The sequence below is a fragment of the Humulus lupulus genome, chromosome 8 (assembly GCF_963169125.1).
Source record: "Humulus lupulus chromosome 8, drHumLupu1.1, whole genome shotgun sequence".
NCBI lineage: Eukaryota > Viridiplantae > Streptophyta > Magnoliopsida > Rosales > Cannabaceae > Humulus > Humulus lupulus.
In genome coordinates, this window is record NC_084800.1 from 87,187,659 (window position 1) to 87,331,837 (window position 144,179).

A 144,179-nucleotide genomic window follows, 5' to 3' on the forward strand; every position below is an offset into this window, starting at 1 on the left:
TTCAGAGTTTGAACCACAGAGTTCAGGAGTTTGGTCAGTTTTGATAGATGAACTTGAGTTGTTTGTTCCTAGAAGGGTTATGTGGACCTGATATTGTGTTGAAAAGGGGGATTCTAGATATAAGTTGGAGTTGAGATCTCCAGTTATCTCTGAAAGCAGCAGCAGAGGGTCACTAGTGTGTGAGTAAGCTGCAGAGTTTATTTAGTTGAGACGGAACAGAAGAACAACAGATTTCTCTGGGAAAATAGCGGATTTCGATGTTCTGACAGTAAGGTTACCAGTGTTGGTTTACTGTGAGGGTATGGACAGATAAGGGTATTAAATGAAAGGCTTAAAGGGTGTTATCCTCGGGTTTTGAGGAGAGTTCGGGCTGACAAGGAATTTATCAATAGATGGGCAGAGTTAATTCCACCCTTGGTTAAGAGGATGAGAGATCCTGATTAGAGGGTTGTGTTAAATGTTGAGGCAGGGAGATGCCTGGACATGGCACTCGGGCTGAGGTACAGGCATAATGGGTTGGAAAGGACCTAGATGATGATTTGTTAGAAGGGATTAAAAAGACATGATTTGAACCGTGGAGACTGGTGGGCTTATAAGTTTGGTTTGGACTGTTGGGGGTAACAACAATGTAAATCGATGGGTTTGGTGAATTGGATAATTCATTTCGGGAATTTTTACTGACGGATGTATCCGGAATTAATGGCGACCCATTAAAAGATTGAACTCTGGGATAGTCCAAGGTTTGGGCCGCTCTGATGTGAGAATTTATCGTCTGCATATGGATGACGAAGAGGGCCATGTTGTTCGAGGAACTGATGGTTGATGTATAGAGCATGAGTGCTAGAGTCGCAATGGCAGTGCTCCCTTTGATAGAGTTAGTAAAGATAGAATTGTAATAATCAAGTTGATAGAACCCCAGATAGTTCAGTGGCTCCTGGTTTTACCAGAAAGGGGGGAAAAGCCTGATTGATAAGGTAGTTATCGAGATGGTGACAGGAACCAGGGAGGTTATTTGGTATGCACATGAGGAAGAGGATGCCACTTGGAAAGAGGACAGGTGAGGGCATGACTTCTACATAGAATGACTCGAGATGTTAGGATGGATTTCCCATGGTGAGGGAACAGAGAACTAGAATGCATCGATAAATTCAAGGTTCGAGGCTGATTCCTCGAGGATGAGTATTTAACTGAGTGGTTTATGCTTTGGTCATGTAACGAACTAAAAGAACTCGATGTTGAGAATGCTCCGAGAGGGTGTTGGACATAAAGAGGTTGCCTCAAAGGTGCTATTCGAGAGGCTGAGGACAGTAATACTTATTGAAGAGAAATTAGAAACTCTGACAGGTGGATTGGGATGCAAGTGATCAAGAAGTGCATAGTTATAACGACAGAGGTTGTCTTAAGGAAGCCTTAGCATGAGTCGCAGTGAGCGAGTTAATCAGTTAAGAAATAACCATGGATTGTAGAGGATATCATCTGGAGTACGTAAATGAGACTGAGTGGAAACTGGGCTGACCAGTGGGAGAATTATGTGGGTGTGTAAAGAAAGATTTGGGAGTACTTCAAGGTCGGACTACAGATAGGATTGGTATAAGGAATGTTGTGAAAGATGGTTTTGGTTGACCGAAGGTCTATTGAAGCAATCGAAGGAATTTGACCCTAGTCATCACAAGTCTTAGAGTATAAGCACTTGTCCACACTATTGTGTCTAAACCCATCCGAAATAATAACTTTATAATACTTCTCATACCATTGTTTTGGTGCTTGTTTTAAACCATATAATGATTTAACAAGCCTACACACTTTATGTTCATTTCTCCTTAGAAAAAAACCTTCCAGTTGTTCTATATAGATCTCCTCATCGAGATCTCCTTTTAGGAATGTCATTTGGACATCCATTTGATGAACTAAAGGTTATACATTGATGATAAGGCAAATAAAACTCCTTTTGTGGTTGTCCTAGCAACCGGTGGATACGTGCCAAAATAATCGATTGATTCCTTTTATTTAAATCCTTTAGCTACTCATTTAGCTTTGAAGGATTTGTGTGTACCATCGATGTGATATTTCCTCTGAAATACCCACTTGCACTCAATTGGTTTTGAACCTTGTGAATGGTCTACCAATTCTCATGAGTGGTTTTACATAATTGAATCCACCTCATCATTTATTGCCTCCTTCCAAAACATAGTATCTCGAAGACATTGCTTCTTGGTAGGTTTTGGGACCATCCTCAACTTGAAGAGCCATAGGAAATTTTCATGTGACTTCTTCAAGTCTACCATAGAGTATCTCTACTTGAGAACATTTCACAATTGATCCCAACTCTTTAAGCATTTGGCTTCTCTAAGGCAATATTGGTTGTTCATCAACCTTTGGATCTTTCTCTTTACAAGATTCTCCAACACATATGGGTTCTTGAGAGTTGCTATCACAATATAGCATATTCTCAAAAAACTCCACTTCTCTTGATTCAATTGTCACATTAGACTCCAAGTATAATACCCTATATGCCTTGCTATTTGAGACTTAGCTAACAAATGCACACTTTATGGCCCTTGGACCCAACTTGGTCCTTTTACGCTCCGTGCTCTTGCAATAAGCAAGACACCCCTACACTTTAAGATAGCCTAGGTTAGGCTTTTTTCCTCTCCATAACTCATATGGAGACACATTGTTCTTTTCCAAAGGAATTCGATTCAATATATGACACGCAACAAGCAAATCTTCACCCCACAAATTATAACACAATTTATCATGTAAAAGCATAAAGTTAATAATCTCAAGATAGATCCTATTATTTCTTTCAACTATCCTATTTTTTGTAGAGTGTATGGTGTAGTGCATTCATGTATAATGCCATGTTGTTCACAAAACATATTGAAATTATTTGAAAAGTATTCACCACCTCTATCACTTCTAAGAGTATTTATTTTCCTTCTAATTGATTTTTCTACTTCGGATTTATAGATTTTAATTGCATTAACATCCTCATCCTTACTCTTAAGTAAATACACATAAGTATACCTAGAGTAATCATCTATAAAAGTCATGAAGTATTAATTTCCTCCTCTAGTCAACATGCCATTCAATTCACATAATTAGTATGTATTAAATCTAGCAAGTTTGAACATTTATCCACACTTGGAAAATGTTTCTTTACCATTTTATATTTAACACATAATTCACATTTATCATGCTCATTCACATCATAATTAATCAATCCATATTTAACAACTCACTTAATTGTGCTATAACCTATATGAGCAAGTCTATTATGCCACAAAGTAATAGAACTAGAATTAATCACATTACAAGATTTAGATGCCATATTATTATTGTCATTATCAAGAGTATAAAGTTTGATCATTCCATCACATGAATAACCCTTTCCTACAAAAGTACCCAATTTAGTCAAAATGAGTTTACCGGATTCAAACTCCATTTTGATACTAGATTTACTCAATAGACTTCCACTCTCAATGTTTCTAGGAATATCAGGAACATAGAGAACATTAGTTAGGGTCACCATTGTACTCTTAACATAAACAATAAACTCAAACTCACAAAATATGGCAGCAAACACATTTTATTCAAATTCTTGACATCTACACATTTAGAAATAAAGAATTTGATGATAATGATCTCCTTAAGTATGTAATCACATTGTTCTCTCATCCTTTGTTGATGAAGACTTTGAATCCATATCCACATTCATGTAGAGCATATCCAAATAGAACTTTATTTGATCTTTCATGGTTATGTGTTCAACACAAACCAAATCCTGAAGCAAGGATTTGAAGGTCGTAGAAGATAAACCAATTTACCTCATTGTTGATTGTGCAAAACACAAAAAGGAAGTAATTAGAAATTAGAGATTTTGATTGTTGGGAATTTATGGCTTTTCACTTTCTTAATCAACAATGCACAATAGGAAAATCAATATTACAAACCCTAGATGCTAATTAAGAACCTTATTCAAAGTATGGATGCAAATATTGATAATCAAAGAACCATATTCATGGCATGAATGAAAATCTTGAAAATAAAGGATTAAGTGATTAAATGATTATAAGATGAACTTAGAAACATTAAATTATCAAGACTAACAACATAACACAATAGAATGACAAAATACAAGATTAGGGTTAGAGAGATACAACCTTTTGTATTGAGCAACTTGAATCTTCAAACTTGAGGAACTTCTAAGGCTTATACACAATAAGAATATTCTTTTCCAAAATCTCTATTCCAAGCCTTCCCTAATTGCTTGAAGCTTCAACAAAGTAGAATGAGATTTATGTTTGAACAAGCCTTAAAACTCATGCAAGTCAAGCAATGCTTGATGAGTTTTTTGGGGAAAACTTTGATCTTTGAGAGCTAGAGAGAGAGAGAGAGAGGTGAGAGATATTGGAGAGAGTGATCAAATTTTCAGAAACTCTATGAGAACCATTTTATAGTGTAGGCACCATCATTAGGTCTAAAAAATAGGATTAGAGATAATTAATTCATCATTTGAAACTTATTTTATATGTTTGTACTGACACGTTAAGCGATACGTCGCCTGCATGTAGGCGATGTATTGCCTGCTGGGGCTTTTGAGCCCCTTCGCATTTAGGCGATGCAATGCCTCTTAGGAGGCGACACATCGCCACCCCTCTAACTTTTGACACTTCCTGTAATGCCCTACTACCTTACAGCCGTTACCATGTGATTTATAAATGTGCCATCAGCTTGCTAATCGAGGTTTTAGGTTAAAAAGTGTGATTAAATTGAAATAAAGACTCAATTAACAACATTGGTCATAAAAGATTTGGACATTCATTAAAATACTAAATGTTAAACATTTGGGATCCCAAAATAATGTTATGTGGATGCTCAAATTCCACCAAGGGAAAATATGGAGGTTTACCCTCATTAGCCTCAGGCAATCCAAGCAACCCAACATTTTTCCCACGACCCATGTCTCATAGGAGGCCTCAATATAGATGCCCCGAGAGACCCAAGGGGTCACGCAAGGCCCAGCCTCGTTCGGCCCTACGCGCCGAGTCGTGCCACGCGAGGCCCCCGCCTCGCCTCCTCTACGCGCGCCTGAGGGGTCACGCGAGGCCCAGCCTCGTTCGGCCCTGCGCGCCGAGCCGTGCCACGTGAGACCCCTGCCTCGCCTCCTTCGCGCGTGCCCGAGGGGTCACGCGAGGCCCAACCTCGTTCGGCCCTGCGCGCCGAGCCGTGCCACGCGAGGCCCCCACCTCGCCTCCTCCGCGCGTGCCCGAAGGGCACGTGAGGCCCAGCCTCGTTCGGCCCTGCGCGCCGAGACGTGCCACATGAGGCCCCCACCTCGCCTCCTCCGCGCGCGCCCGAAGGGTTACACGAGGCCCAGCCTCGTGCAGCCCTGCGCGTCGAGCCATGCCACGTGAGGCCCCCGCCTCGCCTCGTCCGCGCGCACCCGAGGGGTCATGCGAGGCCCAGCTTCGTCTAGACCTTACGCGCCCGAGCCTCGCACGCGAGGCCCCATCCCGCACACGCCATGCCGCACCAACAGGAGCCCCCGTGCGTGTCGAGGGTGCCCTTGGGGGTCTCGCGTGGGATGGCCTCGCTTTGGCTACGTACCTGGGCACCCCACGGGACCTCTCACATCTAGCCCCCTTAGCCCAGCCAGCAAAGTTTAACTCTCATGCGTATCTTCTGGAATGTACCTGCAAACTTAAGGGAGTCAACGTACGAATATGGTACCCCTGTCAGACAAGTAGTGGGAACACCAGGAGAGGGGGCATGGCATATGTGTTTGTGGCTAGATGTCAGAGTTGACACCACTACCACCTGCACCACTCCTCTGACATTCGTACGGTCGAGTAGTGGAGACATCCTCATGGTACCTGGCCATGTACTGGTACCAACACCACTACCTCTGAAACCACTCTCCTGACAGTGTACTTGCGTACTGATTGGTCCCCTGGACCACATTGTATCAGGGGCCACTAGAGCCCACTATAAAAGAAACACCACTTCCACTTGGAAGGGGGTTGGAAAAATTACTGTAGCATTGCACCATAATCAATACAAACTGATTTCACCATTTTTCTTCTGCAATTATTCTTGGAGTTTCTACTTAGATTTCTAAAGCTTTTCTTTTGATAATCTTTACGTTGCAATTTTTCTAACTTAACTTGGTTGACGAGTTCTCACCGTCAACATGTTACAAAATGTATTACAGTTCAAAAGTTAATAATAATAAAGTCGACCTAAGCGACAAAATCAGCCATTTACAATAATTCCTCAAACAACCCTAGCCGTGGCAGCCAGGTAGGCCGCACATGTACACGTTGCTCCACGCTCTCCAACTTATGTTTGGTTGACCTTTCCCTTGCCCTTACCTGAACCATAGAACACCCATGAGCCGAAGCCCAGCAAGAAAACTCAATGGATAACACATCACAAATCAATCCAACAATATATAGCAAAACAATCAACAAACTAAACACATAGCGGCCTACGCCGATCCAGGTGCTTTACAAGGCCCTAGGTTCACGGTCGTCACCGAGCGGGTGGATACAACACCCTTGAAGGGTCTCGCCCTAGCGGCCTGCACTCAGCGTGCTTAACGCTGGTCCCGGCCCCTTGCCATACCCAGCCTTCACCATTCTCGGCCTTCACCGTTCATTCATAAACACGCATAACACAGCATGGCATTCACAAATATTCACACATACATTAAACACAATTAATAAGGACATGCCCTGAAACACAAATAATAGGGCCATGCCCTGCTCTATGGGCACAAACAGTTTTCTCACCTGTGTCCCGACCTGACAAGTTAATGCCATCCCGAGCACGATTCCCTAACCTGAGCTTTGACGTAAAAACCTAGTCACAATGCCATAATAAATATATATCCATCAATCTCTAATCAATTTAGAACTTTGGATTAAAATACTAGCCTTCGGGACCTCAAATCCTACTAAACCGGGTAGTAGGATCCTTCCCGAGCCTTAACATTTGGCTTCCCTAGCCTAAAACACTAAAATACCCAAAAATTCCCATTTGAGTCGTGGCCCAGCCCTTAAGGGCCGCATCGTACTCAAGTCAGAGAGTATAGCTCTCACATTTGGGGAACACAGGCTGCGAAGCACCTCAGCCTGCGTCGCGATGCCCGGGCAAAAATTTGAGGCTCCAAGGCCTCAAAGTTCAAGCGAGCCGCGACACCCGATGAACAAGGCCGCGATGTGAGCCCCAAAACCCATAATTCCTCAAGAATTTTACGAGCTAACCTCCCTGGAATTAACCCATTCTGAACCTTAGAACTAGCATTTAGTTCAAAATCCATATCCAAGCAACAAAACTGATACAAGTACCCCAAAAACTTAACTAAAACCTCACCAATACTCAAAACTAATCTAAAGTCCATTCCCTCCCTCAGGCAAGCTTTTAGTTCAGAAAAATTATACAAAAAAGATCAAGTTTAGGCCCTTACCTTTGTGATAACTTCAACCTTAAGCTAATCCTCAAACACCTTAAGTCTTTAATTCCTCAGCTCCTTAGCTAAATTTCCTCAAGAGCACATCAACATCTCCAACACCAATGAGAGGGAGAGAGAGCCGTGAGAGAGAAAGGGAGTGTTGAGAGTTTTTTTTTTTGTCTTTCCATAGTTCTAGAGTCCTCAACTACCTAATGTCTAAATTCAAGTCAATCCCCCAGCCTCCAAAATGTCTAAAATACCCCTGAGTCTACCCTTGGCAACTTAATGCCTCCGAGGGCAATCCCGTCAATTGCCACATCCCGCTAAATCCTCGAGTGTCCCTATAAATTCCCATTTAATCCCCGACATACTTAAACAGACATTAAATCACTACCCATTATCAGATAATCCCGAACACATATTATATTCCCAAAATATCCCTAGGCTCCCTCGAGCCGAGTACTCGATCCCGTTGTGACTATTTAGCTACTCCGCTCCCTAGGACTGTCTTGGATCGCACATCGCAAATAAATCACCACAATCTTGTGGTATCAAGCACAACATACATATATTTCACATTTATGCCCTCAACAGGCCAAAATTACAAATACGCTCCTATTAACCAAATTGGGCCCACATGCATATTTAATTCACCTAAACATTCATTTCAAGTCACATAATCATTTAATTCACATATTAACATAATTAAATCAATTATTGCCCTCCCGACATGCTAATCAAGGCCCTAATAGAACTCGGGATATCGATCTCAAGCACCCAAGTTGCCTCTTACACTTTGTTGTTCCTCCACAACACTTTTACCAAGGCAATAGTCTTGTTCCGCAAGATTTTATCTTTTTGGTCTAGAACTGAACCGACATCTCCTTATAAGATAAATCTTGATCCAGCTCTAGGTTCTCATAACTCAGCACGTGCATAGGATTTGATACATACTTCCGGAGCATGGACACATGTAATACATTGTGAACCCCTAATGGACGCATCGCCAATCTGTAGGCTACCTCTCCAACCCGTTCCAAAATCTCAAAGGGGCCAACAAACCTAAGGCTCAACTAGCCCTTCACTCCAAATCGTTTCACCCCTTTCAAGGGAGAAACTCTGAGAAACACGTGTTCACCATCTTGAAACTCTATGCTTCTGCGTCTCAAGTCTGAGTAACTCTTCTGTCAACTTTGGGAGGCGAGCATTCGAGCTCTAATCTTCTCAATCGCCTCATTGCTCCTCTGAACAACCTCAAGACCTAAATACTTTCTCTCACCCGTCTCATCCCAATGAATGGGCGATCTACACTTCCTCCCATACAACATCTCATACGGAGCCACTTTGATAGTCACTTGATAACTGTTATTGTATGAAAACTTAATCAAAGGGAGATACTTACTCCAAGATCCCCAAAATACAGCACACATGCTCACACCATATCCTTTAGTATCTGAATCGTCCTCTCAGACTGTCCATCCGCCTAAGGATGATAAGTGGTACTGAATCGCAACTGTGTGCCCATAGCTTTCTGCAGGCTCTCCCAAAACTTGAAAGTGAAGGTGGGGTCCCTGTCGGATACTATCGACCTCTAAACCCCATGTAGTCATTTGATTTTCGTCACATACAACTCAGCCTACTGCTTCACTGTATAAGTTGTCTTAACAGGCAAGAAGTGGGCTGATTTGGTGTACCTATCCATAATCACCCACACAGAATCATACTATCCCACAGTCTTCGGTAGTCCAACCACGACGTTCATGGGTGATATCCTCCCATTTCCATTCCGGAATCCCTAAAGGTTGTAGTAACCCTGTTGGCCTCTGATGTTAAGCCTTTACTTGCTGAAAAGTCAAACACTTTGCCACATAATCCACCACATCCATCTTCATTCTTGGCCATCAATACAAGGTTTTCAAATCTTGGTACATCTTCATCGTACCCGAATGTAAGGAATGGGGAGTGGTATGCGACTCATCTAAAATCTCTTGCCGGATATCAAAATCCATCGGAATGCAAATCCTACCTTTATACCTTAGTAAACCCACCTCTGAAATAGAAAAGTCCTTAGCCACCCCGGCTAAGACGTCCTCTGTGTGCTCCCTCAACTGGGGATCACCCCTGTGCTTCCTTGATCCTCTCAAGGAGCGTGGACTGAAGAGTGATATTGACTAGCTGACTCACTACCGATTCAATTCCTGCTCTAGTCATCTCTTTAGCTAACCTATCTGATATCTACCTCAAACTGAATAGTTGTCCTGGGCTCTTCCGACTCAGTGCGTCGACCACCACATTGGCCTTCCCAGGATGGTATAGAATGTTGCAGTCGTAATCCTTTACCAATTCTAGCCAATGCCTCTGATGCATATTCAGATCCTTTTGAGTAAAGAAATACTTTAGACTTCTATGGTCGATGTATATTTCGCACTTCTCCTCATGCAAATAATGCCTCCAAACCTTTAGTGCAAATACCACCGCTACCAATTCCAGATCGTGAGTGGGATACCTCTGCTCATACTCCTTCAACTGTCTCAAGGCCTAGGCTATCACCTTTCTAGCTTGAATCAATACACACCCTAAACCCTGCTAAGAAGCATCATAGTAGACTACAAACTTCTCATTGTCTGACGACAGACTCAATATTGGAGCGGTGATCAATCGCCACTTCAACTCCTTGAAACTATTCTCGCATCTGTCTGTCCAGACATACTTGGTCTGCTTACGTGTCAGCTCAGTCAACAATGTGGCTATTTTGGAGAATCCCTCAACAAATCGCTAATAGTACCCTACCAATCCCAAGAAACTCCTAATCTCTGGTACGTTGCTCGACCTGGGCCAATCTTTCACTGCCTCAATCTTGTTTGGGTCCACCAGAATCCCATCCTTACTCACAATGTGGCCCAAAAATGTTACTTGGGGTAACCAAAACTCACATTTGCTGAACTTAACATATAGCCTATGCTCCCTCAATCGCTGTAGTACCAAATGAAGATGCTACTCATACTTGTCTCTGACTGAGAATACACCAGTATGTTATTGATGAATGTGATCACAAACTTGTCCAAATAATCTCTGAAGACCCTATTTATCAAGTCCATAAAGGCTGTTGGGGCATTGGTTAATCCAAAGGACATGACCATGAATTCATAATGTCCATACCTTGTGCGGTATGCGGTCTTTGGTATGTCCTCTTCCCTAATCCTTAACTGGTGGTAGCCGGACCGAAGGTCAATCTTGGAGAATATCGTCTTCCCTTATAGCTGGTCAAACAAGTCGTCGATCCTAGGCAGTGGGCACTTATTCTTGATGGTCAAATTGTTTAGCTCTATATAGTCAATGCACACCCTTAAGGATCCATCCTTCTTCTTGACGAACAACACTGGAGCACCCCATGGCGAAAAACTCGGTCTGATGAATCCCAAATCCAGTAATTCGTGCAACTAAATCTTCAGTTCCTTCAACTCCATCAGAGCCATTCTATAAGGTGTCCTAGATACTGGATCTGCCCCTGGCACCAACTCTATGATGAACTCGATCTCTCGGTGTGGTGGCAACCCTGGAAAATCTGCTAGGAATACATCAGGAAACTCACATACTAATCTGGTCTCATTCGGTCCAACCAAAAAAACCCTAGAGGTATCCACAATGTTCACTAGGAATCCTACGCAACCCTCTTGCATTAGGTTTCTAGCCTTTGGTGATGAAATCATAGGTACTCGCGGTCCACTCATTGTCCCCACAAATACAAAGGGTACCTCCCCTTCCAGTTCAAAGGTCACCATCCTGTGCTTGCAGTCAATCATCGCCCCATACTTTGATAACCAATCCATCCCCAGAATCATATCAAAGTCATACATTGCTAGCTCAATCAAGTCCACAGATAACTCTTTACTGTCTATCTCTACTGGCAATGCTCTAACCCATCTCCTAGAGACTACCAGTTCCCCAGTTGGCAACAAAGTCCTGAATCCCCTAGCATACAAATCATTAGGTCTACACAACCGATTTATCACTCTGGCAGATACAAATAAATGAGTAGCCGCTGAATCAATCAATGCAGTAAATGAAGAGCCGACACTAGAAATTTGACATGTCACGACCAAGGGGCTAGCCTCAGCCTCAGTCTGGGTCAAGGTAAATACTCTGGCAGGAGTGAGACGATCACTCTGCTTTGGTTCTTCTTTCTTGGCTTGTGGGCAGTCCTTCCTCAGATGATTAACACTCAAACAAGTAAAGCAGGCTCTGATTCTTCACTCTCCCTGATGTTGTCGCCTGTACCGAGGACACACTGGGAAACTCCTCCAGTTGTCTCCCCCGCCCTGACGACCACTGACCCTTCTATCTAAGCCAGGAGGAATAAAATAATCTGGGGCCTTCCTCTTCTGCTCACTGGGGCCACTACCCCGGCTAAAACCAGTAAAAAGAGGAACCATCCTCTAAGCATCGCACCTAGCGACGCCCTCTCGCCATATTAGATCCTCAACCCCCTCAGCTATAAGGGCCGTCTCCACTACCTGTGCATAGGTGGTAGTCCTTGGGTTTAATGTTATCCTGACATCGCAGGCTATCATAATGTTGAACCCTCGCACAAAACGATCTCTCCATGCCATATCAGTAGGAACCAAGTCCGGTGCAAACTTCGATAACCAGTCAAACTTCAAAGCATAATCTGTAACCGTCATCCGGTTCTGAGTCAGATTAACAAACTCGTCCACCTTTGCAGCTCAGACTACAACACTGTATTATTTCTCGTTGAGACGTCTCTGAATTCTTCCCAAGTCACAACTGTCACATCCCTCCTCTGCGACACAACTTCCCACCAGATACGGGCGTCTTCTCTCAACATGTAGCTGGCACAAGCCACTCTCTCATTCCCTTCCACCCTTATGAAGTACAAGATGGAGAAAATCATATTCATCCATTTCTCTGCTCGCAGTGGGTCTGGACCACCCTCAAAGGTGGGAGGATGTTGCTTCCTGAACCTCTCTTATAAGGGTTCCCACCTATTTTCCATCGCAGGCTGGGCTGGCACTGGTGCTACAACCTGTGGAACCTATAACCCAAGACCCCGAGGAGGGGCCTGCTAACTCAACTCCCAGAGCTAATCTTCCGTTCGTTGAAGTCTGGCTTCCATTTCGACAAACAACTGCTTCCAGTTCAGTGGGGCATGTGGAGGGTTCTGACCTTCGTTGTCATCTTCGACCCTATTGCCGCGAAGTCTGATTGATCACCGAGGCATAACTGCAAAATACCTGTAATCAATGATGCCGCACATCAGGCATGATAACAACATCCAAAAATCACATCCCAATCCCATCACGCAGTCACAATCAACATATCAACACATAACACATAACATATAATAGTCAAGGGGGCCATGCCCTTGCATCATACATATATAAACACTTTCATCATGCTCTATCTATACATTCAGGCAAACAGGGCAACTTACAGAAGTAGTTAAGCATATAGTTCATTAAATACCAACCAACCCTGAGTCGAGCTTGTCACTGGCAGCGAGCGTACATGTTCGGTCAATCTCCATGAACCATAAACCTTGGCACGCTCTGATATCAAGTTGTAACACCCTACTACCTTAGAGTCATTACCATGTGATTTATAAATGTGCCTTTTGCTCACTAATCGAGGTTTTAGGTTAAAAAGTGTAATTAAATTGAAATAAAGACTCAACTAACAACATTGGTCATAAAATATTTGGACATTCATTAAAATCATAAAATTTATACATTTGGGATCCCAAAATACTGTTACAAAATGTATTACAGTTCAAAAATTAATAATAATAAAGTCGATCTAAGTGACAAAATCAGCCATTTACAGTAATTCCTCAAACAACCCTAGTCGTGGCAGCCGGGTAGGCCGAACATGTACATGTCGCTCCACGCTCTCCAACTCATGGTTGGTTGACCTTTCCCTTGCCCTTACCTGCACCATTGAGCACCCGCGAGCCGAAGCCCAGCAAGAAAACTCAATGCATAACACATCACATATCAATCCAACAATATACATCAAAATAGTTAACAAACTAAACACATAGCGGCCTATGCCGACCTAGGTGCTTTACCAGACCTTGGGTTCGTGGTCTTCACCTAGCGGGTGGATATTAACACTCTTGGAGTGTAACGCCCTAAAATCCAGGGACCGTTACGGTGCGCATTTTAACAATGCTAAACTCGCTAACCGAGTTATTTGGCCATAATTGTGTAACTAAGTATGATTAGCGGTTTAGGGATTTAAAATTTTGGTTAAGATATAACGTTTCACTAGAATGTTTACTGTATACATTGGGATCCCAAAAATATAATTTAAAGGTTTATTGCAAGAAAATATTTACAACCAGCCGATCTAAGCGGCAAAACAGGGTTTAACCCTAGTTCCTCTTTCAACCCTCGGTCGTGGAGGTCGAGTAGCCGCATATGTACACATCGTCACCTAAGCTCTCCAACTCAAGGATGGTACAGCTTCTTTTGCCTTTACTTGCACCACATAGCACCCGTGAGTCGAAGCCCAACAAGAAAACTCAATATGCTCATGAACAATCATATCATGATATCAAATCACATCTGGCATGCCTAGCAAATATAGCTCAATTCAAGCATGCAAATAATCTCATATAATGCTGGGGAATCAAGGATAAGAAATCCTGCCCTCCTGATTGGATGACTAGCAAGTCAATCCTAATAAGATGAGTGGTTTAACACTTGAGGTTCTGGTAAACCATACTGAGTGACCGACAAGCAAGTCACTATGGGGCTCAGTATCCAAAGCCATGCAAATGATGATCAGAATGATCATACAGAGCTTATAGCCCTGAACAGATGAGTGAATATCACTTTGAGGTTCTGTTAAACCATAATGAGTGACTGACAAGCAAGTCATTATGGGGCTTGGTGCCCATTTCCATGTAATGAACCCGTTACCTGGACTTTCCTGCAATGGCTCTAATCAGATGAGTGACTGATGGGTAGTCATTAGCTTAAATAGATGGGTGACTGATGGGTAGTCACTAACTTAAACAGATGGGTGACTGATGGGTAAGTCACTAGCTTAAACAGATGAGTGACTGATGGGTAGTCACTAGCTTAAACAGATGAGTGACTGATGGGTAAGTCACAGAAGCGCTTTTAGTTTTCATCGAACTTGAGGTCGGTCTGGCATTAATGCTCTTGTTGAGTCATCTAATGCAGATGTCGATTAGATCTAATCTTTGTTGGCTTGCGTTGAACACGCTAAGGCTGTTCCTGACTTATGAATCAGCACTGTGTGACCAGTGCCCAGTACCATTGCCGAACTTGACTAATGAGTCACAGCTTCACAGTTGATACTGACACCTTTGCCAATTTTGGCTAATGAGTCAGTGCCACGCCCAAGTAAGCAATGCTACCAGGCATATGTCATATGTCGAATATTCAAATGTAGGGCATTCAACATGCTTACTTAACAGTTGCTAGCACAATTATGATCATGCACAAACACAGAGACTCAAGCTCTGATCAGTCTCATAGTCAATATTCATGGCATGCCCTAATCACATGTTTCTCGTGCAACACATGCATCACACTTAATCATCCAGCATGCCTTAATAATAACCATATACAAATGAGCAAGATTGCTAAGCATTTAATAATCAATCCATGTCCACATTTACACATTCAACATGCCTCACGAATAACCATCCATGTCACATATGGGGTGCAGTTTTCTTACCTTTGGTCCAAGCACAGGTTACCAATAAACGAGCCACAAGCACGATCCTTACTCCAAGCTTCTAGTGATAACCTAGTCACAACCATAAACGGTGATCCATTAAGTTTGTAACGACCCAACTACTCTAGACTTTGGACCATTAATGACTACTATACATAGACACTAATCTTTAAGAAAACGTACATATGAAATAAACATTGCTTCATTAAAACTTGTAAAACAAATGTTAAACTACATAAAATTCAAAGTAGAATATGGGATCCCATTGTTTTGAAAATAAAAACATAACATAACTAAAATAAATGGGTTACAAAATTAGATGCGGAAATACATAGAAATCATAATTAAAAGACTAAAAAGCAACTTCATCCTCGAATCATTTACGCAGTCCATCGATGTCATTCTCCCTCAATACACATTCCCAAGATGCCAAGAACCTTCCCTCCGCCATAGCTATTGCCTGCACATATAAAACATAAAGGAATGAGCTTAATGCCCAGCAAGGAAAATCTACTACAAGCATGAAACATAATCATACACATAAACTATGAGCTATAAACATATATCTATAAAGATGTACATCATATAAGACTATACTATTAATGGCCATTAAAACATGTGATAAACCATCTACGTCCCCTTTCTAATATCTAAGGTAGGTTAGATCACATGGTAGGTTTATGATAACCCATCTACGTCCCCTGTCTAATATTTGAGGTAGGGTAAATCATAACCATGAAACATAAGAAAACATAACATAACATATTATAGCATAATTTATCATAACATATAAGCATATAAAACTATCCTATTTTCCTTACCAATATACCGGGATGATGAGAACAAAGTCGGGATTTTGGAACACTCCTAAATACCAAAATGAGAAGGTGAGTATTTCTAAAAGAAGAAGAAGAAGAGAATGAACTAAACCATTTAAGAAAGATACTTACCAACAAGAACCTTAAGTTCAAAGAACTTAGATGCCTAACCAAGAATAAAGAGTACTGAGTTAGGTTTTGAGTAGAGAAAAACTATTAAGAACAATACAGAAATGAACTAAAATTAGGAATACCTTGAGTGCTTCTACGACCGAACTACACCTCGAAACCGAAATATACTATAAACCTTACTTCCCAAGTGTTTATTAAGCTTATAACCCCAACCCAAGTGTTTAACACTCTAAAGTAATCTTAGCAGCTTGTAGGCTCTGAACTCAGCTTGATGAATGAAGAAATGGCTGGGTACTAGGTCCTATTTATAGAGTTCAAGAATGAAAAGATCTTCATTTAGCTTGAATAAAATAATGGCTTTTTAATTGAAAAACATTTGAATAATCGTTCAGCAGAGGCTGAAGACTCGGTCAAAAAGATTCTGGACTTATAAAGAGGTTAAGGATTAAAATGAGCTCAGTTTCAAAATTGTTAAAAAATCATGCACCATAGTCGATATATCGCCTGGGCTGATATACCCGAGGCTCGTCGAGGTTGTCGTGCGAAGCTACGTGTTTTTTGTATCCCTGTATGGCGATATATCACCCCCTAGAGCTGCGATATATCGACATACACTGAAATATTATACACGTAATTACACATTTTTAGCCTAATTTGAATTGAGTAAACAGCCTTGATTAAGTCCTTTAACGATTTCAAAGCTGCCGACAGACCCTAGGGTTTTCAAATATTACTCTTAATAAACTTATTCCTCTAAATACTTAATTTCTCATTAAACCTACACATGACAAGTGTTAATATCTTATTGGGTCTTTCTAAACCTTATAGTATAATAAATATCATCTTCATAATCAGTTATATTAATCAAAACTTAGGTTATAATTAATATTCTTAAACTATAGGTTAAACTTATAAAATCTACAAGTGTGACTATGAGTGTCCAACTAAGTCCCAGCTTGAACCAAATCCACAGTAATAAACATACTACTACAAAGTTCAAGTTCTAAAACCAATCCCGGAACCAAAACCTAGCCTTCGAGACATCAAACCCCACCAATCCAGGTAATAGGAATAATCCCGAGGCCTAAGGTTTGAGTTCCCAAGCTTAAAACATCATTTCGGCCATAAATACCCTCAAGCGCTGTGGCCTTAACTCCCAATTTATCACCAAATATTAATTCCCAGTACGAAGTAAAGTTCTTGGACTCTACAAAGTTCAAGTTCTAAAACCAATCCCGGAACTAAAACCTAGCCTCCGAGACATCAAACCCCACCAATCCGGGTAATAGGAATAATCCCGAGGCCTAAGGTTTGAGTTCCCAAGCTTAAAACATCATTTTGGCCATAAATACCCTCAAGCGCCGCGGCCCTAACTCCCAATTTATCACCAAATATTAATTCCCAGTACCCAATAACCTGGTAGTGCTCTAAATACCCCTTGACTCACTCCGAGTTAAGAACAAATCCCATTGTGACTTTCCCACTAGCTTACCTCCTAGGATCGTCTTGCGCTGAGTAACCCTAGCATAACCAAACAATAATAAAGCACCACACACATATCACATATATGCCCAAAATGGCCAAAATATGAAAATCACCCAATTACTCAGAAATGAGTTCACATGCATATTTAATACACCTAAACATGCATATTATCATTTAATAGCATATTAAATCAATTATGGTCCTCCCGGCCTTGTAATCAAGGTCCTAAACCTTATTAGGAAATTTAGGGCATTACATGGAGGGTCTCACCCTAACAGACTGCACTCAGCATGCTTAACGCCAATCCCGGCCCCTTGCCGTACTCGGTAGGCCGTACCCGGCCTTCGTTGTTATCGGACTTCACACCGTTCATTCATAAACATGCATAACACAACATAACATTCACATATATATATTCACACATACATTAAACATAATTAATAGGGCCATGCCCTGCTCTACGGGCACAAATAGTTTTCTCACTTGTGTCCTGAGCTGTAGAGTCCAAGAACTTTACTTAACTAGTTAGATAGTAGTATTATAGTATTTATAGTATTATCTTTTTAACTGTGGATTTTTGGTTCAGACCGGGAATTAATTGGACACTCATAGTAGTACTTGTAGATTTTCTAAGTTTAACCTATAGTTTAAGAATATTAACTTTAACCTAAGGTTTGATTAATATGACTGATATTAAGGATAATATATATTATACTATAAGGTTTAGATAACAACCAATAGGATTTTAAGCACATGTTATGTATGGATGATTAAGGATTAAGTATTTTGAGGATTTAATTTAATAAAGGTAAAGTTTGAATGCTCTAAGGTCAGTCAGCAGCTTTGAATACGTTTAAGGGCTTAGTCAAGGCTGTTTACTCCATTCAAACTTAGCTAAAAATGTGTAATTTCGTGTTTAAATAATCAACGTGTGCCGATATATCGCAGCTATAAGGGGCGATATATCGTAGCACGTAGATACGGAAAACACGAAACGATGCACGACAGCCTCGGGCATACTGGCCCAGGCGATATATCGCCTACAGGGGGCGATATATCGCCCCTCTCAGATTAATTTGAAAGTTTTTGAATTCTTTTTCCATTCAGCCATTCAACCTCTTGATAAGTCCAGCACCTTTTTGAACGAGTCTTCAGCCTCTGCTGAACGATTATTCAAATTATTTTCACCTAAAAAGCCATTATTTTTATTCAAGTTAAATTAAGATCCTTTCATTCCCAAACTCTATAAATAGGACCTAGTACCCAGCCATTATTCACCTTTTAGTCTAAGTTCAGAGGCTGCAAGTTGCTAGGTGAGTGTGAGAGTGTAAACACTTGGGTGGGGAAATCATAAGCTTATCAAACACTTAGGGAAGTAAGGTTCTATAGTATTTCGGTTCAAGGTTTAGATTGGTCTACAAGTCTTCAAGGTATTTCTACACCTTAGTTCAATTCTGTACTTTTCTTTCAAGTTCTCATAGTCTTCTACTCAGCCTATAACCTTAATTTTTATTTTGGTTTGGAAATCTAAGTTCTTGAGCAAAAAGGTTTTGGTAAGTATGTTTCTCAAAGGTTTAGTCCTTCCATTCCTTTCATTACTTTTTCAAGTCTACTCACCCTGTTATATATGGTTTTAGGAGTGTTCCAAAAGTCCCAACTCTGTCCTCACATCCCGGTAACTTTGGTAAGGAAAATAGAATAGAATCTATATGTTATATGCTTATGTTATCTTATGTTTTATGCTATGAAGTATGTTATAAAATATGTTATGAAATATGTATGTTTGTAGGCTTGGGCATATGACCCATTTGACTAACAAGCCCCAAATAGATTATGGGCATATGACCTACTTAGCTAGTAGGACCCCACTAATCTAATGGGCATATGACTTGATTAGTCTATGGGACCCCAAGTAATAATGGCCATTATAGTACGTGCATGATATAAGTGTTATGTTAAGTTTTTATGTTTCTTATGAAATTTATGTATATGAACTATGTGTTGGATTTTTCCTTGCTGGGCATTAGGCTCATTCCTTTTTGTTTATATGTACAGGAAAATAGCTATAGTGGCGGTAAGATTCGTGGATGCTTGGGGAATGTGTATCGGTGGTGAATGGAGTCAAGGAGTTGAGAGTTCGATTTTCAAGGATGTAGTCTTGTTTTATGGTTTTACATGTATTTTTCCGCACTTATTATGTAACTCCTTTTATTTTAAATTATGTTTTGTTTTTAAGATAATGGGATCCCATATCCTACTTGATATTTATGAAAGTAACTCTTATTTCTACAAGTTTTTCTAATAAAGTTATGGTATTTTCGCAAATGTAAGTTTAATTAAGGATTTGTATGTATAGTTTCGTTAATGGTCCAAAAGTCTAGAGTAGTGGGTCATTACATGAGCTGACAAGTTAATGCGATCCCGAGCATGATCCCTTAACCCGAACTTTGACATAAGAACCTAGTCACAATGCCATAATAAATAGATATCCATCAATCTTTAATCAATTTAGAACTTCATATTAAAATACTAGCCTTCGGAACCTCGAATCCTACTAAACTGGGTAGTAGGATGCTTCCCGAGCCTTAACATTTGGGTTCTCGAGCCTAAAACCCTCAAATAGATAAAAATTCCAATTTGTGCTGCGACCTATCCCTTAAGGGCCGCAACACGCTCAAGTCAGAGAGCACAACTCTCACATTTGTGTAACACGGGCCGCAATGTGCTTTAGCCTGTACTGCGGTGCCTGGGCAAAAATCTGAGGCCCCCAAGCCTCAAAGTTCAAGCGGGTTGCGACGCCCGATGAACAAGGCCGCGACGCGAGCCCCAAAACCCAAAATTCCTAAAGAATTTTACGAGCTAACTTCCTTGGAATTCACCCATTCAGAACCTTAAACCTAGCATTTAGTTCAGAATCCATATCCAAGCAACAGAATTGATACAAGTACCCCAAAAACTTAACTAAAACCTCACCAACACTCAAAACTAATCTAAAGTCCATTCCCTCAGGCAAGCTTTTAGTTCAACAAAATTATACAGAAAAGATCAAGTTTAGGCCCTTACCTTTGTGATAACTTCAACCTTAAGCTAATCCTCAAGCACCTTAAGTCTTTAATTCCTAAGTTCCTTAGCCAAATTTCCTCAAGAGCACATCAACACCTCCAACACCAATGAGAGGGAGAGAGAGAGCCGTAAGAGAGAAAGGGAGTGCTGAAAGTTTTTTATTTATTTTTCTTTCCTTAGTTCTAGAGTCCTCTGCTGCCTAATGTCTAAATTCAAGTCTATCCCCCAACCTTTAAAATGTCTAAAATACCCCCGAGTCTACCCTTGGCCACTTAATGCCTCCGAGGGTAATCCCGTTAATTGCCACATCCCACTAAATCCTCGAGTGTCCCTATAAATTTCCATTTAATCCTAACATACTTAAATAGACATTAAATCACTACCCGTTATCCGATAATCCCGAACACATATTATATTCCCAAAATACCCCTAGGCTCCCCCGAGCTGGGTACTCGACCCCGTTGTGACTATTTAGCTACTCCGCTCCCTAGGACTGTCTCGGATTGCATATCACAAATAAATCCCCACAATCTTATGGTATCAAGCACAACATACATATATTTCACATTTATGCTCTCAACGGGCCAAAATTACAAATACATCCCTATTAACCAAATTGGGCCCACATGCATATTTATTTCACCTAAACATACATTTCTAGTCACATAATCATTTAATTCACATTTTAACATAATTAAATCAATTATTGCCCTCCCGACACGTTAATCAAGGCCCTAAGCTTTATTAGCAAATTTGAGACGCTACACTTCCAATGGTCCTAAATTTTTTCAAAATGCTACAAAACTTTTCAGGGATCCTTAGATACCTCCATGTATCACTTTAGACCCATAAATGTCACTTTTAGATGCCTACTACATAATATCATATTTTCACTTCAACTTAAGTGAAAACTGTTAAGTGTTTTGCAACTCAATGTGTAAACATCTTAACCATTATATCTAACCAATCTCAACAAATTACACATTTGGGGTAGCCTCCGGAAAGTTCCTCGGAATCATTGTGAGCTCCTGAGGAATTGAGGCAAATCCCGAGAAGATCAAAGTTTTGATCGAGATGCCCTCCCCCAGGAAGCACAAGGATGTGCAAAGCCTGACTAGTCGGATTGCAGCTCTCAGCCGCTTTGTATCCAAGGAAACCAAAAAATGTGTTCTCTTCTTTAACACCCTTTGAAGAGGCCAAAGATTCGAATGGGTGGAGGAATGTGAGCAGGCTTTCTAGCAGCTCAAGGTGCACATGGCAAACCTTCCAATTTTGTCAAAGCCCATGGACGGGGAGTCTATAATTGTAATGACCCAACTACTCTAGACTTTTGGACCATTAACGAAGACTATACATAAACACTAACCCTTAACAAAACTTACAAGTGAAAAGATCATAACTTTATTAAAACTTGTAAAAAGGAAATGTTAAACTTGCATAAAATTGAAGTTAGGATATGGGATCCCATTGTTTTAAAATCAAAACATGACTTAATTAAAAGAGATTTACATAATAAAATGCGGAAAAAATACATGTAAAAACCATAAGAAACAAACTACATCCTCGAATCGAAACTCTCGGCTCTTTGAATCCATTCCGCCTCAATACACATTCCCCAAGCTGCCAAGAACCTTTCCCGCCACTAGAACTATTTTCCTGCACATATAAACAAAAAGGAGTGAGCCTAATGCCCAGCAAGGAAAATCTAACATATAGCCATACACATAAAAATTCATAATGCAACATAAAAACATACCATAACACTTACGTCACATACATACTATAATGGCCATTATTACTTGGGGTCCCATAGACTAAACAAGTCATATGCCCATTAGATTAGTGGGGTCTTGCTAGCTAAGCAATTCATATGCCCATAATCCATTTGGGGCTTGTTAGTCATATGGGTCATATGCCCAAGTCTACAATCATACTTAACATAACATATTACATAACATAAAATCATAAGATAACATATAAAAGCATATAACACATAAATCCTATCCTATTTTCCTTACCAAAATACCGAGATATGAGGATAGAGTTGGGACTTTGGAACACTCCTAAAAACCATTTGTAATAGAGTGAGTATATTGAAGAAGAGAAATGAAAGGAATGGAAGGACTATACCATTGAGAATATACTTACCAAAAACTTATGTGCAAGTTCTTAGATTTCCTAACCAAAATAAAGAATAAGGTTAGAAGGCTGAGTAGAAGACTATGAGAACTTAAATAAAATAATATCAATTGAACTAGAGTGTGGAAATACCTTGAAGACTTATAAGACCAATCTAAACCTTGAACCAAAATGCTATAAAACCTTACTTCCCAAGTGTTTGATAAGCTTATGATGATCAAACTTATGATTCCCAACCCAAGTGTTTACACTCTCACACTCACCTAGCAACTTGCAGCCTCTGAACTTAGAGTAATAGATGAATAAATGGCTGGGTAATAGGTCCTATTTATAGAGTTTAGGAATGAAAAGATCTCATTTAACTTGAATAAAAATAATGGCTTTTTAAGTGAAAATAATTTGAATTATCGTTCAGCAGAGGCTGAAGACTCGTTCAGAAAGGTGCTGGACTTATCAAGAGGTTGAAGGTTTGAATGGGAAATGATTTTGAAAACTTTCAAAATGTGCTGAGAGGGGCGATATATCGCCCCCTGTAGGCGATATATCGCCTGGGTCAGTATGCCCGAGGTAATCGTGCATCGTTTCGGGTTTTTCGTATCTTCGTGTTGCGATATATCGCCCCCTATAGCTGCGATATATCGGCATACGCTGATTATTTAAACACGAAATTACACATTTTTAGCTTAATTTAAATTGAGTAAACAGCCTTGACTAAGCCCTTTAACGTTTTCAAAGCTGTTGACTGACCTTAGAGCATTCAAATTTTACCCTTAATAAATTAAATCCTCAAAATACTTAATCATTAATAACCCATACATAACATGTGCTAATATCTAATTGGTTCTTATCTAAACCTTATAGTATAATAAATATTATCCTCAATATCAGTCATATTAATCAAACCTTAGGTTAAAATTAATATTCTTAAACTATAGGTTAAACTTAGAAAATCTACAAGTACTACTATGAGTGTCCAAATAAATCCCGGTCTGAACCAAAAATCCACAGTTATAAAGATAATACTATAATTATTATAATACTACTATCTAACTAGCTAAGTAAAGTTCTTGGACTCTACAATAATCCTCTACATGGCCGTCACAGAGAACACTATCAGTGCGGCTGTAGTACGCGAGGAGGTCCGCATCTAACACCCCGTTTATTATGTTAGTAGAGACTCCTTGGAACAGAATTCATGTACCCACTCATCGAGAAGCTAACATTCTGTTTGATGATAGCTTCTTGGAAGCTTAGGCCATACTTCCAAGCACATCCCATTAAAGTCCTCACCAACTAGCCTCTAAGATAAGTCCTTCAAAAGCCGGAGTCTTCCGAGAGACTCCTTAAGCTGGCTGTTGAGCTCAGTCAATTTGATATCACTTACCACCTGCAGACCACCATAAAGGGATATGTGCTGGCGAACTTTATCCTAGAATACATGGGAATGCACGAGAGGCTCGAGGAAGTACAACCTATTGGACCCGTATATAAGCTCTACGTGGACGGGTCCTCCAATGAGAATGGGACCGGAGCAGGTTTGATCTTAGTATCCCCTTAAGGACATAGAGTGCAAAGTGCCCTAAGATTTTGGTTTGACGCCTCAAAAAATGAGTTTGAGTATGAGGCCTTGATAGCCGGCTTGCGAGTTTCCCTGGAGCTTAAGGCTGAGGGACTTGAGATATACAATGATTCTCAGCTAGTCGTGAACCAAGTCCTCTGAGAGTACCAAGATCAAGGTACCAAGATGGCTGCTTGCTTAGCCAAAACCCAAGAAATGCTACACAACTTAAAAAGGTTCATCATCCAACAAGTTCCATGGGAGCAAAATTCCAACGCTGATGCTCTGGCCAAGCTAGCCACCACCAAGGATGTGGAGATGCTCAATGTGGTCCCAATTGACTACTTGGCTTCTCCAAGCATTACGATGCTCGAGGAAGTGGATGTGGTCTAGCCCTTGGACGTTTGAATGGATCCCATAATGAAGTATTTTGCCTCCGGAGAACTATCGTAGGACAAGAAAGTGGCTCAGAAGCTACTTTACCAGGCTCCTCGGTGTGTAATCATGGACAGTAAACTATACAGGCAAGGATATTTGTTGCCAATTGTAATGCCTTGGTTAGTCAAGACTGTTACACAATGTATTTTAAATAGTGATAAACTCGCTAAATGAGTCAGTTGGCCATAAACGTGAAACTAAATGTGATTAACGGTCCAAGGTTAAAAATTTCGGTCAAAGGGATATATTTCATTAAAACGTTAAGCTGTACATGGGATCCCATAATAAACGTTACAAAGTTGTTTACAGTTTCAAAAGGATAATTACAACTCAAAAGTTGCAACCCACCGATCTAAGCGGCAAAAATAGGGTTTAACCCTAGTTCCTCTGAGAAACCTTGGCCGTGGCAGTCAAGCGACCGCATATGTACACATCGCCACCAAAGCTCTCCAACTCAAGGCTGGTCCAACTTTCATTTCCTCTTACCTGCACCACATAGCACCCGTGAGCCAAGGCCTAGCAAGAAAACTCAAACATGCTCATAAGCAGTTAATAATACGTCACTAAACCATAATAAGCATGCCTAGCAGTAATAACCCTACTCATGCATGCATACCATTCATATAAATGACTACAACATCATAAGGGGCCAAACACCCTAATTAAATGATTAACTGAATCATAACGGGGCCCGTTGCCCAAATTACATGCTTAATAAATCACATTAGGGGCCCAACCCTAGGATACGAGACTAATAAGTCACCCTAGGGCCCATGGCCCTATCCTTTGAATAACCAGCCTTGGAGCTGGCCCAGCGTACCTAGCGCTTTAGTTTTCCATGACCATTGGGTCGGACAAGCGTATGATGCACTCCTGATTAGATCTAACCATATTGACCAGTGCTCAGTGCGCTATTGTCGCCCTTGACTTATAAGTCAATGCTGTTCGACCAGCGCTCATCGCTATTTCCATCCTTGACTCATAAGTCAATGCTTTTCTCAATCAGATGATGCAAACAAGCATTCATTATATAACAATTATCCAGATACAAAGCATTCAACATGCTTAATCAAATAATCACAGGCATAATCATAATCATGCACCTTAACAGGGGCTCAAGCCCTAATCAAGTTTATATTCAACATACGGGCCAAGCCCTAATCGTGTATATCACGTAATGGGTGTAGTGTAAAATAAGAACGACCCTCGAGCACGATCCTGATTCTGAGCCCCTAGTGGTAACCTAGTCATAATCAAATATAAAATCCTATCAATAACGAGCGAATAAAGGCTTCTGAACCAAGTCCTAGCCTCTAGGACCTCGATTTCTACTAAATTGGGTAGTAGGATCGATCCTGAGCCCTTAGGTTTGAATTCTCGTCACTATAAACCTAAAGTGGCCAAAGTAATACAGGCGGGCCGTGACTTGAACCTGAGGGTTGCGACGCGTCTCCCAGAATAGAAAGCCCCCTGCCTGGAGTTCAAGACAAGGGTCGCAACTTGCCCCTGAGAGTTGCGGCGTGCCTTCGAAACAGAAATCCCTCCTGGGCCTTGGGTTCACACGGGTCGCGGCGCCCCAGGAACAGGGTCGCAGTGCAACCTTACAAACCCAGAATTCCCCTGTTTTCCTTAGCCAAAAACTCACCAAAAACCATCACAAATCATACCCAAAATTACACTTCAATCCCAGAACAACATTAACACTCACCCAGCAACAAGACCCAAGCTTAAACGTACTCAAAACACCACCAAAAACTCAACTCCAGGAACTTGAACTACCAAGCTCAAGAACAACAAAACCAAAACACAACTGAATCAAAACAGGGGTTGATGCTTACGACAACTGTGGATGGAATCCTCCTAGCTGCAGCTAAGCAATCCTAAGCCTCCAATCCAAGCTTAAGAATTCTTCTAGTTTTTCTTCAAAATTTCAAACCCGAATGAGAGAGAAACAGAGTGTTTGTTAGAGAGAGAAATGTCTTTACTCTGTTTTTGGTTTCCTTCTGCCAAGGGAAAGAGTGACTAAGTCACTAAATTGGCATAAAATGACCTAAATGCCCTAGGGCCAAATTCCTCTCTCAAAGCCCTTCAACGATAGTTTTGTCATTTGCCACATACTCCGTTAATCATAATTAACGCCTTATAATTCCCGTTACTTCCAACATCCTCAAATAATTACTGAATAATTTCCCATTTGACCTCGTTAGTGTACTAAGTTACCAAATTATTCCTAGGCTCACTTTGAGCCCGACATTTGACCCCGTTATGACTAAACTTCTAACTTGCTCCCTAGGATCGCCTCATGTCGAGTAACCCAAATAATGGTAGTGCCTTGTAATTTTACTTAGTTAGATAGTAGTATTTTGTGCTGTAGTATTTTAGTTTTCGTGGATATTGGTTCAAGCCGGGAATTATTTGGAAACTCACAGAGATAGTCATGAATTTTATAAGTTTAGCCTGTAGTTAAGAAATATTAATTTTATCATAAGGTTTAATTATTGAAGTTGGTCCTAGAAATTATTTATTATAACCTAAGGTTTAGATAGAATAATTAAGAATGTGACAATTGTCTCATGTATGTTTGTTAAGGATTTTTGATGAATAAAATAATCAAGGATAAACCCAGGAAGTCTAGAACCTTCTCTCAGATGCTAGGATCTTGTATTACTCAGTCAAAGTGGTTTAAACAGCTTTAAGTGTGCTTAAAATGTGCAAAAACGTGGTTTAGTATATCAGCATAAACCGATATATCGCAGCTATAGGGGCCGATATATCGCCTATGCTGATACAAAAAACACGTCGACTTTGCATTAACGAAACTACGGAGCCTCGAGAAAACAGGAGAGGCAATATATCACCTGTAGGGGGAAAAATATCAGCTCCAGTGGCTATGTTTGAAACTCCGTGGAATTCGAAGCTAGAAACAACCCTCAACAACTTGGACTTGCTCTTAAACGATTTTGACCGAGTTCTGGGCATTTGTTGAGCGAAAAATCCCATTTTTATTCATTTATTTATTCATTTTTAAAAGGGAGTTAGTTTCACTCCTTGAACTCTATAAATAGGACCCTTCACTCAGCCATTTGCATCATCTTTCAAACACTTTTCAGAGCCTCCAAGTTGCCAATTTCGTTCTAGAGAGAAACACTAGGGTTTTGGGGGTTAAAAGCAGTCAAATCTAAGCTTTTCTAAACACTTGGGAAGTAAGCTATAGTGTGGTTTTGGTGTTTGAGGTATAGATCAAAGCTCTAAGCTATCTAAGGTACTCTTAATCCTCAGGTTTAGTACATTGCTATTCCTCTTATTCTTTTCTTTTACTTCAAATCCTAACTTGTTATAATGGCTTTTGGTTAGGTGCTTGATTTCTTTGAAACTTAAGGTTTTCGATAAGTTCTTATCTTGATGGTTTAGATCTTCTTTTCTTTAGGAAACTTATGGTTTTACTGTTTGGTTTTAGGAGTTTCCAATACCCCAGTTTTTGTTAAGGAAAATAAGTTAGATTTATGTGCTATGTGCTATGTGTATGTATCTTTTTTTATGTCTTTTAATCGCTTGGGAAATATGGTTGCTTAAATAGCAATGTAATGACCCACTAATCTAGACTTTTGGACCATTAACGAAACTATACATACAAATTCTTACTAAAACTTACATTTGCAAAAATACCATAATTTTATTAGGTAACTTGTAGAAATAAAAGTTACTTACATAAATACCAAAAAGGATATGGGATCCCATTGTCTTTAAAAACAAAACATGATTTAAAATAAAAAGACATTACATAAATAGTGCGGAAAATACATGTAAAAAGACATAAAACAGAAACTACATCCTCGAATCGAATAACGCTCGGCTCCTTGACTCCATTCACCATCGATACACATTCTCTAAGCATCCACGAATCTTACCGCCTCTTAAAGCTATTTTCCTGCACATAAAACAAAAAGGAATGAGCCTAATGCCCAGCAAGGAAAATCTAACACATAGTCATAAACATAAATTTCGTAATAAACGTAAAGACATATCATAACACTTAATACATACACTTATTATAATGGCCATTATTACTTGGGGTCCCATAGACTAAACAAGTCATATGCCCATGAGATTAGTGGGGTCCTACTAGCTAAGTAGGTCATATGCCCATAATCTATTTGGGGTCCTACTAGCTAAGCAGGTCATATGCCCATAATCTATTTGGGGATTGTTAGTCATATGGGTCATATGCCCAAGCCTACAAACATACATATCATAACATAAGATAACATAAGCATATAACATATAGATTTTATACTATTTTCCTTACCAAAGTTACCGGGATATGTGGACAGCGTTGGGACTTTGGAACACTCCTAATAACCATAATGAACAAGAGTGAGTCTAAGAAGGAAAAGAGATGAAAAGGAATGGGAAGACTAAACCATTTGAGAAACATGCTTACCGAAACTTATGTGCTCAAGAACTTAGATTTCCTAACCAAAATAAGAATGAGGTTAGGAAATTGAATAGAAGACTATGAGAAAGAAAATAACATAAAACAATGAGCTAGAGTTTTGGTTTACCTCAAAGACTTGAAAGACCAATCTACACCACAACCGAAATACTATAGAACCTCACTTCCCAAAGTGTTTGATAAGCTTATGATGTTTAAGCTTATGATTTTCCCAAACCAGGTGTTTACACTCTCACACTCACTTAACACTAGCAGCTTCTGAACTTAGAGCAAAAGGTGAATAATGGCTGGGTACTAGGTCCTATTTATAGAGTTTGGGAATGAAAGTATCTTGATTTTACTTGAATAAAAATAATGGCTTTTTAGGTGAAAATAATTTGAATAATCGTTTAGCAGAGGCTGAAGACTAGTTCAAAAGATGCTGGACTTATGAAGGAGTTTGAATGGCTGAAAGGAAAAGAATTAAAAAATGTTTGAAAACATACTGGAGGAGGCGATATATCGCCCCCTGTAGGCGATATATCGCCTGGGCCAGTATGCCCGAGGCGACCGTGCATCGTTTCGTGTTTTCCGTATCTACGTGCTGCGATATATCGCCCCCTATAGCTGCGATATATCGGCATACGCTGAATATTTAAACACGAAATTACACATTTTTAGCTAAGTTTGAATGGGGTAAACAGCCTTGACTAAGCCCTCAACGTATTCAAAGCTGCTAACTGACCTTAAAGCATTCAAATTTTACCCTTATTTAATTTAATCCTAAAAAATACTTAATCCTTAATTACCCATTCATAACATGTGCTTAAAATCCTATTGGTTGATATCTTAACCTTATAGTATAACAAATATTATCCTTAATATCAGTCATATAATCAAACCTTAGGTTATACTTAATATTCTTAAACTATAGGTTAAACTTAGAAAATCTATAAGTACTACTATGAGTGTCCAAATAATTCCCGGTCTGAACCAAAAATCCACAGTAACAAAGATAATACTATACATACTATAATACTACTAAATAATTAGCTAAGTAAAGTTCTTGGATTCTACAAGCAAATCCCGAGATTTTTATCATTATCGTACACTATAGTTGTGTCTAAACCTACCTCTAAATAGTAGCAAGAGGACTATAGTAGTTTCTATCACATACTACAGTAATGAGTTAATGGCCATTAATATTGTAGTCCATTTTATGTTTTTATATTTTATATTTTATGTCTTATGTTTTATGTTTATGCTTTAGTAGTTTTTCCTTACTGGGCATTAGACTCATTCCTTTTTATTTAGATTGTGCAGGTAAAAAACCATGGAAGGAGGGACGAATCCAAGGTGGCTTTGGCATGTGTATTGGGCGAGGAACTAAAGGCATGAACCGATGGGATCGATCAAGGATGACGTTGACATTTGATTTTTTTTTTTATGTATTTATGTTTTCTGCATTTAGTATTTGAGCATTTAAATAAAGGTTTTGTTTTTCTTTATTTTATGTATAAACAATGGGATCTCGTATTCTTTTGGATTTTCTTTAAATAAAGTTCTATTTTTTTTTTTTATGTATTTATGTTTTCTGCATTTAGTATTTGAGCATTTAAATAAAGGTTTTGTTTTTCTTTATTTTATGTATAAACAATGGGATCTCGTATTCTTTTGGATTTTCTTTAAATAAAGTTCTATTATTATATATATCCAAAGATAGTAGTTATGTCTTAGTAGTTTTAAGGATCTTTAAGTTAGTCGGGTCGTTATAGTTGGTACCCGAGCCACGGGTCATATGCAAAAAGTTCTCCTTGATACACACGCAAAAACTCCGAATCTAACTACCAATGTAAGTGTTTATGTTATGAATATTACATTTATGTTAAAACTAACGTATAGTTAATATGTTTTTCATTAAAAAATGAATGGAGCCATGACTTATCAAGATATCCATGCCATTAAGGCATTGAAACGAATTAGAAAGCCAAGGGATACAGTAGGAGTGCTAGAAAGAATCACTCAAAGATTGGTTAGATTTCACAAGGAGATAGTTCACCTTCAAATCACTAGGCAAATTATGATGAGAGCTAGGGAAAAATATGTCCTAGTAATAGGCTTTTTAAAGATATGCTTTATGTGGTTTCAAATTTGGAAGAATTATGGGAAATTATAGATGATGAAGATGATTTACCGGTAGCCATGAGATATTATTTTCTTATACTTAGGTTTACCACTAGGCAAATTATGATGAGAGCTAGGGAAAAATATGTCCTAGTAATTAGGCTTTTTAAAGATATGCCTTATGAGGTTTCAAGTTTGGAAGAATTATGAGAAATTATAGATGATGAAGATGATATACCGGTAGCCATGAGATATTATTTTCTTATACTTAGGTTTACCAATAGGTTTGAGATTCAATTCACCAATGAACAAAAGAATAATATCCTAATGAATATTCCTCGTGGTAGTTTCGAGGCTTATGATATTGATGATTATGAGGAAATAACTGATGACATGCTATATGAAGGGTCAGATGTAGAAGATCATGTTTTTTTTAGAAATTTTACCATAATTATTATTAGTATTGTTTCTTTATTTATTTTGAATTATTATTGTAATAAGTGATTTTTTTTCCAAATGAATAAAGTTGTTATTTTTTTTAATGGCATGTATGAATTTTGTTTTAAATTTATTTTATTTTTGAAATCATAATTAATTTAGAATAAATTCAATAAATAATGACTGAGTTCAGTGAGGGTGGATACAAATCAATGGACCGGGTTCTATATTGAGAGTTTAGGGTGCCATAGCAGTGGGAAGGATTTTACTGATGTAATGACCCACTACTCTAGACTTTTGGACCATTAATGAAACTATACATACAAACCTTAATAAGACTTACATTTGCGAAAATACCATAAATTTATTAGAAACTTGTAGAAACAAAAGTTACTTTCATAAAATAAGTAGGATATGGGTACCCATTGTCTTTAAAACAAAACATAACTTAAAGTAAAAAGACATTACATAAATAGTGCGGAAAATACATGTAAAAAGACATAAAAAAAACTACATCCTCGAATCAAATAACGCTCGGCTCCTTGACTCCATTCACCATCGATACACATTCTCTAAGCGTCCACGAATCTTACCGCCACTAATAGCTATTTCCTGCACATAAAACAAAAAGGAATGAGCCTAATGCCCAGCAAGGAAAATCTAACACATAGTCATAAACATAAAATTTCATAATAAACATAAAGACATATCATAACACTTAATACATACACATACTATAAGGGCCATTATTACTTGGGGTCCCATAGACTAAACAAGTCATATGCCCATGAGATTAGTGGGGTCCTACTAGCTAGTAGGTCGTATGCCCATAATCTATTTGGGGTCCTACTAGCTAAGCAGGTCATATGCCCATAATCTAATTGGGGCTTGTTAGTCATATGGGTCATATGCCCAAGCCTACAAACATACATATCATAACATATTTTATAACATATTTCATAACATAAAACATAAGATAACATAAGCATAAAACATATAGATTCTATCCTATTTTCCTTACCAAATTTACCGGGATAAGAGGACAGCGTTGGGACTTTTTGGAACACTCCTAAAACCATATATAACAGGGTGAGTCTAGTGAAGAAAAGAGATGAAATGAAAGGAATGGAAAGACTAAACCATTGAAAGTCACACTTACCAAAACTTATGTGCTCAAGAACTTAGATTCCCTAACCAAAATAAGAATGAGGTTAGAAGACTGAGTAGAAGACTAAGAGAAGGAAAATAACATAAAACAAATGAACTAGAGTTTTGGTTTACCTCAAAGACTTGTAAGAACAATCTATACCACAACCGAAATACTATAGAACCTTACTTCCCAAAGTGTTTGATAAGCTTATGATGTTTAAGCTTATGATTTCCCCAAACCCAAGTGTTTAACTCTCACACTCTCCTAGCACTTGCAGCTTCTGAACTTAGAGTAAAAGGTGAATAATGGCTGGGTACTAGGTCCTATTTATAGAGTTTGGGAATGAAGGAATCTTAATTTTACTTGAATAAAAATAATAGCTTTTTAGGTGAAAATAATTTGAATAATCGTTCAGCAGAGGCTGAAGACTTGTTCAAAAGATGCTGGACTTATGAAGAAGTTGAATGGCTGAAAGGAAAAAGAATTCAAAAACATTTGAATTATGCTGAAGGAGGCGATATATCGCCCCCTGTAGGCGATATATCGCCTGGGCCAGTATGCCTGAGGCGACCGTGCATCGTTTCGTGTTTTCCGTATCTACGTGCTGCGATATATCGCCCCCTATAGCTGCGATATATCGGCACACGCTGAATATTTAAACACGAAATTACACATTTTTAGCTAAGTTTGAATGGAGTAAACAGCCTTGACTAAGCCCTCAATGTATTCAAAGCTGCTGACTGACCTTATAACATTCAACTTTACTCCTTATTAAATTTAATCCTCAAAATACTTAATTCTTAATCATCCATTCATAACATGTGCTTAAAATCCTATTGGTCCTTATCTAAACCTTATAGTACAACAAATATTATCCTTAATATCAGTCATATAATCAAACCTTAGGTTATACTTAATATTCTTAAACTATAGGTTAAACTTAGAAAATCTATAAGTACTACTATGAGTGTCCAAATAATTCCCGGTCTGAACCAAAAATCCACAGTTACAAAGATAATACTATACATACTATAATACTACTATCTATCTTAGCTAAGTAAAGTTCTTGGACTCTACAACTGATCCCAACCCTCCCTTAATATGGTTAACTTTGGAACAACGACAAGTTTTGAGCCTGAGAAGTCACATAGGGTGGTTAGAAACAGACTTAGAAAATAATAAAGATGGCCTAATAGTCTAAGTATAGAAACACACCCTAATTTATAAAGATGACTTACACAAATTTTCATAAGAAATCATAACTGATTGGTCCGAGTTATGTCTGCTTAGACTAAGTTTTTTCCTTAGAAACTATTAGGGTAAGTTCTAACGTGTTTTTCTTAACTGTTAGAACTTTGCTGAAGATGTCGCTCTGAAGGTCTGCACGCACTAACGACAATGCCCCCAGCACCGCCAACGAGACTCACGAGGCCCCTCTAGTCTGAAGAAGGGGAAAACGTATTGCCACTGCTAATAGAAATGCACCACCTCCGATTGACAACGACGTTGAAATTATTCAGTTATGACAACAAGTAGAAGAATTACTGCAACAACAACGACAGCCTCAGCCGCAGCCTCAGCCAGCGACTCAAGCACCCCAGCAAGAGCAGAATGGAGGATATCCATATGGGAGATGGCTGATGGAAAATTACGCGCCCTATCCAGCTCAGTATATAAATCCAGTCTACAATTGTTTATGTAAGCAGCACACTCCAAATTTTGAAGGGACAACCGACCCCTTTGAGGCTGAAGAATGGCTCAGGAATGTAGAGCCGATTTTGGCTCACATGAACTTCAGTAACGTGGATCGAATATCTTGCGTTTCTTCTCTAATGAAAATGGATGCCAGAATCTGGTGGGATTTGTTACAGTAGACTCTTGATCTCACCACCATGACTTGGGCTAGATTTGTGGAGCTGTTTCATAAAAAGTACTACAACTCGACAGTCATCACTACAAGGGTGGAAGAATTTGCCAGTCTGAAATAGGGAAATTTGTCGGTAGTCGAGTATGCTCGACAATTTGATCGACTAACCAAGTTTTCACAAAAGTTAGTCCCAAACGACTACTTGAGGGTAACTAAGTTCACTAGGGGACTCAGACCCAAGATTGAATTAGGGGTCAAGCTTGCAAACCCCGGAACCACTTCTTACGCCGATGTTTTGGAAACGTCTATAGAGGTGGAAAGACTCAAAGAAAATGTTAGCAAGGAGAAGGCAAGCAAGTCAGACCCCAAGCAGCAGAATTAGACTCACAATGGTCGAAACCACAACTACCAGCATAACAATAATGGGCAGAAAAGAAAGATTCCCGATAATAAGCAAACCGACACTGACAAAAGAGCATGAACTAACAATGGTAATAATAGGTTGGGTTATGTGGAATACCCTCAGTGCTCCAAGTGCGAGAAAATACATACTAAGGAGTGTCATGGAAACAACAAGGGTTGCTACAATTGTGTCCAGGAAGGTCATCAGAACAGGGATTGCCCACAGCTTAAAACAAAAGAAAAGAAGGACAACAAGATGGTTCCAGCCAGAGTCTTTGCTTTGACCCAGGGAGAAGCTGAAACTACTAATAAGGTGGTCACAAGTCAGCTTCCTATCCTCGATAATATATGTTCAGTATAGTTTGATTCAGGAGCAACACACTCATATATCTCGTTAGGAATGATAGAGAAAATAGACAAACCTTGTGAAAGATTTAGAAATAGGTTTGTTACGGAACTGCCTTTGGGCGAAATCGTTCTATCATCACGAATAGTACGAGGTGTACTGATCAAAGTCGAGGGCACGAAGCTAGATGGAGGCCTGATAGAGCTAAAGATCAAGGACTTTGACGAAATACTTGGCATGGACTGGCTAGCAAGACATGGTGCAACCATCGACTGTCGACGCAAGCAAGAGACATTCGAAACCCCTGAGGATAAAAAACTATGTTTTATGGGAAAGGTTTCAGGACTACGGCCACCGCTTATCACATCTCTCAAAGCTCAGAGGGTGATAGAGAACGGATGTCTTACATTCTTAGCAAGCGTCATGGATGTGGCACAAGAAACACCATTAAAGGTTGGAGACGTCTGCATTATAAAGGATATACTAGTTTCTATCACATACTACAGTAATGAGTTAATGGCCATTAATATTGTAGTCCATTTTTATGTTTTATGTTATGCTTTAATAGTTTTTCCTTATAGGGCATTAGACTTATTCCTTTTTTATTTAGATTGTGCAGGTAAATGAACATGGAAGGCGGGACAGATTCTTTAATGCCCCGAATCCTCCGATGTGGTTTAATGGCAGGATTAGTAGGCCGGGAGGGCCATAACTGTTTAATTATGCCATTAAATGATAATATGCATGTTTATATGAATTATATTATAATATGATGTTATATGCATGCATGTGGGTCCACATTTGAGTATTATCATATTTTGATAATTTGGCCCGTTAAGGGTATATTTGTATATTTGGGTGCATATTGTGATTTGTGAATGACATTCCATTATTATGGAGATCTATTCGAGCTATTCAGCATGAGACGGTCCTATATAATGGATTAGCGGTTTTGTCATAACGGGGTCAATTATTGGGTAATAGGAATGTTATTTGATGATAAATTGGGAGTATTTGAGATCAGGATGGAATTCTGAAAGTTTTGACTATAATGTCCCCGGGGGTGTTATCGGGACCCCGAGCACTAGGTTTTATTTGAGGTTACTTAAGCTTGAAGTAGCTTGTCAGATAGAACGTACGTTAGAAAAACCTCTTGTTCTTCCCCGTTAGCTCATTTTCACCGTTCGAAGTGTTTTCGAAGATATCTTGAGTTCTAGGAGTCGGAATCAAGCGAGGATCGAGGCATAGCGATCCTAGGAAAGATTAGAAGCTTCTTAATCGAAGGATTTGATGAGAAACAACCCAATAGAAGGTAATCTAAGTTTGAAGTTTTGAGTTTTTAGAGTTTCTAAGCTTTGAATTGGATTTTGTGAATTGTTGAGTTTTTGGTTTGATTGAACCTTGGGTTTTGATGGTTTTGGACCATTGGGAAGCTTGGGAACTTTGATTTGATGATTTGGTAATGTTTAGGCATGATTTTGGGGGCCTTGGGATGTTGGAGAATGAGTTTGGGCATGTTCTGGGTTGGGTGCCGCGGCCCTGTTCTTGGAGAGCCGCGGCCCTAGCTCGAAGAAGCAGGTGGGGGAAATTGCTCTTGCTGGGCGCCACGGCCCTTGATGTAGGGTGCCATAGCCCTTGCTTTAGAGGTGGCTGGGGGACGCGACCTAAGGTGCCTAGGCCGCAGCCCTTGAGCAGGGTTGAGCCCGTTTGTGTGTTTTGACCCCGGGAACATAGTTTTAGGCCTTGGGATTGTTCCTACTACTTGGATTAGTTTGGTTTGATGTCCCGGAGGCTAGATTTTGGTTTGGGAACCTATGTTGACCATTTTTATTGATGATTTCCTGTGTTTGGTTATGACTAGGTGACCGCTAAAGGATTGAAAGTTGATTGTTCTCAAGGGTCGTTTCTTTTATTCATTCTAGCTCGAATTTGAGGTAAGAAAACTGCACCCTGTGTATATGTGACATGCGTATTTGCTATTGAGGCATGTTGATTGACAAATGTGGACATCGATTGCATATTAAATGCTAGTGAATGTTGTTTACTTGTATATGGCACTGACTAGTCAGGGACACTGACCTAAGAGTCAGAAACGGCATAAGCGTCCTGAACGCAGGGCCGAATGAAGATTAGATCTAATCGATATCAGCATTGAATGGCTCTAAGGCATTAATGCTGGACCGACCCTAAGGTAGATGAAATTATAAGTGCTTGGCTAGTCTATGACTAGTTACTCAGAGCCAGGGCCTAAGGCCCAGGTGACTGCTTGTCACATGGCTAGGGAACGATGTTCCAGGGTTATGACTCTACAGTCATGAGGAAGGTTATGTTGGTGACCAGTCACCATGCACCTATCCTGGTTAAACTAATGAAAGGTTCACTTACCTGTTAAGCCCCAGTGACCCTATCGTCACAAGGCTGAAGGGAGCTATTCCCAATTTAGTGACTTTTGCGACTGTCACCTATTTGTTTTGGACTGATAGTCCTGAATGATTGTTATGATCATTGTTGATATTATATCATGCTATATTGTGTTTTCTTACTGGGCCTCAGCTCATGGGTGTTATGTGGTGCAGGTAAAGGAAAAGAAAAGCTCACCCAGCCTTGAGTGGAGAGCTTAGGTGGTGATGTGTACATATGCGGCTACTTGACCACCACGGCCAAGGAGTTCTCAGAGGAACTAGGGGGTTTACCCTATTTTGCCACTTAGGTCGGCGTGTTTGTAAATTTGAAACAGTAGTGACCATTTTGAGTAGTAAATAACTTGTAAACGTTTTGATAAGCTCATGAGTCGTTATATATTTAATAAAATAAATCCTTTCCTTTTTATTGTTTTCAACCTTAACCTGTTAATAACACTTAGAGCACGTTTTTAACCAAAGGACTCGGGTAGCGGGGCAAATTTTCGGTTCACCGTAACTATTCTGGGGTAACCAGGGTGTTACAGATTCTAGGTGGCTTTGGCATTTGTATTGGGTGAGGACTAAAGGAATGGACCGATGGAATCGATCGAGGATGACATTGACATTTGAGTCTTTTTATTATGTATTTATGATTTTCGCATTTAAAAATAAAGGTTTAATTTTCTTTATGATTTTATGTATAAACAATGGGATCCCATATTTTGGATTTTTTATAATAAAATTTATTATTTTTTTTATGTATCCAAAAGATAGTATTTATGTCTTAGTAGTTTTAAAGGTCCGAGGTCTTTACGTTACTTGGGTCTTTACAGGTCGCACCAAAGAAGTGACGGAGAAGCTCACACGTTCTCGAGACTTACTACAACTCCTACAAGCTTAGCATTATAGACTACAATGGAAGATTTACCTTGATCTTGGATGGATGATTCTATTCCCACATGAAGCTCCTCTTCAAGTTCTTGGTCCAATCGAGCATCTTGGGCTGCTCGGATAGCCTGAGCGCTATTGAACTACTCCTCCAGTAGCTGCTGATTATACTAGGCATGAGCCAGTCCTTCTACATACTAAACGTGGTGTGAAGCCAATTCACGGGATCTGGCAAGATTCCTATACTGAGTTAGATAAATATTCCTAATGTGTTGTCCCTCCTTGATGAGACCCACATCAATCAAGTTCTCCTCCATCTTTAGATGGCTCAATTCCAGCTTCGCATCCGGAATATCATTCATCACGTCCTTACGATCTTGGAACGCTTGGACGAAGAGGGTGCGACAGAAGTGATCTAACAAAGGAAAAACTAGCGAGTACAAAAGAGTTCTACAAACTATGAAGAATGAAAACTCGGAAGGTGATGAAGTATTTACAAACCCTGGAGAATTCCAAGAGAAGGGCCGAGTTAGTCTGTGACAGGAAGCCATTTGTAAATAAGAAATGATCCTTGTAATCCCGCTCATGACTCTTGTTATGCTGAGGAGCATTGTATGTCATATTTGCGTACTTCATCAGCGTGTAAAACCCTTCAAGGTCACTCGTCCTCTTCCTTGGACACGCCCAGAAGCTGTAGAGATATATAATCTCAACCGGAGAATGCTTAGGCCATTCTCTCCTCCGATAGAGGACGTACATGTAATGACCCAACTATTCTAAGACCTTGGACCATTAGAACTACTAAACATAGCTATTACTTTGAAGAACATATACATAAGAAATAATAATAACTTTATTAAAACTTCAACATAATATTGTGAAAATTACAAAGTAAAAATAGAATTTTGGTATGGGTACCCATTATTTAAAACATAAAACATAATTTTAAACTAAATAAAATTACTTACAAAACTAAATGCGGAAAATACAAAGAAACATAATTTTAAAAAGAAACTAAAAATAACGCCATCCTCGATCGACATGCAGTCCACTCAGTCCGTTCATCCTTAACACACATGCCAAGCTTCCAAGAATCCTTCCACCTCCATTTCTAGTTTCCTGCATCACACTAAAACAAAATAAAGAAATGAGCCTAATGCCCATCAAGGAAAATATAACAACATACAACATAAATCATAAACATAAGGCTACATCATAATCGTATACTATAAAACATATGAATATATAGAAACAACATCTATTACAATGGCCATCATACTTCTTGGGACTTGCTAGCTAGGAAATCATATGCCCATAAATTTACGGGGCTAGTTATCTAAACAAGTCATATAAATTTATGGGGCTCGTTATCTAAACAATCATATGCCCAAGGAATCTACTATTGGGACTTGTTATCTAAACAAGTTCTATATTTGTTACCTAAACAAATTATGTGATTGTTATCTAAACAATTCATATACTAAAACAACTAAAACATATCATACATATAACATAAACATATATCAAAACATAAAAGCATACAAAATCTATCCTATTTTCCTTACCAAAATCGGAATATTTGAGAACAAATGCAGGACTTGGAACACTCCTAAAACCAACATTAAGGTTGGTGAGTATTTATAAAAAGTAAAGAATACATGTGGAAACTAAACCTTCAAGAAGAAACTTACCAAGAAAGATCTTTAAATTTTAAGAACCTAATCAAAAACCAATATCGAAAGTTAGGATCTGAATAAAAGGAACTAAAGAAAAACTAAAGTAGTTTAAAGAACTGGACTTAAAGAATAGGAATACCTTAGTTGACCTTATGGATTGGTCTAACTTCAATACCAAAATATGCTAAACCTCACTTCCCAAGTATTTTATAAAGCTTAAAAATGACAAAGCTTTTTCCCAACCCAAGTGTTTATCACTCTATGGTAGTACTAGCACCTTGGAGTCTCTAATCACAGCTTGAAGAACGAGGGGAAGGGCTGGGTACTAGGTCCTATTTATAGAGGTAAGGAGTGAAACTAACCCCATTTTGATTTGAATAAAAATTATGAATATAATTGAAAATGTTTGAATATTCGTCAATCAGAGGCTTAAGACTCGGTCAAAAACGTTCAGAGGCAGGTCTAAGTAGTTAAGCCTTATTTTTAAATTTAAAAACAAAAGAAAAAAATATTACTAAGGGCAATATATCGCCCCTATATGGTGATATATTGGCTCTGCCCTAGTCGCGAGCCTCCGTTCGTACGTTCGTGCAATGTCAACGTGTTTTCCGCATCCTTCGTCAGGCGATATATCGGCTCTCATGCTGTGATATATCGGCATACGTGAATAATTTAAACATGTAATTGCACTTTTTCAGCATAATTTGAATGGGATAACTACTTTGACTGAGTCATAATACGACCGTAACAGTTTCTGGTAAGTGCTAAAGCTTCTATTTCTTTATTTTATCATCAAAATACTTAATTCCTTAATAATCATGCTTATGACAAGTGTCATGTTCTTATTGGCTCTATCTAAACCTTAGGTTATAATTAAATAATATATCTAGGACCAGCAATATTAATCAAACCTTATGTTATAATTAATATTCTTAAACTATAGGTTAAACTTATAAAATCTATAAGTGTTGCTACGAGTGTTCAACTAAGTCCTGGTTTGAACCAAAATCCACAGTAATGAACATACTATAACTACTACTACTATCTAACTAGCTAAGTAAATTCTAGGACTCTACAGTACAGGCCTGCGAGGACCCTGTATCCATTGGGGGACAACTAAAATGGAGCAATCCCCACGTACTTCAAGAAATTCACGAAGTACTAGTGGAGGGGTAGGGCTGCTCCTGCCTAGAGATGAGACTAGCTCCAGGTCTGTAGTGTCCCAGAATATTTACTTAGCTAGCTAGATAGTAGTAGTAGTAGTTTATAGTATGTTAGTTACCGTGGATTTTGGTTCAAGTCAGGACTTAGTTGGAAACTCATAGCAATAGTTATGGATTTTATAAGTTTAACCTATAGTTTATGAATATTAATTATAACATAAGGTTTGATTAATATTTTTGGTTCTAGATATATTATTTATTATAACCTAAGGTTTAGATAGAGCTAATAAGAGTGTGACACTTGTCATAATCATGATTATTAAGGAATTAAGTATTTTTGATGAATAGTTTTAATAAAAGAAAGATCTAGAAGTTCTAGAACCTTCCAGGAGCTGTTAGGATCGTATTATGACTCAGTCAAAACTATTTATCCAATTCAAATTATGCTGAAAAAGTGCAATTACGTGTTTGATATATCAACATATGCCGATATATCGCAGCATAGGGGCCGATATATCGCCTACGGAAGATACGGAAAACACGTCGACTTTGCACGAACGATCAAACGAGGCTCAGGAATACAGGGGGAGGCGATATATCACCTATGGGGGTGATATATCGGCTCCATGTGTATATTTTTGAAAGTTTGGTTTTTCAATTTTAAAAATAGCCTTAATCACTTAGACTTTTGACCGAGTTCTGGGCGTCTGTTGAACGAAAATTCAAATCTTTTTCATTTTAAATTCATTTATTTATTCAAATTAAAAGGGGTTAATTTCACTCCTTGAACTCTATAAAGAGGACCTAGTGCTCAGCCATTTTCTTCATTCTTCAAGCATATGATCAGAGCCTCCAAGGTGCTAGTGTTACTATAGAGAGATACACTTGGGTTTTGGGATAAAAGCTTTAAGGTTTCTAAACACTTGGGAAGTGAGATAAATTGTGATTTCGGTATTGAGGTTTAGATCAATCCATAAGACCAACCAAGGTATTCTTATTCCTAAGTTCATTCTTTATGGTTCTTTAGTTTTCTTTTATTCAGATCCTAACTTTTGTTTATGATTCTTGATCAGGTATTTAAGTTCTTGAAACTTAAGGTCCTTCTTGGTAAGTTTCTTCTTGATGGTTTAGTTCTCATTTCATCTTTATTCTTTAGAGATTCTCACCATTTTTACTGTTGATTTATAGGAGTGTTCTAATCCCGTTCTTGTTCCCAAATATCCCGGCTTTTGGTAAGGAAATAGGATAGATTTAATGTGCTTATATGTTATGATATGTATATGTATATGTTTATGTTAAGATATGTATATGTATAGTATGTCTTATAGTCCTTGGGCATACGACTTGTTTAAACAACAAGCCCCAAGAATATGTTTTCAGTCGCTTGGGCATATGACTTACTTAAATAAGCAAGCCCCAATAATTTATGATTGGGCATATGACTTGTTAAGATAACGAGCCCCAAGAATTGATGATTGGGCATATGACTTGCTTAGATAAGGAAGCCCCAAGAAGTTATATTGGGCATATGACTTGCTTAGCTAGCAAGCCCCACACATTTATGGGCATATGACTTGCTTAGCTAACAAGCCCCAATAATTTATATTGGCCATTAATATTATAGTCTTATGTGATATATGTTTATAGTATATACTTATGTTATATGATTGTTAGTAGATTTTCCTTGCTGGGCATTAGGCTCACTCCTTTATTTTTAGTGTTATGCAGGAAAATAATTATGGAAGGTGGAAGGATTCTTAGCAGCTTGGCTTGTGTGTTAAGGATGAATGGACTAAGTGGACTGCGTGTCGATCGAGTATTTAGTCTTTTGAATTATGTTTCTTTTGTAATTCCGCATTTAGTTTTTAAACAATTGAATTATAAGTTTATGTTTTATTAAACAATGGGATCCCATACCATATCACATTTTATTTTATATTTTTACTTTATTTTGTATTGGTACAATATTTTGGGTTTTCAATAAAGATATGTTATTTCTTATGATTGTATCAAAATAGTAGCTATGTCTAGTAGTTTTAATTGTCCAAGGTCTCAGTAATAGTTGGGATATTACAGTTGGCATCAGAGCAACAGTTCATATGCATGAAGTTCTCCTTGATACACACACTCAAGCTCCGAATCTAACCGCCAATGTAAGTGTTTATGTTATAGTTATTATGTTTATGTTTTTAGCTAACATTTTAGTCCTTATGTTTTCAGTTAAGAATGGATGAAGCCTTGACCTATGAGGATATCAGAGCCATTAAGGCCTTGAAAAGAATTAGAGAGCCAAAGAATACAATATGAGTGTTAGAAATAATCACTCGGAGATTACTCTTATTCCACAGGGAGATAGTTCACCTCCAAACAACTAAGCAAATCATGATGAGGGCTACGGAAACATATGTTTTAGTAATTAGGCTTTTTAAAGATTATCCTACTGTAATTTCAGCTTTAGAAGAAATATGAGAGACTATAGATGATGAAGATGAATTACCGGTAGCTATGAGATATTATTTTCTCATACTTAGGTTCACCTCTAAGATGGAATTCCAATTCACAAATGAGCAAAAACATAGAATCTTTACGAATCTTCCCCGAGGAAATTTTGAGGCTCAAGATAATGATGATTATGAGGAGATAGATGATGATATGTTAGATGAAGGGTCAGATGTAGAAGATCCTGATTTTTAGATTAGTTTATTTCTTTATTTATTTATTTTTGCATTTATGATTGTATTTAGTGAAATTTTTTCCAAATGAATATTATTGTTATTTTTGAATGACATGTATGAGTTTGATTTTTTTTTTCAATCATAATAAATAATAAATTTAATAAATAATGACCAAGTTTGGTGAGGGTGGGTATAAATCAATGGACCGGGTTCTATATTGAGAGTTAGGGGGCCATAGTAGTGGGAACGATTTTACTGATCCCAGCCCTCCCTCAATATGGTTAACCTTGGAACAACGATGAGTTTCGAGCCTGAGAATTTAGTCGTATAGGATGATTAGAAACAGACTTAGAAAATAATAAAGATGGCTTATTTTTCTAAGTGTAGAGACACACCCTAATTATAAAGAAGGCATATATAATTCTTCATAAGAAATCATAATTAATAGGTCTGAGTTATGTTTGCTTAGATTAAGTTTTTGCCTTGGAGCCTATTAGGGTAAGTTCTAACATGTTTTTCTCGACTGTTAGAACTCTGCTGAAGATGTCGCTCAAAAGGTCTGCACGCACCAATGCTAATGCCTCCAGCGCGCACCAAAAATAATGAAGCCCCTCCAGTTCGCAGAAGGGGAGCGCGTGCTACCACCGCTACTGCTAACTAAAGTGCACTGCCGCCACCGATTGACAACACTGCAGAAATTGTCAGACTACGACAGCAAGTGGAGGAATTGCTGCAACAACAGCGACAACAAGCCCTGCCGCATCCACAGACTCAGCCTCAGCCATAACCGTAGCCTCAACAAATGGCTCAAGCACCCCATCAAGTAGGTCCTTATGGGGGATGGCCAATGGCGAACTATGCGCCCTACCCATCTCAGTACATGGAGCCAATCTATGTCTTAGTAGTTTTTAATGGTCTGAGGTCTAGAATTAGTCGGGTCATTACATAAAAAACAATCAGTTAGCGCCTTGACCCAAGGAAAATGGCAAAAACACGAGAATACCCTAAGACAACTGCTCAAAGACTAAGAAAAGGAAAATTTTCTAATTGATGAGTGTCCCCGGAACCCCACAAATGGTCCCCAAAGACACCACTAGAGGCCCAAGAATATCATCAGAATCTGGGAATTCCCCAGAAACTGGTGGGATGCCAAAGGACGCATAAAAGTGCCAAAAACGCAAATAAAACCACTTATAATTGGTTTCGACACCAACAAGGGCCCAAAATAAGGATAAAAAGAGGTAACCTAACCTCTAAACCCTAATCGTTTCACTAGCCCAAACAAAATCTCTGAAAATCCCAGAATGCATAAGAACATACAAACATAGAGCAGTTATAATGGATTACTTACTTGAGATAAAGTGCCTATAGGTGTTGGGCCTTGTGCGAATGTGGAAATACTGAGTCCAGTTAACCCAAAAATACTTTGTCCTTCTCCAACGTTCCAGGATCAAGGAACGGAGAATTGCTGGGAGCAACGAATGTGTTCTTGGAGAAATGGGGTTTTTCAGAGCATTGAAAGTGGGAAAGTTTAGAATGCAAAAGTTAAATGTGAAGGGAGGAAAATTTTGAATATATACCAGTGTGCGTGGACATGAAGCAATTCATTCCCATCCGTTGATCACCTATGGAGTAGGTACTCGAGCGTGATCCAACAGTCACACTTTTCAAGGCTCGAATCATGATAAAAAACTGAAAGGACATCTCGAGTACGAAATAGACGTATTGGGCACATAATAGACCCATCATTAAATGGAATTGATTGGCGAGCCTAACAACAAGGAGTCAACACGTGGTGTCACCTTTTTAGAGGTGTCAAGTTCTGAGGATGCACAACTGTCTCAACCCGAGTACATCCCTTAAAATTACTCTGCTTAAATAAAGTCTCCATGTCCGAGGATGAGTGAAGACTTGGGGGGAAAATGTTGTCTGTGTTTTCATCAAGTGATGTGTGGCACACATTAAAGAGTAACTGAGTCATCACAAAAGTCAATTAAGTCCTTTGGAGCTTGCTTTGAGCTCCATGGAAGGTAAGCCTTGCCTCCAGCCACAGTTCACCACCATTAGAGGAGTATGTGCTCATGGAAATGCTACTTCCAGTGAACTATGTTCCCGGATATTGTTCAAGTCTTAGTGCAAGACATTTTCTTATATTCAAGTCCTCCAAGTCTGTGAGATCTTTCCTCTGGACGTGGAGCAAAGTTGCCAGGTGTCAAGCACAGTGACCTTTGACCACTAGCATCCATCTGGTAGTTATCATTACACTGATCATGGTGTCGATCCCGTACAAGCAACAAGCAGGATGTCTCACGATGTCGCCTGACATGGGAAAACGTGCTGCTACCCTTCTGACATTGTCAGGAGCATTTTACTCAATAAAGTAGTGTATGAATACCTTTATTGGGCTCATTGAGATATGCATGGGCCCACCAGCACATTAACTGAAGGAGTTTACCACTTGTTGACGGTGAAATCTCGTCAACAAAATTAGATTGGAAAACTCAAAGATAAGTCAAGTGATATTCAGATGAGAACTTAGAATGGACTTATGGAAGGATCAACACAGATCAACAATGGAGTAAAAACTGTATATTGCTTAATAGCTTCAATCTTACAATGAATTTTCCAACCCCCTATTCTGAGGGGTCAAGCTATATTTATAGTTGGGCTCTAATGGCCCCCTTATACATGGTGGTCCCCTGGGACCAATTCGAGTATGCGTACACTGCTAAAGTTAACACCACAGGTGGTAGCGGTGCTGGTAGAGTGGTGGTCTGCTCCAGTACGTGTCAGAGGTCTGCAAAGGTGCTCCTGTCTTGGTGCCTTATTATGCCTCCACTACTTGGCTGGTACGGACCTCATAAGCGTGCTGAAGGAGTTCGTACCATGTACCATTCTTGTACTGCCATTACTTGTCTGGCATGGACATCATGTCCGTACTCTAATTCTTCTTGGTGCGTAGGCGCATATCATACCTATACGACCTCCTCGATCCACAAGTTTTTATCCTCACAAGGTATCTTATTCCCATGGACTTCAAGTGTTGACATCCTTAAATTATTCCAAGGTGCCTGGTAACTATGGACCTTGCGAGATGGCACCATGAAAATGAGCCGAGAGGTGTCTCGTAATGCCTCTGTCAAGCCACCCCCAACAATCCTTGCGGTGTGTGGTCATGGGAGTCGAGGCCCCTAGGCACGCGAGACGGTCATCTGGGTGAGACCCCCTAGGCGCGCGAGACGGCACCTGAGTGAGGCCCCTAGGCGCGCGAGGCGGTCACCTGGGCGAGGCCCCTAGGCGTGCGAGATGGTCACATGGGCGAGGCCCCTAGGCGCGAGACCATGATGCATGACCCTCGGTGCGGGGTGCTTAGTGGTGTCACGGGGCGAGGCGCGCGAGCCCCTAGTGGTGTCGTGAGGCCATGCGCGCGGGCCCTGGTGGTGTCGCGAGGCCGTGCGCGCGGGCCCCTGGTGGTGCCGCGAAGCCATGCGCGCGGGTCCCTGTTAGTGTTGCGAGGCCATGTGCGCGGGTCCCTGGTGGTGTCACGAGGCATATGACTTGGGTGCCCTCGACATATATGGCTTTGGCGCCCCTTGCACGTTGGTAGGCGCAAGCCTTAGGTGCCTTTGTCAACTCTCACGTATGTGAGTACATCTTGACCTATGAGCATGTCAACCTCGCTCGACACCCCGATCCTCATTATGTGAGGGCCTTGTGCACCTATCCTTTTGCAATGTTTATTTTGGCCTCTTAACTTAGCAGGTCCAAACCCCATGACTCATAACGTGTTGCTTCCCCTGAGACAACCTCTCATTTTCGAAAGGCCTACAGGCTTAAGCCCGATAGCATGACTAAGCGACCTTTATCCCTGTGTTCCGACTAGGGATTAGAGAGTTTTTCTTTAGTGGATTTCTGGCATCCACACCATTTATTATACATTTAAGTCTCCATTAAGGGAGGATAATTGTAATTAGCCATCATTAGAGAACTAATTTCCTTCAGCCGTCTATAAATAGGGCTAGGGCACACTTTGTAAAGGATCTGAGATTTTATCTTCTTGTAATCAGAGCATTACCAAAATGCTGCTTGAAAACCTCCATGGAAGGTTGACATTTGCAAGCTTTTATCATCCCAAATACATGTGACTTGTGGACTAGGGTTAATTCATAATCTGAACCATGCAAAAATCTGTGTCTAACTTTCATTTCTTTAAGCTTCGCTTTAATTAGTTGTTAGTGAAATAGCTAGTCAACAATCTTATTATGTAAAACACCTCCACTAAGATGTCAACCTACACCAATGATCAAGATCTAGATCATATGTATTCATAATACTAGTGGACCGTGTTAGGATTGGTTAAAATACAAAGACCAAGTGTTACTACACAAGCTAGGTGTAAAACACTTAATGATTTCACATAGTGAATATGTAAAATTTGAGTTTCTATTGTAGGCATTTAAAATTGTGTTTTTGGGTCCAAAATGATACAATAAGGTATCTAAGAATGCCTAAAAAGTATGAGAGCATTTGAAGGTGTTTAAGGTCAATTTTGAGAGTTTTGACATGTCGGAGTGGCGTTGCATCGCCTGAAACCTTAGGGTTTCGGTGATGCCCAGCAGGCGATGCATCACTTGTTGGTAGGCAACGCATTACCTATGAGCAGGCGATGCGTAGCCTGGTGTGTCCATACAGACATATTCTTTAAGCTCCAGATGATGTGTTTTAAGGCTCTAATTCTATTGGTTAGACCTAATGACAATGCCTACACTATAAAATGGTTCTCATAGAGTTTTGATAGGCTTGATCACTCTCTCAAATCTCTCTCTAACCTTTCTCTCTCTCTCTAGCTCTCAAGATTAGGGGTGCACAAAAAAACTGCTAATCCGCCCACTCGCTCAACCCATCAAAATTCGCCCGCTTTGAATCCGCCCAATAAAAAACCCGCCGAAATTAGGTTGGGTTGAACCCAAGCCGCCACAAGATGGGTTGGGTACGAGTTGCAATAATATAAGGAGGGTCCTACCCGCACCCGCTACTTTTTTTTGTATATATATATTTAGTAATAATCTAAACCTAAAAATACAACCCATAAAAGGTTCAATGAAATTTATAAAGTGTGTGACCCTTTTAATTTATTTGATGGAGATGTTGGATTTTGGGATGTGAATTATTATATTCTTTATATGTATATATATATTTATAGTAGTCCAAAGATTTAACTTTTTTTAATGAAAGCTTTTGATACTATGAGATTATTGGTGCTAACTTATGAATTGTGTATAAAAACTTGTTTAGGAAAAATAGATGAAAAAAGAAATAGGGTTACTTGTATTGATGGTTAAATATTAATGAAAATAAAGCTTAAATTGTTGAAATTATTAATGTATGAATTGATGAGTTTAATATCATTTATAATTAAGATAATTATTATACTAATTATTAGAATTTTTTGTGGAATTTTAAATTCAAGTTTGAGATACGATAATATTTATAAAGTTATTATTCATGATGACATTGATAAGTAAAAGATGATATAAGCTTGAACTTTATAGTCTCTAATTTTTTATTTTTTAAAATATCATAAGTTGATAATTTCAAACTTTAAATCAACCCAACCCGCCCATAAAACCGCATAAATCCGCCCATAAAAAACAGCCCAAACCGCACACTTGTTGGGCGGTTATGGGTTGCATTTTTCTAAAATCGCCAAATAAAAAAAACCGCACAAACCGCCCAATCCGCCCGCCATGCACCCCTACTCAAGATTATAAGTTTTCTCCAATAAATTCATAAGGAAAGTACTTGTCGTTGTGAATTTAAATGCTTGTTCAATCCAAATTCTCATTTCCTCTTGGAAAGGCCTCAAGCATCCATTAAGGGCTCGGAAATAGAGAATTTGGACAGCAATACTCCTCGTGTATAAGCCTTGGTTGTGTTTTTATTGAAGAAGAAGAAGTTCAAGTGGTGTTCTAGCAAGGGTTTGAAGCTCTCAAGAAAATCCAAGAACTTTGATCTACAAACTAGGGTTTTCATTTTCTAACTCAATCTTCTATTGGTATCTGTCAAGGAAAATTGTGTGTAGATTCTTAATATTGTTGGGATTATGGCTTATCAAAAATTTAGAATATGATAATTCAAAGAAATCAAACTCTATATAATCTCATAAACAATGGAAGAATAACACAATTTGACACAAAGGAAAGAGATAACCTTTCTTGAGATAAACCTTAGTTACATAAAATCATAAAGTTATGAGTTAATGTAATAAATCAATGGGGGATGAACATGAAGGCTTGACACAATAGAATTGTTGTCCAAAAAACTCTATTTCTAGCCTCCCATACGAGATTGCTTGAAGTTACTACAATGGTGGAATGAGTATTGGGATTAACAAGCCTTGGTCTTCAAACAAGTCAAGCTTTCTTGATGAAGATCTTGGAGAAAACTAGTAATCTTTGTGAGTTAGAAAGAGATAGAGAGTTTTAGAAAGAAAGAGAGAGTGTGAAGAATGATCAGTTCACCAAAGTCTCAAATGAACTCCTTAAATAGAGTAGAAACCATCATTAGTGTTAACCAAAACACACAATTGTATAGATCTGTACAAACAACCCACACAATGCGTTGCTTGTCTGGGCTGTTCAAAGACAGGTGATGCAATGCCTCTTAACAGGCAACATAACACTTATTGCACTGAATTTTGACCTCATACATCGACCCAAAACACCTCCAAATGCAACCAAAATTTTTGGGTATTCTTATATACTCTAAAGTAACACTTCGAACCCAAAAGTATAATTTTAAAATGCCTGCAACAAAAGCCAAGCCGCTCATGTTAACTTTAGTTATGATTTTGCACTACTTTGTGCATAACTAATTTCACTATATATTTATCAAATTCTAACACTACTAGTATTTAATTAAATATACCTTTCTGCTAATTTTAATTTACTACATACTATTTTAGTTCATCATCTATAATCTTAATACTTTCGTACACATACAAAATTATAGTCGCATTAATGACTGAAGGATTTTATGATATTTATAAGGGCTTGTTTAGCTAAGCTTATGCTTTTGGCTTTGAGCTTCTCAAAAGCTCTTTCCCAAGAAGCTACAAAGATTAGCTTCTCTTTAAAGAGCCTTTTAGAGTCAAAAGCTAAAGTACATTGGAAATCCAACCAAGTCCTTAAAGTATTTTTAACCTTTAAAAGTCTAGCCAACTAAGACCTATGTATAATATTATTCAATAAATAATAAACAATAACTATATATAAAAATATTTCTTTTATAAATTTCATAAATAAAGTACCAATTATATGCTTTAAGGGCACTATGTACAATAATCTCCTACCTACATCCCATAAAGCAAATGAGGCATCTTGGTTAACCTCACATTGGTACATTACCCTCAAAAGACATAGTAGGTAAAGTATTAGTGAACGGATTCATAAGGTTCTGTTTTGACTTCCGATTTGTGTGTTCTACAAATTCTTGATTCGTGTGTTTCTTCAAGAAGAAAACATGAAAGAAATCAAGAAAATGTAAAATATATTTTTCTACAGACGACGCCAATTATTGATGTGTGAAAAATGTCATAATGCTTATTTTCTATAATTAGAAATATCTAATTACGATAACTTATCGTGAACCATCATTCAATCCCTCGTTCATACATTGGGTTGACTTAGCAACCATTTATGCCATGTTACTATTCAACAATGATAATCACATGTGTTGTAATTATTTTCATTCATTTATTTACTTTTATTTAGCAATGAATACTTTATGGGGCCCATATGAATTTGGGAGAAAACAATGGGAATACTTCCCCTCCCATTTCCTTAAGTAATGACATTGCGGGTAAAAAAATTTATTTATTTTATTTTTTATTATTAAAAATTTGAAACAAATTTACCCTAAAAAAATCGTCTCTTTAAACAATATACATTTTCTATAAAAAGAAATTTAGTCAAACTAAATCATTTCAATGAACTTTCCTAGTTATGTAAACAAAATAAAATAAAACAGCGAAACTTGTTATCTTTAAATTGTATTACACTTAACACCCCGTTCTTTTTTTATGGCAAAACTTCCAAAACTATGACTCTGTTAGCAAATTCACACACCCTTTAGTTCCAAAGAATTATCCGCGAGCGAGGATGCACTGGGGTTAAGGTTTTGGAGGAAAAACTCAATTATCTTTACATTTTATTACACTTAACCTCCTGTTCTTTTTTTTTTTTTTTACAGCGAAACCTCCCAAACTACGGTTCTATTGGCAAATCCATAGTCTCCATTAGTTTTTATTGTTATTAGCCAGCGTGGAGCCACACTCTCCGTTAATTTTAAACTATTTTTAAATTATTATAATTAATTTTTTGTAAAACAATCCCAAAATAATTAAAAAAACTAAAAATTAATTTAAAATTAAAATCTCAAAAATCTTCAATAAGCAAGCTTAAACCAAGAATTAATAATTAAATCAAACTAAAAATTAGAAAAATAAATCAAATTATTTCAAAATCAAGTGTTCATCTTCATCACCATCACACAACCTCTAAATTTCATAGTTAACTAAATCTATACAAACAGATAAATTTCACCGTGAAAAACTACAAATGGGGGTCGATTTCTAGGTTTGTGGGTAGGTGGAGGCAGCTGGATGGGTGTCTTAGGCGGCAGATTTATGGGTTTGTGGGGCTGATTTCTTGGTTTAGGTAGTGGTGATGAGCAAGCGTAGGCCGAGGTTTTGGAATTTTTGGCAGATGGGTGGACAGAGAGAAGAGATGGGGTGGCATGTTTCGGTGTGGCCGAGAGTTTGAAAAGTGAGGGAGGGTTCGTGATGCTTGGAGAAGAAGAGAACAATTGTGTTTTTTTTTCTTTCAAGAATGTGGGGTTAAGTATAATAAAATATAAAGGCTAGGGAGTTTTGCCGCCAAACTTTAATCCTATGTGTGTCCTCGCTGACAGATAATGACACTACAAAAAAGGAGACTTTTGCCGGCGCAAATTTGCGCCGGCAAAAGTATGGTTTTGCGCCGGCAAAGAATTGCGTCGTATCTCCGTCGCTAATGTCACTTTTGCCGACGCAAATATAATGCGCCGGCAATGGACTTTTTTGGCGACGAAAAAATACGCCGGTGAAAATATAAATGCGCCGGTAAAAAAATCTGTCACGATATTGTGGAAAACACTTTTAGCGGCGCAATAATGCGCCGGCAATAGTTTAATTTTTTAGTGGCGCATTTTTGCGCCGGTAAAAGTGTATATGTGAAGGTAAGATTGAAACTCTTTGCCGACGTAATTTTGCGCCGGTAAAAGTATTTTTAAAATAATAATTTTTATTAAATTATTAATATTATTTTCAATATATTAATATTAATTAATAATTTTCAATTTTAATATATTAATAATTATTTAATTTTTTAGTAATATTATTTAATTAGAAATAAAAATAAAATTAAAATTTTATAAATAAATAAACAAAAAATTACAACTATTAATATTTATTGTCTCCACCAAACATGAAAATATAAAAGTAATTTAGTAAAATAAATGTCTCATAAATTAAATTTTAAATAAATAGAAAAAAAGTTCTACAAATGAGTACTGGCCGCCTCATCATTCCCGCCCCCATCAGCATCATCGTCCTCGTCCGAATCCTGGTCTGGTAAGTCAACAGTAAAACCAGGAGCCAATTGACCAACCTGCTTCAACAAAGCACTGAGCAGGAGATCTTGACGCCGTTGACGACTCTCAAGTTTAGTCGTATGCTTCTTTAGGTTCTGATTTTCTAGCATAATGTCCTGATTTTGCTGCAAAATGGTGTCCACTTCAGGTGGCAATTGCCCGGACATTTGAGAAGTTGACGAAGATGCTGCCCTCTTTGCGCCAATTGCCTTCAACCTAGGCAACCCCCCAAACCCTTTCTTATAACGCGAGCGGGGTCCAAGGACATCCGTGACAATATCCATATCAGGCGGGAAATGACCGTCGACATTATCGCCGACACAAGAAGCAGCAGATGATGCAGGGGCCGTACTCTGCGATGCTCGACGTTCGGTCATCTCATTCTGCACAATAAAAAGCACGTATTTCGAATTCCAATATAACATTATTTGAAAACCTAACTTATAAATTTTTAATATAACAACATATAAAATATAATTTTATTATCTATCTGCCAACATCCTATCATTAATGACTGCAGACCAGTGATTGAAAAAGAATGTAATTAATTTTGTTCCCGTATCAGGGAGCAAGTGGGCTAAAGTAAATTTGGTCATGAAAATCCATTTCTGATTGAAAATCATGAAAATGTTGTTGATATATACGGTAGGTACAGTTAATTCCATTAATGGGGAATTTACGTCTCCAAACATATACATCAACTACATTTGCATGTTTTTCAGTCAGAAATGGATTTTCATGACCAAATTTACTTTAGCCCGCAAGCTCCCTGATACGGGGACAACATTAGTTACATTCTTTTTTTTTATCTTAGTCCACAATCATTAATCATAAAAATATTGGCACATAGATTATAAAGATTTCATTGTTAAAAATTTAATTAATAATTAATAAATAATTACTAATTGACAACAACAATTAATAATTAATATTTATTAATTATTTACTAAACTTTTTTAAAGTTAAATGATCATAAATTAGTTAAGGTTATGCAACTTACATGTTTTGTCGCCGCTGCATCACTAATCCACTTATCCTTCTTCTTGTGCAGGTGCTCGAATGTGTTGATCATGCTCGGGAGCTGGCCAGTAGATGGGTCCATCTAAAAAAGCAAATTATTTAAACATTGTGACATTTATAATATTTTCGTAAATGTAAGGATATAAGTTATTATAATTTACGTGATCATAAACATGGGCAACGATGGATTTGGAACCGTGTCCTCCTGGTATGGTCATTTTAGCTCGAGCTTCTTTATTTTTCTTCGATATACGCTTCAAAAAGAAAACAGTACTCATTAATCTAAATTGTAATTTTATAATTAAAAATTAATGTAAAATGTACGACATACCTGGTGAGAATCAGAAACCCAAAAATCACACAGAACTGCCCAATCAGAAGAAGTGATCGACACAAAAGGTTTTGACTTCGCTCTCTCATTGTCCACCTCTCCTCCAACATCTACCCTGAAACGCCCTGGATAGCCAAGACCGTTACACTGTGTGTTTATAAGGTGCCAGACTTGCTAATCAAGTTATTTAAGTAAAATCGTGTTACTGAAACAGTGGAGGAACTAGGGTTAAAAGTGTTTTGGTCTCAAAAGTTATATTTTCATTACTAAGCATTGTTTATTTGCATGGGATCCCAAAAATGACAGTTTAAAAGCCATTTACAAAAGTTACAAAGTTTAAATACACTGACTGGCCATACTAAGGCAAAAACGAGCAGTTAGGTAGTCCCTGTCCTGGTCCACTCCTCGATCGTGGTGATCGAACAGCTAGCTATGTACATTTCACCTTGGAGCTCTCCACCTCGGGCTTGGTCCAACCTGCCCTTGCCTTAACCTGCACCATGTAGCACCCGTGAGCCAAGGCCCAGCAAGAAAGCATGATAACATAGTAAGTTCAGCAACACTTAACAAATATTTCACAATGCTCAACCAAGAATTCAACATTACATACATTTATCCAATCAGTAATAACAGTTGTCGTCCAGACAGTCATTCAACTATGTTCATAGTACAACATTCACATTCATAACCAATAGGTTGTCATACCCATCAAATAACATTCAGGGTTCGCGCCCTTAGTCGCACCCTCTATTTGGCACACTGTCTTCGGCTCAATAGAGCCGCCCCCAGTGTAATACTCACTGACTCTGGCCAGCTTAACCAAGCTCAGTGATAAACAAGCTGCCTCAGCTCCCAGTGGCTGAGCCGCGCCCCAGTGCGCAAATAATGATTCCGACACCCTTAGGCCGGTAATCGCATGTCCCATGGCGTAATAACACCATCTCACGACATGATATACAAATATTGGGAACACTTAGTCCCATCATGACCACATGGTTAATCACATTTACATACTAATACATACCAACATAGGGAACACTTAGTCCCAACCTAACCACATACTCAGGTGCAGCTTTCTTACCTTTCAATTCACTGGTTTCCGATGCCACGAAGCCGCGAGCACGGTCCTCTACCCGGAGCCTCTCCAAAGTCCTAATCACAACACAAACATAATATTCTTTGTCATTAACCAATCCAAGACTACCTTCCCGGTACCTAACCCACACTCTCGGAACCCCCAAAACCTTAGAACAACACCCCGGAGACATCCCCCGAACCCCCAGAGCAAAGGCCAAAAATTGCAAAATATAACACCCTGAAATTTGCCTTGTGCCGCGGCACCACATTCCTTGTGCCGCGGCACCCACCTCCAGAGACCCCTAGGCTGCGGCAAGCAAAAGCCGTGCCGCGGCACACCATCGCAGACCCAGATTTCTGGGTCTCCCTTCGCGTTTTTCCCAAGCCTAACTCACTCCAAATCATCCCCACTTCATACCCAAGCCCCAAAACCTGTTTGAAACCCCACATAGACCAACCAAAAACTTATAAACACTATAACCCAACTCATCTACACGTTTATCCACAGAATTTACACCTAAATTCAAACTCTAATACTTAAACTGAAAGTTAAGAAAAGCACAAACCAGTCCCCTAATTCCTTAAACCACAACAGCCATGAAATTGCAAATACACTTAATACCCTTACCTCAAACAGAAATTCGACTTGAGCTTCCTCCAATCCAAGCTTGAGCTAAGTTCCACCTTAACAAACCAGCTGAATCCCACACAAGAAAAACCATGGCTATTTCTCAATTCCTTTCAAAACCAAATTCAAAACTTAACAGAACAGAGATCAATCCCTTACCTCAGTATAAACCTTGATATAAGCTTGATTCCACACCCCTTAAGCCCTTCTTTAGCCTCAAAGAATTCAGTTCAGCTCCTCTCCCACCTTGCTTCCTAGGTTCTTGATTCCCCCTTTCCTTCTTGCCCTTTCTAGCCTTCCAAAAGCTTAACTTCAGCTTTACTTAGCATAATAAATCGTACATATCTTTTTCCCTCAGCCAAAGACTCTATATTACTGCCAAAAGACCTTTTTAACCTTCCTCAAATATCCTTTTCTAACTAAGCCTCAAGGGTTCACTTGTCTTTTCACCAGCTTTGCAATTCTACCACTTTCCCCATAAAACTTGTTACTCTCTATAGTTACTAATAGTTACACAGGTTACCAAATTACCAGTTACCACTATCTAGCTTTCTAGGACCGTCTCGGCACGTGCATCACACTAGTATCACAGCACCCACGTGGTACGATTCACACATCATAATTATCACATAATATAATTCACATAGTCATATAACATGCTTAAAATCATAATCATCACACATAATTCTCATCATGGCCTCCCGGCACACTAATCAAGGCCCTTAAGCCTTCTTAGTGAATTTGGGTCGTTACAACTATCCCCTCCTAATGAGAATTTCGTCCTCGAAATTCACCTGAGCAATTCAGGACACAAATTCCGCACAACTGATTCCAGCTATCCCGGTCACTCCTTGACCCTACCTTTTCTGGTGTGTTACCTTAACTCAAGGTATAATCTTATTCCTCAAAACCTCAGTCTTTCAATTTTATGCTTAAACCGGTCACCCCACATGGAATATCTTCATCTTAATCTGTAGATCCTTATCAATCAACACATGAGTTTCTCCAATCCATGTCCCTAACATGGAATACAAAATCCACTGCATATAGCTAACGGTGCCCAAAGATGTAGTCAACTTAAAAACGACCTCACTGATCCCTTACCGAATCCAAACAACTTTAATACCCTGGGGTCCATCTAGCTCTTCACCTCTCTATCTCTGGTGACATCCCACGAGAGCTACCATCTTCTACTCGAAACTCCATACTCCTGTTTCCCAATTCAATAAAGCTTTTCCAACTACTTTGAAAAGTGAGTTTCATGCTCTAATCTTTTAATAATCTCAATGATCCCCTGAACTACCTCCAGATCCAGACACAACCTATCACTTATCTCATTCCAACGAAGGGATGATATACAATCCTTCTTATATTCCATTTTATCAAGTGTTCTTCCAATAACTAAATAACTCCCTTTCTCTCTGATTTACCATCAGTCTGAAAATAATAAAACTCGTCAGATTCTGTCTATCTATTCATTACCTTTATTAATCCTCCCAAGACCTGAGAATAATATAAAATCCTTGTTCAATGAAATTAACTCTGAATTCCATGGAGGCTTACCACCCATCTCGCTTAAAGTTCTGAGTACTGGTCAGCTGTATAAATTATTCTTACTGATAAAAGAAAGTTCTCCCCAGACGCTGCTCCATGATGACCCCACCATCTTGACAACCTCTCTGCAATACCTATCACCATTTTTCCTTATTCCCATTATAACATACTCAAAGGTTGCGATGCCTATGACAAACGGCTATCGGAATAAGAATTTTGTTCCTCATTCATTATATTCCTCTCCATCTAGGCCTCTAATACAAAACCTTCAAGTTATTGTATCTTTTTTCCAATATCTGGATGAAAGGACCAAGAGAGTGGTACGAGATTCATCCAGAATTTCCATGTAATTTCGATGTCCACCAGAGTCCAAATTTGGTCCTTATATCACTATAAACTTATACATAACACTGTAGAACCCTTTGCTAATTCAATTAAGGCTTGCTTTTAATTCCTTTCATTTGGGTTTTCCTTAACTGTCATTCTTGTTCCTGTATACGATAATAATTCCAGGTATCCACTGGCTATTAAGCCTACTAGATACTCCATTCTAGTTCCAGTCGGATCCTTTAACCAACACCATGCATAGATCATCACTTCCTCCTGTCTTGAGGTATCATAGCAACACAACAATTGATTCTAATCTGTAAGAAGACGTGAATCTCACCCAACTACCGGTACCATTATGCTTACCTAGGGAAACTCTTACTTCCAAGGCATTCTTCAACCTTAACAAAGCTCTAACCAGAATACATCACTATGCTGTCGATCAAGACAATTACAAGTCCAATTCAGATAATCTTTGAATACTCTTTTCACCTATTTCACAAAAAAAAAACAGTTTGGCACTGACCAAACCCTCAACACATAACCTAGCATCCTCAGTGCCCTTATCCAACATAATAGCAACCTCCTACTTATCCTCTTCCCTGTTCTCCAATTGGTAATAACCAGGTCGAAGATCCCTAATTGCACCTGATCTTTAGCTGGTAATAACCAGATCAAAGATCCTTAACTATTTCTGATCTCTAGCTGGTAATAACCAGATCAAAGATCCTTCCTGAAGTATGTCATCCTACTCAACAATTAAGACCTTAACTCTCACCGTTTTGTTAAAACCATTCAATACAACATCTTAGATCTAATTCCATCCCTGACACCAGTCTTATCCCCAATCCATCTCTTTACGCAGACGAACTCCCTGATGAATTCCTTGGAAACTTATCTGGAAACCCACAAACCAACCCAGTCTGTCTTGTCCCACTGATATAACTCAAGTAGTGTCCATCACATCAACTAAGGCTCTAATCATTTCCCTTGCAGTAGACCTCACACTCCAAATATAAACGCCAGCCACTGCAAGGATTTCCCCTTTTTAAACTCAAGAGTTACCGCCCCTTTCTTACAATCCATCACCGTTCCCCCTGCTTGACCGACTCTTCATGTTCAAAACCCTCACGTTGTAACTGTCCTCAAGGATACTTCAAGTAGTAGCTGATACATTCATCGGTCTTAGTGTGCTTCTGATCAACTCTCTCCGTACCTGATCTCCTCCCTTCCTGTACTTAACCTGGAATACCTTTGAAGAATGAAGTTACTACCCTCTGAAACTTTACCTCTCTAACCCTACTGCTTCAGTCGTGATATCATCAGTATAGTAGTCGTTCACATTCCACTTCTAACTGGGGAGTAATTCAACTAGTCACTAGTGAATCCTGAATGCAAACCATCCATGTCATTTCTTGTTCTCTGCTCATCAGACTTACTCATGTCATTAAAGTACAAACAACTAGAAATCCTTACTAGTAATGCATCACACCCCTCTCGGTACAAGTAACAATTCCCTAAGATGTCTCTTTCCTTGATCCTTGTCTAGTAATAACCAGACCGATAATCAACTCCTAAAGACACCGTCCTGTCTTGTAACGAGGCATTTAAACTCTTCATCCCTAGCAGGCAATATCCACGAGTCCCACGACACAATACTCTACCCAATTCACTTAAAAGTCGCATACTTTTCCAGGCAACTCAATAATTCCTTAAGCCAACCTAATATCACTCCTCATTGCGTCCCTGATACCAACTCCTTCCATACCCAAGTTCCAAGCTGTGGCCGAAAACTGCATTCTTATCTACTTCCCTACTGACTAATCTAATTCCCATTCAGTCCCATCAATATACTTCAAGAAATACTCATGACTATCCAAAGTTGTCCCTAATATAACATATTAACTTCCCTCAACATATACCCATCTGAATCCTTCCTAATAGATGCACAACACCAACTCCTTTCAGCTCTCTTCCCAACCAAAGCAAAGGCTATCCAATCCACTGGTCACTTCTGAGAAACTAACCTTGGGCTTTAAATGAGTAAAGTATCCCAGTCTTCCCTGCCTCAATGGCTAACCTGTGCACTGAACCCCTTTCCTGTCCAAACCAGGAACCATAAAACCACCAAAGGTTCTCATTCTTCCAATCACTGAGTAGCCACACTTACTATATTTCGACGAACGAAAATATCATCACATGTATTCCCTTCACCATAGATAATGAGGCCCTCTCTCTCTACTGCCCAAGCACAGACAACCAACTCAGAGTTTAACTCACAAATGACTTATCATCCTCGGCTTCATCCATTTGTATCGTAATCCAAAGTGGACCGACCAACCCACCAAACTCAGCAATATGTATTATCGCTATCTTGCCACTTTTGACACCCTTTTACCACAATTGCCTAGTAAGGTTACTTATCCCAATTTATCCTTCTCATATCACTAAGAACGGGGTTAGCCACACCCATTCACTAATTGATTCCTGAACAAACCCAAACCTTCCTCGAAACTAGAGGATAAGACTTCCGTACAATAATTCTTGTCTGTTCCTCCTCAGTAACTTGCCTTTTTCATCCATCCAATAAATTCCATCAGACCTCACAGCCTGACTCATAAATCAACAAACACCTGCTGCGAATCTCAAGGGAAGGTGGAGGATTCCAACCCCCAACTGTCATCTTCTATCCCTACCAAAACAAAAACTGAATCCAATTGACCATTCTCAATACATACACCCTGAATTAATCTGTCTTCATCGACTAAACTTCTCAGCCCTGACGTTTATACCAAAAACCAACTCAAGGGCAGATCCAAACAATCATAACAATCAAACACACATAAAACATATTAAACACCCATATTATGCATAAATTATCAAATCTCTTTATCACTAGATGCGTTCATACCTTTTATGCCCTCCATGCCAACAAACGGGTATATCTTATAAGTTCAATTTAACATATAATAACTTGCAATCCCTATATCTCCATTATCCATATATTCAACCACATGCAAGAGCAATACTAATCAACATGCCTAAATAGCACCACACAGCAGTCAAGGGCCAGGCCCCATCAGTATCTCATGCTCCCTATTCATCAAACAGATATCAACAATCATATCTTACTCAAATCATTTAAGCACATCATCATGCATACACAATTACCAAACCCTGAGTTGAGCTTGTCTCCCGCGGCGAATGTACATATCCAGCTAGTCTTCAGGACCCATAAACCTAGGACGCTCTGATACCAAGTTGAAACGCCCTGGATAGCCAAGACCGTTACACTGTGTGTTTATAAGGTGCCAGACTTGCTAATCAAGTTATTTAAGTAAAATCGTGTTACTGAAACAGTGGAGGAACTAGGGTTAAAAGTGTTTTGGTCTCAAAAGTTATATTTTCATTACTAAGCATTGTTTATTTGCATGGGATCCCAAAAATGACAGTTTAAAAGCCATTTACAAAAGTTACAAAGTTTAAATACACTGACTGGCCATACTAAGGCAAAAACGAGCAGTTAGGTAGTCCCTGTCCTGGTCCACTCCTCGATCGTGGTGATCGAACAGCTAGCTATGTACATTTCACCTTGGAGCTCTCCACCTCGGGCTTGGTCCAACCTGCCCTTGCCTTAACCTGCACCATGTAGCACCCGTGAGCCAAGGCCCAGCAAGAAAGCATGATAACATAGTAAGTTCAGCAACACTTAACAAATATTTCACAATGCTCAACCAAGAATTCAACATTACATACATTTATCCAATCAGTAATAACAGTTGTCGTCCAGACAGTCATTCAACTATGTTCATAGCACAACATTCACATTCATAACCAATAGGTTGTCATACCCATCAAATAACATTCAGGGTTCGCGCCCTTAGTCGCACCCTCTATTTGGCACACTGTCTTCGGCTCAATAGAGCCGCCCCCAGTGTAATACTCACTGACTCTGGCCAGCTTAACCAAGCTCAGTGATAAACAAGATGCCTCAGCTCCCAGTGGCTGAGCCGCGCCCCAGTGCGCAAATAATGATTCCGACACCCTTAGGCCGGTAATCGCATGTCCCATGGCGTAATAACACCATCTCACGACATGATATACAAATATTGGGAACACTTAGTCCCACATGACCACATGGTTAATCACATTTACATACTAATACATACCAACATAGGGAACACTTAGTCCCAACCTAACCACATACTCAGGTGCAGCTTTCTTACCTTTCAATTCACTGGTTTCCGATGCCACGAAGCCGCGAGCACGGTCCTCTACCCCGAGCCTCTCCAAAGTCCTAATCACAACACAAACATAATATTCTTTGTCATTAACCAATCCAAGACTACCTTCCCGGTACCTAACCCACACTCTCGGAACCCCCAAAACCTTAGAACAACACCCCGGAGACATCCCCCGAACCCCCAGAGCAAAGGCCAAAAATTGCAAAATATAACACCCTGAAATTTGCCTTGTGCCGCGGCACCACATTCCTTGTGCCGCGGCACCCACCTCCAGAGACCCCTAGGCCGTGGCAAGCAAAAGCCGTGCCGCGGCACACCATCGCAGACCCAGATTTCTGGGTCTCCCTTCGCGTTTTTCCCAAGCCTAACTCACTCCAAATCATCCCCACTTCATACCCAAGCCCCAAAACCTGTTTGAAACCCCACATAGACCAACCAAAAACTTATAAACACTATAACCCAACTCATCTACACGTTTATCCACAGAATTTACACCTAAATTCAAACTCTAATACTTAAACTGAAAGTTAAGAAAAGCACAAACCAGTCCCCTAATTCCTTAAACCACAACAGCCATGAAATTGCAAATACACTTAATACCCTTACCTCAAACAGAAATTCGACTTGAGCTTCCTCCAATCCAAGCTTGAGCTAAGTTCCACCTTAACAAACCAGCTGAATCCCACACAAGAAAAACCATGGCTATTTCTCAATTCCTTTCAAAACCAAATTCAAAACTTAACAGAACAGAGATCAATCCCTTACCTCAGTATAAACCTTGATATAAGCTTGATTCCACACCCCTTAAGCCCTTCTTTAGCCTCAAAGAATTCAGTTCAGCTCCTCTCCCACCTTGCTTCCTAGGTTCTTGATTCCCCCTTTCCTTCTTGCCCTTTCTAGCCTTCCAAAAGCTTAACTTCAGCTTTACTTAGCATAATAAATCGTACATATCTTTTTCCCTCAGCCAAAGACTCTATATTACTGCCAAAAGACCTTTTTAACCTTCCTCAAATATCCTTTTCTAACTAAGCCTCAAGGGTTCACTTGTCTTTTCACCAGCTTTGCAATTCTACCACTTTCCCCATAAAACTTGTTACTCTCTATAGTTACTAATAGTTACACAGGTTACCAAATTACCAGTTACCACTATCTAGCTTTCTAGGACCGTCTCGGCACGTGCATCACACTAGTATCACAGCACCCACGTGGTACGATTCACACATCATAATTATCACATAATATAATTCACATAGTCATATAACATGCTTAAAATCATAATCATCACACATAATTCTCATCATGGCCTCCCGGCACACTAATCAAGGCCCTTAAGCCTTCTTAGTGAATTTGGGTCGTTACATACCCAGTGTTTCTTCATCGTGTGGCGCCAATCAGTCAGATGTTTTTGCATTTGTCTTACCATGGCATCGTTGATTACTGGATTGTCTTCTGGATAAATGAATTTTTCCTAAAATCACAATTAAAATTGGAATTTGTTAAAATATTTTGAAGATAGACAAAATATTTAATAATGAGTTATTAAAGGTTTAAAGAATGCTTACAGATAGTCTCTTTCGAATAACTTCGATATCAGCTGGTTTTACTTGTTCCTAAGCTAGTGTAGTTGGGGGTACGGTGCTACGCAAATAACGAGCCATAGAATTGTTGAACCACTTGCCGTACTTTTGAATAGCTTTTCCAGTTTCTTTATCAAACTCTACTTTCAAATGAGTAACTTTTTTGATGGCCAGCTCCTTCTCGATATTGGCACCGTAATAAGCTCCCCTGCCTCTCTTGGAGCCACCACCTGTGTCATTACTTGTTTCGGCCATTCTACATTAAAATATTCATTAATTAACTAATTCAAATTATGTATGTCTATTGTTTTTTGTTATAAAATTAACATTTATTCATTATGGTATTTCCAAACCTACCCTATTCCGACCTAGTGGATCCCTTGGAGATAGTAAGAAGTCATGTACTTCTCCTCAGTTTTTTAAAATGTTTATCAAACATTTTAAAAAAATGAGGAGCAGTACATGAATACATTGTCTATCCCCAAGACATCCACTAGGTGCATCACTATTATTTTTTGTTATTGAATTAACATTTTATTACTTATTGTCTTTCCTAACCTACCCTATTCCGACCTAGTAGATCCCTTGGAGATAGTAAGCAGACATGTGCGACTACACACTTTTTCAAAATATTTCATCAAACATTTTGAAAAAATGAGTAGCAGTACATGAATACATTGTCTATCCCCAAGGCATCCACTAGGTGCATCACTATTATTTTTTGTTATTGAATTAACATTTTATTACTTATTGTCTTTCCCAACCTACCCTATTCCGACCTAATAGATCCCTTGGAGATAGTAAGCAGACATGTGCGACTACCCATTTTTTCAACATATTTCATCAAATATATTGAAAAAATGAGTACCAGTACATGAATACATTGACTATCCCCAAGGCATCCACTAGGTGCATCGCTATTATTTTTTGTTATTGAATTAACATTTTATTACTTATTGTCTTTCCCAACCTACCATATTCCGACCTAGTAGATCCCTTGGAGATAGTAAGCAGACATGTGCGACTACCCATTTTTTCAACATATTTCATCAAATATATTGAAAAAATGAGTAGCAGTACATGAATACATTGTCTATCCCCAAGGCATCCACTAGGTGCATCACTATTATTTTTTGTTATTGAATTAACATTTTATTACTTATTGTCTTTCCCAACCTACCCTATTCCGACCTAATAGATCCCTTGGAGATAGTAAGCAGACATGTGCGACTACCCATTTTTTCAACATATTTCATCAAATATATTGAAAAAATGAGTACCAATACATGAATACATTGACTATCCCCAAAGCATCCAATAGGTGCATGTGTACCTATATCTGATACTATCATTAATTAATGATAATAAATAAACTTTTCATTGAATTAAATAAAAAGTTACATACACTTGTTTAAATTACATATCACTGTCCTCATCATCACTAACTACAACATCATTACGAACATCACTATCACTATCACTATCGACTAGAACATTATCGTCATCCTCATCGTCTTCATACTCGACCAACGTGTCGTCTTCAAATTCAACTTCATCATCGGCAACAAATTCATCTGAACCTTCGCCAACCAAATCATCAACGTTGTGCACTTCAGTGGCATTGACATCAACCCGATCATACTGAAGATTATCAAAAATTGGAAGTTCTACCCACAACTGAAATGAAGAAGAATTAACTTCTTGCAATATTGGTATATCATTTGTGGTCTCAGTATCATCAACATCGGAATTTGTGAAATCCCATACATTCCTTGGAATGTATTCATTAACGAGCCTCCAATCATCCCCATTTTTCACATCTCGAAGATAATACACCAACTTCGCTTGAGATGCGAGAACGAAAGGATCATCTTTATAACATTCTTCTTTCACATATACGCTCGTAAAATTGGATTCCACTTTAATTCTACTTGTATTGAACCATCTACACTTGAATAGGACAACACTGTAACCCATCAAGTAGGACAATTCAATTACTTCTTCCAAAACTCCATAGTAGTTCACTCCTTCCTCACTTGGCACCATTACACCGCAATTTTGTGTTTTAAGCTTCATATCACGACCACGAGTCACAAATTTCACACCATTCACTATCATCCCTGGATATGAATACACGGTGCCGCTTGATTTGTTTGCGAGAGCATACAATTCATTATTCACTTCAGTAGGTGTTGACTCATGCAAACCGTTCACCTATCAACATTAACATTGAAAGTTAGTTTTGGATTGACTAATTGGGGTTTCAGAAAAGAATTGACTAATATACATACTCTTTCTTTGAACCACTGAGGAAAATCAGTTTTTTGTTGAACTTCAAGATTCAAGCCCCCCCGTCTTCTTAATTCATCCATATGCTCACTACAAATGAACAAAAAAACTATGATTTTGGCATTTACTCGGTATATAAACCAAACATCATTATTGAAAAAATACTAGAAAACACACCTAAGGTACTCCTTAATTTCGGCACAATTGTTCAAGATATACCACTCAGCCTTTTGCTTTAACTGCGGATTGAGGAGCATATTTGATTTCTTACCAAATGGACGACCAACAGCCTTATAAATAGAATATTCCCGATTTGGTTGGGATTCAACGCGATCGTCATTCCTCTCAGGTCGATTGAATCGAGTCTCAACCCCCCGCAGGTACATTGAGCAAAAGGTTAAAGCCTCGTTCACCACGTAAGCTTCTGCGATTGAACCTTCGAGACGTGCACGATTTCTTACATATTGTTTATAAACTCCCATCGAACGTTCAATGGGATACATCCACCTAAAGTGCACGGGACCGCCAAGAATTGCCTCTTTCGGAAGGTGCAAAACCAAATGCACCATAATATCGAAAAATGCTGGAGGAAATATCATTTCCAACTTGCATAAAATGGTGATAATGTCTGTCTCCATCTTCTCAAGGTCTTTCACATTCAAAGTCCGTGCACAAAGTTTTTTGAAAAAACCGCACAACTCAATAATTGGCTTCCGAACTTCCGGAACCAAAAACGACCTAAGTGCGGCGGGCAACAACGGCTGAAACAACACGTGGCAATCATGTGATTTCAACCCAGTTATCTTGCCATCATTGACATTGACATTCTTCGAAAGGTTTGCAGCAAAACCGTCCGGGAATTCAACTGACTTCACAAATTCACAGAAAACTCGACGCTCCGGGACACTGAGGGTGTAACTGGCGTGCGGTTTCTTCCACTTGTTTCCCTCTTTGCGGAGGTGGAGTTTTTCCCTAATTTTCATGTCTGCTAGATCAAGTCTTGCCTTGTCAGTGTCTTTAGATTTTCCCTCTAAGTTCAACAAAGTTCCCAAGACACTGTCGCAAACATTCTTCTCAATGTGCATTACGTCCAAATTATGCCTCAACAATAACTCCTTCCAATAATCAAGCTCGAAAAATATGCTCTTCTTCGACCAATTAAGTTCAATCGGAGCCCTTTTGCGTTTCACACCACCAAATTCTTTGTGTTTCCCAGGATGTCTAATCAGCAAATTCTCTAATTGCTTCAAAACATCATCACCGGAGTAATGTTTCGGTGGTGGCCTGAGTTCCCTGTTACCGTCGAATAGTGCTCGTTTGCTCCTCCATTCATGATCCATATCAAGAAATCTCCTATGGCCAATGTATGCAATTTTACTTCTAATCCCTACAGAGGGAGTTTCTTCATTGCATGTGGGACACGCCTTGTACCCTTTTGTGCTCCACCCAGACATCATAGCATAAGCTGGGTAGTCGTTAATGGTCCACAAGACTGCTGCACGCATATTGAACAATGTACTATTGTATGCATCTCTTGTCTCGACACCATTCATCCATAACTCCTTCAACTCGTCAACCAAAGGTCTCATATAGACATCGATATCTTTTCCAGGTGAAGAAGGACCTGGAATAAGAATAGACAACATTAATGACTGTGGTTTCATGCACTTCCACGGCGGCAAGTTGTATGGGACAAGTATTACAGGCCACATGCTGTAAGAGTTGCTCATGTTCCCAAAAGGATTGAAACCATCTGTAGCCAACCCAAGCCTAACATTTCGAGGTTCGGCTGCGAAAGATGGGTACAACTCATCAAGGTGCTTCCACGCCTTACTGTCAGCGGGGTGCCTCATCACACCATCTTCCCTTGGCCTTTTAGAATAGTGCCATCTCATATCCTCTGCAGTATATCTGGAACTGTACAGCCTTTTCAATCTCGGCGTCAACGGAAAGTACCGCATGACCTTATGGGCCACTTTCTTCCCGTTCCCACGATTATCTTGCCAGCGACACTCACCACAAACCGGACAGAATTCCAAATTCGCATTCTCCTTCCAAAACAGTGCACAGTCATGCTTGCAAGCATCGATGGACTCATATCCCAATCCAATACTCCGCAACTTTGCCTTCGCCTCATAGTTAGACTTAGGTAAAATTGTTCCGTCAGGCATAGCGTCGACTAACAATTCCAGCAAACCATCAAAGTAATGATTGCTGCACTTGTTAATTACTTTGAGATGCATCAGCTTCACCAAGAAGTTCAACGCGGAATACTTTCGGCAACCCGGGTACAGTTCACTTGACATCTCCTTAAATAAATTGTCATACTTGTCGCGATGTTGAGGATCATCTTGGGGAGGATCATTATAGTTTCCATGGGGAACGTCATCTTCAGCGTAAACATCCTCCAGGATATCCGCTATCTCATCTCTATCATGATCTCGTACCACAGCTGGTGGCGACGGCAGCGCCTCTCCATGGTAATGCCACACTTTGTAGGACTGTACGATGCCATTGTTGAATAAATGCATCGAAATTGCATTTATAGGCTGGAACTTAACATTCCCACATTTCTTGCACGGACAGCGAACCAAACCCCGATCGTTCAACTGATTTTTGGCGATATCGAAGAACTCCTTAACACCATTTCTATACTCCAGAGACCAACGATTCCTCGCACTCATCCAGCTTCTGTCGCTTGCCATCTTTAAGCGAAATAATTAAGAAAATATTAATAATTGTCTTAAAATAAGGGAAATGATAGTCAAAGTATTTCATGACTGTTTGTCTCCCTAATTATCACTAACTGATAATAATATCCTATCTCTGGCAAAAATAATTATTTATAGAGATATTTCTGGCTAAATTACTCAAACTTACAACTTACTAACACTTAAATGACACGTGACACCACATGATTGGTACACATTATTATTATTATTATTATTTTAAATAATTTTTCATAAAAAAAAACATTTTATATTTTTTATTTTTTTTAAAAAATCCAATTTATTGTTTTCCAATTTAAAGGTAACAAAAAATAATTTTTTTTTTCATTTTTTACAAAAAAAAAATCAAATTTGCTGCTTTTAATCAATTATTTAGGATTAAGTAAAAAAAATATTTAATCTTAAATTATTGCTTAGATTTTAAACAAAATTACTTAATCTTTAATTGAAAACAAGTAGACAAAATGATAAATAGGAAGATTTTAATAATAATAAATTAAAAATTTTGAGGATATTAACAATATAAAATTAAATTTTAAAAAAAATGTATTTTTCATACTTAATCTTAAGTTGAAAAAAATTTTGAATTTTTTTTTAAAAAATGTAAATTTTATTTTTTTGTTAAATTAAAAAATATTTTAAGAATAATAACAAATTTTATCAATCATGTACTGCCACGTGTCCGTTGACTAGTCTACTTTAACATTTACTTATTTATTACTTTTAATTTAAAATTAATTTAATTATACATTAATCTCCATTTTGTAATTTTTTATTAAATTCTTTAATTTGTATTGGATTATTTACTTAATCAATAATAATTTTATTATATTTATATTTTATTAAATCATTTATATTTTTAACTTTTTCAATTACAAAACATCTAATATTAATGTTAAAATTAATTATTAATTATTAATTATTATGATTGGTAATTTTATTTTATTTAAATTATAGTTAAAAATTATTTTTTTGATGAATTTTTAATTATACTTAAATATTTATTTAATTAATTATTAAACTTTTATTAATTTTACTAACTCCAACAAAAATTGGGCAGCATAACGACTATATTTCAAACTATCCCAAAAATTTAAAAACCTACAAATTAAACACATATATAACCAGAATAGTCCCAGAGCAATATACAGAACATTCTCATAACATGCACAACATAAACCAAGATTAATAACATATATCAAATCTTTCTATATCAGTAACATCAAAACAATTTATTTAGTAAATATTTATAAACAAATAATATTTAATATAAAAAATATAATATATATTTTTTTTTAATATACACAATCTAATCTATTTTTTAATATACATATTAAGCATTAAAATTAAAAAAATATACATTCTCAAATCAAATTTTTTTTAATAAATACTAAAATTATATTTTCTTTTTCATTATTAATATCATTTTTTTAAAACTACACATTTATTTATTTTATAAACAGAAAAATATAATTATAATAACAAATATCACACACATACATTTATATTAATCAATTTCTACAAAAATTTAACATTAAATAAACATATATACACACCCATTTACAGAAATACATAAACATATATCCATATACAAACATATATACAGATATATATATAAAAAAAAAAAACAAATTTAAGTATATATATATATATTCAGATATAACTAATATATATATATATTCGGATATAACTAATATATATAAATATATACATATATATAAACTAATATATATAAATATATACATATATATAAACTAATATATATAAATATATACATATATATATTCGGATATAACTAATATATATAAATATATACATATATATATATAATCATATATAAATATATATATATAAACCGAAATATATATAAACATATATAAATATATATATATATATATAAACTAACCTTTGCATTTGTTTCACCGAGAGAGTTACAACACACCTGTTCATAGGGAGAGAATAACAAAAAAAAAATACAATTACAAAACATAATATTGAGAAAAAAATCCAAAAATGTTAAAAAATTTCTCATTTTACTAACCTTGAGAGATGCTTCAATATATAACTTGAGCCACGGCGTGGGATTATGGGACACCGGTGGTCGGAGACTATCACAGAGGAGAGAGAGAGAGCTTTGCTTTCACAAACACAGAACAGAAATGGGGAAGAAGGAGGCTGCGGCTGAGATATATCGTTAAGACTTTTTCCGGCGCGTTTCGTTGCGCCGGCAAAAGTCTAAAACTGCGCCGGCAAAAGTGTTTAAGTAAACCCTAAAGTAAAACGATGTCGTTTTAATTATCTCGACTTTTGCCGGCGCGTTTTTTCACTTTTGCCGGCGCAACGAAACGCGCCGGCAAAAGTAAGCCCACCTACTTTTTATTTCAAACGTGTAAAAATTTAAAAACACGTTGACTTTTGCCGGCGCGTTAGGTGAAATGCGCCGGCAAAAGTTTGTACGCTTATTTTGAAAAATCTGGCATTACTTTTGCCGGCGCAACCCCGACTTGCGCCGACAAAAGTCATCTTTTCCGGCGTTAATTGCGCCGGCATAGGGTTTGATTTTTGCCGGCGCAATTCATGAATTGCGCCGGTGAAAGTGATTTTTGCCGGCGCAATTCCGAATTACGCCGGCAAAGAACTGGTTTCTTGTAGTGTGATTTGGAACTAATGGGTATATGGATTTTCTAATAGACATGTTTTGTCGAAAAAAAAGGAGAATAAGGGGTTAAGTGCAATAAAATATAAAAATAAGGGGGTTTGCCGCCAATTACTCGGTAAAATATTTTCAATTCCCTTTAACTTAGTTTAATAAACAACATAATAAAATAATGATTTTGATTTTTCAATATTTTATTCAATTAATTTATTCTGATTACGATTACACAGTTTAGCAAACGTGGAATTAATGTAATCTTCAACCAAAGGAATGGAAAGAACCATTCAAGGTACTTATTAATTTTATTATTTAAAAGAAAGCATAATTAAAAATTAACAAGTTAACAATATACTTATTTTTATTATTATTTTTGTATATTTTATATTTTAAAATTTAAATTTCACTGGACATCTAATTGGATATGTTTCTACCAAACTAATAAGTCTAATTAGAATTCGATTTTTGTAATCTAATCTTTCTATAATTGGATGAGATTATAACCCAATTCAAAAAGTTACATTATATTACATATAAAATATCCATTTATATGATTATTTTAGTTGGGTCTCATTACGGCAGAACTTCCAAAAAAAAAATATTAATGTACATAGACATATATAATCATTATTGGCGAATCTTCCATTTTAGGTATGCAATTTTCCACCATTGATTTGTACAATAAATTTTATTATACATGGTCAACAAATCTATATCCAGAATTTTTTTGTTATTTTTTTCTATTTATAAAAAAGAAGTGTGTAACTTAATTGAATTCAAAGAGATAGGCTCCACACTCATAATGGAAGATTTATCTGTAAAGAAGAGGAATCTTTTTTTTCCTTACCCAAATAAAACTAAAATATTATACACATCATAATTCTGTTGAGAATTACACTCCAGATTTTCCCATGTATATCAATTAAAAAAAATAAACCAGATTTTAAAAAAAAAATTTATAACATTCAAACTAAAATAATAATACCAAATATGATGATTTCACCAAAACAAATGGTGTACATAAATTCAGAAAAGCCCTATATGTAAATTACATATATATATTCATTCTGGACATTCTGCTTTTGTTGCTTTCATATATGGAATGCGTTCACATACTGCCTTTAGCCTTCTCTCTTGTTCACACATTTATAAGAACCTTACTACTGCTCTTACAACTACTCTTACTATCCAACAAAAGCACTAATATGAAAGTATGTGAGATTTGCTGTAAGCGTTTCTCCAATGGCAAAGCCTTGGGTGGTCACATGAGATCTCACATGGCAAAGCTTCCTCTGCCACTGCCGCCGCCGCTGCCGATTGATGATACCATATCTCAGTCTGCATCTTCATCTTATAAGACTTTACAAATGTCATCTGATAGTGAGACTGAGAGCGACCAATCATCTTATTATGAATACGTCAAGAAGAGGAAGGATACTGTCATGGCAGCCACATCTGGGAGGAGATCCAAACGGCGTCGTTTGTCGGCTGTTGGTCGTTGTGATGATAACGATGAAGTCTTATCTGTAGAAGAAGCCGCCATGTTTTTAATGGATCTTTCCAACGACACATGGTGCAGAAAGAAAAAGGAAAGTGGGGAAGTACAACCAATGTTTAAGTGTGGAACGTGTCGAAAAGTATTTAGTTCTTATCAAGCTCTTGGTGGACACAAAGCCAATCATAAGAAAATCAAGAAGTATAATTATGAAGAGGAAGAAGAATACAAAGAAGAAGAAGAAGAAGAAGAAGAAGAAAAGGTTAAAGTAAGTGCTGAAAATAGAGCACTAGTTCCTCAAGCTCTCGAGCCTGCCCGGAAAAAAACATTTCAGTGCTCATTTTGCTCAAAAAATTTCAGTTCGGGTCAAGCACTTGGTGGACACAAAAAGATTCACTACTCTACTAATTTACCAATTATTACTAGTACTACCACTAGTAGAAAGTTTAATTTGATGATAGATCTTAATAAATTTCCATTGGAAGTTGAATGATGTACTGAGACAATGTTTTATTTTATTTTTTAGGTTAGCTATTTGGTTTTTAGTTTTATGCATATTTTGAATGTTTTCAATTAGTCTATCTGTATTTTGAATAGCTCTAAACTGGTGCGTGAATGTGGTTGTGCATTTGCCTCTTCATTTTTTTTCCTTATTAGATTAAACACATTGATTTTTTTTTTAATTTTTTTTTTTTGAATGTTTTTGAATTTTCCCGAAAGAAACTGCTGGTAATACAGATACTTAATTCTATTCTACTTTCCAAGTCACACGTTTTACACATTTTATTCTTATCTTAATCATGTATGCAATGCTACCAATTTTTTATATTTTTTTAACAATGAACAGTTCATTGAAAATAATTGAGTGTAATACATGGAAAATCTTCCATCCATAGTAAACCAAGCAACAAAGACCAATCCAAAGCCACTAGCAATGGCACAACAAAATAAATCAAAAGAAAGTTGGGGAAAAAAATAATTGTTAAGTAAAAGAAAAAATCGGGATAAAAATCCATTCAACTACATAATGACATATAATAAGCTAATAAATTGTGACAGCTAACAAACAATAATGCAAACTTACTAGGAAAAACCAAAATGTGCTAAGGCAACTAATATCCATGGATGTTGTAAGAGAACTCAGATTATAAACATCAAATACATTAGACAGTACGTATTAGTATGGTCTCCAAAGTGGACAAAGAAGACAAATTAAGTGATCAAAAAATGAAGAACCAAATAAAATAAGTAAACAACAAGAAACGAAAGTGTATAAATGCACTAATGTAATGACGGACATATCTAATAGTAAAATTTTGAAATGAAACTAAAGGAAACAGATATTTGAGGAATTACACATACCAAGTAAAGATTTTGAAAGACAACAACAACTTCGCCTATTGAATTCCAGAAAATAGCACCAATTCCAATCGTATTTGATCGTTCATCCAAAGATGCATCAACATTTAACTTATAGAATTCCAACGGAGGATGAATCCAAGTTGTAGTAGAAGTACAAGAAGATGATGATAAGTGAGCTTTAGACAACCTAGACTTCTTAAATTCCTCAAATAAAGCACAAATTCGCAACACGACTACATTGGATGGACTAGAAGAATGCCCATGTGTGATCTGGTTCCGTTTTCCCCAAATGCTGAGAATAGGAAAAAGTCAAAATCTTATTGTGAAAGCACCTCATGTAAAGCCCTAATTTCTCATAATATTATAAAAAACACATTGTTGAATCGTAAAGATAAATGTTGCTCTTTTATTTAAGAAAATATCATAAAGCAAAGGGATCCCATGTTTTTACAAAATAATTAAGGTTTTTAACAAAATTAACTAACCAACATTCGAATTTAAAGAAATAAAAATACTTAAAAGAAAATGTCTTCATAATAAAATCATAGGCCCTTGATCATTCTAGCGGCTACATGATCCTCATGAATATCATTAAGTTCTTTAGGTCCCACTTGCCACCGATCATTCGAAACTCAATTATCTGCACAATAATATCACAAGGAGTGAGCTTCTAAGCCTAGTAAGAAAAATGCATACAAGAAATCATACAATCACATAGTCATAACAAATCATATCATAAGTTCATACAAGATTTCATAACAACACTAATTTATACTAATCATACAAGATCATAATACATTATAAGTCATAATCAAACTCTAAGTCATAAACATATTCTATTAGTCATACGTAAGTCATAATAACAAATTCTAGATCATAACATATTCTATTGGTCATAATAACAAATTCTAGATCATAACATGTTATATTGGTCATAATAACTGTACGCCCTAATTATCCACGGGCTATTAGCGAGCTGAGAGATGACATAATTATATCAGCCACGTGGATGCCACGTACCTGGAGCTGCTGTTACCATGTCCTACCTCTTTAGCTCGAGGTAACCAAAGGCTTACTAAGATTACTAAGGGGTCAGGTCAGAAGTATGGACACCATGGGCTAAGAATACATCAAGCTCGAGGTACGAGCTTGAGTTGGCACCTCGGACCTCTTATAAAGTCAACTACGCAATGTAAACGTGCATATATCAGACATCACGTGTCTGATATATCCCTGAATTCTCAGACATGCAGCATAAACGTGCGTGTTCAGGCACCCGCGACTGGGTTGGGCCGTGCGGCCCATTACCCCCTTACCTATTGATTAGACCACACTTCATTTGTTAGGTTTTAGGAATTAATCATGAATGTCACAGAAGTGACATGATGGGTAAGAAGGTCACGGGATGACCCCCCTTTGCCAACCCCTAGGTGCCTCTCCCTATAAATATGGAGACCCTGGGAGTTGCAAAGGGTTGGATTCGATTTTGTAAAGAAATACCCTATAAAGCATATCAGAAAAACACCAATAATATTGGCTGGTGGACTAGAAGGATTTTAACCTTTGAACCACCTAAAAAAGTATTCGTGTCATCATTTTATTTTAAGATCATTCATCTATTACGGTTCATTACTTAGCACTAATCCCACTCTTTATTCTGTTAATTATCTGTTGGCGAAGAACCGCGTCAACCATAACAGATCACGCAAAAGAAAGAATAAGTGCTTTTAAAGGTTAGAATTCAAGCCCCGGACATCACTTAGGTTTGTCATACAAGTTTTTGGCAACCAAGCCTACTGGACATCACTTAGGTCCGTCATACAATTTTTGGAAACTGAGCCTACCGGACATCACTTAGGTCCTTCATACAATTCTGAACACATGGTCCAGCAACAGTTTTCCCCTTGTACCTGAAACGTTAGGGTCATACAAATCACTTAAATGTCATAACTAAAACTATCTAATTTTCCTTACCTTGAGTGTGTAATAAGAGAAGAAAAAGAGATTGCTTGTACTAATAGATCTCGCAAAAAACCTTATATATAAAAGGAAGAGTTAAGATTAGAGACTATAATAATAACTAAACTTTCAAAAATTCTAAACCTTATAAAAGTCATACCTTTAACCTAGAACCAAAAGATCAATACTTCCAAATCCCGAGCCTCCACAAAAGAGCCTATCTCCAACAACAATACTAAGAGATTGATACTTGGTAATTTCGGCTATATAGTGGTTTGATAGGCTTGTGTATTTTGGCTATATAGAGGTTTATAATGGTTATAATGTTTGAGGCTTTATAGAGAAAATAGAAGAAAAAGAATTCATGAGCACTATTACGACCATAGTGGTTTAGCTATATGGTGTGTTTATGGGGCAAAAAGATGGGAATTTGGGAGATGTAGACTTCAAAAATGGAGAGCACTTGAAGACTTTGGTTTGTGTGAAAAATGGTGCTGGGAATAGTTCTATTTATAGGCTCCAACCCCAACCCCTTTCCTTAATTCTCTCCACCTCCATTCAACAAATTGTCAAAATTCAAGCTTTCCCTCCCCTAGGTAGTTTCGGCCAGCTCCTGAATTACTCATTCGAAGGTGCTACAAACTCTCTTAACATGCCACATATACTAACAAGTAACTATAAGTAGTCAAAGTCCTAACTAGCTTTCCAAAATACTCTCCCACGCCTACACCTATACACTTTCAAATTAAAAAGCTTTCAGATGGTTTCAACTATCACCAACATGGTAACGTGATTCAAGCTTAGTGTAACACCTATCATGTAAATTCAAAGTGAGTAAAAAATTGTAATGACCCACTACTCTAGACTTTTTGGACCATTAACGAAACTATACATAAAACTTACATTTTTGCGAAAATACCATAATTTATTATAATCTTGTAGAAACAAAGGTTACTTTCATAAAAATAAGTAGGATATGGGTACCCATTGTCTTTAAAACAAAAATAACTTAAAACTAAAAAGAGTTACATAGAAAATGCGGAAAATACATTTAAAACCATAAAACATAAACAAGACTACATCCTCGAATCGAATAACGCTCGGCCCCTTGACTCCATTCACCATCGATACACATCCTCTAAGCGTCACGAATCTTTCCGCCTCTAAAGCTTATTTCCTGCACATAAACAGAAAGGAATGAGCCTAATGCCCAGCAAGGGAAAATCTAACACATAGTCATAAACATAAACATAATTTCATAACAACGTAAAGACATATCATAACACATAATTCACTTATTATAATGGCCATTATTACTTGGGGTCCCATAGACTAAACAAGCTTATGCCCATGAGATTAGTGGGGTCCTACCAGCTAAATAGGCATATGCCCACAATCTTTTTGGGGTCTTGTTAGTCAAATAGGGCATAAGCCCAAGCCTACAACAAACACATGCACAACATATTCATAACATACTCATATCATATCACAACATAACACATAAGATAACATAAACATAAACATATAGATTCTAGCCTATTTTCCATACCAAAGTTACCGGGATATAATGGACTGAGTTGGGACTTTTGGAACACTCCTAAAACCATAATGAACAAGAGTGAGTCTAAAGAAAGGAGATGAAATGAAAGAGAATAGGAAGACTAAACCATAAAAGAAAATATGCTTACCACAACTTAAGTGCTTAAGAACTTGGATTCCCTAACCAAAATAAGAATGAGGTTAGGAAATTGAGTAGAAGACTAAGAGAAAGGAAACATAATACAGAAAGGAACTAGAGTTTTGGTTACCTCAAAGATTTGCAAGATCAATCTAACCTCCATCGAAATACTATAGAACTCACTTCCCAAAGTGTTTGATAAGCTTATGATGTTTAAGCTTATAGTTTTTCCCCAAACCAGGTGTTTACACTCTCACACTCACTTAACACTAGCAGCTTCTGAACTTAGAGCAAATGGTGAATAATGGCTGGGTACTAGGTCCTATTTATAGAGTTTGGAGGTGAAAAGATCTTGATTTTACTTGAATAAAAATAATGGCTTTTTAGGTGAAAATCATTTGAATAATCGTTCAGCAGAGGCTGAAGACTCGTTCAAAAGATGCTGGACTTATGAAGAAGTTTGAATGGCTGAAAGGAAAAGAATTCAAAACAATTGAACATATGCTGAAGGAGGCGATATATCGCCCCCTGTAGGCGATATATCGCCTGGGCCAGTATGCCCGAGGCGACCGTGCATCGTTTCGTGTTTTCCGTATCTACGTGCTGCGACATATCGCCCCCTATAGCTGCGATATATCGGCACTCGCTGAATATTTAAACACGAAATTACACATTTTTAGCTAAGTTTGAATGGAGTAAACAGCCTTGACTAAGCCCTCAACGTATTCAAAGCTGCTGACTGACCCTATAACATTCAAACTTTACCCTTATTTAATTTAATCCTCCAAAATACTTAATCCTTAATTACCATTCATAACATGTGCTTAAAATCCTATTGGTTGATGCCTAAACCTTATAATATAATAAATATGATCATTAATATCAGTCTCATAATCAAACCTTAGGTTATACTTAATATTCTTAAACTATAGGTTAAACTTAGAAAATCTATAAGTACTACTATGAGTGTCCAAATAATTCCCGGTCTGAACCAAAAATCCACAGTTACAAAGATAATGCTATAAATACTCTCATACTATTATCTATCTTAGCTAAGTAAAGTTCTTGGACTCTACAAAAATCTAGCCTATTTCTATGCTACACGCCTATGACTAAGCTTGGTCTTCAACCAAGTAAAACTTGGTTCTTTAATTAAACTTTGTCACTTATTTATTAAATCATGAAAAATTCTACCTATTAAATCTATAGGGAAATTCGGCTACCATAGTGTATTCCAATAATTGGGACTTAATTTTAATGCTACATGTATACTTCTTAAACCACCAAATAACATGTGTACATAAATTTTATAAAGGCTTAAAACTATACACTAATTTGATCATATGATAAAATCTTATAAATACTAACCATAATAATTATAATTATTTTCTAAGTCATAGAAATCATAACTTAAACTAATTAAATTTAAAGCAATCTTTTTAAATTCCACCACTCAAGTCAAAACTATAAACTAATAAAACTAAACTAAGGTCATAATTAAGGAGCTTATAAGAAAATAATAACCTTGGTTATTACACATCATAAGCCTTTAAATTTAAATGGTTAAATGAGACATCCACGCAAAGATTGTGCAGAAGAGTAAATTCCAACAGATTCCAAATATTCTGAAAGTCGTGACGCCAAAAAATAGCACGACTATTAGAATCACAAGAATTGCCACACAGAGGATAGTTTGAATGCCTGGCACTTTCTTCTTTTGTAGGCCAACACAAGTTGGAAGTATTTCATGGAACCCTCGCCATATGAAGTGTAAAACTTCTTTTGGTAAATTTAACTTCCAAAACTTCTTCCACCATGCTGAGAACACTGCTTTTAATGAAGGAGGGGTAGAATCCAAATGACCAGTCAAATAATAGCCACTTTTCACCTAATAATTGCCATACTCTGAAAATTGCTGAAGCCAAGAATCAACCTTAGGAATTTTAGAAATAGGAATGGAACATATGCATTGTTGGTCAGCCACATTGAACATTTCTCTCAAAAGAGATATACTCCATCCTAATCTTTTAGCCTGAATGAGTTCCTTCACCAACATATTTGAATTTTATGAGTTGTTTGACGAAGGCAAAAAGGTAAAAGGATGAGGTAGACCAAAATAGATTCACCATTACCAACTCCTCAATGCAACCCCTCAATGAGAAGTGACCTTCCCCAAGTAAGACTTCTCCAAATATAGCTTGGTGCTCGCCCAACTATAGAGGAACAAATCGAAACAAAATCATGACAAAAACCGGACAAATAATCTTGCAAGCAAGGCCTATTATAAACAATAAACAAAATAAAATGTTGAATAATCAATAAGGATGGATTGTTGGTTGTATATGTATATAAAGAGCCAAATATAGAACCCACAACAACCAAGGACAAGCAAAAGGAACCCAAAACCAACAACAAGAACATACATTCAACACTAAAAGTAAATAAATTTACATTTGTAAAGGAAAATAAAATTAGTACACATAAGGTAAGTGAACTGTTGATATAAAGAAGTAGTAGGACACTTATTAAGGACACATTGATAATGAAACAATAGTCCCAGTAATTATCATTAAAGGGTAGTAAGTTTGAACAAGGAATAATTAGAAAAATACTTGAAGCATGTAGAAAATCATTATGAGAGTAATATTTGGCTTTAAATATCTTAGAAGGCAGAGAGTCCGGATACATAAGAAATCTCCATGCTTATGAAGCCAAGAGGGATTGATTATGGTGAACAAAAGAGCGAAAACCTAAACCACCTTGTTGTTTAGGATAACACAACTTATGCCATGCTAACTGTTTACCGAGTTTTTCAGAAACTACAAATATATCGATAAATAAGAGCTAGAAAGAAAGGCAAAGAAATGAACAAGATCAAAATTTTTACGTGGTTGGGGCGTTAATGAGTCTTATTCCACGAGTTACTAGTATTGAGCTTTTAGAGAGTTTAACAATGGAAGTTTTCTGCAAGTTCAACAGCGTTTTTTTTTTCATACAAGAGAAAACTGGATCCCTGCTACAGTGCAAAAATGACCCTATTTATAGGTGGTCATATAGCTTGGGCCGGACTAATTCAGGTCCAATAGGGATATCATCATAAGTGCTCTCAAACATAACTATAACAACAGTGTAACATGACTACAGATTGTTAATCTAGGCCCACTGAGCTAGCTTAAGCGTAGTAGAGCCTTACAACTGCCTTTCGTATGTTAGTATGGACTAATCCGCGTGGGCTACCAATGGGATTCTGGGGACAGGATCTGTCAGAGTAGTGGTAGTACTGTTTCCTAGGAACATCGTACGTACCGTGCATATCCCTTTCTGTAGGTTAGTTAGGGAGACTAACTGCTAGATTTCTTGGGGACACGTCAGTTGCATGAAGAACTGGCCTTGTTCTACCCGGACGCATGGTCCAGGTTCATTTATCGAGGTTTAGGTTCGTTTACTCAGGCTCGGGGTCATTTACCAAAGTTCGAGTTCTTCTACCAAGAAGGACATCAGCTAGCGATGATAGATCGAAGGAAAGATCCTGATAGTGAGTTGGATCGAGAGGATGGAAATGAAAACTTCATCTAGATCCCACGTGGTGGGATCCGTTCCTTGGAATGGGCTGTTTACCACAATGATCTAAACCTCGGAGGGTGGAGATTGGGTGAGTCCATGAAGTTTGTTCGGGACTATGTCTCAGATCCAAGCTCTTTACTATATGATTATTCTCCAGTCGTTGAACCTAAGATGGGTCTGGGCCTCCGGCCCTTGGCTGCTCAGTATTCACTGGGCCTTGACCTCTCTTGAGGGCTTATGAGGCCCACTTGACAATGCCACATGTTCAAGGTGGAAAGTATGGACAACATTTACCCCCCAAGTCTTCGTCCGTGTGTGCATGGTGGAGACTTGCATTCTTCATCCTAAATCAATCAACTGACTCCCGATTTATTTACCTAAGTCCTGGTTCGTTTACTTGAATTTCAGTTCGTTTACCTAAGTCCCGATTCATTTACTTGGGGGTTAACTGGTTAATCCTCAACCTTTTGAATTCACATTGACCTAGGCACATGTCTCTAGGTAAATGGTACGTTTGCGCCACTCACGACCAAATAACCTATGGAAAATTGATTGATGTCCTGGGTGATTGATGGATGTCAGCGCATTTCTCGAAGCATCTTGTCTAGACGAAAATGTGTTTTTACCACTCGAGTGGGCTGTTTAATGTTTCTACATTGTCTGGAACCATCAGATGAGGGTTTTCTTGGGACTTTCAACGTGGATCGTTGGATGAGAGAGGCACAGATCATGGATTGATGGATCCATGATTTAGCACTTGATTGGGCCAGTTAATGCGCCGTTTCTATCCGGAACCGTTGGATGGGGACCTTTTATGGATATTCCTTGTGAAGCATTGGATCGAACAAGAGATTTTTCTCCTATAAATACCCAAGTGGGCTCCTTTCCTCACTTTTTACTGATTCTAAACTTTCAAACCAGAGAGCAGAGAGCTAAAACTCTGAATGTCCGAAATCGCAGACGAGCTTTTCCGAAATCTACTACATTTTCGAGCCAACCTATTTCCAACGGAGCCTCCCTTCATTCATCAAGAGGACGACGTTGCCCGGACGACCCTTCTGAAAAATTGACGAGTTATTCTATAGCCTCCTCAAGTTCAAGACTGAGTTTCTGCTGATGTTATCACTTGTACATCAACAAATCCCAAGTTCAAGTCTCTTCGGTAAGTTTTCTGGTCAATTCCTTATTTTCCTTCATTATTCTTTATTATCATATTAACTCCGCGACCATGCTACTGTTAGGGCCATGACCACCATGTAGGGTGGTTCTAGGTAGTGTTAGTGATGAATAATAGGGAACTTTCTAGGTGACACTTCCTTCCGTAGATAGATTGATCGACGGAGTGGGTTAGACTTCTCTGAATCATCGAACCCGGACGCCTCAAAATCGTCCGAGAAATTTAGTTTCCTTTTGCAAAAAAATTTAGCCTTCAGTTCTCGAATCATGCTCCTGGGACCTTAATTGTTCCTGGATCTATGTCCGAAGGGGACCTCTTTGAGAAGTTTAGGAGAGTCCTCGTACCTTAACCAATTTTTCGGTTTTGGTGCTGATTACTTGGTTCTTGCTTTTCTTATCGCTTCCAGGTCCTTGATCATGGGTCATGGCATCACCCTCCATCCAGAGGATGCAGTAAATGCGGGCCCCGTTGCCCTAGAGGGGCAAAAGCTTTCCACTGGCAACACGTGGGAGATGGATGCGGAGATAAATGAGTTCCAGAACTACTTGATGCTGAAAGAGCTGGATAAATCCTTCAGGATAGAGTCGACTCAATGGCTTTTCTTCAAAAAGTTGGCCCAGAAAGAAGAGAAGCCCCATATTGGAGTAGGCGTATTCGAGGCCTGGAGCACAAGCCACATTAGTGTGGGAGCCATTCTCCTGCTTCACGACTATATCGCACGATTTCTCAAATTTGCGGGGATCGCGCTATTCTAGCTTCTACCCCAGGCGTACAAGTTTCTTGTGGGGTGGCGTGTATTCTGCGCCTGGAAGGAGATCCTAGAGCCCACCCCCATGGAGGTGTTGTATTACTACCGGTTAGAGCCGCAATTGAGCTCCAAGGATAAGACGCGAGATGTGTTTTATCGATTGAAGAGTCGTAGTGTCAGTCTGGCTACATACAGTTCCTGGAAACATCCATCGGATGTCAGACACTACTGGTTTATGACATCTGGGTTCCTTCCGGAGAAGAACCCCACTTCGAATGTAAGTTATCCTTTCTCGTTCTTCATCTCGTCCTTTGTTGTATTTATCGGATACTTACGTTCCTGTGAACATGTCCGTATGCTCAGACCCAGCTAACCAAGTTCATCTTGGACCAGAGTAAGATATATGCCACCACTAGTACTGAAGATCTGGACCACAGAGAATGTTTCACTCACCATATTGATTGTCGCCCATCAGTCGATAGACGCCCCCAACCTCCAGGGATTACATTGAAAGAGGGACCCTGTTCTGAGGGAAGAATTAAACCTCATTCACATTGAGGCGGTGGAGGCCGCGGTTAAGGCGGACGCAGAAAAGTTGAAGACGTAGCGGGCTAAACACTGGAGCTCCTGAGGCCAGCATCTTGGGGCAAGGTAAAACGCCTCCATTTTTTACTTATGCCCCCCGTATTGACAACTTTGTTAGGAGTAGGCAACGGTACTGGGACTATTTGACTGAGATTGTTAGCAACATGGGGCTTCCTTGTCCCATTGTCGTGGACACACTGACCCACATGCATTTGTCCTGGTTCCTTCAATACGGTAGCTTTTTGGATCTGGATGACATGGGGGATCAAATTCATGCTTTTTCCCTAGGAGAATTAAGTCAGGCCCATTCCATAGATAAGGGTCCGTTCCGGAGGACTTAGACTTGCATGTTTCTTTCCATGTCCTTCCTGTTTTGTTACTAATCTGTATTTCATTCCTATTTCAGATGAATCGAACATTTCTGATCCTGTGGCCAAGGTGAAGGAACTGATTAAGGTCAGGGCTGCTGTGGCCAAGGCATGCATTAGCAAAGAAGGCCACCAAGGGCCCGACTAAGAAGATGATCATTGATTTGATACTCAGGGCCTCATAACTGGTCGCGGGGGCCTCCAAGGGAGTTCAAGTTGCTGCCTCAGCCTTTATGGCGCCTGTTGAGCAACATAAACTTGGAGCAGGAGAGGTGGGGAAAATAACAGGAAGACAAACTCTGTTTCCACGACGTCCGCAGAGCGGGCCAAGAAGGCCAAGACAAAGGACTTCACTGTGATCAAGGAACATTCCTTTGGTGAAAGTCTCACTATTATGCCAGAGCTCCTGGATGCTCTTGAGCATCCCATCAACTCGACCCTTCCTGGGGAAGGGGAGTCAATCATCCTAAAAGATAGGATGAAGATGGTATCCCGGGCCCTGATCATTCGTCGAAAAATGGAGTTCTCTAGAAGTTCAGAGGCCTTTAACGCTCCCCAGCAGATTGTGGACCGGTTGGGAGCAGAGATTGGATTTCAGCCTAAGTTGGGGCAAGACATGGCCTCGTTTGTTGTGGACTTACTAGCCTAAGTGGGGACGTCCATGTCCTCCCTTCGGCTCAAACGCTATGCCACACTGGCTAGCAATGATGCCCTCTTCATCTCCCAGGCCATCCGTCATCAGCCCACAGCAGTAAGCCACTTCTTCATCTCATTTCTTTATTACCGTTATCATATTGTGTTTTTTCTAACTTTGCTTTCTTCCAAGATGCATTGCTGGCTCATGAAAACGCGGACTTGGTGGCTGAGATGGCCATAAAGCTAGAGATGGCTCAGATGGAGCTGGAGGGGGTCGTCAACCAACGAGAAGCTACCAAGGAGGCCCTCACCAAGGAGACTTCCTGGGTTCAAGCTCAGCATGAGGAAGCTTTGTCCAGGAAGGATGTTGACCATAAGAAGGTGGTGGACAACCTTGAGGTGGAACTGTTACTTGCCTGTGGTGTGGAGGCTTCGACCAAGGCACTCTTGGAGGCGGGTGAGGCCCAACTTCAGCAAGAACGAGAGCAGGTGGAATCTCTTGAGGCCCAAATCCAGGCTTTGGAGGCCCAGGCCCAGTTGGAGTTGAAATAGAGCGAGGAGGCTTGCAACCACTTTTGATGAAGCCATTTACATGGCTTGGCTCCAGGACAAGAATATGAATCTCTTCCTTTATTTGGATCCGGCTGCAAAAAGGGCCGAGTTTGAGGCCAAGGAAAAAGAATACACGGAGCTCCTTACTAGGGATCAACAGGATGAAAACGCTTTAGACGTCCCAGATCAGAACGAAGCCCAGGCTTGAGCCTTTGTAATTTTATTTAGGGCTTCCTCTCTCCTTTCTTTTGTTTGTAAACATATTTTTTATGGGCGTGGATGCGCTTAAGACAATTTTTTTATCTTACTATCTTATTATTATATTGGTTTTTATCCTTACACATCTTTATTTCTTGGTTTATGCTCATATATTTCTTTTTTAAAAATTCACTAAGTGTTTTACCACTATGCATGAATTTTTTAGATGTGGAATCCTGATTCCAATGCTCAGGACCATTAGGGGAAAAATTGTGGAAGTTGATTAACTTGTCCTAAGACCAAGGTTCAGGTTTGAACAACTTGGACCATTTTGGACTTACCAAATATAATTGAACAAATTTACCCCGAATCTATGGTTCAGGTTCCAACGGCCTAGACCGTTATGGACTTCTCAGATATGACTTAGTTTTAATGACGTGGACCATTAAGAAATTCTTAGGTACAAATTAGTTATATAACTTATCCCAAACCCGAGGTTCGGGTTTCAACGACCTGGACCATTTAAAAGATTAACTTTAATCATTTCAAACCTAAGATTCGAGTTCCAACAATTCTGAACCGTTATAGGGGAACAATAAATAATTATTAAATCGTCTCGGACCATGTTAGGTATGAACCAATTTTTTGGGAGTTGGGTTTTGAACTCAGTCGATACGAATCCAGATCAGGACTAAGCTCTGAGCTTTGCATCACCTTTTGTTTTTAATCCTGGACTGTATAGATGGTCCTACCCCCCAAGTGACCAAAAAGTGTAGTCTTAGGTCACTTGTTCATGTAAAAATTAAAGATGGACATGGGCTTTTTCTTTTCTTAACACATTCCTTATGGTATTTTGTTCACACCATTTTCATTAACTAGGAAATGTCCAACTTGAAAATTAAAACGTTAAAAAAAAAATACGGTTGACCCCTCTCATCTACTGATAGTACCGGCGGAGGTGTTTAGCATTCCAGGCCCTTGGGACCTCTATTCCATCTAGCCGCTTTAGGCGATATGTTCTTAGAAATACTTCATTTTGGATCTCATATGGTCCTTCCCAGTTAGGTCCTAGGACCCCCACTCCCAGATCCTGAGATGCAGGGAAGACTCTTCTCAGGACCAAATCACCAGTCCCAAACCTTCGGATGTTAACTCTAGAGTTAAAGTGCCTTGCAATCTTTCCATGATATATCTTCAGCTGCACTTGTGATTCTTCCCAGATCTCTTCGATGAGATCAAGGAATTCCTGGAGAAAGGCATGATTCTGGACGTGATCATACATATCTCATCTGTGGAATGGGACCACAAAATCTACTGGGATGACTGTTTCGCATCTGTAGACCATCGAGTAGGAAGTATGTCCGGTCGAAGTTCTTTCTGTGGTCTGGTATACCCATAAGATGTAGGGAAACTCTTCTGGCCACTTGCTCCTACAAGCTTGTAGCTTTTTCTTTAGTGCCCCTTAAAAATCTTGTTCACGGCCTCCGTTTTCCTGTTTTCTTGAGGCCTTGAAACTACGGAGAAGCTTTTGACGATTCCATATCTTTCACAGTATTCGATGAAGTGGATGCTATCAAATTGCTTCCCGTTGTCGGACACAATTTTACGAGGGAGGCCGTATCGGCACACAATATTGGTGATGACGAAGTCTAGGGCCTTTTTGGAGGTAATGGTGCCCATTGGTTCTGCCTCGACCAACTTGGTGTAATAGTCGACGACTACAATGGCATATTTCAATCCACCCTTCTCGATCGAAAGGATCCTACAAAATCAATTCCCTACACTGCAAAAGGCCATGGACTGGTCATTAAGGTTATCTTTATGGGAGGAGCTCACGGGATCTTCGTGTACCTTTGGCATTGCTCACACTTGCGAACGTAATCTACACAGCCCTTCTTCATCGTTGGCCAGAAATATCCTTTCCTTAGGATTCTCTTGGACAACCTGAGTCCGACTAAGTGATCTTTGCAAAAGCCTTCATCCACTTTGTGCATGATCACGCTCATCTCGGTCTCAGATACGCATCGAAGATACGACATGGATAACCCCTTGCGATAGAGCTTGTCATCCATCATGACGAATCTGGGGGCCTGGTAGTGAAGCTTCCTAGCAGCGATTTGTTTGTGGGCAATTCTTAAGTGGTTAGATATTAGATGAGAGGCCCCATCTAGGACATTGTGTAATTGATGGCATTTACGATTGTAGCGGCTTGAATACTGGGTGCAGGTAGATGGTCGATTGGGACTACTCTGGAGAATCCTGCTTCAACATCTGTGGCCAACTTTGCCAATGTGTCTGCGAACACATTTTTTTCCCTGGGGATCTGGCGGATGATGTATCTTTTGAATGATTGGAGTAACTCCCAGGTTCGCGCCACGTAGGCAGCCATCTTCTCCCCCTTCGTTTGGTATTCTCCCAAAAATTTTCTTACCACCAACTGGAATCGCTGTGGACTTCGATGTTCTCTGCCCCCACTTCATGAGCTAAGTATCATCCAGCTAGCATGGCCTCGTGCTCAGCCTCATTATTTGACGCTTCAAACTGGAAGCTTAGGGAATTTTACCATTGGGGATATTAGGATGATCCCGACCCCATTTTCATTGGAGGATCCATCAACAAAGATCTTCCAAAAGGGAACTACATGGTCGATTAGCTCTTCGTCCTCATCAATCCCGATACATTCTACGATGAAGTCGACCAAGGCCTCTCCCTTGATGGAGATTATGGGGACGTAGGCGATATCAAATTGGCTCAGCTCCATGGCCCACTTCAAAAGTCTTCCTGATGATTCTGGTTTTTGTAATACTTATTGTACGGGATGGTTTGTTAGAACCTTGATGGCATGAGCTTGAAAGTAAGGTCTTAACTTCCTGGAAGTGGTCAGTAAGCAAAATGTCAGTTTCTCAATCAAAGGGTATATGGACTCTGTGCCCAGCAACCTTTTTCTTATGTAATAGACCGAGAGTTGGAATTTTCCTTCTTCTTGCACTAACATGGTGCTTATGGCATGTTCTTACACGACCAAATATAGGTACAGTGGTTCCCAATCCATCGACTTTGACAAGATTGGTGCTTGAGCCAAATGCTCTTTTAGTTTTTGGAAAGCCTCTTCACACTCGGTTGTCCATTCGAACCTCTGGTTTCTATGAAGTATGTTGAAAAACGGAATGCACTTGTCCGTGGACATCGACACAAAGCGGCTCAAAGCCGCTATTCTTCCTGTCAGGCTCTAAACATCTATGTGTTTCTGTGGCGATGGCATGTCGATCAAAGCTCTGATCTTATCCGGGTTGGCTTTTATCCCTCATGAGCTTACGATGAAGCCTAGAAACTTCCCAGACGCCATGCCAAAAGTGCATTTCTTGGGATTTAGCTTCATTCCATAATTCCGGATAATGGCGAATGCTTCCGCCAGGTCATCTGTGTGTTGGGCCGATGTCTTAAACGTTACCAGCATGTTGTCTGTGTAGACTTCCATGTTCTTCTCGAGTAGGTTCCAGAACATTTTTGTGGCTTTGAAATTCTTTAGCCCAAAAGGCATGACAATGTAGCCGTATACACTCTTGTCCGTCTAGAAGCTAGTGTGTTCCTGGTCTGCTACATGCATTGAAATCTGGTTGTAGTCGGAATAAGCATCCATGAAGCTTAGCAACCTGTATCCAGACGTGGTATCCACCATCTATTCTATCCGGGCCAGAGGGAAGTAGTCCTTCAGACATGCCTTGTTGAGGTCCATGAAATCTATGCAAGTTCTCCATGCTCCATTTGGTTTTGGCACCAACACTGGGTTTTCCAACCAAATGGGGTATAGTTATTCCCGGATGAAGTTAATCAAGGATAACTTATCAATTTCTAGTTTGAGGGCCTCTGCCCATTTTGTGCCTAGTAGCCTTCGCTTTTGCCAAACTGGAGTTGCATTTTCGTCGATGTTCAGGGCGTGACATATGATGTTGCGATCAATCCCGGTCATATCCAAGTGGGACCAGGCCAGGACGTCCTGATTCCTTTTACTAGGGAGACTATCGCAGCACTGAACTCCAGATTCAAATTTCTTCTGACCCAAATTACTCTGGTCGAATTGGTGTCACTGATTCACACCTCTTAAATCTCCTCCATAGGTTATAATACCCTGTCTGCTTCTATACGGGGATCTGATTCGTCGTCTTCCTGGACCACCCCCCGTGCTGGTTGTGGTTGTGGGACTGGAGCAACATTTTCCTCTTCGAGGGGCTCTTCGCAGACCATGAAGATCGGTCGGGCGGAGACGTGTTAACACTTTCGGGCACTCTTTTAATCTCCTCATATTGTCCTCACTCTGTCATTATCACACGGGAACTTCAAGCATAGGTGGCAGATGGAGGTAACAACACCAAAGTCGACCAGAGTGGGCCGCCCAAAAATCACATTATACACAGTGGGATAATCCACCACCATGAATGTGCAGTACTTGAACGTATTTTGAACCTCGTTCCCCAATGTAACAGGGATTTGTATCTTTCCCATCGAGAGCAATGAATCCCCATTGAAGCCGTAGATCAGCGTTGGACACGATGCTAGGTCCACCTCCATTAAGCCGATGGCTGTGAAGGCCAGCTTGAACAAGACATTCACAGAACTCTCGCTATCTACCAACACTCAAGATACTCTTTTGTTGGCGATTTAGGCGTCAATGGCTAAGGGATCTTGATGCTGGAAGTGCACATTCCAGGCATATTCCTTCGTGAACGTTATTGGCAGATTCATCAGCTTTAGGCACTGAGCCGGAATTTGGACCGATGCACACATCTCATGGTTATGGTAGAGTTCGATGAGGTACCTCTTTTGGTCATTCCAGGATGGTCTCCTAGGTGCGGGCTTCTAGATATGGTAGCAATGTGGTCGTCTACTCGAGGGGGCGCAGTTCCTGGCGGATATGGCATCCTGGGTTCAGGATCCATATGGCCTCCAGAAGGTCACACTACTGGGGCCCTCTTAGGGGCCTGTGCTCCTGGTCTTGGAACGTATCCTCTCTGAGGGGGTCTGAACTGCTGAGGTGCTCTCTAGGAAAAAAGTTGTCCGAGAGCCATGGGTTGTCCTAGAACTTCAACCGGCATCCTGGCCCATTGGTGGAGGTGCCTCAGCTTGATTAGATTCTCAATCTTGTCTTTCAGCTGACGACATTCCTCAGTTGTATGGCTTATGTCCTTGTGATAGGCACATCTTTTGTTCGCGTCCCTTGGGTTATTTCCCACTTTAAACATAGGGCTTGGTTTTCGGTAGTGGACTACGTTGCCCATTGCAAGGTAAATATTCCCCCGAGTGTCCACCTCTTTCCTTTCTTTGCGGGCTCGGCCCGACTCTCACTCTTGTTGAATCATTTTCCCCAAGAAGGGTTTATGCTTGCCTCAGCCACTTCAGCCTGGGATGGTTGAACCACTTCTGGAGCAACACTGTATTCGGTTGGTTCCACTCCATATCCAAAAAAATGGGTTGAAGAAGTTGGAGCATATCCCGATGAAGCGGGCACATAAAAAGTTAGGGTCATGAACTGTATCTTGGATATCACTGGAGGTGCCAGATAGAGATTTGCTAGGTTTTGCGCCCCGTACCCAGGAATGGTCAATGTTGTTGGTTGCGGTGCTGAATGCCATCCAAAATCTTGGATTCGAGCTTCTTCCCAGTTGATGAAGCCTTGAGCCCTTCTTATAAAATCTTCAAGAGTGGCTGCCTTATTACGCTGCATGTCATCCCGGAGAGGGGATCCAACTTTGATTCTGGACTGGAGGGATATTAGGCATTGTCTGTCATCCACCTTAGTCTTTGAAGCTTCCTCTGTGAAGCGTTGGATGTATTCTCTAAGGCTTTCAGTGGAATGTTGCTTAATGTTGGCCAGTGCACTGACCTCCATGTCCAATTTCTAGGCAGCTACGAATTGCTTACGGAAAGTTGACTGCAATCCACACCAAGATTGAATCGATCCTGTCTTGAGCCTTTATCACCATTCTTCGATGGGTCCAGACAAGGTGATCGAAAAGCACATGCATTTTTCGTTATTACAGACATGGGCTACAATCATCAGGCAATTGTAACGGGATAGATGGTATCTTGGGTCAGTGTTTTCGTTGTAGGTAAGTATATCCGACATCTTGAACCCCTTGGGTAACACGACATCTAGGATGTGTTTTTCACACAATTCCTTTTCTTCATCTTCTGAATCAAAACCTCTGCCTTCTTTCTTTCGGACCAAGCAGTCCGTGACCTTTTTGAGATCGGCCAGCTGCTCCATGAACTACCTGACCATTCCATCATCAATGGGAATTCTCTCATTCCTTCTGTCGTTGAGGTTATTCCTCAAATTTCCTCCTCGAGGGCGAATCTTTTCTTTATGGGCCTGCTCCTTTCGAGCGTTGAGGTCGTCTCACAAATCAACACGGGATGTGTCATCTCTTGAACTAACAGCTTTCGGCACCTCTCCGGGTTTACGCCCTCCATGATCCTTGTTCATGGATGCACTGGGATAAAAATTTCTTCCCTGGTCATCATGTCTCGGGACATTTTGGGGTTTAGTTCCCTGTGGGCGTTTCCCCTGCGAATTGTTCGGGTGATTTCGTCCTGGGAAAAGATTCACCCATTCTTTCCTAGGGAAATGCTCTGGGTCCACCCTAGTTTTTTGAGCGGAATGAGTCTTCTTTTGGGGGTTTTATTTTTCTATGGGAACAACCGCTTTGGCTTTCTCTTTTTCTTGAGCTGGGTTAGAAGGACCGACTCCGAGATTAAGGGATTGTCCCGGAGGAGGAGTAGGGGTTGTAGCACTGTTGGGAGCGCTAGTCCCTGTAGGTGGGATAGGTGGTAGAGTTTTTGGGAGGATCAACTAGGGGATTAACTATAAATCCTTGAGCAGCAATAAATGCTTGAAGATCTAGGAGGGATTCTTGCATCTGGAGGGTGTTCTCCTATTGTTTCGCCATCCTTGCTTCTTGACCGAGGACCTATTGTCTCAAACGAATCACTTCCAGGTCCTCATGTTCAGGTTCCACATCATTTTCACTGGGATTAATGGGATTCTCGGCCTCATGGTCTTTGTACCCCTCTCCATCTTCCTCATAGTATTCTTTGTCGTACTCACCCCCTTCTCCAAAGTTCTAGGAGCCATCAGGCAGGGGCCCATGATAAGGTATATCCTCTGGTTGGTCTTGAGGAATTTGCAGGTTTTGGAATGGTTCTCCATTCTCATGTTGTTGCTGCTGTTGAGCGGGATCAAACATAGTATGTCTGGTATTCACCATCGTTGTAGATGACAAAGACTGGTTCAAGCTTTCATTTGGCTCTCAACAAAAGCACCAAAATGTTTACCGAGTTTTTCAGAAACTACAAATATATCGAGAAATAAGAGCTAGAAAAAAGGCAATGAAATAATCAAGATCACAGTTTTTACGTGGTTGGGGCGTTAATGAGCCTTAGTCCACGAGTCACTATTTTTGAGCTTTTAGAGAGTTTAACAATGGAAGTTTTCTGCAAGAGAAAATCAAATCCCTACTACAATGCACAAATGACCCTATTTATAGGTAGTCATGTAGCTTGGGTTAGACTAGTATGGGCCCAATAGGGATATCATCAAAAGTTCTCTCTAACGGAGCTATAACACAAGAGTGTAACATGATTACATGTTGTTAAAGCTTAGAATCATTACCTCAATCACTGAATTATCCCCTAGCTTCACCCAATCAAGAACCTAGCTCAACTTAACTTGAATTCTCCTAAACTCCAAGCTTCAAAAATCAAACTGAGAGAGAGAGAGAGAGAGAGAGAGAGATTATGATTGAGAGAGAAGAGAGATAAAGCCCTATTTTTTGTGGTTCATTCCATCGTTTCCCCTAGCTGAGTCTACCTATTAAGACTAAATGACTAAAATGCCCCTAGGACCAATCTACTCCCTCAAAGCCACCCATGGAAAATTTTGTCATTAACACCTATCCCATTAGTCATAATTAACGACCTTCTATTCTCGTTACTCCCAATATCCTCAAATAATTATCAAATCATTTCCCATTACCCGCTCATTCTCGATAATGTACTAAGCACCAAACTACCCCTTGGCTCACCCCGAGCCAAGTAATTAACCACGTTATGACTAAACCGCTAACTTGCTTCCTAGGATTGTCTCATGCCGAATAGCTCAAATATACCCACATAATAATGTGGTCTCACCCATATATCACATACATGCATATAATATACAAATACAACCATATAATAATACAACGCACATAATCATGCATATAATCATATAATAACACATTAAATTAATTATTGCCCTCCTGGCCCCCTAATCCAGGCACTAAGTCATATTAAAAAATTTGAGACGTTACATTACTTCTTTATTTCCAACTCCATGAGTGAAACTCTTAACTTTAAATATTTTCAATTACATGAGAGGTTAATAGAGTTGAGAGTTTTACTTGGCATCATTTCGAAGGCTTTATGTGCTATAATTTGCGGTAAAAAGGTTAAAGTTTGGTGCACACACTCACAACTCTAGATTTATTCAAAGTAATTTTGATAACTTTTATTGTCTTATTACTAACATTTTGTGTTAATACTTAAGTATTTATCATGTTAGTATTTATCATTCCGCTTGAATTGCTAGAGACTAGCAATAAGTTGGTTGGGGGTTGTGATTAGTGCTCAAAAATATCATTTTATTAGTTTTAAAGTTTAAAATTAATTAAGTTTTTATTAATATTTTCATGGATTTATTGTACTATATTTTATATTTGAAAATATTATTCTTAATTTAATTTGTGTTTGATTTTTAGGAAATAAAATGTATTTTGACACAAAGAAAAAGAAAGAAGAATAATAGAATATATAACTGAAGAAAGATTGAAAAAATGGCATTTTTGACAAGATCAAGCCCAAAAATATGGCCCAAACCTTAGCCCAATTTCCCAGGCCCAGCTTCCCTTCCACTACCATCTGCCACGTGTGGGATTCTGATTCATTGAGACGAGCCGAGATGAGTCCAAGCCAAGCCGAGCTGCCAGCCGAGTCGACCCACTCTGTCTGCCACGCCTGATGCAGTGGGCCCCACTCTGCATGACGCACCTGACTGAGTCCACCTGCGTGCGACACGTAGCCTGACAGTGTCTCCCCACTCGCCTGCAAACACTGCCACTCCCCTGCGCATCCTATCAACACACGACATGTGTTCGGGTTGTCTCCCACTAGTCCCATTTTCCATAAGTTTTTGTAGCCATTTTTCCCACTCTTTTGTACATGATTTTACACATTTTGGGTCCTATTTCCACTATAAATAGAGAGCCAAATGTAGGAAAAAAATTATCAGATTGTGGAAACAAAAGTATTGAGTAGAGTTAGAGAGAAATACACTTATTTCCTATTTTTTTTCTTTCATTTCTTTTATACTTTTTGAGTGAAAACAATGTCTATTTTAAGCTAAATTCTCTTGTGGAAAGGTTAGAGTGAAGTTCATGTTTCACATTATATTTTTTAATTTATTGATTCTTTTTGTTCTTCCTTTTTATATATTTGTTACAATTAAAATTATTTTCTTCTAATTCCTATTCTAAGTTTATTGGTGTCTTTTACATAAGTCTAGTCACACTCTTCCTATGTAATTTAAGCTCTTGATTTAATTTAAGATATTTGTTATATTATATGATTATTACTGCATTCTGTCTTTGATATTTTTTCGCTCTAAGGTATATAATATGATAGTTTTTAAAATTAGAAGTTAGTATAATTTAATTAAGAACATATTTTAAGGTGAGCTTTATTATATATATTTTCCAACTATAATTAATGGTGTAGAATTATTGTTGAGTAGAATCAATCAATTTTATTAATATATATATATATATATGTTTGCATGAATAAAACTTGCGCCTTCCATGTTTTCTTTCTAATTCTAATTCTTTAATTTTGTTTATTTAGTGTTTAAAATTATTCTTTTTCAAAGTTACATTATTTCTAATTTACCAATATTTCTTTTTACTTGTATTTTACCTCTCTATGGATACGACACAGCCTGATTACTACTACGACCACTTAGAAGTTTATTTGGTGATATCACTCGTTCATTCCACCTCCGTTGACCACAGCTCCGCCAAACACAGCTCCCCCGCCTACGGATCCTCCTCTCATAGCTCCACCGATTCCATTTATATATGAGAACACTTATTCTCTTTTTAACGCTGACCAACCAGGAGTAGTTTTGGTCTCTAGCATCCTCCAAGTCAGCAACAATTATAACTCTTGGGTTCGATCTATCACCATTTCTCTTGTTGCCAAGAACAAGATGGGTTTCATTCTTGGTACGATTCCCACACCTCCGGTTCATGATCCAAACTAAATTTCTTGGACCCAGTGCAACTCAATGTTTATGGGTTGGATCATTAACTCGGTTTCACCTCCCATAGCTGCAAGTATTCTGTACCGTGACCATACTTCTACAATGTGGCAAGACCTTCATGATCGGTATTATCAGAGCAACAACCCTCAGATTTATCAACTGAAGCAGTCCATCTCCAACATCAAGCAAGGAGATCTTGACATTACCACATATTTTACCAAGTTGCAAACTCTCTGCGATGAGCTGACTATGTTTAGGCAACTTACTGATGGAGCCTTTTCAAATTACCAAGAACAAGATTATGTCTTGTATTTTCTAATGGGTTTAAATGAATCCTATGCCTAAATCCGCTCCAATATTCTGATGATGGAGCCTTAACAAAGATTTTTCTCTCATAATCTGTAATGTCCTCCTAATCAAGGACCGTTACAATGTGTATTTGAAATAGTGCTCAACTCGCTAAACAAGTCATTTGTCCATAATCGTGTAACTAAACGTGATCAATGGTTTATGGTTAACATTTTTGGTAAAAGACTATTTCACTAAAGCGCTTACTTCCATACATGGGATCCCAAACTAACATTTAAAAATGTTAATTACAATTGAAAAGTTACAACCAGCCGACCTAAGCGCCAAATAGGGTTTGACCCTAGTTTCTCTGAGAAACCCTAGTCGTGGTGGTCGAGTAGCCGCATATGTACACATCATCACCGAAGTTCTCCAACTCATGTATGGCCCAACTTCCTTTTCCCCTTACCTGCACCACAAAGAACCCGTGAGCCAAGGCTCAACAAGAAAACTTAAACATGCTCATAAGCAGTTAATAACATGTTACAAAATCATAATAAGCATGTCTAGCAGTATTAACCTTACTCATGCATCCATACAATTCATATAAATGACTACACCATCATATGGAGCCAGGTGCCCTAATTAAATGATTAACGAATCATACCAGGGCCCGTTGCCCAAAATACATATGGGACTAATGAGTCACCCCAGGACTCTTTGCCCTATCCTTTGTATAACCAGCCTTAGTGCTGGCCCAACATACCTGGCGCTGAATTTTCCACGACCATTGGGTCAGACAAGAGTATGATGCGCTCCCGATTAGCTGTAACCATATCGACTTATAAGTTAAGTTCGGGGCCCAGCCCTAGGATATGGGACTAATAAGTCACCCCAGGGCTCATTTCCCTATCCTCTATAAAACCACCCTTGGAGCTGGCTCAACGTACCTGACGCTGAAATTCCATGACCATTTGGTCGAACAAGCGTATGATTCGCTCTTAATTAAGTCTAACCATATCGACCAGTGCTTAGTGCGCTATTGCCGCCCTTGACTTATAAGTCAATGCTTTTCAACTAGCGCTCAACCCTATTTCCTTCTTTCACTTATAAGCCAATTGTAACACCCTGGTTAGCCAAGACCGTTACACTGTGTATTTAAATAGTGCTAAACGAGTCATTTGGCCATAAATGTGTACTAAGCGTGATTAATGGTTTAGGGAACATTTCGGTCAAAAGGAATAGTTATTTCATTAAAACGTTAAGTTGTACATGGGATCCCATAATAAACGTTTACAAAGTTGTTTACAGTTCCAAAAGGGTAATTACAATTCAAAAGTTACAACCTACCGACCTAAGTGGAAAAAATAGGTTTAACCCTAGTTCCTCTGAACAACCTTGGCCGTGGTGTTCAAGCGGCCGCAGAAGTACACGTTTCCACCGAAGCTCTCCAACTCATAGTTGGTCCAGCTTCCCTTTCCTCTAACCTGCACCACATAGCACACGTGAGCCAAGGCTTAGCATAAAAACTTAAATACGCTCACAATCAATTAATAACACGTTACCAAATCACAATAAGCATGCATAGCAGTAATAACTCATGCATGTATACCATCCATATAAATGACTACAATGTCATACGAGGCCAGCTTCCCTAATTAAATGATTAACTGAATCATACCGGGGCCCGTTTCCCAAAATACATGATTAATAAATCATACTGGGGCTCGGCGCCCTAGGATATGGGACTAATAAGTCACCCCAGGTGTAATGCCCCGAATTCTCCGATGTGTTTAACGGCGTGAATAGTAGGCCGGGAGGGCCATACTTGCTTAATTATGTTATTAATTGATAAAATGCATGCATATGTTGATTATATTATAATATGATGTGAAATGCATGCATGTGAGTCCATATTTCTAATTACAGGGGTGTGATGACAATTTGGCCCGTTGAGGGTAATTTGTGTATTTGGGTGCATGATGTGATTTTTGAATGAGATTCCATTATTATGGAGATATATTCGAGCTATTCGGCATGAGACGGTCATTTTTAGTGGATTAGCGGTTTTGTCATAACGGGGTCAATTTTGGGGTAATAGGAATGTTTATTTGATGATAAATTGGGAATATTTGAGATCAGGGTGAAATTCTGGAGGTTTTGACTATAATGTCCCCGAAGGTGTTTTCGGGACCCCGAGCATTAGGTTTTATTTGAGGTTACTTAAGCTTGAAGTAGCTTATCTGATAGAACATACGATAGAAAATCTTGCCACCCGGAGCATATTTGAAGAAATCTTGAGTTCTAGGAGTCGGAATCGAGCGAGGATCGAGGCATAGCGATCCTAGGAAAGATTAGAAGCTTCTTAACCGAAGGATTCAACAGAAAACAACCCAATTGAAGGTAATCGAAGTTTAAGTTTTGAGTTTTTCCGAGTTTCTAAGCTTTGAATTGATTTTGTGAATTGTTGAGTTTTCGATTCGTTTGAACCTTGGGTTTTGATGCATGGGGAAGCTTGGGAATCTTGTTTTGATGATTGGGGAATGTTTAGGTATGATTTTGGAGGCTTTGGAGTGTTAAAAACGCGGTTGGGAATGGCTCAGGGTGAAGGGTCGCGACCCTGTTGTTGGGGCGCCGCGGCCCTGCCTTGAAGAAGCAAGTGGAGCTTTTGTGCCTGCTGGGCGCCGCGGCCCTTGATGGAGGGCGCTGCGGCCCTTGCCTCTGAGAACCCTGGGGGCTGCGGCCCAAGGTGCTAGGGCCGCAGCCCTTGCCCTGTTTTCGCCCTGTTTGCTCGTTTTGACCCTGGGAACCTAGTTTTTGGCCTCGGGAGTGTCCTTACTACTTGGATTAGTTTGGATTGATCTCTTGGAGGCTAGATAATGGTTTGAGAACCCTTGATTATCATGATTATTGATGGTATCCTATATGTGTTATGATTAGGTAACCGCTAAAGGACTAAAAGCTAAACCGATCTCAAGGGTCGTTCTTTTGTTCATTCTAGCTCGAATCAAAGGTAAGAAGACTGCACCCCAAATGTGACATGCATGGCTATTCATGAGGCATGTGGTTTAGTAAATATGGACATGAATTGGATGTGGAATACTTAGCATATGTTGCTCACTTGTGCATGGTACTGACTCATTAGTCAGATTTGGCAAAGGTGCTAGTATCAACTGTGAAGCTGTGACTTATTAGTCAGGTTCGGCAGTGGTACTGGGCACTGGTCACATTGCGCTGACTCATTAGTCAGGATGGCCTTAGCGTGTTAATGCGAGCCAACAAAGATTAGATCTAATCGACTATCAGCATTGAATGACTCAAAGAGCATTAATGCCAGACCGATCTCGAGGGTCGATGAATGAAATAAGCGCTTGGAGGCTAGTGGCTTACCTAGCAGCCACTCTCCCACTTGAAACAGTGTCATGCTTGTCAGTCACTCAGTATGGTTTATCAGAACATGTTGAAGGCTAGTGGCTTACCCAGCAGCCACTCTTCCATATGAATTAGTGACTTGCTTCTCAGTCACTCAGTATGGTTTATCAGGACCTCATGTGATGTTCACTCATTTGTTTGAAAGCTTTATGCTCTGTGTGATTATAATGATAATCATTGGACAATGTCTACATATAGTGTTATGTTTTCTTGCTGGGCTTTGGCTCATGGGTGCTATGTGGTGCATGTAAAGGAAAAGAAAAGCTCACCTAGCCTTGAGTGGAGAGCTTAGGTGGTGATGTGTACATATGCGGCCGCTTGACCTCCACGGCCAAGGAGTTCTCAGAGGAACTAGGGGGTTTACCCTATATTTGCCACTTAGGTCGGCGAGATTGTAAATTTGAAACAGTAAAGACCATTTTGTACTGAGAACATCTTGTAAATGTTTTGATTAGCTCTACAGAGCAGTTTGTAATGAAAATATCCATTTCCTTTTTATTGTTTTTATACCTTAACCTATTAATTACACTTAGAGCACGTTTTTTACCAAAGGACTCGGGTAGCGAGTCAAATTTCCGGTCCACCGTTCACCGTAACTGTTCTGGGGTAACCAGGGCGTTACACCAGGGCCCATTGCCCTATACTCTGTATAACCAGCCTTGGAGCTGGCTCAGCGTACCCGGCGCTTAATTTTCCAAGACCATTGGGTCGGACAAGCGTATGATGCGCTCTTGATTAGGCCCAACCATATCGACTAGCGCTCAGCATGCTATTGCTGCCCTTGATTGATAAGTCAATGCTTTCGACCAGCGCCTAGCGCGCTATTGTCGTTCTTGACTTATAATTCAAGTCCTTTCAATGAGATAATGCAGACAAGCATATATCATATACCAAATATCCAGATATAGAGCATTCAACATGGTTAATCAACAATAGCAGGCATAATCATAATCATGCACATTACAGGGGCCCAAGCCCTAATCAAGTTTATATTCAACATTTGGGCCAAGCCCTAATCATGTACATCACGTATTGGGTGTAGTTTTCTTACCTAAAGTCCGAGTGTAATGTAAGATAAGAACAACCCGAAGCACGATCCATAATCTAAGCCCTTAGCGATAACCTAGTCATAACCAAATATAGAATCCCGTCAATAACGGGTGAATAAAGGCTTCCGGACCGAGTCCTATCCTCCGGGACCTCGTCTTTTACTAATCCGGGTAGTAGGATCAATTTTGAGCCCTTAAGTTTGAGTTCCCTTCACTCAAAACCTAACTTGGCTAAAACTATCTATGCAGGTCACGACTTGCCCCTGAGGGTCGCGGGGCGCCTCCAATCTGAGGCCTCCCCTACCTCTGCCCAGGGACACGCGCCATGACTTGACCTTGAGTGTCACGGTGTGCCTACTCCAAACAGATCCCCTACGCTCTAGGTTCACACGGGGCGCAGCGCCCCAAGAATAGTGTAACATCCCAAATTACCTAATAAGGTGTAGGGCCTCAATTAGGTGGCCAGGAGGGAAAATTATGGAATTATATGTTTATGAGAGATGTGTTTGTGTGTAATTATGTGATTAAATGAGTTGTATGGTAATATGACTAGATATGCATGTTTTGGTGTATTAATTATGCATGTGGGCCCGTTTCTTATTAGAAGGGCAATTTTCGTAATTTGGCCAGTTATGGGCATAATTGTATTTATGTGCATATATATGATTTATGTGAGAGACCACATTATTATGTGGGTTTATTTGGGTTACTTAGCACGAGACAATCCTGGGGAGAAAGTTAGCAGGAAAGTCATAACGGGACCTAATACCCGACTCAGGGCGAGTCAATGGGTATTTTGGGTAATTAGTACATTATCGGGTTATCAGGTAACGGGAATAAATATTTGAGGATATATTTGGAGTTAGTAAGATTAGGAGGGAATATCGGGGATTTGACCATTTTTCCCTCGGGGACGTTTTTGGTACCTCGAGCCTCGGGATTAGTTTAAGTTACTTGAACCTTAAGGAAACAAAACAATACACTCAAACACTTTTATCAGCTCACGTACTCTCCCAATCGACTCTCTCCCTCTCCCTCATTTTCTCATAATTCTAAGGGGATTTCTTGAGAATTAAGGGGATTGGTGACTAAAAAGCTTGGGAATTGAAGGCCTGAGCTTAGGATTTGATTAGCTATAACTAGGAGGACTTGAATCATAATTGAGGTAAGCTTTAGAATCTATCTTCGATTTTATTTTTGTTAAGGTTTCTTAATGTTCTTGAGGTGTTCTTGAGCTTTGTGGCTCAAGTGTTGAATGGTGAGTTTTTATGGGTTTTAATCAAGTTTTAGGTTGGGCTTTTTGCTGGGAAATTGTTGAATCTATTATGGGGAATGAATTATGGTTCTAGGATTTATTTGTGGTGGTTTTTGGTTGAAGAAAAAATATGGAATTCTGGGTTCGTAGGGTCGGGTCGCAACCTTTTTCTTGGGGTGTTGCGGCCCTCTTGAACCCAGAGGTCAGGGGCGATTCCTGATGCAAGGTCGCGCCGCAACACATGTTCAGTGAGAAGAGAGGCTGGGGCCTCTGACTTGGGTGGGTTGCAGCTTAGATGCTTGGGACTACGACACTTAAGGGGTTTGGATCCCCGGGAGGATTTTTGAGTGCAGGAACTCAACCCTAAGGGCCCGGGAGCGATCCTACTACCTAGTTTAGTATAATTCGACATCCCGGAGGCTAGGACTTAGTCTGGAAACCTTTACTTGCTCATTATTGATGGGATCCTATATTATGGTTGTGACCAGGTTGACTCTAGGGGCTCAAAACCGGGATCGTGCTCGAGGGTCGTTCTTATTGCTACACTATACTCGGACCTGAGGTAAGAAAACTACACCCATTACATGATATATGTTATTAGGGCTTGGTCCTATTATTGATTATAACTATGAATAAGGCTCAAGCCCCTGAGAATGAACGTGATTGAGTTATGTTTGTGCTTGTTGATTAAACATACTTGAATATTTTGTTTCTAACTAAGTGTTATGTGATTGTTCACATAGTTTGCGTAGCTAGGGCTTGGCCTCGTTCATGAACATGGTTATCACTATGTTTGCATTTAATTGATGGTATTATATGATTAATATGTATGCATACTTGAATCTTCTGAAGTATGCTTATCTGTATCTGTATTTGTATCTGAATACCTGGCTCAGAGCTTGACTTATTAGTCAAGGGCAGCAATAGCGCGTTGTGCGCTAGTCGAAAGGCTTAGGCCCAACAAGGAACATACTATTACGTGGTCGACCCTATGGTCATTCGAAAACATAGTGTTTGGCTAGCTCTACGGCTAGTTACTCAGAGCTAAGGGAGAGGGCCCTAGGTGACTCTATGGTCACATAGCTAGGGCATAGGGCCCGATATTGACTCTATGGTCAACTATTCAAGGCAGTGGGCCCTAGAATGATCCATTGATCATTTATGTAACGTCCCAAATTTCCTAATAAGGCTTAGGGCCTTGATTAGGGGGCCATGATGGAGAATTATGGAATGTTATGATTATTTGATATTTATGTGTATCATTATGTGATTATGTGAGTTATATCATAATATGACTTGATATGCATGTTTAGGTGTATTAAATATGCATGTGGCCCGTTTTTGTTTAATTGGGAAATTTTCATAATTTGTCCTGTTTTGGGTATATTTGGCATATGTGTGGTATGTGTGTGGTGTTTCATTATTATTTGGTTATGCATGAGTTACTCAGCACGAGACGATCCTAGGAGGTAAGCTAGTGGGAAAGTCACAACGGGGTCCATACTTGACTCGAAGTGAGTCAAGGGGTATTTAGCACATTACCGGGATATTGGGTAATGGGAATAAATATTTGATGATAAATTGGGAGTTAGTGAGATCAGGGGGAAATTCTGGGAATTTTGACTATTTTACCCCGGGGGTGTTTTTGGGACCCCGAGCATTAGGATTTGCTTGAGGTTACTTAAGCTCGAAGTAACCTGTTAAAATTATAAAAGAACGTTTAGAATGTTCTCTCTCTCTCTCTCTCTCTCTCTCTCTCGTTCATTTTTCAACATTCGATCACATTTTCAAAGGAAACTTGAGTTTTAGGACTCGGATTCAAGCAAGGATCGAGGCATAGCGATTCTAGGAAAGATTAGAAGCTTATTAGTCAGAGGATTTAGTTGGGAAACGACTTAATCAGAGGTAATCCAAGTTTTAAGTTCTAAGTTTTTAAAGTTTTTAAGCTTGAATTGGATTTTATGTTTTGATGAGTTTTTGATTTGATTGAGACTTGGGTTTTGAAGATTTTGGATCAGGGGATGTTTAGAAACTTTGTTTTTGGGATTTGGAGATGTTTTGATAGATTTATGGAGGATTTAAAATGAGAAAATGGAGGTTTTCTGGCTGGGTTCGAGGTCGAGCCGCGACTCTATTCTTGGGTGTCGTGGCTCAAGCTTGATGAAGCAGGGTGGGGTTGCTGGGCTATTTGAGCCGCGGTGCAAGTTAGGAGCGTTGCGACGCTAGTGCAGTTAGAGATGGGTTTTTGGGCCTGTCTTGAGTGGGGTTGCGGCTCTAGTGTTTGGGGTAGCAGCTCAAAAATGGAAAAATGGTCAACGTGGGTTTTTAATCATAGGAACTTAAACCTAAGGGTTCGGGATCGATCTTACTACCCGGTTTGGTAGGATTAGACGTCCCAGAGGCTAGGACTTGTTCTGGAAGTATTTATTTACTCATTTTTATGGAGTTTTATATTATGGTTGTGACTAGGTTATCGCTAAGGGCTTGGAAACAGGATCGTGCTTGTGGCTCGTTTATTGGTAACCTGTGGTTGGGCCAAAGGTAAGAAAACTGCACCCAGTATGTGATGCATGTGATGCATAAGATACATGTGATTAGGGCATTGCATGAATGTTGAATATGAGATTGATCAGAGCTTGAGTCTCTGTAAATGTGCATGATCATAATTATGCTAGCGGATGTTGAGTAAGCATGTTGAATGCCTTATATTTGGATATTTGACATATGATATATGCCTGGGTGCATTGCTTACCTGTGAGTGGTACTGACTCATTAGTCAGAAATGACACGAACCGTATGGAATTGACCTATGAGTCAAGAGTGGCATAAACACATTGAACACAGAGCGGAAATGATTAGATCTAATCAACATAAGCATTAAATGCATGACTGACCCCAAGTTCGATGAAAACTAAAAGCGCTTGTTTAGTCTAAAGGCTAATTACTTAGAGCCAGGGCCAAAAGGCTCAAGTGACTGTAACATCACATGGCTTAGGGTGCAGAGCCCAAGTGCGTGACTCATTTGTCACTTATCTGGTTAGGGTGCGGAGCCTAAGTGCGTGACTCATTTGTCACTTATCTGGTTAGGGTGTGGAGCCCAAGTGCGTGACTCATTTGTCACTTATCTGATTAGGGTACGGAGCCCAAGTGCGTGACTCATTTGTCACTTATCTTATTAGGGTGCAAAGCCCAAGTGTGTGACTCATTAGTCACTTATCTAATTAGGGTGCAGAGCCCAAGTGTGTGATTCATTAGTCACCTATTCAAAGATGGAAACGTTATCCATCTATTTCCAGATTAACTTGATAGTCATTTTAACAGGGGGCAGGGCCCATAATCATTTATTTGGACTTTTCTGCATGCATGAATATGGCTATTATTGCTAGGCATGCCTATTATAATTTAGTGACATGTTATTACCTGTTCATGAGCATATTGAGTTTTTTTGCTGAGCTTCGGCTCACGGGTGCTATGTGGTGCAGGTAAAATGCAAAAGAAAGTTGGACCATCCTTGAGTTGGAGAGCTTAGGTGATGATGTGTACATATGTGGTTGCTCGACCCAAGGTTTTAAAGAAGAACTAGGGTTAAACCCTATTTTGCCACTTAGGTCAGCTGGTTGTAAATCTTTTATTGTAATAAACCTTTAAAATATATTTTTGGGATCCCAATGTATACAGTAAACGATTTAGTGAAACGTTGTCTCTTTGACCAAAATTTTTAACCCTAAACCGTTAATCATACTTAGTTACACAATTATGGCCAAATGACTCGGTTAGTGAGTTTAGCACTATTTAAAATGCACAACGTAACGGTCCCTGGGTAGTAGGGCGTTACGATTTTTTTGTAATTGTTTGCATGCATGAGTAGGTCATTACTGCTGGGCATGCTATATATATCTGGATTCTGTATTTATTGTTCGTGCACATGTTTAAGTTTTCGTGCTGAGCCTTGGCTCACGCATGCTATATGGTGCAGGTAAAGGAAAAGGAAAGCTAGAACAGCCATGAGTTGGAGAACAGTGGTGGCGGCGTGTACATATGCAGCTGCTCATCCACCACGACAAATGATATCTCTGAGGAACTAGGGTTGTATCCCTTATTTTGCCGCTTAGGCCAGTTTGTTATACTTTCGACTTGTATATACCCTTTAAACATCTGTTTGTAATATTTCGGGACCTCATGTATGTATAAAACTTTTGAATGAAAATTCAACAATTCCTTTGACCAAAAATTTTAACCCTAACCCTTGACATTAACCTTAGTTACACGTTTATGACCAAATGACTTGATTAGCAAGTCTTACACTATTTAAAATACACAGTGTAAAGATCCTAGATTAGGAGGATGTTACAACTTGGTATTAGAGCTGCCAAGGTTTAAGGCTCCTAAAGACTGGTCAAATATGTACACTCGCCACTCAATACAAGCTCGACTCAAGGTTTGGTAACTATTTTTGTGGTTACGTGTTTAACTACTTAAATAAGATATAAATGCCTTATCTGCATGCCTGATTAGGGAGCATGAGATATTCTGATTGGGCCTGGCCCTTGACTGTTGCATGAATGATAAAGAATATGCTTATTAGTATTGTTATTGCTTGTGAGTGCAAATGAACTACTTATAAACATTATTATATGGATAAGTAGGTCAGAACATGCTTATTAGAGTTATTATTTGCATATAGGCCATGAAATGCTTATTAGCATTGTTATATATGTACAAATATTTTAACTTGCTTATTTGCATAATTAATTGCTTATGAATGCCAGAAATACTTATTAGCATTGTTATTTGCTGATGAATATCAGGAACTGCTTATTAGCACCATGATTGAATGTATTATATGTGGGCATGCTTATTAGCATCGCATTTGTTTGTCTATTTGATCTTGGACCATCAGGCGACAAGAGGTATAGTTATTACTTACCTAACAACCGATTTGATCACTACAGAGTGGATTAGATATCAGTATGATTCCTTGAAGTTTAGAGAGGTTGGCTGGCCAAGAGATACAGGCCAAGGAAGAGATGACCAGGGCCAGGCCCCACCACCAGGCTCTAGAAAACTGGCAACAGGTGCTTGTTGATATGCAAACCAGTTTACAGAGGTAGGAGGATGAGATCCACACCTAGAGACAACATCAGGTTCTAGTAGGGAACCCACATCTCATAGTACCGGCAATGTCATAGCCAGAGATACCAACGATAGTACAGCCCTCAGCTGGGGGAGAAAGACGGGAACCCCTGTATGAAAGTTTTAGGAAACAACACCCTCAAGTTTTTTAGGGCAGCTCATGCCCACTAAAGCCCGAACAATGGATGGCTACGATAACCACCATCCTGGATTTTATGAGGGTAGGTTGTAATGAAAGAGTGACCTGTGCCACTTACATGTTTCGGGAGGATGCTCGAATAAGGTGGGAGGTGGTATCCCATACTAGAGTAGTAAACACCATGGAATGGGAAGAATTCATAACTTTGTTCATCGAGAAGTACTACAATGACGCAGTTAAAGCTGCGAAAGCTGAAGAGTTCAGCAAGTTACTTCAGGGTAACATGACAATGACTGATTATGCCCTGAAGTTTGCTAGATTTGAAAAGTTTGCCGGGGATCTGGTGTCAACTGATGGGACCAGGAGAGAGAGATTTCTCCAGGGGCAACAACCTATGATAGCCCGGGATGTTCGTATTACTACTTTGCCAGGATTGACTACCTATGCATAGGCTGTGGAAAAGGCGATCACAGCTGAGAGCGCAAAGAACAAGATCTGGCATGAGAATGTGGCCAGAAGGGATTCTAGGAGGCCGAGACCTCTATTTGCAGGCTTTGGTAGGGGTGGAAGCCCTAATGACCAAAAGAGAACGACTCCAGTACAGTTTAAGCTCCATGGCCAGATAAGAGGCCACGTGGCATTTAGATAGGCCGCCAGGGTGGCAGTGAGACCTGGAAAGCATTCCTGGAGTGTATTTGGTGTAGGATTCACCATATTGGGGAATTTCGAGCAAAGGCCTGCTTCATCTGCAGAAGTGTTGGACACTAGAAGAAGGACTGCCCGAAATCCAGAAAGGAAGAGCCCAAGAAGGTTGACAGCCTGACGCCAGTTCGAGTGTTCACCTTGACCCAGGTAGAGGCCGAGCCTAGTCCCTCGGTGGTTACAAGTTAGCTTTCTAACGCTGGAACCCTCTATATTGTTTTGATTGGTTTAGGTGCTACGCACTCTTTTGTTGTTAGTAGAGTTATAAATGGATTGTGTAGACCATGTGACTTTTATCCTGTGGGGTTTGGTACTACGCTGCCTACTGGGGAGTTAGTGGTTTCCAGGAGATGGGTTAGATCACTACCAGTGAGAGTGGATGGCAGGGAGTTGTCAGTTGACTTGATAGAGTTGGTTATGACTGATTTTGATATAATTCTGGTTATGGACTGGCTAGAGAAGTATGGGACAACGATAGATTGCAAGAAGAAGATGGTAACCTTTGAGCCTGAAGGTGAGGACCCACTTGTATTCATTGACACTATGCATGGACCCCGTATACCTATGATATCTATACTTAGAGCTAGAGACCTATTGTAGGGGGGATGCATAAGACTCTTAGCTAGCGTGGTGGATACCACTCAGGTCGTGCCAGTGGGACTAGGACAGACCAGATTGGTCTGTGAGTTTTTGGATGTGTTTCCAGAGGATTTACCAGGATTACCCCCACACTGGGAGATAGAGTTTGTGATTGAATTGGCACCAGGGACAGAGCCAATGTCTAGGGCACCTTACAGGATGGCTCCTGAAGAGTTGAAGGAACTAAAGATTCAACAACAGGAGTTATTGGACTTGGGTTTTATCAGGGCCAGTTTCTCACCATGGGGCACACCAGTTCTTTTCGTGAAGAAGAAAGATGGTTCTCTAAGGATGTGTATTGATTATAGAGAATTGAAGAAGTTCACAAACAAGAACAGGTACCTTCTGCCAAGGATTGACAATCTATTTGATCACTTACATGGTAGGATGGTATTCTCCAAGATAGAACTTCAATCTGGTTATCACCAACTAAGGACCAGGGAGGAGGATATACCAAAGACAACTTTTCGCACCAAGTATGTTCATTATGAGTTTTTGGTGATGTCATTCGGACTAACTAATCCCCCAACAACATTTATGGATTTGATGGACAAGGTGTTCAAAGATTACTTGGATTGGTTTGTGATCGTCTTTATCGATGATATACTGGTATACTCTTAGTCAGAGACAGAACATGAGCAACATCTCATATTGGTACTACAAAGGTTGAGGAAGCATAGGCTGTATGTGAAATTCAAGAAGTGCGAGTTGTGGTTGCCACAGGTGACTTTCTTAGGTCACACATTCAGTAAGAATGGAATTAAGGTGGACCAAATGAATATTGAGGCGGTTAGAGATTGGCCAAGGCCGATGATTGCTTCAGAGATCAGAAGTTTCTTGGGATTGGTTATGGATGCTTTTTGGAGGGGTTTTCCAAGATTGCGTCACCACTGACAGAGTTGACAGGCAAGAATCAAAGGTTCGTATGGTGAGACAAGTGTGAAGACAACTTCCAGAAACTGAAGAAGAGTTTGATCACCGTTCCTGTAATGCCCCGAAATCCTTAATGCAGTTTAGTGGCTGGATTAGTAGGTCGGGAGGGTCATAATTGATTTATTATGCCATTATATTATTATATGCATGTTTATGTGAATTATATTATAATATGATGTTAAATCCATGCATGTGGGTCCACATTTCATTATAAGGGCATTTTGGTAATTGGGTCGTTGAGGGCATATTTGTATATTTTGGTGCATATTTGTGATTTATGGATGAGTCATATTTTGGGTCGGGAGGGCCATATTTTGGTGTATATTTTGGTGCATTATGTGGATATGTTCAAGCTATTTGGCATGAGACGATATTAGGATGCAAGTTAGCGGTTTTGTGATAACGGGGTCAATTATTGGGATATTGGATAATGAGAATGATTATCTGATGATATATTGGGAGTTAGTGAGATCAGGAGGGAATTATGGGAGTTTTGACTATTTTTCCCCCGGGGACGTTTTTGGGACCCCGAGCATTAGGATTTATTGGAGATTACTTAAGCTTGAAGTAACCTGTCAGAAGGAAAACTACATTCAAACACCTTTTCTCTAGCACCAGTTATCCTTTTTTACCGTTCGTCACAATTTCGAAGGAAACTTGGGTTTTAGGAGTCAGAATCAAGCAAGGATCGAGGCATAGCGATCCTAGGAAAGATTAGAAGCTTCTTGAATGAAGGATTTAGCGAGAAACAACTTAATCAAAGGTAACCTAAGCTTTAAGTTTTGAGTTTTAGAGTTTCTAAGCTCTGATTTGGTTTTTGTGTGTTGATGAGTTTTTGATTTGTTTGAGCCTTGTGATTTGATGATTTTGGATCATTGGGATGTTTGGGAACTTTGATTTTTGGATTTGGAGATGTTTGGATAGGTTTTTGGAAGGATTTAGAAGTGGAAAATTGGGGTTATGGCTGAGTTTCCATGTGGGACCGCGACCCTGTTCTTGGGGCGCCGCAACCCGAGCTTGGTGCAGGTGGGCGGTGCAGCTGAAGGGCCTGGGGGTCGCGGTACTGGGGAAGGAGGGTTGCGGTGCTTGGTGTAGGTGCTTGAGGCTGGCGCCTCTGTCATGGCTGGGGGCCACAACTCAGTGAGGTGGGGTCACGACGCTTGAGGGTTTTTGTGGCCAAAGTAGTGTTTTGATCATGGGAACTCAAACCTTAGGCCTCGGGATCGTTCCTACCACCCGATTTAGTAGGATTCGATGTCTCGGAGGCTAGGTATTGGTCCGGGAACCTTTTATTACTCATTTTATTGATGGAATTCCATATTTGGTTATGACTAGGTGACCGCTAAGGAACTAAAAGACAGATTGTTCTCAAGGGTCGTTCTTTTACTATTTCTCGCTCGAACCAGAGGTAAGAAAACTGCACCCCATATATGACATGCATGGTTATCATTAAGGCATGTTGAGTGTTTAAATGTGGACATTGATTGCATAACAAAATGTTTATCAAATCTCGCTTGCTTGTGAATGGCACTAACTTACTAGTCAGAACCGGCAATGGTGTTAGAACTAGCAGTGAAGCTGTGACTTACTAGTCAGGTTTGACGGTAGTTTTGAGCACTGGTCGTATGTTACTGACCTATGAGTCAGGAGTGGCATAAGCATCATGAACACAGAGCTGATAAAAGATTAGATCTGATCGACATCTACATGGAATGACTCATCATGAGCATTAATGCTGGACCGACCCCAAGTTCGATAAAAACTAAAAGCGCTTGACTAGTTACTCAGATCCAGGGCCAAAGGCCCAAGTGACCGTATTGTTACATGACTAAGGGAACGAAACCCACATTAGTGACTCTATGGTCACTCGGTTGGTTTACATTGGTGACTTGCTCATCAGTCACTCAATCTGTTTATGCTAGTGACTCAATCACTTATTTGTAAAGGGTGCAGAATCCCATGTTAGTGACTTATACATCTGTCACTCATCAATTTAGGACTATAAGTCCTGGATGATTATCATGATCATTGTTTGATATTATATATATGCAGTATTGAGTTTTCTTGCTAGGCGTTGGCTCATGGGTGCTATGTGGTGCAGGTAAAGGGAAAGAAAAGTGCACCCATCCTTGAGTGGAGAGCTTAGGTGGCAATGTGTACATATGCGGTCGCTTGACCACCACGGCCAAGGAGTTTCTCAGAGGAACTAAAGGTTAACATCATTTTTCCGCTTAGGTCGGCGGTTTGTAATTTTACACTTTAATGACCATTTTGAATTGTAAATAACTTGTAAAAGATTTTATGGGCCCATGAACAGTTTTATGTTTTAAATAAAATATATCATTTCCTTTTAATTGGTTTTACACCTTAACCTATTAATAACACCTAGATGCACGTTTATAACCAAAGAACTCGATTAGCGAGTTAAGCACGATTCAAAGATCACAGTAACGGTCTTGGAGTAACCAGGGCATTACAGTTCCGCTTCTGAGTCTTCCTACAAATTAGAACAAGTTTGTGGTTTATTGTGACGCCTCGAGGCAGGGCCTAGGTTGTGTCCTTATGCAGATAGGGAATGTGATTGCCTATGCATCACGTCAACTGAAGGAGTATGAGCATAGTTACCCCACACATGATTTAGAACTTGCAGTAGTATTTTTTGCACTGAAGGTGTGGCGACACTACTTATATGGTGAGAAGTGCGAGATATACACAAATCACAAGAGTTTGAAATACTTATTCACCCATAAGGATTTGAACATGAGGCAGAGACATTGGTTAGAGCTGGTGAAGGATTATGATTGTGAAATCCTCTATCACCCAGGAAAGGCCAACGTGGTAGCATATGCCTTAAGTCGGAAGGGCCTGGGACAGTTGTATAGTGTCAGGAAGATATCCAAGGAGTTCGATGATGATATGACTAGAGAAGGAATTGAGCTAGTGGTGGGCCAGTTAGCCAACATCACCATGAAGTCTACTCTTTTGGAGAGGATTAAGAAGAAGCAATTAGGTGACCCGCAGTTGGGAAAGATCAGAGAGGACGTCCTAGCTGGAGTAGTTGGACTACATAGTGTCAGGTATGGGCTTATTGAGATATAAGGATCGAATCTGCGTGCCGAAGGACACTAGGATCAGATGAGAGATTCATGATGAATCTCATACTACCAATTATTCTCTGCATCTAGGCACCACGAAGATGTACCAGGATCTGAAAGTTGTATATTGGTGGCCTGGGATGAAGAGGGACGTGACTGAGTATGTGGCAAGGTGCCTGACTTCTCAGCGGGTCAAGGTAGAGCATCAGAGACCAGCAGGGATGTTGTAGCCTCTGGATATCCTAGAGTGGAAGTCAGAGGATATCACGATGGATTTCATGGTAGGATTGCCCAGGACAGTGGGCCAGCACAATTTATTCTGGTTCATCGTGGATCGGTATATGGAATCAGCTCACTTTCTACCAGTGGGGGTGAATTACACGATTGACTAGTATGTAGATCTCTATGTGAGAGAGATAGTTCGCCTTTATGGGACTCCGATGTCTATCGTGTCTGATAGGGACCTTATCTTTACTTCCAAGTTTTAGGGAAGTTTGCAGAGGGCGATGGGTATACAACTGAAGTTTAGTACATCTTATCATCCTCAGACCGATGGTCAGTCTGAGAGGACTATCCAGATATTGGAGGACATGCTGAGAGCATGTGAATTAGACTTTGAAGGGTCCTGGAGTAAATATTTGCGTCTGATAGAGTTTTCCTATAATAATAGCTACCAGTTGACTATTGGAGTGCAACCTTATGAGATGTTGTATGGTAGAAAGTGCAGATCATCCATTCACTAGGATGAGATGGGTGAGAGGAAATATTTGGGTCAAGAGGTAGTTCAAAGGACCACTGAGGCTATCGAAAAGATTAGAGCTTGGATGCTCACGTCTCAAAGCTGACATAAGAGTTATTTAGACCCAAAGCGGGGGAACGTGGAGTTCCAAGTGAGAGACTATGTATTCCTTAGGGTTTCACCACTGAGAGGGGTGAAGTGATTTGGGAAGAAGGGCAAGTTGAGCCCTAGGTTTGTGGGACAATTTGAGATATGGAGAGGATCGATCAGGTGGCCTATAGGTTAGCCTTACCCCCTGCATTGTCTAGTGTGCACAACGTATTTCATATTTCCATGATGAGGAAGTATGTATTAGATGGAACTCATGTATTGAGTTATGAGGATTTGAAACTGGAGACAGATTTGTCCTATAAGGAGCAACCAGTTCAGATTTTAGACAGGAAGGACAATGTCTTGAGGAACAAGACTATACTTTTAGTTAATGTATTATGGAGGAACATCAAGGTCGAGGAAGTGACCTAGGAGCTAGAGGCAGATATGCAGACTTAGTATCCTGAGCTATTCAGGTAAAATTTTGAGTTCAAAATTTCTGTAAGGAGGGGATAGTTGCAACGTCCCAAATTACCTGGTAAGGCTTAAGGCCTTGATTAGGGGCCAGGAGGGCAAATTATGGAATTTTATGTTTATTTGAGATATGTTTGTGTGTAATTATGTGATTATATGAGTTGTACGATAATGTAACTAGATATGCATGTTTAGGTGTATTAAATATGCATGTGGGCCCGTTTTTTATTAGAATGGCAATTTTCGTAATTTGGCATGTTATGGGCATAATTTTATATATGTGCATATATATGATATATGTGAGAGACCACATTATTATGTGGGTTTATTTGGGTTACTCGTCATGAGACGATCTTAGGGAGCAAGTTAGCGGGAAAGTCACAACGAGGCCCAATACCCGACTTGGGGTGAGTCAATGGGTATTTTGGGTTATTAGTACGTTACCGGATTATCGGGTAACGAGAATAAATATTTGAGGACATATTTGGAGTTAGTAAGATTATGAGGGAATATCGTGAATTCTGACCATTTTGCCTTGGGGGACGTTTTTGGTACCCCGAGCCTCAGGATTAGTTTAAGTTACTTGAACCTTAAGGAAACAAAACAAAACACTTAAACACTTTTATCAGCTCACATACTCTCCCAATCGACTCTCTCCTCTCCCTCATTCTCTCTCAATTCTAAGGGGATTTCTTGAGAACTTAGGGGATTAGTGACTGAAAAGCTTGGGAATTAAAGGCCTGAACTTGGAATTGGATTAGCTACAGCTAGAAGGATTTGAATCATAATTCAAGTAAGCTTTGGACTCTGTCTTCCATTGTATTTATATTAAGGTTTCTTAATGTTCTTAAGGTGTTCTTGAGCTTTGTGGCTCAAGTGTTGAATGGTGAGTTTTGATGGGTTTTAATCAAGTTTTTGTTGGATAACCATTCAGAGCACGCAGCGAAAACTCATGCGTGGTGGGTCCATTGTTGTTTATGAACAATAGAACAACAACAATAAAAAAAATTCATTAATCATATAAAAAATTTATATGACCAAGAAAACAATCCATAAACATTATCATACAATACTATTAATCATGCAACAAATATGAATATAAATATACAATATATTTATATAGAATATATAAACACAAAAAAAATCAAGAACATAAACTTTTACCTCTTGAAGTCTATCAAGTGTCCTTGAGCCTTTTTGTATTTTTAACGATCTTCCTATTCAAAGCTTTGAGAACTCAAACCACAATCTTCTGGAGTGTTCTCTACACATCAAGATGTGTGTGGGCACATATAGAACATGCATTTGTATTTTAGGAATCACAAGTATTTCTCAACACATGAGAACTTGGATTATGTTCTAAGAATGGCTAGAATAAAGAAGAAGAAAGAGAGAGCTTTTGTCTAACAAAAAACTCTAAGAATTATTCTGAATTGTGAATAGTGTTGTGTTTTATGTATATTTTGTGTATTGTGTATGTTTTTCTCTTCTTCTTCTTCTTCTTCTTCTTCTTCTATATCATATATATATAGAGATTCATATTACCTTATTATCCATAATAATAATAGTAATATAAATATATTATAATTATGATTATAGGACTTGATTTTAGGTAAACATCTAACTTACCATATTTGAAAAAACTATTTTCAAAATATTAAATAATTAAATAAATAAAATAAAAACTATATTAATACAATATCAATACAAGTGGTACACGCATGGTACAGTCCTTGGAGTGTGTCAGACGTGTACTGATGTTCCCTTTTAAGGGATTTTACATATTTCTTTTATTTAATTATTTAATTAAAATCAATCTCCCACAAAATAAGGTGTTAATATTTTTAAGGTAAAGATGACAACCATATTTCAAAATTTAAATTCTAAATTCAAAACTCAAATTGATGATCATCATTATCATTATTTTTAAAATTCAATAAATCAAAAACTATTTTTGACTTACCAATTTTATTTTCTCTCACTCAAATAAAATAATTAATCTCAAAATTTTATTTATTTATTTATATGAAATTCCAAAATTTATATATTTAAATTAATAAATATATTTTTGAAATTAATAATTAATTCTAAATTAATTATTCAACCTCAATTATCATTTAATTGCATACTTGACCCGAAGAATAAAATTCTTCTCAAATTCCTAAATTACCGTTATATTCTTGTATCAACTCTTACCTTGACATGGTGTTGATAGAGCCACCCTGGGGACCTATGGACCTATAATATCAAGCTCCAATAAATATTATATTATTGTTCAATTGTCATCTTAGAATTACTAGTCACTAATAGTTTAGGATTCTAAGTGTATGTCATAAATGACAATTGATAGTAATGTCAAAAGAATTGTTGATTGTGATGAAAAACAGAACCTAGGTTAAATGAATTATATGCTTCATTAATTTATTGCCTAGATTAACTTGTCTCCAAAGGATTTAATGCTTTACCTAAGTTAAATAGATTGTAAGCTTCATAGATTTATTGCTTGGCTACAAGAGTTAATTATTGAGCGCTTCACCTTGATTACTTGTAATAGGGGGATTGGGATAATTGTCTGCTTCAGCATTATCTGCGAGGTTAATAGTTTAATTGAGAAATTAGAATAATATTTATTATTAGTGATTGGGAATGATTGTTGAGGGTGGAGATTAACCTTTAACTATTTCTTAATATCGTAATATCAATCTTTATTTTCTTTCTAGTTTATGTTAATTAATTTTGAGTTCGAAATCTAAATCGTCCTTTCAAGTCTTAGTTCTAATTATTGAATAATAAAGTGAACGATAGTCCTCGTGGGTTCGACCTGTGCAAAAAAATAATTGTTAAATTTGTTGTGGTATACGACACACATCAAATTTTTAGCTAGATAGTAGTAGTAGTGATTTAGTTAGAAACTCATAGCAACAGCTGTAGATTTTATAAGTTTAACCTATAGTTTAGAAATATTATTATAACATAAGGTTTGATTAATATAGTTGATTATGGAGATATTAATTATTTTAACATATGGTTTAGATAGAACTAATAAGAACATGACACTTCTCACAAGCATGTTTATTTAAGGATTTAAGCATTCTTCAGAGCCTCCAAGCTGCTAAGATTACTCTAGAGAGAAAACACTAGGGTTTGGGATTTAAAAGCTTTTCAATCTAAGCTTTATAAACTCTTGGGAAGTAAGATAGAGTGACATTTCGGTATCGAGGTGTACATCAAAGTTCTAGTCCATTCAAGGTATTCTTATCCTCATAATTAGTTCATCGTAGTTCTTTTATTTTCTTCCATTTTCTTTTAGATCCTAACTCATTTTTATGGCTTCTTGGTTAGGTATTTAAGTTCTTGAAACTTAAGGTTCTTCGGTAAGTTTCTACTCTGATAATTTAGTTATCTTTTTCATCTCCATTTCCTTAGAAACTCATGGTTTTTACTGTTGGTTTTAGGAGTGTTCAAATCCCGTTCTTGTCTCCATATCCCAGTTTTTGGTAAGGAAAATAGGTTAGATTATATGTGTTTACATGATATATTTTATGCTATGATATGATATGTAATATGATATATGCTTTGTAGTCACTTGGGCATATGATTTTCTTACATAGAAAACCCCAAGAATTTTTATCACTTTTCGTGCATTAGAGTTATGATTTACCCTACCTCGATTAGTAGACAGAGGACCTAGATGGGTTATCATTTACTACTTTGTGATCTAACCTACCTCGATTAGTAGACTGAGGGTCTAGATGATTTTATCACATACCACGTTAATGAGTTAATGGCCATTAATATTGTAGTCCTATACAATATACGTTTTTACGTCATATGTTTTATGATATGGTCTTATTATTTATGATATATGTTTTTAGTATATTTTCTTTGCTGGGCATTAGGCTCATTCCTTTTATTTTAGATGGTGCAAGAAAATAAACTTGAAAGGCGGGATGGATTCGTGGCAGCTTGGCATGTGTATTTGGGATGGACTGATTGAATGGACTACTGGAAGATCGAGGATGTAGTTGTTTCAAGTCTTTTAATTTATGATTTTATGTATTTCCGCACTTAGTATTTAAACAATTAATTAATGTTTATGTTTTTATGTTTTATGTATAAAAAATGGGATCCCATACCATATTTTGTATTCCTACCGTATTTTGGATTTTTAATAAAGTTTTTATTATTTCTTGAATGTATTCCAAAATAATAGTTATGTTTAGTAGTTTTAATGGTCTGGCGTCTAGAATTAGTCAGGGCATTACAATTTTATTATTCATATTTATTTTTCTAATACTAACTAGTTTCACTCAGGCAATTTCAAGTGTATATGTCTGGTGAAGAAGATACCCAAGAAAGGTTATTAAGGCTTAAACAATATCTTGGGTCATCGTTAGCTTCTCGTTCTTCAAGGACTATTACCGATAATCCACTCTTTCAACGTCTTGCTCAATAAGTCAGTCGTGTTAAAGTGCCATTATCATCTGACAACGACTCTGATTCAGACGATTCAACTAAGTCTTATAAGACACTGGCTCATAATAAGACGTTGAAAGAGTTGGTTGCGCCAGATCTTGACCAACAGCCGCTATGCATCCATTATCCACCTTTGGATGTAAAGTTTGAGCTAAAGTTGGGCCTCATCCACTTATATCCTTCTTTCCATGGGATGCCCAATGAGGACTCGAATAAACATTTGAAGGAGTTTCATATTGTCTGTTCTAGTATGAAACATGTTTCAGTGATTGAAGAACAAAATAAGCTACAAAGCTTTTCCTATCTCCTTAAAGGGTGCATCTAAGGAGTGGTTGTACTATCTTCCACCCAGTACCGTTGAGACCTGGAATGGTATGAAGACTATGCTCTTGTAACAATATTTTCCAGCATCTAAAGTTGGAAGCATCAGAAAAGAGATCTATGGTATAAGGAAATATTTAGGGGAGTCATTGTATGAGTATTGGGAGAGGTTCAAGCGGTTGTGTGCCAGTTTCCCTCATCATCAGATAAGTGAACAACTCCTAATCCAATACTTTTATGAAGGATTACAACAATTGGATAGGAGTATGATTGATGCAGCCAGTGGGGGTGCACTAGTTGATAAGACTCATGTTGCAGCCACGAGCTTGATTTCTAATGTGGTTGTTGTAATAACCAAGGTTATTATTTTCTTATAAGCTCCTTAAATATGATCTTATGTTAGATTTATTTATGACTTGAGTTGTGGAATAAAGATTTCTTTAAGTTCAAATTATTTAAGTTATGATTTTATGACTTAGAAATAATTATAGTTTGGGTAATTGTAATTGTTTTAGCATATGATTAAATTAGTGTATAGTTTTATTAAGTATTAAATGCACATATTATTTGATGGATTAAGAAGTGAACATGTGGCATTAAACTAAGTCTAAGTATTAGAATTAAAATAAAAACTAAAATAGCTTAGTCTTAGGTTTGGCACAAAAATAGGAAGGGTTTGACTCTTTTTAAATTTTAAAGATAGGCAAGATTAAATCTATTTGAATTAAGTGACTATGTGTCAAGAAGAGTTAGATAAATTTGGATTTAAAAGATTTAATTTAAGTAGTCAAATAACTAAGTAGAGATAGTAGTGTAATGGTTGAACTAAGAGTTAGATAAGTAAATGAAGTTTTCGTAACCTTATGGTGTTGTAACTTCGAACCTAGTTTTGACCCAGTTATATTATGATTTTGGAAAAAATAGTATTTCTAATTTTTTTTAGATAATTGAATTATCTTTCTAACCGTATAAAAATGGTTAAAATCGGACTTATACAACTCCCTCTACCTTAATTTTACTATAGAATGGTCTAGATGTACGAGATATAGGATAGTAGTTTGGACTTTGACTAATTTTTTAACAAAATGGAGAATATGTGGCATACTTGAAGATGATATAGCAACAAGAAGGGAGTAATACTAGGCTGGACAAAACCATATAGTGGAGGGAAAGTTTGATTTTTAAAATTTAAGTTGAATAGTGTGGAGAAAATCAAGGAAGGGAGTTGGGGTTTGAAGCCTATAAATAGAGACTTACTCTTTACCATTTTTCTCACAGTCAAAATCTCTAAAAAATCTCGCATAATTTTGAAATCCATAGTCCCAAAAGCTCTCTCCATTTTTCCATAAACACTCTACATAGCCATAGCCGAACACACTAGTCCTTATAGTGCTCGGGATCTTTTTCTTCTATTTTCTTTATTTTTCCTTAAACACTATTGCCTTTCTAAACCCTATTATAGCTGAAATATTGAACCTCATCAAGCCAATATATAGCCAAAATCTACCAAAGTATCCAAACTCTTGGTTTTGTTGTTGGAGATAAACATTAGAGAGAAGACTCGGGATTTCATCATTTTTGTTCTAGGTTGAAGGTATGACTTTATGAGGTTTAGAAATTTTTTGAAAGTATAGTTTTATTATAAGGCTCTAATATAAATATTTTATGTTGTATTTAAGGTTGATTGGACATTTTCTATAGCAAGCAAGCAAGCAATCTCTTCTCTTTCTTTTTCTCTCCACACTCAAGGTAAGGAAAATTAGGTAGTTTAGTTTATGACCTAGTTTATGTTTTGTATGAACTAACATTTCAGGTACAATAAAGGGGTAAGTGTGTCTGGACCTAAGGTGCCCAATGATGTATGACGGACTTATGTCTGGTAGGCTCGATTGCCAAAATTTTATGACGGACCTAAGTTGATGCCCGGTGTATGACGGACTATTGCCCTGGGCTTAATTGCCACCCCTGTATAAGCACTTATCTTTTTATTATATCTGGCTTGTTATTATGACCTATGACCTATAGTTACGATTATGACTTATGACTATGAACTATGACTTAGATTATGATTTATGATTATAACTTAGGCTATGATATGACCTAGAATTTTATGATGTTATATGATTAGTATAAATAAGTTTTGTTATGACTCTTGTGAAATTTATGATATTTTTTATTATATGATTATATGAAAATCCTTACTGGGCTTAGAAGCTCACCCCTTATGATGTTTACTATTTCAGGCAATTAAAGATAGAAAGGCCGATGGCGAGTGGGACCTAGAAGCTTCGTTATGTACTCGTGGGGACCATATAGTCGAGGAAGATCAAGCGTGCCTATTTATTTTATTAAAGAATGTTTTCTTTTAAATTTTTATTTAATGTTACTCATTTTAATATGTTAAAGACAATTATTTATTTTTGTAAAACCATGGATCCATATACTTATTTATAAGTTTTCATTCAATAAAAGAGCAATATTTATGATTATGATCCAATGTTGTGTTCTCAATAATTTATGAGAAATTAGCGCGTTACAGTTTCCAACACACAATAGTTTGGCGTTTGCCAAGATCCTAATCCACCACCAATGTCAATTAATGAGGTTAGCAATTCAAACGAGAACCAGCTTGGTCATCAATTGGGTCAATTAACTGCAGTGGTACAACAACTTACTTTACGCCAACAGGTGCGGCCATGTGGAGTCTATCAGGTTGTGGGGTATGCTACTGATACTTGCCCTACTCTATTTGAGGGAGAGATTGAGGGTGTTGATGTTGTAGGTAATTTCCCAGGTCAATTACGCTTGATGTACTATGAAACTTTTTCACAAACTTATAATCCTGGCTGGCGTGATCATCCAAATCTTCGTTATAAGAATCACCAACAAGCTGCTCCACAGTCTACACCTATGAATCCACCTAGTTTTTCTCTTCAACAACGATCTCAACATAACTATGCACCTAGACCATCGCAAGCACCACAAAATGTTCAACCACTGAGTATAAAACCCTCTACTGAAGATTTAATCAATGCAATTGCTACAAATATGCTTCAGTTTCAGCAAACTACCCAAGTGTCCATCAAAAGTTTGGAAAATCAAGTGGGACAACTAGCGACATCATATAACTGGTTGGAAGTTCATCTTTCTAATAAATTGCCTTCACAACCTAAGAGGAATCCCAAGGAGAATGTAAGTACGATAAGTTAGGGCTGAGCATTGGTCGGTTTGGGCGGTTTTTTAATATTATTAAATACAGAATTCAGTTTTCAGTCCGGATTGGTGCGATCCAAAAACAGACCGACCAAACCAATTAAAGAAAAAACTGATCGTTTTGGACCTCAAATCAACCAAACCGAAGTTCTTTTTTTTTAATTTTTTTCCATAATTTCTTAGAAAGTTTTAGTTAAAAAAACTAAAAAAATTATATTGTTGGAATCCATTTTTGTGCTTTTTTAAAACATAAATACATAGAACATAGTTACATTCACAAATTTGAAAGTTTGAAAACATAATTAAAAGTCCATAAGCATAACATAACCTACATATATTTATAATTTCGGCCGGTTTCGGTTCAAACTGGTCGGTCCACATGAATTTTTCAAACCGACCGAATAGTGGTGTTTTATGCCATTAACAGTTTTTTCGGTTTTCAGTTTAATTGGTTTTGTTTTTTTCGATGTTCGGAAGGTCGGTGTACTCGATTTTTTCAATTTTTCAGATTTTATGCTCAGCCTTAGCGATAACACTGCAAAGTGGTATATAATATGAGCCACCCCCACAACCTTCATCGCTAGCTCCAGTGCAAAATCAAGTAGTAGACAACTCCATCCATGATGAACCATCAATGTAGAAAAAGTCACATAAACTAACTATGCCAACCTATGTCCCTCGTCCGCCTTTTCCAAGCAGATTGAAAAAGTTTAAGAAAGAGGAAGCTGACAAAGAAAATTATTAAGACTTTTCACAAAGTTGAGGTAAACATTCCATTACTTGATGCTATTAAACAAGTTCCACGTTATGCTAAATTTTTTAAGGAGTTGTGCACGAATAAGAAGAAATTGAAGGCTGATGAAAAGATAAGTGTGGGGGAGAACGTATCTGTTGTTCTCCAAAAGAAGATGCCACCAAAATGTAAGGATCCTAGAACCTTTACAATTCCTTGTATGATTAAGAATAAAAGGATTGAACGGTGTATGATAGATTTGGGAGCATCAATTAATGTCATGTGACATTCACCATATGCTTCTTTAAATCTTGGGCCACTAAAGGAAACAAGAGTTATTGTTTAGCTAGCCGATCACACTAATGCTTATCCTTTAAAGGTAGTTGAAGATGTGCTGGTAAAGGTTGATGGACTTGTCTTTCCAGCAGATTTCTATATACTTGAAATGGGGGATGCATCAATACCCAATACAACATTGGTTTCATTTGGGAGGTCATTCTTGATGACAACAAATACAAAGCTGGATGTTAGAGCAGGAATGCTGACAATGGAATTTGATGGTGAAGTTATTTAATTCAATGTGTTTGATTCTCCTGGTAAGATCAAAGGGAAGGAGACTTCATTAAAATACCCAACATAAAGATCTTGAGAGTAGCATTCAGTCGAGCTAACGGCGTTAAATAAAGCATACTTGAGGGATTTTTCTTTTTCTTATCTTTCGTTTTATTTTCATTGAGGGCAATGTACTATTTATGTGTGGGGGAAGGGAACAATTTCATTTTTTTTGTTGGGTTTATTTTTTCTGTTTTCATTTTTTTTAGTCTGTTTTTTATTTTTTGTTTGTGTGTTTTCTTGTGTTGGTCTTGTTGAATGCAGTGGTCGATGATGAGAACAATGGATTGTACTAAATGTGATGCTAGATAATGATGAATTATGTATGATTTGTGTGCTTAACCCATGTGTGATTGCTATTTAAGATTGAGCTTATATTTTAGAATTTATGTACACAATTGATTTTACTTCTTATTTGTATTGGAAACAATTTTTGCATGTTGGAAATTTAAAGTCCCTATCACTCTAGAAAGCATTGATTAATTATTTGAGGCGAAATCATGAGTACACATAGTTAGGGAGATGATTAAGGAAAGTTCTTTGGATTGTTTGAGCCTTTCTAGCCTACCCTTGATTTGTTATTCCATAGTCTTCCATTTTTGAGCCATAATGACTATTCTTTTCTTCTTGGAACCTAGAATCTAGACCTTTGCAAATTTGAAAATTTTAATCTTTTCTTGTAACCCATTTCACCATAGTCATAAGTGAATGTTATTTTGTGGGATGGATAATATAAAGAAGGGAGGAAAATTATGTAATGGTTCTTTTGTTTGGGTTGTGCTCTGAATGTAAAGGATCTCTTATTTCCCTATGAAATGTGAATTGAAAAAAGAAAAAAAAATAGTTTGCAATGAAAAAGTTCAAATATATATATTGCAAAAGAATAAGTGTGGAGGAAATAGTGAGCTCAATGTAAAAAGAAGAAGATAAAAGATTGTTTATTCTAGATTTGTATGGGAAGTTTGTGGGAAGATCTAAAGATTAGAAGAAAAAAAATGTAAGTTATGGTGTGAATTGAGCCTAAATGTAACTTTTTCATCTACCTCTAACCTTAGCCTTACATTACAAGCTTATAAAGACATTTTTATTCTTGGTTATGTGTATTTATATTAGTGGAGAATAATTGGTTAATGTCTATGGAGTGAATGTTCTTTCATGAGAAGTATTTTCTATACAAGGGACACATATATATAAATAATTGACATGCAAAGATTGATTTTGATACATCTAAGTGGGTAAGATTGATTGTCAATGAGGCTATAATAAAGATTGAATTTAAGTAGTGATTCACTATGGGGTTAAATTCTAATGAATATGGAATTTGAATTTATTCTAGCAATATATATTTGTGTGATTCTCAGAGACATTCAAGCTTTTGACAAGACCTTTGTCTAGTGAGTCTAGATTAGTATGTATTATTTTTATTTTTGTTATTTTAGTGTTTTGCTAAGGGACTAGCAAAATTCAAGTGTGGGGGAATTTGATAAGGTCATTTTTGTATTAATATTTGATAAGTTTTTCCATGCTTGGATGGTGTTATGATAGCATTTTTTTAGTAGTTTTAACTTAGTTTCGTGAGTCTACAACATATTTTCTACATTGCATGTTATGATGATAAATCTGACATTTTGATGGCAATTGTAGTTTATGAATCATAGGTCGAAAAAGACTCGATGAGATGAGGTTAAAATGAAGTTTTAGGAGCACTCCGGGCTTTCGGGATTAAAGTGTTGAAGTGGCAGAAGCATACAAGCTCTCTAAGTTAGAGAATTGAAGATAGGTATCAGCCCAGAAAAAGCAGGTCGTGACACTTTAATTGGAATTAACGTTACAGATTGCATGTTCCAGTCGAGTTGCTGCCCAGATTTTTTAGGCCGTGGCCTGCGACACTGTTTTCAGATTTTTAATTAGATTTTAAATGTAATTTAAAGGGGACTATAAAATATTTTTAGGATTAATTTGAGATTAAGTTTTATTAAAGTTTTTTTAGAAAAAAAGACTCAGAAAGGGCTGGAGAGAAGACTATAACACTATTGTTCATCAATCTAGTTTCTTTTCTTCCCTTAATCTCTTTAATTTTAATTATAATTATGATTGCTATTATGGAGTAGGTTCTTTTTAGGTTAAGGGATAATTCAAAAACCCAAGACATGAATTCTTAATTGTTGATAATGAGTATTATTCTTTAATTTCTCGCAATATTAAATTATTTATATTTTTCCAATTGAATGTTATGAATTTTGTGATTTCGTATTAGGTGGCCAACTAATTAAGGTTTTACATTATTCAATTGTCATCTTAGAATTACTACTCACCTAATAGTTTAGGATTCTAAGTGTATGTGATAAATTGCAATTGATAGTAATGTCAAAATAATTGTTGATTGTGATGAAAAATAGAACCTAGGTTAAATGAATTATATGCTTCATTAATTTATTGCCTGGATTAATTTGTCTCCACAGGATTTAATGCTTTACCTAAATTAAATAGATTGTATGCTTCATAGATTTATTGATTGGCTAAAAGAGTTAATTATTGAGCGCTTCGCCTTGATTACTTGTATAGGGAGATTGGGATAATTGCCTGCTTCAGCGTTATCTGCGGGGTTAATATTTTAATTGAGAAATTGAAATAATATTTATTATTAGTGATTGGGAATGATTGTTGAGGGTGGAGATTAACCTTTAACTATTTCTTAATATCGCAATATCAATCTTTATTTGCTTTATAGTTTATGTTAATTAATTTTGAGTTCGAAATCTAAATCGTCCTTTCAAGTCTTAGTGCTAATTATTGAATAATAAAGTGAACAATAATCCTCGTGGGTTCGACCTGTACTTGATATTATACTAAAATAATTTGGAGTATGGGAAGAAAAATAATTGTTAAATTTTTTGTGGTATACAACACGAATCACTTATTAATTTTTTTTTAATTTATTCCATTTAGTTATTGATTTAAGGTTGATAATGGTAGATCTCTAATTGTGTGTTTTTTGAAATCGCAGGGGATGACAAGGAGAATAGGAAAAGTCTTCTTGTGTTGACTGATTTCAATGTTGTGTTTTTCCAGATAATGGTGGACCTCTTTGCTTGAGTACAACATTTACAACAGATAAGTTCTCTCTTTTATTGTATTTCATTTTATTACAATGATAATTTTGAGTTTTGAGTTTTTATTTTATTATTATTATTATTTTAGTGTAATGTTTGCTTGTTGATTTGTTTTGTAGGTTGCTTTTATAGTTATACAAGTCGAATGTGTGCCCTTAGGAGTAGCATTGGATTGGAGTATTTCTCTTGGTCTTCCTATAGTACATGTCGAGACTGATTATTTAGCAGTTGTGACTGCTTTTTCTAAGAGATCATCTTTTTTCAATGACTTAGGGTTTTTCTTAGAGAATATACCAAGTTTGTTGTCCAATTTTCCAAGAGTATTCTTGATTCATGGTCGTCGTACAACCAATAAGATTGCTCATGGATTGTCAGTGCAAATTCTTTGGGTGGATAATTAATTTGTTTAGCTAGAAATTTTTTCCTATTTTTTTCTAGCGTTTTAGATTTATAGGTTGTATGACATTGTGATATTGTTTTCAATGAATAAATTTCATTGCTGGAATCTTTCTTTAAATTATAATATGTATTTTACAATATTGGTTAATTAACTTGTTGATGATGAAATAATGAGAAAGCAATTGAATCAAAATTTCAATGTTTTTCAAATTGAATGTTTAGTATTTTTTATAATAACACATGTTGCATGTTTAATATTTTTGAATTTGTAAAATTATTTTTACATTTTGAATCAAGTTCTTAAAGTTGGAAATTTTTTTCTATAGAAAAATTAAGTGCCAAAATAATAAGAAGTTTCACTGATAATTTTCCAAAATATTATGATATATAATGCCACTATAAATTAATTATTTTTTCAACAAATGACCACAATAAATTAATTTTGATAATAAGAATATCATAAATATATAAATATTATTAGGTAGAAACAACGTGCAATGCACATTTGCTTAGTTTTAAAGTTGTAAACATTGTCAATAATTTTAATAAAAATTGCTTCATTGTTTTTAAAATATATATAATAGAATGAATTATCAATAATCTCTACATATATGACATCTAAACACAACGTTGACATAAATATATATTTACATGGTCACATGACATATATATAAAATACAATAATATTTAAAAAGAAATTAATAATAGAAATAAAATAAAAATAGAAAAAGTCATAGTGTAGACAGTAGTATACATGCATCAACTATTTTTAGTTTCTAATGTATCTCGCAATGTCCTTTGGTGAATTTGATGAAGAAAAAAAGCTCTAATCACTTGATAAAAAATAAACTATCACACAAATTTATAAGATAAAAAAATAATATGTATGCATTTATTATTTTTAAATAAATATGATTTAACTATTTAACGAGTTTATACCTTCACTACAACACAAAGGGTCTTTAGGGGCGACGAATGTCGCCCCTAATAATACCCGAAGTCGTCGTTGATGGTCATTAGTGGCGATATGTCGCCGCTAATATTTCGACGCTAATGTCGATTATTAGCGGCGATAATTTTGCCCCTAATAATCGTGATTCTCAAATCATATTTTGCCCCTGATAATAAAAAGTCGCCCCTAATAATATAATATTAGCGGCGACTTATATATTATTAGGGACAACAAATGTCGGCCATAATACTTTTATATAATTAAAAAACAATAAAAATATATTAAAATAAAAATTTTAAATAATATTTTCTAATTTATAATATCATAGTTAAATATGCCTAAAAATAATAATATTAAAATTAAATATGCATAAAATTAATAATTTATTCAAAAAACAATCCAATAATACAATATTATCCAAATTAAATATTCATACAATAATTTATTAATTAAAAGTTATTGTTTAATACAATAATATATAAAACATCTCAACCCTCGGGGTCCTCTATATTGTCTCCTTCTCCTGGTGCTTGCGGTGGCTTCTGTGCCTGTGGTGTGTGCGAAGGCATCACCCATGGATATGGTGGAGGTAACGATGATTCTCCAGATCCATACATGTATGGATACAGATAGGGCGGATGTTGAGACAATGACCAACTCATATAAGGAGGCGGGGGTTGGGATGAAAGTCCGCTCATATGAGGATGATAAGCCTGAGGGTACGGAGGCATCGGCCATTAATACATATATGGCTGGGCCGAAGGTTGAGATGGCAAAGTTGGTGTAGGTGTGTCAGGATGGTCTGGTGAAGGTTGAGAAGCTGAAACTTGAGACGTGTGTTGTGTATGAGTTTCAAAAGACGAGCCTACATACTTCTTGAAAAACAACTGATATGTATTCTGCATCTCCACGTTTGTTGTCGGACGTTTTTCAGGTGGAAGCTACTAATACACGTACTGAAGTTGTTCATTCATGACCTTCACAATGTCAACCGATTCACGTATTTTCTCAGTCGACTATTGAGGTGGTGCCTGAGACTGAGTGTTTTGAGAGGGACGGGTTAACGCTTTTCCCTTTAATTTGCGGCCAACTCCTCGCTGGTGACCCTGCTTTTCACCAAAACCTGGCTTAGTATCTTCATTTGATCGACCGAGGAAGAATCATCGGTACCAGATTCAACTATCTGCTGAGTCTTAGCTTCAAGAGTTGACTTAAAATTAACCTATTTTTAAAAAAATATATAATACAAAAGAAAATATAATTATTTGAATTGATAATAAAGTTAAACTTACATAATCTCGTTCAACATCCTTGTTGACAAAGTTCTTGTTCTATTTTGTCCAGTAATACTCTCATTCCTCAATTAGGTTCGGGTTCAACTAATAAAGAAAATGAGAATGTTAGAGAACTTATAAATTTATACAACTTAATTAAGTTAATATTTTCACTTACTTTTTCGTGACGAGTGGTCGCTAATGATTTCGTGCCTTGTGTTGTAGAGTACTTCATTTGATCTCAGTTTATTTTGTTCTTCATGGAGCGTGCAATAAACATTTGGACTCCTGGAAAACTCACAAAATTTGTTTCCACTCATCGGCGTTAATATCTTTGGGTGGATTCTTTAGGACCAAATTCCAATCATCTGGTCCTTTGTAGAACTTTTTGAAGTGGGTGTGCCGCTTAGTTTTCTTATCTCGGTATCTCTCAGCCATCTCGGCATCGAAACTGTCAATGAGGGTGGTATAATCTGGCCGCCCATCTATTTGATAGATGTACTACAATCAAGAGAAAACATGTTAATCGTGCTAGAATTATAATACAATTATTATTAAAGTAAATTCTAAAAAATTTACCTTCACTTTACTAATGACATTGTCCTTATACCGTTTCGGGACACTAGTCCAATCCTTGTAATATCCTAGAACTGCTGATGTGACTTGGGTGCCCAAAAGATAGACAAAATCAGCATGTTCTGTTCCCACCACCGTTTACGTGATAGGGTCAACCACTATGGGGAGTGAATGTCCAGCTTCTCGCCTTCTGTCGTCTAAATTTTTCCCAGCGGCAGCCCAACGACCTTTTCTCTTTGGTGGAGCAAATATATTGTGTTTAAATAAGTGCTCGCAACTGGATGGGATCGTAGTAGGATCCAGTGGATCTTAACCACCACCATCTCTGCCATGGTATAAAGCTACATCTTCTGACATCTTTAAACTAAATATGACCAAATTTGTTTGTTAGTATGAATATCATATATATATATATTATTTATGAATATATAGTTGTAATGACCACATAATTATTATTTAACATTTCTGATTACAAATCCACGACATAACACATCCTTAAATCCATAAATCGTTCAACATTTTTGATATAAAATTATTTAAATATAAAGTTTTTCTTACACAGATACAAGAACTAAGTACAATAGTCACTGTCATCACTTATCAAATTAACATCTATTGGTGAACACATGATTGGTGTTATCATCATCACTAAGGTCAACAGGTAATTCATCCTCATCATCGGCTTATTCTACGTCTTCGACTTCTTCTTCATCATCATTAATAAAATCATCGGTATCTTGAGTAGTCGAATAAGGTTGAGGGACGGTGCCTATGAATGTTGCTGGTTGATAAGATTGTTGAACAACCAACTCCCCGAGCTCAACAGTCAATACAAAGATGCTTTTTTTTAACTCCAGTTACTATCCTCTGCACCTCTTTTTATTTTCAAACCCCCAAACCTCTCATGTTTCCCCGGGACTTGAGGTGGTAGGGCATTAACTTGATCTAAGATATCCTGACAAGTAAACTTTCTTGGAGAACGACATCCAAAGTTTGTAGTCTTAGATTCATGCGTCTGATGCATGGACATCTTATTCTCCTGCCACAATCTTTGTGTTGTGACGCCAAATTCATGAAATTTTGGAGACCAATCCAATAAGCATCACATGCACGATTTCTTAATTTCCTCCAACTATTATCGATCGCCATCTATGGTAAATAATAACAATTTTTTTTGTTATTAGAAATAATAACAATTTTTTGTTATAAGAAATAAAAACAATTTTTTTTTATTAGAAATAATAACAATATTTTTGTTATAAGAAATAATAACAATTTTTTTGTTATAAAGACCCTATCCCAACCCTATAAATACACTATCCCGACCCCCGACTCTATAAAGACACTATCCCGAGCCCGACCCTATACTGACCTTATCCCGAGCCCCGACCTTATAAAGATCTTATCCTAACCTCCGACCCTATAAAGACCTTATCCCGACCCCCGACCATATCCCGACACTATAAAGACACTATCCTGACCCTATAAAGACACTATCCCGACCCCCATCCCTATAAAGACACTATCCCGACCCCCGTCCCTATAAAGACCCAATCCCAACCCTATAATGACCCTATCTCGACCCTATCCCGACCCCCAGCCCTATTAAAACCCTATCCCAACCCCCGACCCTAGAAAGACCTTATCCCGACCCCCGACCCTATAAAGACCTTATCCCGACCTACGACCTTATCCCGACCCTATAAAAACACTATCCTGACTCCCGACCCTATCCCGACCCCCGACCCTATAAAGACCTTATGTTGACCCCGACCCTATCCCGACACAGTAAAGACACTACCTCGACCTCCTGTCCCTATAAAGACCCAATCCTGACCCTATAAAGACCCTATCCCAACCCCGGCCCTATAAAAACCCTATCCCTACCCCCGACCCTATAATGACCTTATCCCGACCCCCAACCCTATTAAGACCTTATCCCGACCCACAACTCTATCCCGACCCTATAAAAACACTATCCCGACTACCTATCCCGACCCACGACCCTATAAATCTACAAAAAATTGGGCAGCATCTCCCCTATACTAAAGACCTAGCCATTTTTAAATAGTTAAAAAAACAATTTAAACAACACACTATAAGTTTCTTCCTTATATCTCTAAAACACACAAAAATTTCACAAAACTTACTTCACTAATACATGCAAGTTCATAACTTCCCTTATCACCACAGCACACATTGTGTATCTCAGAACCTACTTCACTATGGATGAATATTTAGGATATTCAAACTCATCTAACAATAGTAAATAATAATAATAATAATGCAAGAAATAAGAGACACATACCAATTAATAAAATGCTTCAAAAGAAAAGGTTCCAAAAATTACACCAATTTATTTTCTCCTAAATAGACTAGAAAGTTAGTAAAACAAATTATAACACATATAAATTAAATGCATAAAACATATATATATATATACCTCACACATATACATATACACCACACACCCCCACACACTTGTATATCTATATACTTACATATACACACATACACATATATATAAATAAACACACATGCACATCCACACACAATCACATATATATACAACCAAATATAAATATACACATTTATATATATAATTATACATATATATATAACACAAAACTAAAATAAATTAAAAACAGAAAATAAAATAAAATTTAAATTAAAACAATCAATAAATATATAATAAAAACACATATATAAATATATTTACATATATAATATATAAACCTCTGGGTGGGGAGGCGTCGTGCGGGTCGGGGGTGGGGGCGGAGGGACGAGCTCGGGCTCTGGGGCGGAGTGGCTGGGGGAGAGGGAGAAGGGTTGGCGCGGGGTGGGGGCGGAGGGGCTGGGGTAGAGGGTGGGATTTGCAGAAAAAGAGACAAGATGGAGGAGAAGTCGAGGCTTGGCTAGGGATATCTAGGCAACTATTAGCGGCGACACGTGTCACCGCTAATAGTCTCCACTAATATTTTTTATTGACGTGGCGACTATTAGGAAAACTTATACATGATCTTATTTATTTTCATGTAGATCTTATATTAAAAAAATTAATATAAGAAAATCTATAACATGTTTCTAAAATTGAATCCATACAAAGATAATGATAAGAATACTTACATTATTGTGCAGCGGAATGATTGAGTATTTCCTTCAGTTTCTCCAACCCTTGTATCATTTATGTCGCAAGTTATCACCAAGAAACTGAACCGTTCTTTCAATTTTCTTCATAGCCTTCCAAAGTATCCTCAGAATCACCTAGACTAGAGTGGGCAATTCTCAACACATGAGATGGATACAAAGAGAATAATAGAAGAGAAAAATTAAGAGAATCTAAAATATAGAGCATTAAGAATTATTCATCTGATCTTCTCAAAACCTAGTGATTCAAAAATTTGATTTCAACTATCACTTACCATTCCTTTTATAGACTTAATTAGACCATTTATTTAATTAAAAAATCAATAAAATAATATCCAATTAACATCCCTATGTCGAAATTATCACGGGCTTTAGGCCCGTGAAATTTCTCATTTAATTATAAGTCTGTTGGACTTAAAATCAAGGCATATATAATTTTCTATTGATTTAATTAATTAATTATTTAAATCTTTCATCAAATTAATTATCTATATTTTGAACCTTGATTTAAACTTATTTATTAATTTAGATACCAATTTATCTTAATTAATAAATCTGTCATAATTTCTCTTTTCTTTTCTAAATTACATAACTTTGTGAAACTATCCAAAATTGACCTGGTCAACTTTGATAATTCTAATTGATAATTAAATCAATTAATTGAGACTATCTACATGATTTTATCCAAGGTATAGTGGGGACCATGGGCCTATGAAATCAAGCTCCAATAAGTTATCATAAATTTAACGAATAAATTTACTAACTTATTAATTCCTCGTGACTCCACTAAAGTCTCAGAATTGCACTCTTGAATTCATAAAACTCTCTATAAGCAATATAGATGCGTTATTAATTATCCATTGTTACAACCATAATTGTCACTCAATCCTCTATAGATGGTCTACAATGAGATGGGATAAAAATATTGTTTTACCCCTCATTGTATTTTATCCTTACAACACTTAGTTCCTTGTAAATGATATTTCAATAAACTGATATTAATGACTGAAATGAGATCTCTATCATTTAGCACTTTGAACCAAAATAAAAGGAAACCAATGTTTCACTTCTTCATCAGAAGTTGTAGATGTTCATATCTATGTTTAACACTCCCAGTCAATTATACTACTGAGTTCCGAAGATGTATGTAACGCCCTGGTTACTCCAAGACCATTATTGTGAGCTTTGAACTGTGCTTAACTCGCTAATTGAGTTCTTTGGTTATAAATGTGCATCTAGGTGTTATTAACAGGCTAAGGTGAAAAACCAATAAAACAGGAAAGGATATATTTTATTTAAAACATAAAACTGTTCATGGGCCCATAAAAACATTTACAAGTTATTTACAATACAAAATGGTCATTACAGTGTAAAATTTACAACTTGCCGACCTAAGCGGAAACAATAGGGTTAACCCCCTAGTTCCTTCGAGAAACTCCTTGGCCGTGGTGGTCAAGTGGCCGCATATGTACACATCACCACCTAAGCTCTCCACTCAAGGCTGGGTGAGCTTTTCTTTCCCTTTACCTGCACCACATAGCACCCATGAGCCAAAGCCTAACAAGAAAACTCATTACTGCATGTATACAATATCAAATGATGATCATGATAATTATACAGAGCTTATAGCCCTGAACAGATGAGTGAATACCACTTTGAGGTTCTATTAACCATGATGGGGCTTTTAGCCCTAATCAGATGAGTGGTTTAACACTTTAGGTTCTATTAATCATGATGGGGCTTATAGCCTTAATCAGATGAGTGACTGATGAGCAAGTCACTAATGTAAACAAGATGAGCGACTGATGAGTAGTCACTAGCTTAAACAGATGAGTGACTATTGAGTAGTCACTAACTTAAACAGATGAGTGACTGATGAGTAGTCACTACGGGGCTCAGCACCCATAGCCATGTGACAATGCAGTCACCTGGGCCTTCTGGCCCTGGTTCTAAGTGACTAGCCATAGGCTAGACAAGTGCTTTTAGTTTTCATCGAACTTGAGGTCGGTCCAGCATTAATGCTCATGATGAGTCATTCAATGCAGATGTCAATTAGATCTAATCTTTGTCGACTTGTGTTAAACACGCTAAGACCGTTCTTAACGTATTAGTCAATATCATATGACCAGTGCTCAGTACTATTGGCGAACTTGTCTAGTGAGTCACAGCTTCACAGTTAATACAGACACCATTGCCAATTCTGACTAATTAGTCAGTGCCATGCATAAGTAGGCAATATTTGCTAAGAATTTGATATGCAATCAATGTCCACATTTAAACACTCAACATGCCTCAATAATAACCATACATGTCACATATGGGGTGCAGTTTTCTTACCTCTGGTTCGAGCGAGAATTAGTAAAAGAATGACCCTTGAGAACAATCAACCGTTTAGTTCCTTGACGGTCACCTGGTCATAACCAATTATGGGATTCCATCAATAAAATGAATCACAAAAGGTTCCCGAACCAAAACCTAACCTCAAAGACATCGAATCCTACTAAACTGGGTAGTAGGAACGATCCCAAGGCCTAAGGTTTGAATCCCCATGACAAAAATATCATTCTGGCCATAATGACACTAAGGGTCGCAGCCCTACACTACCATGCCGCAGTCCACCTCCTCAACCAGAGGCGCTCAAACTCCAACCCCCAACACACGTCCCAGCCCTCCTTCACCATGTCGCGGCCCAACAGCCCATCTAAGGCACCCTTCATCTTCAATGAGCTTAGGTCGCAGGACTCTAGAACAGATCCGCGGCCCCACCTGAAACTCAGCCAAAAACCCCTACTTTTTCCCTTCGCACTCATTTTAAGAACCCATTAAAACACTCCCAATATCACAATGCAAAGCCCCCAACTATTACCACAACTTATTCACCAGATAACCAACAAAACCTATGCCTTAAACCATTCAAAAATTCATCAAATTCTCATTTCAATGATCAGAACTCCAATCTCAAAACTAACATAAAAACAGAGTAAGGAACCATAAACTTGAACTAACATCTTACCTTAAGCTTGAATTGAAACCTCTTCAATGGTTGAACACTAGCCTAAGACCTCAAGATTCAATCTCCAAGTATGAATCCCCAAACTTGCTTCAAGATTCAAAGGAAAAGAGAAAGGAAATGATGATTGTGAGGGAGGAAAGACAATGTAACGCCCTACTACCTTAGAGTCGTTACTTAGTGAGTTCAAAACAGAAATCATGCTTTTGACTGACTCTATGTGGTTTCTAAAACCAAATGTGTGACTAAACCAGAATTTAAGGTTGTACTCTTTGAAAATGTTTAGTTTCATTGAAAACGTTAAGTATCAAACATCTGGGATCCCAAAAATAAGGTTTACAAAATATTTACAACTCAAAAATAGATTTACACCAGGTTAACTATCAAAAGAATGAGTTATTACAGCCATATACAAAATGCCCCCAACCAAAGCAGTCGGGCAGGCCGAACATGTACGTGTCGCCCCCACGCTCTCCATACTCATGGCCGGTTGACTAACTCCTTGCTTTTACCTGCCACACAGAGCACCCGTGAGCCGAAGCCTAGCAAGAAAACCCAAATAGTATATAACATATGCATAGAATATAGCTGACATATAATCCACTGATAAATAAGGAAACCATCAGACTGAACAACCACGGCCATGCCGCCCCAGAGACCTTACCAAAGCATGGGTCTCGGTCCTTACCGTAAGGATAACTCATGTATCCATTGGGTCCCACCTTGGCTACAAGCATCCCATGTGCTAGGTGTTACTTCCGGCCCCAAGGCCGTTCTCGGCCTTCACCGCTCTCGGCCTTAGCCGTTCATTTCATTATAATCACACATATGGTACATTTCGAAATAATCATTCAAACATATAATAATTCATTTAAGGTTAAACATTTGCACATAATACAATCTAGGGCCATGCCCTGAAATAACTCTTTGGGCCCATGCCTTGTCCTCGGGTGTTACAATTTTCTTACCTGTATCCCGAGCTTTCCTGATGCACCAAGGTCACAAGCATGGTCCTCTAGCACGAGCCTTTCCGAAATCCTAGTCACAACAAACATAAAACACTTTTAATACTAACCAAACCCAAAACCACTTCCCGGGACCAATTCCACACTCTCGGGACTCTCAAATTCCTAAAACAAATCATTGGAAACATTCCCCGAACCCTCGGAGCACAAGCTCAAAATTGCAAAATTTCAAGTCCTGAAAATGGCCTAGCGCCGCGGCACTACCCAAGAGGGTCGCGGCGCCCTGCCCAATAGGGCCGCGGTGCCCAGCAAGTCAGAGAGCCTCCCCTGACTGGAAACATCCTCGCGCTGCGGCGCCCAAGAACAAGGCCGCGGCGCTCCATCGCGAACCCAGATTTTCTGGGTTTTTCTCCTTCAATTCCCTCATCCAAAACACCTCTAAACCAGCCCAAACACATATCTCAACCCCAAGATCAAATCAAAACTTCATATGAACCATCTAACAACCTATAGACACTAGAATCAAGATCAAAACATCATCACACCCAAAATCCACCCCTTTGATTTCTAATTTCAGCAACTTAAACTAAAACTTTAAAATGTTTAACTCATGCTTTAGATTCCTCAAATCAAAACAGAAACCCAACTTAAATGTGCATAAAATCCATACCTCAAGTGGAGAATTCACCCAAAAGCTTCCTTGATCTCCTCCTAGACTCCCACTTCAGCCCCCCTTCTTCTTCTTCTTCTTCTTGCCCTAGCTTTTCTTTCTTCTTCTTTTTTTTTCTTCTCTTCAATTTTTATCAAAACAACAATTGACCCAATGCCCAAACCGTGTACCCCAATATCCCAACTAAAATTTTTCTAATTCCCTTGCCAAATGACCACTTTACCCCTTCCTAATAACCCTTCCTAACTAAACCTTCAAGGGTACTCAAGTCCTTTCACTTCTATTTCAATTATACCATTTTCTATCTAAAACTTGTTAGTCACAGCAGTTACAAACGGTTACACAGGTTACTCAATCGCCAATAACTATAACCACTCATTCTCAACTCAACTTATAAGATTTCCAAAGTACCCCTAGGCTCCTCCCGAGCCGAGTACAAAATCCCGTTGTGACTTTTAGACTAAATAGCTCGCTAGGACCGTCTCGACGCGTGCATCACAATAAAAACACCACACTCACACGACACAAATCACATAATACAATTATCACATTTATGCCCTCAACGGGCTAAAATTACCAGTTTACCCCTAACATACAAACGGGGCTCACATGCATCTGTATACAACCTAATCATGCATTATAATCACATATTCAATCAAATTCATAAAATATCATGTCAATTTACTTCTCGCCCTCCAGGCATGCTTAAAAAAGGTCTTAAACCTTCTTAGAAACTTGGAGTATTACAGACAAGGCTCTATTTTACAAGTTCTACAACCTTCAACTTATATATAACCTAGGCCAAATGACAAAATTACCCCCATGCTTAATTCATCTCTTAACAGCCCCCAAGGGCAAAACCGTCATTTCCCACCTATCTCGTTAATCATAATTAACACTCTCCAATTCCCATCATGCTCAAATACCAATAAATCATATCCCACTACCCTTTAATTCCCGGCAACGCTCTAATCACCAAATTACATCGAGACTCACCCGAGCCCCGAACATAAACCTGTTATGACCAAATCGCTAACTTGCACTCAAAGATCGTCTCATGTCGAATGGCTTGAACAAATCTACATTATTATGTGGCCTCTACAATGATTCACCAACATGCATGAAAATACACACAATTATGCCCTCAACGGGCCAAATTACCAAAATGCCCCTATGATGAAATGTGGACCCACATGCATGCATTTAACATCATATTATAATATGATTCACATAAACATGCACATAATCATATAATGTCATAATAAATCAATTATGACCCTCCCGACCTACTTATCCAACCATTAAACTGCATTAGGGATTTTGGGCATTACAATGTAAGTATGGGCTAGTCCGTAGGGTAAGTTGGTAACGAACAAGTCAAAGAACTCAAATAATACAATCAGTTAGAATACCAACCACTCAAAATTGAGATTGAATTGACCTATGATCTACTATATGATATGACTAGAATAAATAATAACGATATGTTTACTTATCCTATCAACTGTCAATATCAGTCCAGTCTGATGTAACAAATACATCTTATCTTCTCTACTTTGCAAATGTTCTAGAAAGAACATAACACTTCAATGTGTAAGTAGATCATATCATAGATTAGCAAGTCAGGGTAAATCCTATGCACTAACTAATCTTAGGACTAACTTATATATGAACATATAATCATATTTATATTCCACTATGATTACACTACTATAAATACGATTAGCTATATGCTCGGGATTTAATATAAGTTTATATTAAACAAATAATCATGAAAATAAAACATGTGAGCAAAGTGATTAACCAAGTCAAAAAATGATTTATATTATTTTATTGATAATAAATGAGGTTACAAAGTGTTTACCCAAAAATTACTCCTGATGACGTGGCAAGAATTTATTACATATGGTTGGCACGTGGCAGCATTAAAGTGAAGGGATGTTGTTCGCCTATCGAACAGATGTCTATTGCTTCATCAAATCTCGCAATTAGATGCGACCAGTCTGGTCGCATGCTTTGGCTTATTTCCTTTAAAGATATGTAATCTTGTAATAACTACATTAATGATCTTTTTTCTTTATTGTCTTGATACGCTGATATTAAGGATAATTAAGGTCCATTGGCCCATGTAACCCCCTTGAGCCTATAAATATGCATGAGAGGGCTCAAGGAAGGGACTTTTGACTTTTGAACCTTGAACCTGAATATTCATAGAAAGAACATAGTGTGATTATCCACCGAAAAGTTGTAATTCTCCTAAGGCTAGTGAAACTCAAGAACCCTAGTTCTTTGATCACGGCATTAGGATTCAACATCAATAAGAACACTAAGTAGACATAGGTTATTACCACACAGTTGGGGCCGAACCACTATAAATCATTTGTGTCACCTTCTTCCCATTTGATTTGATTCTTAATTTCCTTCTTGTTTCTTTGTTGTTATTTTGACTCTGTGTCGTTGGCCAAATCGAGGGTCAAAATTTTGGTGCTTTCATTGAGATATTAGTCAAGAAGCTTAAAGAAAATCAAATGGCGAAGACATCCAAGAAAGCTGGACAGGCTGCTGGCGTTGCGCCGTCTCAACCTCCTCCTCCAAATGTGGCTGAAAATGAACCACACTTGGATTTTGAAGAGGAGGAAATGGATTCTGAAACACTGAGGGCAACACTAGGCATGTTGTAGGATGAGTTGGCCAGTCTGAGGGCCAATCAGGAAAATGTGACAGAAACCTTGGCGCTACAACAAAGAGAGATTGAGCGTCAGCTCCAGGATGAGCGCAGGCAGAAATGGACTGTCGGCAGAGAGATACCACGGCCGCTCTTGAAGCAGCCATTCAGTTGGCTAGGGGGCATGCTACGCTAGCCTCTCAACCGGATCAGCCACCAAGTGCATCACCACAACGGGTCCCAAATCCGAGTCCTCTGATCCATCCAGCAAGCCCACAAAGGCCGGAGCAGCCACCTGTTGCTCAGGATGATGTCCCAATTTGGGATCCTGAGCAACAGCCACTTTCTCAGGCTGGTCACAGCAATCCCCAATGCCAGAGGCAGAATAGGGTCGAGCAGCCGCCCCGTAGCCCTAGACGCCCAGGGGACGATGAGAAAAATCCATCGAGCAAGGGGCAATGTGCTTCTGCCAACAGAAGGCATAACGAGTCAGGCTCTACGGTTAGGGGCCCCCCACGGCATAATAATGCATGGGGACCCAACGACCAGCGCAAGCATCCCCCTGACGCTCGGGAGATTCCAGCCAAAGGAGGAAACATCGTGACCAGTCGTTCGCGCCATAGTCGGCCACAGTTTAAAGATGGCCATGACTATAATGAGGTCGATTTCGGCAGGGGGAATGCTGGTCGAAGGCATGAAGAAAGAGGTGGAGACAGGAACCCCCCACTAAGAGAAGATAGGCCTGCGAGCCATAACGCTGGGGGGCAACCTCGACAACATAACGTCTTTGATCGGCTAGGAGTTAGCGAGCAAAGGCGCAGGGATGATGACTTGAGGGACATACTCAACGACAGACGCGAGAGGCACAATGCGTACGCTCCTCCAGCACCAGTCACCCTGGCAATCCCAGATGCGGTTCAGGCTCAAATTAATGCTCTGAACCAGGTAGTACAGCAGTTGGTCGAGAACTAGACATCCCACATAGAGTACGACTAAAGGAGAGGCACTCCGTTTTTGTAGAGGATTGTTGTGGCAAAAACCCCCAGCAAGTTCAAAATGCCAGTACTGCTGAACTTTGATGGGTACGGGGACCCAGTATCTCATGTCAACAAATTTGAGATACAAATGGATATTCAGAAGGTTTCGGACGATGCCTGCTGTAGGATCTTCCCCGCCACACTATCTGATATCGCCCAGGAGTGGTTCTTTAAATTCCCTCCTGCTAGTATAGTATCCTGGGAAATGTTCGTGAAGGAATTTTACGGACAATTCTATGCGGGTCGCATACACCCCACTGAAGCCAACTAGCTGGTCGAGATACACTAAAAGGAGGGAGAGCCCTTAAAGGAGTATGTCCAGTGCTTTATGCGAGCAGTGGCTGGAGCCAAAACAGTGGGCGACGAGGGAAAGATGATGGCCCTAACTACCGGGGTTAGACGCCACTCCCCCTCTGGAGCAGCCTGCGAAAGAATGGAGTAAGGAGTACCTAGGAGTTCTTGGATCGAGCTGATCGGTACATCAAGCTCGAAGACGCGATCGCCAATGAGGGAAGTTGACTACAAAAGACAAGGGACCAAAGGAAGATCCCGCCAAAGCCGCCAATGGGTCGGATAAACCCAATGGCAATGGTAAAGGAAACGGGAACGGAAATGGCAAAAATGGTGGAAAAAGGGCGGGCAATGAGCCGTCAACATCTGAAAATAAATGCCCCAAAAGCAATAGATGCGAGCCAAGATTCACCAACTATACGACCCTTGTCGAAAGTAGAGCAGAGGTCTATCAAGCGACCAGCTCTAATGCCCCTTATAAGCGACCAATGCCTATAAGGAAGGATATCTCCAAGAGAGATACGACAAAATTATGTCATTTTCACAACGACTACGGACATGAAACCAATGAGTGTAACCAATTGAAGGACGAGGTCAAGTTCCTGATCAGGCAGGGACACCTAAGGAGATACGTACGAGCCGCATGAGGGTCTCAGCGAGAGGCTCAAGGTGGCAACGAGCAGGCACCTGCATGCCAATGCTCGCCACCTTTACATCCAGCTCCTGTTGTAGGTACATTACTCACCATTTGTGGCAGCCCACACCTCGCGGGGGATAGTGGGAAAGAAAGAGAGCGATACGCTCGGATTTTATGCCACAACCAGGACATCGAGATGGTGAGTGTGGAGGATCGCGCACCAAAGAAAGCTCGAATAGATGAGTTAATAACCTTCTCTGAAGATGATACTCAACACGTCTGATTCCCACACTCTGATCCGCTGGTCGTTGACGTCCAAGTTGCCAACATGATGGTTAAAAGGATGTTGGTTGACATAGGAAGCTTAGTCAACATCTTGTACAAGTCCTCACTGGAAAAGATGAAGTTGTCTATCAAGGACCTGGAGCCGTGCAACCAAACAATATACGGTTTTTCTGGCGAAGGGCTCACCCCGACAGGGTTTATTAGACTCCCAGATACAGCAGAAACTGCGCCTGCAAACAGGACATTACTCACTACTTTCATAGTAGTTGATTGTCCTTCAGCGTATAATACTGTAATTGGAAGGCCAATCTTGGTCGACCTATGAGTCGTTACCTCGATATGGCACCTGGCCATGAAGTTCCCAACCGACGCAGGGATAGGATGCGTGTTGGGAAATCAGCGGGAAGCGAGGGAGTGCTACAACGCCTCGATAACTAAGGCAAAGAAAGGTATATCGAGGGAAGCTGCCAGAAAAGAGTTGCAAATGGCGGCTGATGTACAAGCCCAATTAGGTGATGATGTCACCAAATAGGGTGTTGCCCAAAGTGAGGACAGAGATTTAGATCCTCGCTTTAGGGATTTTGATGAAGAGATAGGACCCATCGAGGACCTTGAAGAGGTCCAACTCGATGAAGAAAATCTGACCAGGGTTGTGAAAGTTGG

The 144,179-nt window shown here is 38.6% G+C and overlaps 2 protein-coding genes and 1 non-coding gene across 3 annotated transcripts; 1 reads left to right on the forward strand and 2 right to left on the reverse strand.

Annotated features, from left to right (window-relative positions):
- Positions 1-15,560: 15,560 nt before the first annotated feature.
- LOC133795763 (uncharacterized) lies at positions 15,561-67,473 on the reverse strand. Its single transcript, XM_062233218.1, has 4 exons — positions 67,295-67,473; positions 67,120-67,207; positions 66,839-67,042; positions 15,561-15,644 (listed from the first exon to the last, which is right to left on the reverse strand). The coding sequence occupies exons 1-4, from the start codon at positions 67,372-67,374 to the stop codon at positions 15,561-15,563; spliced, it is 456 nt and encodes a 151-aa protein (XP_062089202.1). The 5' UTR covers positions 67,375-67,473.
- A 5,891-nt stretch (positions 67,474-73,364) lies between these two features.
- On the forward strand, positions 73,365-74,789 carry LOC133793939 (zinc finger protein ZAT1-like). Its single transcript, XM_062231164.1, has one exon. It carries the CDS (start codon positions 73,597-73,599, stop codon positions 74,485-74,487), a length of 891 nt encoding a protein of 296 aa, XP_062087148.1. The 5' UTR covers positions 73,365-73,596; the 3' UTR covers positions 74,488-74,789.
- Positions 74,790-120,038: 45,249 nt separating this feature from the next.
- On the reverse strand, positions 120,039-120,145 carry LOC133799127 (small nucleolar RNA R71). The gene has a single exon (XR_009876329.1). It is a non-coding gene; the product is annotated as a small nucleolar RNA R71 (small nucleolar RNA).
- Between the last annotated feature and the right edge of the window lie 24,034 nt (positions 120,146-144,179).

Bases quoted from the DNA above. Each gene is read 5' to 3' on its own strand.
- LOC133793939 (XM_062231164.1), top strand. From the start codon at position 73,597: ATGGAATGCGTTCACATACTGCCTTTAGCCTTCTCTCTTGTTCACACA.
- LOC133795763 (XM_062233218.1), bottom strand. From the start codon at position 67,374: ATGCTCCTCAATCCGCAGTTAAAGCAAAAGGCTGAGTGGTATATCTTG. The intron at 67,208-67,294 runs GTGTGTTTTCTA...GTTCATTTGTAG, and splicing joins GAAATTAAGGAGTACCTTAG to TGAGCATATGGATGAATTAA. The intron at 67,043-67,119 runs GTATGTATATTA...TAATGTTGATAG, and splicing joins CTCAGTGGTTCAAAGAAAGA to GTGAACGGTTTGCATGAGTC.